Below are 144,179 nucleotides of genomic sequence, written 5' to 3'. Positions count from 1 at the left end.
ACATTTTCACCGAGCTAGAGCAGGCTACTACAAAACCACACATCAATTTAATCCCTGTCCACACTCGGAAACAGGCTTTGCAAAGAATCAAGAAGGCCACACACAGAGGGTCTTCTTGCCAGAACATATAACATTTTGGACCTGTATCATAAAGTCATAGAAGAGCAACAGCTAAGCTGGTGAGGTCTCTTCCATGTCCTCCCTCGTTTCCTTCTATGTTCTGATAACAATATTGTGAATATGTCTGTATTTTAGGCAGGATCTTTGTTTTAAAGATCAGTTCCAAGCTGGGTGCCAGTGGTTCACACCTACAATCCTAGATACTGTGGAGGCTGAGATCTGAGGATCTTGGTTCAAAACCAGCCCAGGCAAGAAAGTCTGTGAGACTCTTATCTCCAATTAAGCATCAGAAAACCAGAAATGGTGCAGTAGCTAAAAATGGTAGAGTGCTAACCTTAAGTAAAAAGAGCTCAGGACAGTACCCTGGCCCCAAGTTCAAGCCCCATGACCAACAAAAACATAACAAACAAACAAACAAAAAAACCAAGAGGATCCAATTAGAATAAACATCAAGTAAAATAAATTTTAAAGTCTACTTTCTGTCATGCCAGACTTTTTCCCTTAAAGCCAGGTGTTTTTAATTCTACTTTTAAAACTCCCTTCACTGGAAGGATATTTTACATATCATAACATTTCACCATTCTAACTACATAGCTCGATGATTTTTAGTAACTTCATAAATCCATTTTCGAATATTTTCAATCTCTCAACAAGGTCCCCCGAGTCTTTGCACACTGCCTCCCCATTCCCACTGCTGAGAAAGGATTTGCAGTGAAGTGCAGGAATGTAGGAGAGACACACCGAAAGTGTTTCCACCTGCTGCATTCTCTCCCACCAACAAGACAGTTTTGCTAGCATGTTGGTCTTGGATTGTCTGTTGGAATAGTTACCCCCACTGAAGCTTTTGAGATGCGAGTGAGTTCTTTCTCTGCCTTCCCAGAGCCAGATAAGAAGGACTGGGAGTTTTACTGGCTCCCTCCCTGCCTGTGTGGTCATATCAAGGCCACCTCCATTGGTGGAAATGATGAATGAAGGACCAGACACAGGAAATTCACTGAGCTGTCTCCCTCCCATGCACAGCCATCCCCATCTGCCTGCCTCAATGCATGCCCACCCACCTTTCTCCTAGTTGGAGGGGGATACAAATGTGGATAATGAATTCCTGGAAGAATTTCTGGGAATTTTTTTAGGGTCACCTGCACTTGCTCTGTCCCCTGATTCTGTTCCTTTATAATGACCCAGCTCACAGCCAACAGATCTACCCATTCATAAGTGGCCAAATACAACACTAAGCACCCACTTCTCTATAACTTAAAATACACTGGAGAATAATAATCTAATAATGGAGAAAAAAATCCCCATGGAAGCTTTCCAGGGAGGAAAAGAAGATATGGAATGGAACACATTTCACGAAACCCATCTATAACCAATGTTTTTATATGTAAGCCTAAGAAAGTGAATATCAAGTATACCTTAAGGAAGAAAGCAAAGAAGGAAAAAAAAGAAGGAGGGAAGGAAGGAAGTCCTCCTCCTCCTCCTCCTCCTCCTCTTCCCTCTCCCCCTCCTTCTCCTCCTCCTCTCCCCCTCCTTCTTCTGCACTAATCACTCGCCACACCTGCTAGCCTGGTCTGGGCTGGGGAGACCCAGGAATCTGGAATAGACAGTCTGGATGGAGTTCAGAGACAGAGTTCACCCAATCAAGAGTGCAGGAGGGTTGCTGCAGGCAAGGAGATGAAAGGGTTGCCTATTTTATAGCTGTGCTGAGCAAAGACCTGGGGAGGTGGGGGAAGACTTGAAAACACACCCAACCCATATAAAAACTCAAGAGCAATGAAGAATGAGGAGGGGACTGGACAGTTTGATCCCCCCATACCTCACCCCCCCCAACTTCTTCCCTCCACCTCCATCACCACTAATAATCAGGCTACATTGCTGGCCAGAAACATGGACTATGAAGATCAGAAGCACTGGTCCCATTAGCACAGCCCATTCAGGTCCACAGCCCATGACCTGCTTAGGGAAAGCCCTGCCCTTCAGAAAGTAGAATCTGGTTGTTCTGGGAATACCTTGGGCTTTGGGAATCCTATGTGAGCCTTCACCTCCACATTCCTCGAGGTAAGGAGAGCCCCAGGCCTTGGCTTCCAAGCCCAGCTTTGCCAAATATACACTGCCATCTCAGGACAGGTTCCACAGCCTCAGAGGCCTGCCCAACTAAACTGCTTTGACCTCTGCTTGTTTCTCTTTCTCACCTCTCCTCATTCAAAAGGATTTTCCAAAAGGCATCTGTTACCCTGTTTTGTACTAAATACAAGAACAGGAAAGGATGGACCTTTGCCCTTAATCAGAAGGTCAAAAAAGATTGGTCTGGGAGTTTGGCCTAGTGGTAGAGTGCTTGCCTAGCATGCCGGAAGACCTGGATCGGATTCCTTGGTACCACATACACAGAAAAAAGCTGGAAGTGGTGCTGCGGCTCAAGTGGTAGAGCACTAGCTTTGAGAAAGCCCAAGGTCAGTGCTCAGGTCCTGAGTTCAAGGCCCAGGACTGGCAAAAAAATAAAAAGGCCTTCCTAAATTGTTGTGGGGGAGGCCTGGGCACTTAGTGAAAAACTCAAGAACCCAGAGCCTGAGGAATCTGACCAGACTGGCAAGCAAACCCATCAAACACAAGACACAGCTCTCAACCCAGGTTGAGCTGACCAAGTTCAAGGGCCACCCCACATTCCAGGGCCACAGCCAGTACTCGTTGCCACCCCCCAAAAAAGAACCCAAGCTCAGGAGGAAGAGCTCAAGGAGGAGAAGGAGGAGGAAGATGAGGAGGAGGAAGAGGGGAAGAAAGAGGAGGAGGAAGAAGAAGAGTAGAGGAGGAGGAGGAGGGGCAGGAGAAAGGGGAGAAGGAGGAAGAGGAGGAAGAAGAAGAAGGGCAGGGGGAAGAGGAGGAGGAAGAGATGGAGGGAAAGGAGGAGGATGAGGAGGCAGAGAAAGCAATAAAGAAGCGTCTGTGCCCCAAGGCACCCCTGGAAGTTGGTGATGACACCCTCTGGTGACCAGGTGTCTAGACTTACTGACTAATTGATATTGATTATGACAGATGCCCTGGAAATGGGGAATGGAAGAGCTGTAGTTTCAAGGAAGGCAGAGGTTTGATTACAGCTATACAGGGTTTTCACAGTCTCAGCACCCCCATCCCTGTATTCCAGTAGGCAATTTGAAATACATTCTGGGTCCCACAGGAAGGTTTGGATGGGTGAGTATATAGATTTAAGACAATCCTCACCATGGTGGTGGAGTGATGGAATAAAATAATACATCAAGGATGAAGAGCTGCTGAGAAAAAAGCCCCAGGAAATCTAGAAGGATGCTGAAGAGATGGTTCACTGATACTGCTTGGATAGGAAATGCCACCTCTCTCCCACCACCCAAAGGTGGCCATAAAGATGCAACCAAAGTTTGGTGCCTAGTTCATGGTGTTGCCAGGAGGTGGTTGGGCCTTTAAGAGGTAGGGCCTAATGGAAGGAAGTTAGGTCATTGGGAGGTGTGGCCTTGAGGGTGATATTAGAAACCCCTCCCCATCTCTCCTCTCTCTCCCCCAAATCTCTCTCTCCCTTCCTCACCCCTCCCTCTCTTGTGGTACTTTGTTGAGTGATAGACCTTGGGCCTATTCTAACCATAGAAAAGAAGGAACTCCAGGCACCCATGGCTCATGCCTGTAATCGCAGCTACACAGGAGCCTGAGATCTGAGGATGGCAGTTCAAAGCCAGCCTGGACAGGAAAGCCTATGGTATTCTTTTTTTCCCCATATATTTTTATTGTAATTAATAGAAGGGTTACATTATATTCATCAGATGGAAGGTGTATTACTTCATAAACACTGATACCCTTTCTCATGTTTTGGTCCTCGTTTCCCTCTCCCCACCCCCGCCCCTCATCTTGTTTTCCCCCCTTCCCTATCCGATTTCAAATAACCAAAAACACATATATACAATATATCAGATAACAAGGTGAAATACTGTAACAATATGAGATGACTAAGGGACAGCAAAAGAGATGAGAGATAACATAGTATATCAAGGACAAGAATCACTCATTGTATGGCTTTTGTTTCTATATCCTGGAGGTCCTTTCATTTAGTCACACCATGCCTATGAGATTCTTATCTCCAGTGAACACCCAGAAAACTGGCAGTGGAGCTGTGGCTCAAAGTGGTGGAATGCTAGTCTTGAACAAAAGAGCTCAGAGACAATGCCCAGCCCCAATTCAAGCCCTATGACCCACAAAAAAAGAAGAAAGATGTTTATGAAAGGACTCAGAGAATACCTGTGCATGATGCTCTACAGAAGACAGAAAATGCATCCCAATAACTTCTATCTGAACAGGTCAGCTCTCAGTCATCCTGGCTAGCTTTCACGGGCCCCAACAATGGCCCCATGCAAAACCATACTCTAACTCCCCAAACCTCCTCCCTCGCCACCCTCATCTGCCCCTCCTCAGTCTCTTTCCACCTGGGCAAAAAGACACTGCGCAAATGCATAGAATCAATTCCAAACGGAACTTCATGAGAACCAATGTTCCCAGCGTATTTGTCTCTTCCTTGTGAGGGTATGGGTTCTGGAATTTTTCTTCATGACATCATTCTCTATGTTATGAAAAACAACATTATCAGCTGCTTCCTAATAGTAGTATGTAAAAAATAAATAAACAGCAATTGATAAATGAAATAAACCATTTAGAAGTGCTGTGTGCGTGGAATTCCTCTTAAGAAAGTTGAACTTGACTTGATATTCTTATTTGTCATAGTCTAGATAGTTACTCTCAGTTTAAAGTCCAGTATACTTTAATCATAGAATAAGAGATATTCAATATTCCATCCTAAAATAGGTTTCACATTAGATTGCTTTAAGGTTGTGTAAAAGTTCGACAACATGGATGGTGGGCAGGGCTATCTAAGTAAGATTATAAACTATAGTATAGTTTATTATAGTAAATGTGGGTTTTACTACAGTAGTTTCAATTCATGATGATTTATTGGGGCAAAACAGTATTTAAGAAATATCTCTACTCACTGTGAAAAAACTAAATTAAATTCATAAGCCAAGTGTCAGTAGTTTATTCCTGTAATCTTAACTACTCAGGAGGCTGATATCTAGAGGATCATAATTCAAGGTCAGTCTATATTTAAAAAATGCATACTCCATCTCCAAAATAACCAGCAAAAAGCAGGGTTAGAGGTAGGCATTGGAGACTTGGGTCTGTAATCCTGGCAACACAGGAGGCTGAGATCTGAGGATGGCAGTTCAAATCTACCTTCTCGACTCTTATCTCCAGTTAAATACTAAAAAGCTGGAACTGACAATGTGATAGAGCACTAGCCTTGAGCCTAAAAGCTCAAGAACAATGCCCAAACCCCAAGTCAAGCCCAAGTACTGACATCAAAAAACAAAGTAGGGTTGGAGACTTGACTCAAGTGGTAAAGTGTCAGGTGAAAAAGTAAATTGAAGGAACACAGATCCTGAAAAAAGTACATTTAAATGAACAACTTTAAGTGAACTTCACCACTGTGAAATAAGCAAAGAACATGAGTATGAGAGGCAATATTTTACGTGAATATTTGAGTTCATTAACAATCAAAATCAGTGAGTGATAGTTGATAGTTTTATACCTATCAATGCAAATATTGATGGTATTCAGAATGTGTATGAGGGGGAATTTATGTTCACTTGTAGTTATGCAGCATGGCTGTGTTTGAAGCTTTCTAGAAGTCAGGTAGTCAATCTATACCTAATGTCCTATAATCTGACATGTCCCTAACTAATCCTGGCTACTCAAGAGGCTGAGATCTGAAAATCGTGGTTTGAAGCCAGCCTTGTCAGAAAGTCTAAGAGACTCTGAGCTCTAATTAACTAGCAAAATTTCAGAAGTGGCGCTATGGCTCAACAACGGAGAGCTAGGCTTAAGCAAAAAAGTTCAAGGACAGCACCTAGGCCTGGAGTTCAAGCCCCAGGACTGGTGCACATGTTTGCACACACATATACACACACAGAAAATCCATGTCTAGAAATGTGTCCAAATGAGAGAGAGAAAGAAACATAAAGACACCTAAGAGAGAAAACAAATTACAAATCGGCATGTTCATTGTGCTTTTAATTTTTAGTTTTTGTCATTTTAATTGTTAACTTAATTTTAGTCAAAGGGATTAAAAATTCAGTGAGCCAGGGCTGAATACCTCTCCCTTGTAATCCTAGCTACTCAGGAGGCTGAGATCTGAGAACATAAGTTCAAAATCATCCTCAGCAGGAAAATCAATGAGCCTTTTATCCTCAATTAACCTCCCTCCCCCCAAAAAAAATTGCCAAAAGTAGAGCTGTGGCTCAAATGATTAAATGCCAGGTTGGAGCAAGAAAGCTAAGAGAGAGCATCCAGGACCTTCACAAATAAAATAAAATACAAAAAAGAAAAGGAAAAGTTATGTGAATTAATGCACCTCCTATCTGGCAAATATCATGTAACCCTTTTACTAATTACAATAAAAAATTTAAAAAAAAAGAAAAAGAAATTACTAAGTATTTAAAAAACTAATCATTGTATATTTTTCAGGCATGCATTAAGCTTATGAGACATTTGATTGCTTTTACCCCCTTTTTTTTCTGTTTCCCCTCAAAAAAAAATTCCCATACAATGAACATGAACATGTGTCAGTTTTGCAACTGAAAAAAATTACAGCTTTTTTTTTAAGGTTGACTTAGTGCACATTACAGGAAATAGCTGATTTTCAGCACCTAAAATTAAGAGATTTTGCGTGTTATATTCTGTTTAAGAGTAAAGGTCTTTTTCTTCCCTTTTATTCATGAGTTGCACAAACTCCCAAGGCCAAGGCTTAACTTGATTTAAGCACCCTGGGTCTGCCACCTCCCTCCTCCATTCTCTCAGGAGATCCAGGAACTTGGGTGGTTTTTATTTTTTCCTTTGTTGTTGTTTTATTTTGTGTTTTAAGCACCAGATAAAATACAAGTTTTTCAGTTGTCTGATTTTTTCCTGGCTGGCATATCTAGTTAAACCAAGATCCGACCATCAGATATTCCCATTAATACGATTACTTTTAACCTAATGCAGTTACACCAAGTACGCCAATTAAAAGTAAATTAACTTAGGATTTCTCCCAGGCTGGGGATAGAGGCTGCGCTGAGTTTCCTTGGCAATTATCTAGACATCTCCCTCAAGCCTGAAACTCCAGGGAATGAGGGGTTAGTGTCTCATGGCTTGAACCAATTGTCAGTCCCACAGGACTCTTTTGGACAAGAAAAGGTTGAAGAGACTGGGGGAAAGAACAGATCATTGTGTTGGAAAAATCAGGAAGCAATCCCAATCGCTAATACCTATATGACCCTCAATGTCACGGTCCCCAGATTCAGAGACGTGAGAAATACTTGAAGGTAGAGCTCAATTTCCTAACAGCTTAAGGTTTAGAAGAAAAATAATAGCAGACTGCAGTACATATTTACATAGTGGTCCTCTTCCTGACCTGTGTAATTCTCTTTCTCCTGACAACCCCAAGTACAAGGCCGGAAAGGATTTCTGAGGGTTGCTCCCAATGATAGGAAAGGATGGATAAACCCAACACAGTGGTGCCTCGCAGTTGGAGGCCAACCTAGTCCCAGTACAGGAAGGGAGGGGAGAGGAGGGAAGGGGGGGGGAGAGGAGGGGAGGGAGGGAGATTTACAAGGCATAAGGTGAAAGTTTGATGGCTCTCATTATCTATCCTCACACCCACCCATCCTTTTCACCCACCCACCCTAATCCTTACACTTTGTGGTAAGTTGGAAGAGAGTTTGCCTCAGGTGGACAGATGTATAACTAGGGGTTTCCAAAAGCCAGGAGGCCACAAAAATGTTGGGTCATTTTACAGATGCCAATTTCCCCCCCGCCCCACACCCAGTGTTTTCAGATCTGCTAAAGCTCCAACTGTGGCTTGCCCCTGAGAACGTTTTTTCCCTCGACATTGTTTATGCTGTTTATCTTAAGAAGAAAACACAGGCTTGGCGTGTCTGGGTCCGTTTACACTGAGATCATTAGAAGGGGCTGGGAATCTGCTCAGTGTCTAAGACGCCTTTGTGGAGTTCAAAGGAAATGGGCTCTCCTCCTAGGATAACATTGGTCCACTGGACCCAGAAACCAAACTATATCTGTCTCAGGCTCAGGTCTCTTCCCAGCCAAAGAAAATTCAAGTTGGATCTTAGTGAAGATCCCGGGCACCAGCCTGGGCTGGGAAGCCAGGCTGGTTTGGGGAATCAGAGTCTGGGCTGAACACAGAAGGTTCCTTGAGTACCGATTGTGCTTGCTCTGGAATGATTTTCTGAACCACTGACATGATACTGCATAAATGATCTGGCCAGCTGCAGCTCTGCCAGCCAATATGAGGTAGCCAATGTTGACAGCATCAGCTTACGGAAACCTTGTGTGTGTGTGTGTGTGTGAGAGAGGGGAGAGAGAGAGAGAGAGAGAGAGGGAGAGAGAGAGAGAGAGAGAGAGAGAGAGAGAGAGAGAGAGAGAGAGAGAGAGAGAGAGAGAGAGAGAGAGAGAGAGAGAGAGAGACTTGAGCTCAGAGCCCGGGGGGCTGCCCCTTAGCTTTATTCACTCAAGGCTGGCTCGCTACCACTTGAGCCTCAACTCTACTTCTGGCATTTTGCTGGCTCATTGGAGAAGGGTCTCTCAGGTCTGATTGCCTGGGTAGATCCTGAGATCTCAGCCTCCACCGTGGCTTCCATGACAGTCTGGTGTCACCAGAGATACACTCTTAAGCCATCCCCTGTCCAGGTTTTGCTCCAATTTTTCTCTGTGGAAAATGTGCCATTCAACATGGATCTACAAAACTGCCCTGGCCAGAGAGGTTGTGAAGCGACCTAGATGGTCTTGGCAACTGTAGCAGACACAGAGTCTTTAGATGGGGAGTCATTCGAATGTAAGAAATGCATTTGACAGTGAAGATTTCACCAGCAGTGTGGTAGGGACTTGAAAGACTGGGCAATCCAAAAGGTATAGGAGGAAGGAGGGATGGAAGGAGAGAAGGAAGAAGAAAAGGAGCTGCAGAATTGGAAGGGTTGACATGATCAGGGCAGTCAGGGCATGGATGGATCTCTGATGCCAGGTTGGGAATACACCGAAAGACTGTGCTGGTGTGAACAAAGGGTTCTTCTATTTGGGGGAGAGGAAGGTAAGATGAGAAAAGCTTTGAATAAAGGACCAAAGCAGCCAGACTAGCATCCCTACTGCAGGCAGCACTGGCACTGTTGCTGGTGTTGGAGCATAAGCAAAGAGCAAGCCAAATGGGCAGAGTTAATAGAGAGGCAGTATGCAGGGTGACGTGCAGAGGGAGAAGGCCAAGGTCCCACTCTGGTCAGAGCTTCATGGTTGTGGCAATGGTCTAGATGGGTTTTTATGAAGTTGCTGCTTCTGATGGTCAATAAGACCCAAATACTGGCAATGTCAGGTGGTTCCATGTAATAATTAACTAGAGTTCCAGGGGCATACAGGCTTCAGGTGTGGCTTGATCCAGCAGCTCAGTGGATGTTTCCTAGATCACAGGTGCTATCCCTTCGTCCCTCCTTGCCTTTTGCCATGTCAGCATCCTCCATAAGGCTGCCTCTTCTCTCATGAGGAGAGAAAAGCCTTTCACAGAAACTGGTGTAAATGTCTCTAAACAGTTCTTTGGCCCAAAAGGAAGTATTCATGCCTGATCTACAGGCAAGCAGCCACGCAAAACTGACAATTGTATTAAGTCGATTGGGATTTGCCATAGCACTCAGTGTCATGATAAAGTCACACAGCTGTTATTTTTAGGCCTGAAGGGGCAGCATGGAAGAAGCAATGGATCCCAGAAGAAAACCAGCAAATATGCACTCTAGCCTCACTCCTTGGGTTTATCATATACTGCTTCCCTGGCAGCTTCTCTAGGCCCAGGGGAAAGAGCTAGGGCTAGGACTCCCTCCAGCAAAGAGAGCCCAGTGACTTCCACCTGTAATCTAGGAGTCTGAGAAGATCCAGGAATTACAATTACCTAACTGGGGCAGAAAGCGCACCCCAGGGCCCTTGCTATGACCTAAGCAGATAAGTTTCATCCCCATTCATTATCAGATACATTATCACCTGTGTGTGTGTGTGTGTGTGTGTGTGTGTGTTCTCATGCGTGCACGCATGTAAAACAGTACTGTGACTTGAACTCAGGGCCTAGACACTATCCTTTAGGTTTTATGTTTGTTTTTTTAACTCACGGCTGGCACTCTACCATTTGAACCACAAGCTTTACTCTTGGATCTTTGGGAACTCATTGGAGATAACAGTCTCACCAACTTCCCTGCCCAGGCTGGCTCTGAACCATGATCCTCAGATCTCAGCCTTCTGCAAAGCTAGGATGACAGATATAAGCCACTAGCACCTGACCAGAGACTTCATCTCATCCCAAGCTAGCTCCCTGCTTCCTCCAAGTGATTCCAACACATCCCAGTGCTTTTAGTGGAGAGAATGGTGCCATCTGCTCATTTAAAGATTTCGAGGTGTCTGTTGGTCTGGATCATTTACTTGGGAGTAAAAATAAAGAAGAAGAAATTACAGCAGACCCATGCCTATATGGGGATCTGGGGAAAGTCAAGAAGCATCAGAGCTGATCTTCAGGGCTCTGCGCAGGCGCCCTCCAAGGCTGTTTGTAGATCCCTTCCACACCTTCCACTAGGGGGTTTGGGAGCCACACTCACAAGGCAGCCGGTGTGAAATAGTACAGGTGTCCACCTGGCTGCTGGGTCTTTTTATTCCTCTCTTCTTTCCCCCCTCCTCCTTTGCTTCCTCCTCCTCGTCGTCCTTCCCCTCCTCTTCCTCCTCCTCATTTCTCTTCTCTCCTCACCTCCTTCTCTCTCTCTCTCTCTCTCTCTCTCTCTCTCTCTCTCTCTCTCTCTCTCTCTCTCTCTCTCTTTCTCTCTCTATCTCTATCTCTCTCTCTCTCTCTCCTTTAAATCCTCACCAGACGCCTACCACGCACACTGCCAGGGGCACAGCTGCCTGCCCAAGACCAAAGGGAGCTGTCAGCTGGACCCTTATTTTATGATGACTCAACAGCTCAGCAATAAATATTTTTTAAATAAAATCAACATTATCCGCTGCAAGTGTTCTGCAGCCTGTGGCCTGGCATACACCCCTCCCTCCCTGAGCAAGTGTGGGGGTCTCCAGGCAGCCTCCCCACTCCCAACCTCATGTACCTCAAGAGCAATTAAAGCACAAACAGGGCTGACAGCTGCTGGGGAGATGTGGATCCAGCCAGATGTGGGGGAGAATGGAGAGCAATCTCCCCCACATCTAGGACACTGTATCCTTGAAGATCTATTAAGTTGGTGTATGTGTGTGTGTGTGTGTGTGTGTGTGTGTGTGTGTGTGTGTGTGTGTGGTTGGAGAAGATGTGGAGGAGAAAGAAGGGGAGGGAAGCTGAATTCAGCAAGGTATGTATACGTGGCAAGTTGGTTGTAACATTATCCTAAGCTTTTCTGCCATTATGGAGCAGGTGGTGTTTTGTCTGAGAAAAAGTTACCATCTTATCTGGTGGCTGCTGGCCTGAAGTTTTTTCACTTCCTGTGGGCAACACGGCCTGGCCCACACAAACCCAGGTTGAGCAATCCTAATCTGAATAACTGATATGCACAAATTATTCTGTGTTTACTTTTACTTGTTTGTTTGTGTTCATTTGTTGCTAGTGCTTTGCCTGCAGTCTCACAGACATTTCTGCTGAAGCTGGCTTTTGAACTATGATCCTGCAGATCTCAGCCTCTGGAGGCGAGCCTCTGGAGTCGCTCTGATTTATATAAGTGAGCCACTGAACCAGGCTAGAAACTGAAAAGGTTGTGAATGAAAACGTTCCATGTCCTCAAACTTCATAGTGTGCACAAGATTATTGTGCAGTCTTGCATAAACTTATCTTCAGGCTAGGATACACAACAAATGCGCTATTGTAAACAATAAATATAAATGGAGCTCATGTGATCCCCACGTAGTGTCCTCAAGAAATCTTGGTATGTAAATGTTTATGTGTAAATAAAAATTCCAAAATCGACAAAAATCTGAAACCTTCCTGGTCTTGAGCAAGTCAGATAAAGGGTATTCAACATGTTTATTCATTTGCTTTCTTATTAATATTGAAACCATAATAAGGAAAGTATTCAAGCTTCCTGCTCACAAAAAAATAAGTAAATAAAGGCAAAACAAAGAATAATGTATAGCCTTCACTTGTTATCCAAGCCCAGACCCTAAGTATAAGCCACACAACCAACCACTCAGTCAATCAATGGAATATGCCTTTTATCTAGGCACCAGTGGCTCACACCTGTAATCCTAGCTATTGAGGAGTCTGAGATCTGGAGGGATTGAGGTTCAAAGAGAAACTGGGAAGTTTTCAAGAGTCTATCTCTGAAATAAGCAAAAAGCCAGGCTTGACAGCATGTCTCAAATGTTAGAATGGCAGCTGAGCATCATCAAAACTAGAAAAAAAAGAAAAAGAAAAGAAGGATAAAGTAAAAAGTTTTCCCCAGTCCAACCTCTGTCACAGCCATGTCAAGCATTCTGTGAAGCTGTCCTTGCTTCCTTCTCTGGGCAGGAGCAAACCACCTTCACCCCGATCAAAACCACAGCCCTTGCTCTTGATCAGGAATGAAAATCTCCAGGTGTATGTGATCATTACAATTCTCAATTTGACTTAGGTACTAACTCCAGCCTGCGCCTTGGTGTATGCCTGAAAGGCAGACAAGGTGGACGTCTGGTCATTGTCCCTCCCTCAGTGGTTGGTCTTCCAGCTAAGATAAAGAGGAGATGCCAGGCCCAGACAACTCCATCCTGCCTGGCACCCACCCATGGGCTGCTAATGGCCTCTGATCAATGAAGAAGTCGAAGTTTTCATGAGGCCTCTAGCTGATGGTGGGCAAAACCTAAAAGCATCCCAGGACCCAGCCCAGCAGAAATCTCAAGCCTTGGGGCCGGGAGTTTGGCCTAGTGGTTAAAGTGCTTGCCTAGCATGCATGAAGACCCGGGTTCGATTCCTTGGTACCACATACATAGAAAAAAGCCAGAAGTGGTGCTGAGGCTCAATGGTAGAGCTCTAGTCTTGAGAAAGTCCAAGGACAGTGCTCAGGCCCTGAGCTCAAGCCCAGGACTGGCAAAAAAAAAAAAAAAAAAGAAATCTCAAGCCTTGGAATCATTCACAAGGCAGGCAAGGCAGGGGGCAATGTTGCTATTTTACAAAGCACGAGTACTCTACAACCTCCCATCTCAGGAGGCCTTATGACACAGAGGGTCCAGGCCTCTGCCCCACCTCCCTGTAATACTTGCTCTGCAGAAGACCAGAGGATCAGGAAGGCTCACCCTGTCTTGGAGCCACTTTACAATTAAATGGATTGTTCTGGTTCAAGTCTTCTGTACTATTTTTTAAATTTATGTATTTTCTTTTTCTTGGTCATGGGGCTTGAACCTGGATCCTGAGCACTGTCCCTGAACCCTTTTGCTCAAGTCTAGCGCTCTACCAACTTTGAGCCCCAGCGAGTTTTCTGGTGGTTAATTGGAGATGAAAAGTCCCATAGTCTTTCCTGCCTGGACTGGCTTTGAACTGTGATCCTCAGATCTCAGCTTCTTGGGTAGCTAGGATTATAGGCATAAGCCACCAGTGTCCAGCTTCATTATCTTTAAGTAGTTGTACAAATGGGTTTCCTTTGTGTCAGTTTATAAGTACAGTACCTCTGAATCTGTGTCACCCATTTCGTCTTTCTCCCCCATTCCTCTCCACCCCATCCCACCACTCAATTTTCCTAGTTTCATAGGACATACATTAAATATTGTGAGTGCCTTGCCCAGCTTCCTCTCTTCATTCATCTGTCTTCTCTATCTGACCTCCTCTCCTCAACTTTCCAGTACTACTTTCCTGCTATTCATTTTGTTGGACGGTGAGTTCACTCTTCTAAGGAATTGCATCACTTGTGTTTTCCCCCACAAGCATCATACTTTGGATAGTACCTTTGTGTACATTTGCATACAACCTGGGCATATTTATAAATTCATACCAGCACTGGTATATTTATCCATTACTTCTAGCTCCCACATATGGGAGAAAACACACATTCTTTGTCTCTTTGGGTCTGACTTAACTTCACTTGATATCACTTTTTTTTTCTTCCAGGCCCATTCATTTCTTTGCAAATGGTGTAATATTATTCTTCCTGATAGATGAGTAAAATGCCATTGTGTTTGTACACCACATTTTCCCGATCCGTGCTTCCACTGGGCATCTGGGATGATTCTGTATCTTGGCTATGGAGGATAGACCAGCAGTGAACATGCTTGTGCTGGTGGCTTTACTGAATCCTGGTTTGCAGTCTTTTGGGTAAATGCCCAGGAGTGGGATTGCTGGTCATAGAGTACTTTTCTGTTTAGCTTTTTGAGGAACTTCCACACTGCTTTCCAGAGTAGGTGCACCAATTTGTATTCCCTCCAACAGTGTATTAGGGTTCCTTTCAGGTCTTTTTTTTTTGCCAGTCCGATGGCCTAGGCACCATCCTTGGGCTTTGCCTAGACTAACACTCTACCACTTGAGCGATAGCACCACTTCTGGGTTTTTTTCTGTGTATGTGGTACTGAGGAATCGAACCCAGGGCTTTATGCACGCTAGGCAAGCACTCTACCACTGGGCCACACTCCCAGTCCCCTCTCAGGTCTTTTTTATTTGAACAATCCACGTGGCTCATATAAGCTAAGCAATTGTTCTGCCTCTAAGCTCCACCCACCCCAGCCCTCACCTCAGGCTTGCTGAACGCCCTGGAAGGCTGTTCCCACCTGTCTGTGCTCACATTCTGCCATGAGACTGACAGACACCTAACATTCTAATAAATTTGTACACTGTAGACTTATTTCTATCACAAAAATTATAATCGGAGTGGTAAAAAAAAGGGAAGACAACATGCAAGGCATCCTTTGTAACTGTAATGTGGATGCTGTGTAAAGAAAGCAGCTTTCACTGAAAATCCAGGAAATCTGGTTCACGTGTAGACTTCAGGCCATAATCTAGGAGTATTGGCTTGGTAATTGCAAAACATAGATTACTAATGTAAGATTACAAATGTATTATTAATGCACGATTATTAATGTTTTATTAATGTAAGATCCTATTAATGAAGGGAGCTGGGTCTCGTGAATGAGGCATCGTTTATGTTATATTTACAACTGTTCTGTAAACCTAGGGCTTTCTGAGTAGTATAGGCTTCCCACGACACATATGGCATTGTGTATAGACTGCCACCTACACTATGGTATTTACCATGTGTATAGTGTGTATGAGAAATGGCACATAACAGATCCTTTGCAGTCATATTTCTCTGTCTCTCTGTCTATTGTATTGGGGTTTGAACTCAGAGCTTTGTAATTGCTAGATAGGGACTCTACCACTCCAGCCACACTTTCAGCCATTTTATTTCTCTTTTATTGGTCATCTTTGAGATAGGATTTCACTTTGTATTTTCCTGGGCCAGCCTGGACCATGAATTTACAATTCCTGCTATAGCTGAGATGACAGACACATGGCCTCGCTCAGCTACTGAATGAAATAAGATCTTGCTACCTTTCGCCCAGGCAGGCTTGAATTTGCTATTAAATATTTTTATTATCATTAAGCCTCTGCACAAAGTGGTTATCATTCAACATGGTCAGTTCAAGATGCAGAATATCTTGATCATTGTACCCCTCTGGCCTTCAATCTCAGTCCCCAAATCCCAGCCTCCCTAGTAGTTGCAATGTCAGATATACAGTACCGTACCCAACTAATGATTGAGACACGGCATCTTGTGAACTTTTTGCCTGTGCTGACATCAAACCCAGAACCTCCCATCTCCAAGTTCCCACCGTAGCTAGGATTACAGGCAGAAGTCTCGGGTGCTCTGGCCTCATCTCTCATGTCCTATCTGTGTCTGTGTGTCTGTCTCTCATCTGTAGACTACTAAGCAACCACTCTATTACTTTGCTCTGACCTAAGCCTGAGTGTTTTCTCTTGTTGCCAAGAGTGATAACCTTGAGTGATAATCAATGCATGTAGCAAATTTTAAAAATTATAGGTCTTTTATTTTAGTTAGTTTTTATACCAGCTGCTTTGGAGTGCCTGGATCTCACTTCATGGCCCTGAAGTTGGGAGCCCACTCTATATGATGGAGGGCCACTAAGTTCTGACTGCTTTCAGTTGCACTGTTTTCCTGTCATGGGTCCTTGCAATAATGCCTATGTTTGTTTGGGGATTTTTTTCGGGGGGGGGGGGGAGAGGTGGCTTCCCATGTGGGCCCCACTCATTGGCTTGGGTGTAGTTTCCCTGCCCCTCCATGCATCTCCCACTGTGGTTTGGGGTGCCTGCTTTTCCTTCAGGCTACCCCATATTATGTGAGTAGAGATACCCAAATCCCTCTAGGTAGGGAGTTTCTCTTCCTGTCTGTTCAGAAACAAGGAGACCTTCATTTCTGGGGCAAAGAGGTCACCAGCCACTCCCAGTCCTCCTTCCACTTGCACTGGCCCCCAGTGCTGCTTCTCTGTCTCCTCCCAAGGCTGTGTTGTTCCAACCCTGGTTTCTGGGCACACAGGCCCTTCTACTTAACTGAGAATCAGAGTCTCATGGGTGAAGTGTTGAAACACCCCCAACATCCAGGTCACACCCAAGATCATGAGAGGCAAAACTCATGCCTTCTGTGTTTCCTATGCTCCTCTCATGACCCCTCAGGTATTTGACCTGTCCATTCGGCTCAGCTACTAAAGCTTAGAGAGTGAGCTGCTCAACACTAGCCTGGATGTGGCTGTGAAGGGCTTTGCTGGGGTTTTTCATCGGGTTTGGTTTTGTAGGTGAAATAAACATTAAAACATCAGACTTCGTGTGGCTCCTTCTAAAGAGGAACTTAAAAGTTCATCTTCAACTCCAGGTACAAAAGGAGCATGTCTGTAATCCTAACTCCTCAGGAGGCTGAGGGTGGAAGATCATAGTTCAAAGCCAGCTATAAAGCATTAAGGAAAAGTTCTTTAAGAAGAGGCTTTTGGCCAGGGGAGATGGTTCACACCTTAATCCTAGCTAATCAGGATGCCAAGATCTGAGGATAGCGGTTCAAAGCCAGCCTGGGTACTGAAGAATGTGAGACTCAATTAATCATAAGAAAACAAGAATTAGGGCTGTGGCTCAAGGGGTAGAGTGGTAGCCTTGAGCTGAAGAGCTCAGGGACAGTACCCAGGCCGAGTTCTAGCCCCATGACCTACCCTGCCCTCCCCCCAAAAAAGAATATGGAACTGGAATTTAGCTCAGTGACAAAGTGCTAGCCTAGCAAGTACAACGTCCTAGGTTCCATCTCCTGTACCAAAAAAGAAAAGACAAAAAAAAATACAGTCTTTTTTAAAAAAGAGAGGCTTTTGAAAACATTTCATTTCCCTTGTTATTAATTGATGTTTAGAGTCGGTTAGTGACCAAGGAAACACAAAACTGAATTTCCACCAATTCTCAGAAATGGGATGGAGAAGGTAGAGAATCGCATATTACCTGAGGCGAATTACTGCATATAAACCTTTAGCTCCAGAGAATGGCAAATATATAGACTGTGGAGGGTGGTTCATTTGCAGTGATGAATTGAGCCATGGAAATTGCAAAGGAGAAATGTACAGATTACTAATGCTAATGTTTAGAAAAGAGTCGAGCAGGCACACATGCTTTGGGGAATTCACCAGTGCCTAAAACTGCACCCAGTTTTGTTTGAATGAGGACATATTTCTTTTAATGCACCCAATATTAGCAGGAAAGAGGAGATGGCCACAGAATGTAGCAGTTTGATCCTCAACACAGAGGGAAAAGAGTCTAAAGGAGAAGCAGATGGCAGGACATTTTTTTTTTTTGCAGGAGCCACGTAATTTCATGGTATGTTTTCTCCTCGTGGCTGTGCTGCATCTCAAGCCCGGAGGCCATTTCTTTCTGGAAACTGAGATTGCCTTGGCAGACCATGAAGAAGCAGCAGGGTCAGGGACCCTCAAGAAGGGGGCTGTGATCTCCCCTTTCAGATGAGTGGCTTAGAACTCCATTTTCCTACACCCCATATCATCCCAGCCTCAACTGTGCCTGCCCAAGAGTCCAGTCCCTCCCCACCTCCCCCAGCCTGGCCACCTGATTCAAATACCCACAGGGCTGGGTATTCTTCTCAGTGAGGTCAGCCAAAGTCAAAGGTCAGTGGGCAGATGGACATGGTTTAGGGTAAGCACCTGGTCCCTGAGGACAGTAGTGGGCTGTGTATGGCTTGGGCCTCCGAGGAGAATGAAGTGGGAAGATGCTCTTGAGTAGGTCAAACCAGGAAACCAAGAGGAAGGACTCTGTAGGCTGGCTAAATGTGTTCTTTGACTTAAACTGTATTTTTTTTTTCATTTTTAACCAGCGGTGTGGATTCTGAAGCCTGCTGGAGGCTAAGGATCACTAGCCTGGAATAAACCCCAACTTTTTCAAGCTCAATGCAATGAGACACTGAAGGTGTCTTTATGCCAAGTATTGACTGATTTGCATCAAGAGATGAATGAATTAATAAAAAGCAGGCCTGGTGCAGTGGCTCCCGTCTGTAATCCTAGCTACTCAGGAGGCTGAGATCTGAGGATCAAGGTTCAAAATCAGCCCGGTCACAAAAGGACCTGAGACTCTTATCTCCAATTAACCTCTAGAAAATGGGAAGTGGGGCTTTGCTCAAGAGTAGGGTAGTAGCCTTGAGCTGAAGAGCTCAGGAACAGCTCCCAGTCCGAGTTCAAGTCCCATGACTCACAAAAAATAAAATAAAATAAAAATAAAAAGTGGCACATCCATTCACCCATGGAATATTATTTAGCCTTTGAAAGGAATGAAGCGTTAGGACACATTACCACATGGCCAAACCCGAAAGGAGTCTGGGCTAAGTGAACTAAACCAATCACAAAAGAACAAGTGCTATGTGACTCCACCCACATGAGGCCTCTAGAATAGTCAAGTTCACAGATGAGAGGTCATCTGAGCTGCCATAACACTATATGATTGAACCAGCTTGACATGACAGCAGCCATGTGGACTATAACCTCCATCTTGCCCATCCACTGACCCTGACATACCTCCCAAGCCCCAAGGACAACAAAATCATTCAGACAGTATAGCACATGGCTATCATAATGTGGCCAGAAGAAGGGTCAGTGAAACCACACACTGCACCCCTTTGTCATCTCTGCAGTATATTACGTGTCATTCACGCTCAAGGATCATCCCGCAATGTTATCTGCACCCAAAATGGAAGGAGTCACTCTCTAAGGACCCCTGATTGTTTCTAGCTGAGAGACAGTGTTAACTAATGTCAGGGTCATAGTGTGGTCAGCCTGTGTCCATGCAAGGACAGGAAGAGACACACATGCTGTATCTCACGATCATCCTGCAATGGTGTGAGTCACAGACAGCAAGCAACAAAATAGTCCCCAAAGGTGGAGGAATTGATAAAGGTGAAAAGCAGAAGAGAAAATTTAGAACCACTAAATGCTGGTAGTTGGATAACGATCAGTTATACCTTCAAGAAACCTAATTAAAAAATGGAACAATAGCAGGGCACCTGAGGTTGATACCTGTAATTCTAGCTATACAGGAGGCTAAGATCTGAGGACTGAGGTTTGAAGCCAGCCCATGAAACTCTTATCTTCAATTAACTACTGAAAAAAGCCACAGGTAGAGCTGTGGCTCCAGTGGTAAAACACTAACCTTGAGCACAAAAGCTCAGGACCAGTGCCCAGGACCTACACACACACACACACACACACACACACACACACACACACACACACACACACACACACACACACACAAAATGAAAGAAGGAAGGAAGGAAAGAAAGCAGGGAGGAAGGAAGGGAGGGAGGGAGGGAGGGAAAATATTCCATGGCTGAGCAGCCGTGTTACACATGTTAAACCACGCTAAACATTTCCTTCTGTATGATCCACAAACTCTACTTCAGGGTAGACCTAAAAAAAAAATGTGAAAATGGAGGCTTATGTAAAAACTCATCTGATCCAGATGTTAGTGGTTTATACCTGTAATCCTAGCTGAGAGCTGGAGGATCCACTGTTCAAAACGATAAAAAAAAAAAAAACTCTGACAGTTTCCATCTCCAAAATTAAGGTAAAAAAGGACTGAAGGTGTGGCTGAAGTATTAGAGCACCCGCTGAGTAAGCAAGCCAAGTGAGCTGCAGGCCTCAGAGCTCAAACCCCAGATTTATGGAGAGAGGCAGCGGGAGGGGGAGGGGGAATAGGTAGATTAGAGATAGATAGATAGATAGATAGATAGATAGATAGATAGATAGATAGATAGATAGGCCTGAGTACGGCGGTATGGTCCACTGGTTGAACATTTGCTTGGCTCTAGTGAAGACCTGAGCATGGCAAAGTAAAGGCCATGGGAAAGGAGAATGCACACATCTGATGCCATGGAACAGATAAAATATGTTAGAAGTCTCTTATAGGCTTTGTCCAGAAAACTACCCCTGATCCCCTCCACCTTTGTGCTTTTTTCCTCATTTGTGGCTACAGGCTGAGGACTAAATAGAAGATAACGCAGTCCTGGGAGATGAAGAGATATGGATGTGAAGCACAGCCCTCACCCCTGTGCTAGGGGCCAGAGCTGGTCCCCAAAGCTGTATCATGAGCCTTCCATTCCTTACAGCAAGAAGGTCTGGGAAGTTTTCATAGGGTTATTCTGCCCTACTAATGCACCAACACAATCACTGTCATGTAAGATCAACAAATAAATTGGAATGGTTTTACTATATATTAGCAATAATTATTTAAAATTATTATTTGTGCTGGTGCTGGGACTTGAATCCAGGGACTGGCTATTGTTCCTGAGGTTCTGTGCTCAAGGCTTGTGCTCTACTACTTTAGCCACAGCTCCATTTCTGGCTTTTGCTGGCTTTTTTCAGTTAAGAGTCTCACAGATTTTCCTGCCTGTACTGGCTTTGAACTGAGATCCTCAAATTTCAGCCTACTAAATAGCTAGGATTACTGGCTCCTGGTAGCAATAATCTTTTTAAACAGATGATGGGTAACAATTACAGAGATAAAGGTCCTCAAGAACACACACACACACACACACACACGCACACACACACACACACACACACACACTGATCATGGCCTAACCCTAAGAAGAAATATGTGTAATCTATATGAAGAAAATCACAAACTTGGAGATCTAATCTTAGGACCCAATTACAGGAAAACAACCTATGCCCAAATAAGAAGATAACCTGTTGTTACCCAGCTTGTAGGAGTATTGGTTTTGCGAGAGAGAATTTCCTGCAAGGCATTTGTCATATATCAATGACCTAGTTCAGGGCACTGGGAACAAAGGTGTGAGGAAAGGTATATGGTTGTGTCTTGTGAGATGACATAGAATTCTCCAAGGTAGCACCGGAGTTGCCTGGACTTGTCAGATACTTGAACATGCTGCCCTGGGCGTGTGTGTGCAACTGGACGCATAGCTCAGTGGGTGGAGCAGAACTCAAACCACACAAATAGAAAATTTACAGGATGGGTTAGAGAGCATGTCAGTGGATAGTAGTAGGCATGGCTGGCGAGAGATTGGGGATAAATGACCCCTGTCACGGGATTAATCCATATGGATCCTTAAGTAACATCATACAGAAAAAACCAAGTGTAAGAGAATATATGTCTAATCCTTAAATCACAAAAAGAAACAAGGGGGCCAGGGGCATGGCCTAGTGGTAGAATGCTTGCCCAGAATGCACAAAGCCCTGGTTTGACTCCTGGGTATCATATATACAGAAAAAGCAGGAAGTGGTGCTGTGGCTCAAATGGTAGAGTGCTAATCAAGGACAGTGCCTATGCCCGGAGTTCAAGCCCCAGGACCAGCAAAAAATATAAAGAAAAAGGAAAGAAAAAGAAATAAGCAGAGCACCAGTGGCTCACACCAGTAATCCTAGAGACTCAAGTGACTAAGATCTGAAAAGTCAAGGTTCAAAGCCAGCATGAGCAGAAAAGTCCATGAGACTCTTATCTACAGTGAACCACAAGAAAACTGGAAGTGGCTCTGTGTCTTAAGATGGTAGAATGCTAGCCTTGAGCAAAAAGAGTTCAGGGACAGTGTCTAGACCTTGAGTTCTAGTTCCACAACAGACAAAAGGAAAGAAAGGAAGGAAGGAAGGAAGGAAGGAAGGAAGGAAGGAAGGAAGGAAGGAAGGAAGGAAGGAAGGAAGGAAGGAAGGAAGGAAGAGGAAAGAGAGAGAGATAGATAAAGGAGGGAGGGAGGGAGGAAAGAAAGGAAGGAAGGAAGGAAGGAAAGAAGGAAGGAAGAAAGGAAGGAAGGAAGGAAGAAAGGAAGGAAGGACATACAAACCTCTAAAAATAAAAAATAAGAAAATCACTAATTTCTATTATTTTTAAATTAACTTATCTTTTCTTTATTAAATACTTCTACAAAGTATGAGTACAGTTCCACCTCTTAATTAGTGTCACCTCTACCACCATTTTCCCCACTTCCATCTACCCAGTCTCCATATCTCTCCTCAAAAGTTTCCTAGGACAGGGAACAGTAACATTAAAATTTAAAGTAGCTACCAAATATACAAAACAAAAATTAGAAGACCAAAACAGTATAGAAAGAGAACTGCCTAAAATCCTGACAACTCAAAGGCTAAGCCCCAAAAGATTCTAGTTCAAGGGCAACCCAAGTTTAAAAAGCACTAGGCTTCATCTCTAAAATAACCAGCAGAAAACTGGGATGGAAGCATGGCTCAAGTGGTAGACATCCCAGCAAGTTCAAGGCTCTGAATTCAAACCCTAGTAGCATCAGAGAAGGTGGGGGGAGTTATTGTCTGACTTGGAATAAAACATAAGCCAAGGAGTAGGACTTGGAAGGTTACCCACTGGGTACCCTGTGTCCCTAACACCTCAATAAATTGCTTTGTGTCTCTTCCAGATGTATCTACCAAGGGGGAGAAGGCTTGGAGGGCTCCGCTAACTGGGTAGATTGCCAAGCCAGCTATATAGCCTGCTTATTAACTCCTCTGATGTGTTTCCAAATTATCTCCACCATCTTCAAACGTCTGCGCAGCATACTTTTGGCTGGGTGTGGAGGCGCCCTCACCACGCCCTGCAGGAAGCGACGGGGGCAGAAACCAAGCGTTCTCTCCCCAGTATTTATGGGAACTTTCCCAGGATGCCTTTCCAGTGCTGCACTGGGCACTGACAGACAGCAAACACTCAATCTACCAGCCCCGCAGAAGACATGAAGGTAAGCCCAAAGAAAAATCGAAAAGCAGAAGCCACCGCCTGTGTCGTTCACTTGTGTTGTGATAGGGTAATTCACCTTCCTGGAAGTTTTCCTTGTGTCCTCCACTCCTCTCATTCTCTGTAGGTTATCACATATTTCATCAGAGTTTCCCCGCAGGATGATTTCAATAACTCATCATAAACTGAATTGTGCATGGCACACTCTGCCACATGCCACGTTTTTAAAAGGCCCATTTGCTAAGTCTTTTTGCACTGCCCAATCCAAGAGCAATATATTTTTTTCTCTATCCTTAAAGCTGAATATTGGAGGCTGTAGCTACTAATGAGGCTGAGCTCTGAGGATCACTGTTTGAAACCAGCCCAGACAAGAAAGTCTATGAGACTCTTACCTTCAGTGAACCAGCAAAAATTTAGAAGTGGAGCTGTGGTTCAAATGGTAGTATGCCAGCCTAGAGCATTACAGCTATGAGACAGCACTCAAGCCCCAAGTTCAAGCCCTGGTACACACACACACACACACACACACACACACAGAGAGAGAGAGAGAGAGGGAGAGAGAGAGAGAGAGAGAGAGAGAGAGAGAGAGAGAGAGAGAGAGAGAGAGAGAGAGTCTTCCTTTCATCCAGTCTACCTTTTCAAGATCCTTTCCAATAACTTGCCATGCATTGTCTTCAGCTCTAAAACACACTTTACCACTTCTGAAACATCAAGTCATATTTAACCCCAGCTGAGTAATTGGTTCCAGTACATGTTTGGACTTAACTTGATTATTTCCCTAAGCTTGTCAGGTATAGGAGGAATGTAGACATTAAAATGGGTTGGGAGGTATTTGAATATGACTAAACAACATTTTTTCATGGTTCCAAACAAGGAATTTACCTGAGAAAGCCTTTTCTTTTTGCTTATTTAACATTTTGCTTTTGAGAGAAAGTATGAGCTGAGCATGTCATCAGAAGTTAGCAAAGAGACAGTCATATAGCAATAATGAGAAAAGGCACAGAGAGAAGACAGTAGAGAAAAAAAATATCTCACTCTTTATATTCACTTCATTTGGTATTCGGCCAAGGATTAAATAAAGAAAAATAGGGTCTCCTTACTAAGTATTGGAGTACATATTCCATTACAATGTTGAATATATTGTATATAGTGCTAAAATTATTCAGACTGCTTCTCTTTCTGCCTCCTTCTCCTCCTTCTCCCCCCCATTAGATAAACGATATTCTACAGGAAAAGAGAAAAGAAGTTGTAGAAGAAGCCTTCCAGAAGAGGAAATGTCTGAGCCAAATTGGAGGAAGAAAAGAATTAATAAGGACCCAAATGGAGGTGTGTTTAGGCAGGAGAATCCCAGGAGAGAGATGGCACTCTGGCTTCGCTGCACAGCTTCACTGAGCAATCATTGGAGAGGAGTACAGAGATCAGAAACTCAGCACTCCGAGCAGACAGAGGCCAGGTCATGCGAAGCCCAGTGGAATGCCCTTAGCCTCTACCAAGTTATTTTTAGACACATTTTGTGATTTCATCCAAGCATTAGTTAAGGTTGCATTAGTTGCTGAACAAAATAATCCCTAAATGTTCAGTGGGTTAACACAACAAAAAATTTTCCTGATACAGTCCAATGAGTGTGTAACTGGTCAGATGACTTCCCATCAAGGAAGGATTCAGAGTCCCAGACTCCAAAAAAAAAGAAGGAAGGAAGGAAGAAAGAAAGAAAGAAAGAAAGAAAGAAAGAAAGAAAACAAGAATAAGGAAACCCCAAGAATCCAGGCCTCATACATAGTTCTAAGGTTTCTGTTCATGGGGAAAGAGTGTCTGAGAAAGTATGCCAGGAATTGGCCACTGCCATCCAGAAAGACACATAGACACACACAGAGACACACACAGACACACACAGACACACACACACACATACACTTCTGTTTATACCTCATTGTCAAGGACGATTGGTAAGACTCAAGCTAACACAGGCAGGGGTGGCACCCTGGAATAAGTAGATATGCAGCCCTTGGCTCTCAACAAATTAGAGAGCATCACCAGCCTCTGGCAGCCAGTTATTTATCTGAGAAGAACAACGAAATAGCCTGATCAGGTGAGAACCACAGAGAACCCACTCTTGTCACAGGATGAGGGATGGAGGATGAAATGAAGACCAGGAAGAGCAGAGTGAGGGAGACCAGTGAATAGGCCGTAATTCTTCTCCAGGTGATTTTTAATATATTTTTATTGTAATTAATATAAGGGTTACATTATATTCACCAGATAGAAGGCGCATTACTGCACATACATTGATACCCTTTCTCATGTCTTGGTCCCCATTTCTTCCACCCACCTCTACCCCTCCCCTCCCTATCCAGGTGATTTTTTTTGTGTCACCTCCTGCTACCCAGGAGTAGAGATGGAAAATCAGAAGGGCAGTCAACAAACTGTTAGGAGAAGGAGGTACTACCACCAGATTGGTGCCCAGATCCAGAGTGGCATGCAGGCACCCTCCATATCCACAGGCTTGTACACCTATGGATTAAGGTGACAGCAAAGAAAAATATTTGGGAGAAGTTAGGTGCTGGTGACTCCTGCCTGTAATCCAAGCTATTCAGGAGGCTGAGACCTGAGGATTACAGTTCAAAACCAGCCCAGGCAGAAAGTCCATGAGACTCTTCTCTCCAATGAACCACCAGAAAACCAGAAGTGGCACTGTGGTTCAAGTGGTAGAGTGCTAACCTTGATCTGAAGAGCTCAGGGACAGTGCCCAGGCTCAGAAGTCAAGTCCTACAACCAATGTAACAAAAAAAATTGGGTGATTACTTTTGAACCTCACATAGACATTACATAGACATTTCTTCTCTTCTCACCATCCCTTACACAGTATGTAAATGTCTTGGGGAAAAAATGGATAGGCTATATGGAAATACGAGGCCATTCTTAATAAGGATCTGGAGTTTTTATGCAGGGTGGTATTCACGGAAGGTGCCAGAACCAATCCCTCATGAAGTAAGGAACTACAGTGATCAGAATGAGGGCCTTTCAGACCTCCAGTGCAATGAGACCCTTAGAATAGAAAGCAAGTTAAGGGATGTAGTAGAAATGGCTGTCTGCAGGCATGGAAGAAAAGGCCATTGTATGTGCTGTCTTCACTGCGAGTAAAGCCTGGAGCTAGCTAGCAGATATACTAAGGAAGCACTGGAGAGAGCATAGCATGCATAAATCCCTGAGTTTGAGTCCTCAGTAAACACACAAAAAAGCCAGAGTGGTGCTGTGGCTCAAGTGGTAGAGAAACATCAAGGACAGTGCCCAGGCCCTGAGTTCAAGACCCAGGACTGAAAATTTTAAAAATAAATAAAATTAATATTCTCATATTCTTCTAATATGGATTCTGATCTACAACAAGGTAATTAACATATGCAATGCTGTTTGGGCCCATTCACAATCAAGAGAGACCAGTGAGAAAGCTAAATTAGATTTCCAGTCTTATCCATGAGATTGGAAATCTCAAGGGTGGGGAAATAGCAACTTTCATAAAATGAAGGAAAGAGTGTGATTTGGAACAATTAATTCTGACATCTAGTTAAAGGCTATAGGCTCACACCTGTAATCCTACTCAGCTACTCAGGGGGCTGAAATCTAAAGGATCCTATTTCAAAGCCATCCCAAGCAGAAAAAAAAAATCTGTGAGAGTCTTATCTCCAATTAACCAATAAAATGCCAGTCTGGAGCCGTGGATCAAATGGTAGGTAGACTCTCCACTGAGAGCAAGAAAATGGAGTGAATGTGAGGCCCCTAAGTTGAAGCAACGAAACTGACAAATCAACAAGAAGTGTGGCCAACAAGGGGAGAAGTGAGAGGTCCTGAGTTCAAATCCCAATAGTATCAGAAAAACAAACAAAAGCTTTAATAAGAAGTAATATAAGCCAGGTTCTGGTGGCTCACGTTTGTAAGCCTAGCTACTCAGGAGGCTGAGGTTTGAAAGTCACAGTTCAAAGCCAGCCCAGGCAAGAACGTCCGTAAGACCCTTATGTCCAATTAAACACCAAAAAGAAAAAAGAAAGAGAGAGAGAAAGACAGAGAGAAAAGGAGAAGGAGGGAGGGAAATGAGGGAGAGAGGGAGAGAGAAAGAAGAGGAAAGGAAAGGAAAGGAAAGGAAAGGAAAGGAAAGGAAAGGAAAGGAAAGGAAAGGAAAGGAAAGGAAAGGAAGAGAAATGGATCTACGGTAAAGTGCTAGCCTTAAGCACAAAAGCTCAGGAACAATACTGAGGCCCTGAGCTCAAGTCTCAGGGCCAGTACACACACACACACACACACACACACACACACACACACACACACACACACACAGAGGCAGACAGACAGACAGACAGACAGACAGAGACAGAGAAGTAATGTAGAATCACAGTGTACATTTTAAATAGTCATAGACAATAAAATATGTTGAGTGCTGCTAATGATCACTGTCCTTATAAACCAAAGCCCAAGTAAAGTACTAGATAAAAATTTTATTTAAAGAATGGGATATAAAAGCTGGGGAAAACCAAACATGTTCTTGTTTCTTAACAAACTGGGCAAGAAATAAACACTAAATGAGACTTCATCGGCAGACTTGAAAGTCCATTAAAATTGTCTCAGCTGTTAGGCTACAGGATACATGGACATCCATTCAATGAATGATTTTCAGCTGAGTAGAAGGCAATGACGAGTGAACTGTGAAAAGGCTTTGTCGATTGGAAAGCAGGCAGAGTTTTGTTGGTTTTCTCATTCCTGTGATAAAATAATTGAGAACCCAACTCAAGAAAGCAAAGATTTGTTTTGGCTCCAAGTTTCAGAGGATTCTATCTACCATGGTAGGAAGGGTGGGACAGAGCAGACCAGCTCACAATATGGCAACCAGGAAGGATGAGGAGAGAGAGAAACAGAGAGACAGAGGGATGACAGAGACAGACAGACAGACGGATGGATGGATGGATGGACAGACGGACGGACGGACAGAGACGGAGAGGGAGAAAGGGAGACAGGGAGACAGGGAGACAGGGAGAGAAAGAGAAGAAAGGAGGCCAGGAAGGAAGGAAGGCAGAGAGGGTAAGAAGGTAATGGAGTCTCATAGGCCTTCTTCTCTCGCCATAGCTTATGCGATGGTATCACCATGATGAAGTAAGAATCCCACCTCTTCCACAGGTGCTGGCTCCATACAAGAGGTTTTATTGTCACGACTTTGGCAACCTTCAGAAACCACCTTCTAAGACCATCATCTAGGAGTGGGATTCCAACACGTAAATTTGGAGTATCTGAGCGATTCCATCCATTACCTGGAGCTGGGATTCCAATATATACATTTGGGAGAGCCAAGCAATCAGTCCATTGCAAATGGCAAATTCAGGCACAACTCTTTTCATCTCCTGATCATATTTTGAAGCATTCATTATTTAAAGACTTCATATCGTACTTTAAAATGAGCCCTACAGCTGGGGTATCAGTGGCTCACACCTGCAATTCTTACAGTTCTAACCACTCAGGAGGCTGAGATCTGAGGATCGCAGTTCAAAGCCAGCCCTGTCTGAAAAGTCCCTGTGAGATTCTTACCTTCAAATAACCACCAGAAAACAGGAAGTGGTCCTGTGGCTCACAGAGTGTTGCTTTGAGCAAAAAAGTTCAGGGACAGCACCCAGGCCCAGAGTTTAAGCCCAGGTACCAGACCAAAACAAAACTAAACTAAACAGAAACCCACTCATTGTATATAATCTTCCAGAACTAGTACAATACAGAGATTCAGTTGGACTAAAGTATAACATAGGTACATGTGGAATACCAAGTTGAAATTTAATATACACTTAAAAATGATAGCAAGGAAAGAAGAGGACATTTGAATTGAGTAGAGCCAGGAGAGCTCAGTGGTAGAGTGCTTGTCTGGTATCCAATGGGGTTAACCCAGCACTTCAAAAGATAACCTAATCAGTAATTAATAGTTCACCTGGGCTGGGGATTCTCAGTTACAGAGCACCTACCTAGCATGTGTGATTCCCTAAGTTTCATTTCTACCTGGCACTCTACCACTTGAACAATATCTCCAGTCCAGCCTTTTGTTGTTTAACTGGAGCTGAGTCTCAGGGTCTCTTCCCCAGGTTGTCTTTGAACTGACATGCTCCAACCAGGTCTTAGCCTCTAAATAGTTAGGATTACAGGTATGAGCCATCTACCCTAGCTTGGGCTCTCTCTATTAATAGACAGACAGACAGACAGACAGACAGACAGATCTGATATATACCTACAGATAGATCTGATATATGTATGATCTCTCTGTCTCTCTCTCTCTCTCTGTTTCTCTCTGTCTCTTTGTCTCTGTCTGTCTCTCTCTCTGTCTCTCTCTCTCTCTCTCTTTATATATAACGGTCTTGGGGCTTAGACTTAAAGCTGGAGAAAGGCTGGTACTCTGTCACTTGAGTCACAGCTCCCCTTCTGGCATTAAAAAAATGACAGGAAGATAATAAAAACAAGCTCTCCTGGTGGACTGTAACAATTTAAGAGGTGAATGAGGGTGAATGTGGTTGAACTGCCTCATATGCCTGTAGGAAGAATAAAACTGTCCAAATTGTTTTAAGAAGAGGAAAGAAGTGTGTGTGTGTGTGTGTGTGTGTGTGTGTGTGTGTGTGTGTGTGTGTGTGTGTGTGAAAGAGAGAGAGAGAGAGAGAGAGAGAGAGAGAGAGAGAGAGGGAGGGAGGGAGGGAGGGAGAGAGAGAGAGGTGGGGGAAGGAAGGAAGGGGGCAAGTTTGGACAGCATATATTGTATGGAAATGTCAAATGTCACAATGAAAATCCCTTGCACAATCAATATAGGATAATAAAACTGTTTTTAAAGTGAAAATAAATAACTCAATCCCCAGCCAGGCCCCGATGGTTCACACCTGTAATCTTAGCTACTCAGGAGGCTGAGCTTTAAGGATCCTGGTTCAAAGACAGCCCTAGAAAACAAATCCCAGAGAATATTATCTCCAATTAACCAGCAAAATGCCTGGAGCAGAGGTAGGGTTCAAGTGGGAGATAGCCAATCATAATGGAAGAAAGCTGAATGAAAGCATGGATCTATGAGTTCAAGCTCCCAGTATTGGTAAAATAAACAAACAAACCCCAAATATCCTATGCAATTTTCTAGAAATCCAATTTGGAAGCCAGAGACGTCTCACCCATGTTTAGCACCTGTGGTAGGGAGGGGGAAGTTTGTGGTCTGGCAGTTTGGATGGCTACCTTTGACCTTGAAAAGTCAAGGTCCTGCCTGGAAACTATAGGCAGAAACATGTTCTCTGGGGGAAGAGAGGACACTGAAGCAGATCTCTAGCTCCAGAGCACAGAGCTAAGGGAGCACACACAAAACCATGGAGAGGGACTGGGAATTTGGCCTAGTGGTAGAGTGCTTGCCTAGCATGCACAAAGACCCAGGTTCGATTCCTCAGTACCACATACATAGAAAAAAAAAGCCAGGAATGGTGCTGTGACTCTCACCTTGAGAAAGTCCAAGGACAGCACTCAGGCCCTGAGCCCAAGCCCAGGACTGGCAAAACAAAACAACAACAACAACAACAAAAAAACACCCCATGGAGAGATGCAGACCAAACTTGGCTGGGGCTAGGACATCTTGGGAGAGCAGTTGCCAGGATAGGCTGGGGTGTCTGTCCCCATAACCTGGTCTTTATGAAGCTCTGGAGGGTTCTAGTTTCTTATAAAAACACCCCGGGCACAGCTGAGTCTTGATTTATGCATGTGTTTTTCTTTAGACTGGACTCAACGCTTTTTCAAATAAACCTTTTCTGCTCCTCTGACATTGCTTGGCAGTTGGCACGAAGACTTATACCTCAGACTGTGCAATGGGGATCAGTTACATTTTATCAAAAAGCTGCTTTCCTCCACAGGTAGAAACTACAGAAGGTTCAAGGTCAAGGAGGTTTGGGCAGGACCAACACCCTCCCACCACACACACACACACACTGTTAATGGAGTCTCCCCACACTCTGCCCTCACCTCCAGTCCCACCTCCAGCTCTTTCTCCCTTCACTCACATCCATGCCCTGGATTGGATGCCACACATACACTGGTCCTCCCTGCCAGCCCTACAGTGGGCCACAGAGTGTCCCAGGTGGCTGGCCTCTCCACAGTGTACATCATGTAAAAGGAATCCCATTCGGAGTTACAAACCAAAACCATTGCAGGATATAGATACTGCAACTCATTTCTGTTGAGCCAGACCAGGGCTCCCTATCAGAGACAGAAACTGGCCAGGAGCCAGAGACTCATGCCTGTAATCCTAACTATTCAAGAGGCTGAGATCTGAGGACCACAGTTCAAAGCCAGCCCAGGCAGAAGAGTCCATGAGACTCTTATCTCCAATGAACCACCAGAAAACCAGAAGTGGTGCTGTGGCTCTAAGTGGTAGAGCATGAGCCTTGAGTGAAAAAAGAGTGCACACAGGTCCTGAGCTCAAGTCCCACATCCAACAAAAAGAGAAATTGAAAAATGGCCTGTCCATATCCACACTAGCATGGAGCCCACTGCAACATCGTGATGCTCGTTTAGGGTGGAGCCAGAAGCATGGTCCTGCCATCCAGGAAAACACCAAGGAACCAGGCCCTGTAGACCTAGGGCCGGTCCACCCCACTGTCCCACAAGAACAGACATAAACACTTTCTGGATGGAAGTCTCAGTCACAAGTTCTTGTGGTTGCAATACTCTGAGACCAAATCACCATTGTATTTTATTAAGTTGGTTGGGGATTTAATTCACACACAATGCAATGATCTCATCTTTGCACGGATGAGTTTGTTTTATGTTTGTCTTTTGTCAGTCTGTTTTGTTTTTGACAATACTAGAGATTTAACTTGGGATCTTGCATTAGCTGAACTTGCTTCTTCAGCTGCCATTCTAATCACTTACCAGCAAAAAAACAGGACTGGAGACAAGACGGATCTGGTGAATTTGCAAATATTGTGTCCCAGACTTCAGATGAAAACTTCCCTCTTGGAATAAGATCTGGACAACATACCTTTGGTTTCTTTTTCCTTTTCTTTTCCCACCAAAACTGGAAAAAATGAAGACTAGTGGTCCACTCCTGTAATCCCAGTCCTTGGGAAACTAAGCCTAGAGAATCAGGAGTTCAAAGCCAGCCTGGTCTACTGCATAGAGAGTCCCAGTCAGCCTGGGCTACATCATGTGACCCTATGTGAAAAACAAGTGAAACAGCTAGGACATACTCGTTTATACTCTAAATGGTGTGTCAGAAAAATAAGGGACCATAGTAAATAAGAGGGGTGGGAAGGAGTGTCCTGAGCACAGGTGTCTGTCTGGGAGCTGCTGTAACCCCAATATCACAGATGCAGTTCTACCATACACCCAACCATCTGGATCCAAGTAGCCTATGTAGAGAGCTGTGGCTGCACATTTGCGCTGGGGTATCTAGAATGTTCTGCAAGCTGACGGGTACTTAGGGGTGTGCTCCACATCCCTCCCTAATTACGGCCTGGTTCCCAGGGGCATTAATGTTTACAGAAGGCTAGTTAACCTCTCACACAATCAGGGTCTTCTGGGCCAGGGTTGCCGTCCAGTTTGGAGCTGAAGCACGCGCTGCTGCTGTGGGCAAAACCCCAGTTTGTTCTCAGGGCCCAGGGCAAGGTCCCTGGAACTGGCTAACTGAGCCTTTGGGTCCCTTGATTGTTACACCAACTCCTGGAGCTTTGCTTTTCCTCCACAACTGTGATTTAATGATCTGTGGTGATTGGTCTTAACACTGTTCCTATGGTGTGTTACTTGAACAAACCATGTAGTTACACATTTATTTGTAATTGTGCAAGATCCCCCTAGGAAAGAAGGGGCCATATTAAACCCTGGCATGCTGGGAGCCTGGGTGATAGTTTTAAGTCATGCACAACTTCGTTCATTTCATCATGTGCTTGCAAGAAGTTGGGGAGCCTGTGTTTTTCTTCATCTATAGATTGGGGTAAACAAGGTGAGCATAATAGAGCGATTCAAGGAGATACAAGCTGGGTCTGATGGCTTCCACCTTTAAACCTAGTTAGGTGGATGAGATCTGAAGATTTCTATTCAAAGCCCGCCTCCGTGGCAGGAAAGTTCATTGAGACTCTTATCTCCAATTAACCAGCAAAGTGGATCTGTAGTTCCACTTTGAAGAGCTTTGAATAACAAAAAAAAGGCCAATTATGGTATAAGGCCTGGAGTTCAAGTCCCAGTACAGGAAGGAAGGGAGGGAGGAAGGGAGGGGGAAGGGAGAAAATCACAGCTTCAGGGGACAGGGGGTTATATCTTAAGGAGAAATAGTTCAAAATTTTCATTATGTTCTAAAACCTAAGTGCCAGTGATTATATAGATTCCCTTTTTAAATACTTGTTTGTTAAACCTGACATTTGAAACAAATGCTTTCATAAAAAATGAAAAAAAAATGAACTTACTTCAGAAATATCATTGCTGGCTGCAGTTTTGGTGTGTCCACGGAAGATTTGGCCCCGTGATGCTCATGAAAGAGAGAAATGAGCATGAAGCAAGACAACAGGCAAAGATGCGTGGCTCCTGTCACCCACAGTCCTTGAGGGTGTATTTATGACACACAGCCCCGCGGGAAGGCTGTGTAACTTGCCAGACACACATAGCACCATCCTCACTGTCCCACAGTAGATGATCAAAGGAGCATTTCACGTTTTCTACTTACTTCTTTAAGGAATGGGGCAGGCAAGACCATTACACTTGAATGATGGGCTTCTTTCCTTTTTCCTTTCCTCCCTCCTTCTTTGATTCCTTTCCCTTCCCATCCCTCCCTCTTTCCTTCCTCCCACCTTTCTTTCCCTCCTTCTCTTCTTTCTTTCCTTTCTTCTCTTTTCTCTTCTCTCCTTCCCTCCCTACCATCTTCCTATTTTCTTTCTTTCCTTTTGTATTCTCTTTTCTTTATTTTGCAGGGCTGAGGATCAAACCCAGGACCCTGCACAGGTTAGGCAAATGCTCTACAAGTTAACGGCCTCTCCAGCCGTTTGGGTTGAATAATCCTGATGAAGAATTTAGGAAGGTAAAGAAAGCGATATTGAGAAAGATGAGCTGTGCCCTAAGGAGAAGTCAGAGTTGAGTAACTCTACCACTGGATTCCTGTGAATTGTCTGGTCTTAGTTTCCACAAGGAAAATCACTAACTGTGAATCTTTCACTGAGATTTTTATAGATAACAGATTAACTTGCAGCACTAAGATGGTTCAGAACATGACCACCCATCAAAAGCACAGCACTTTAGTCCTAATGGTTAAGGACCCATTACCTTGAAGTACGGCACTAGATTTATTCTTGGCCCAACACAAGAATCCACCTTGAAGAAAGAACACTCAATAAGGGTCCCAGATTTCATGGGCTCATGATTGCATTCCCCAGTTCTATAGTTTTTCCACCTCCTGGGCTCTCAAAATATCAGCAGAAATGTCCTGGATTTGATGGGAGGAAATGGTGTTAAGTCTCTTGTTGTTTCAGGAATTTCCCAATATGCACTAAATTAACTTTGGGGCCATCTGAGGCTGAGTGGTAGGAAATGATTGCATTGGACACAGATGGCATCGCTAATGTCCCCAACAGCTGTTGGACACATGAAATCAGATCAGGATTAACACTTACCTTTGGAGTGGTCACACCCAATGGGGTGGCTTCCCTGTAATAGGCATGGAGCTAAACCCTGTCTGTGGAGCCACCTGACCTGGCAGATCTTGAGAACATTTGATCCAGGAAATCTGAACCTGGGCAGTGACTGTAAAGCATCAGGTACGCGTTCCGCAGAAATGTCTCAGCTTTTGTGTTCAGTGCTTTCACAGCCCTCCCTCCAGCTTTTGTGTGGCTCCGTGAAACCCTTCTGGGCAAGCTGCTTTCAAAGGCAGAGTTACAGATCTGGTCAGGATTGCTGTGAAATGTCTCTGCCTTTTGACCATCTGGCAAACCCCAAGTTCCAAAGGCAACCAGACTCCAAGATCCTGTGTATCCCTGTGAGCTGCAGCATGGAGAAAACAACTCAGAGACATGTATGCCTTGCAGATATTTAGGCTCAAGCTCATGCCCCCACCCTCACCCCAGGACAGACTCGGATCAGCTGAAATATCACCTTAAGCCTGGCAAACTTGCTTTTGTAAACCAACCAGATAGTCAGTAAAGGACGAGAATCATGGGAGAGTACATGGGATGACTAGAAACCAACTTAGAAGCAATCATTAACCACCACCCCCCAATACTTATTTGGTAAGTGCTATAGAGTTCATACCCTAATGACTACTCCGTGCAAAGAACATTTAATAAGTTTAAGATCAAGGAAATCCACAACATCTGGCCCAACACCACAGGGTGGGAATTGATGTCTCCAACACAGGAAGTATTGCTGAGCCATGAGGCAAGATTTCTCTCATCTGACATCCGTACCTAAAATGCTTAGGAGAATTCTCCTCTCATCACACACATTTTTCCAAGTCTATTGGACCCAGAAGTCCAGAGCATTTGGCTGAGAATTTTCTTTTAACAGGCTTTCTGTGATGATAATCAATATTGCGTTATGTTTTAGGTTCCCTTTACAAGAAGAGTCAAAACTGAATTTTAAAAATGGAAATTATGGCAGGTATCTCTTGGTGATGCCCCTGAGACCATACAGTGGAAATTATACAGAACAATGAGTCAGCATTGGTTCAGAAATACATACTTCCAGGCCTTTCTGAATCTTCTCGGAAAGCTAAACAAATGGTGGCAGAGAAGAAAATACAATGCATGATATCTAAAACCTATTAAAAGAAAAATGAGAAAGGAAGATGAGACATGAATCCCCCCGTGCAGGAATGGATTGGAAATGTGTAGAATTTCCTCCGTGAAGAGAAGGCAGACAGACTCAGATCCACACAATATAAACACACAACAGCCACAAAAGCCAGATGCCGGTTAGAATTGCTGCAGAAGAAACTTCATCAAGAGCAGGAGCTAAGCTAGAGCCATAGTTGAGTGGCAAAGTTTGCCTAGGAAGTAGAAAGCTGTGAACTCAAACCCCAGTGCCACCAAGAAGAGAGCATTTTATGTTTTTAGTACATTTTTTTTTGTCAGTAGTGGGTCTTGAACTCTGGGCCTGAGTGCTATCCCTGAGCTCTTCAGCTCAAGGCTATCGCTCTACTATTTGAGCCACAGTGCCACTTCTGGTTTTCTGGCGGTTAGAGTCTCAGGGACTTTTCCTGCCCGAGCTGACTTTGAACTGCCATCCTCAGATCTCAGCCTCCTGAGTAGCTAGGACAACAGACGTGAGCCATCAGTGCCTGGCTGTTTTCAGTGTATCCTTTTTTTATATATATTTCATTTTATTCTTGCCAGTGATAATAAAAGGACAAATGGTCAAGGGGCTAGTGAGGAGTTAGTCTAGAGAGAGAGGCCTGCCTTGCTAACCCCTGAAACCTGATCTTTTGGCCTGCATAAGTCTGGAGCCTCACCTTCAGAGTTTCCATCCAAATCAGCACTATCAAGGTAAATAGTTACTGCCTCTTGTTTCCTGTACAAATTCCACAAGTGTAAGAAATGGCTGTTTCGATGCTGACATTTTAAATTGGCCAATGGACTCCACATTTTCCCCTACAGAATAGATCCTACCATTAGCATAGACTGGAACACATAGGTAAAACCTGAGCACATGATTCTTTGACATCACCAAAGTGACCGTGCTAGGCAGGACGAGAGGGTGCTGGGGCAAAAGAGCAGGTTCAGCACCTCTGCCCACCCAGGCAGTCACATGTTCCCACCCAGGGCACTGAGAGCTCTGGCGGGCTGTGCTGCACCTCTGATTGGGTCTAGAGGCTGGAAAGGCCTGCAGGCTGTCCCAGTGGTCTTGGGAACCATGTAGACATCTTATTAACTGCCTCACAATGTCTCTTCCTTGAGACTCCTCCTAATCAGCAGGAGCTCAGTTTGTCTTGTTCTTGCACTTTCTACTTCTATGAGATCATCCTTTCTCCTTGAACTTAACTTATTTCCTTCCTTCTTCTTCTTCCTTCTTCTGAATCAGGCTGAGTCCTTCATTCTATTTGAACCAGATGAGAAGGATCACCTTAAGAAGAAAATGTCCCCTTTTATGAAGAGATGACTTGTCCCCAGGCACTCACAAAACCCTGAGCCTTCATCAGTGTTCCATGGCTCCAAGGAACTCTGCTCAGACCTCTGTCACAATTATATTTGTCTGCGATTATTTTCTAATTATTTGTTTACATTTCCTAGCCTAGTGCTGGGCCAGTTGAAAGGACTCCATAAATATTTAATGAAGAGATAACTGAAAAGGAGAGGAAAGGGATTCCCAGCATCTCAGCCACAGGGCTGTTATCTGCCTACCTCCCTCTGACCCCAAGCACTAATTGAGGGTCTAGTACTTGAAGATTCACTTGTGGTTAATGTCATCTGTGGTCTGTCAGTGATGCTCACACGGAGGGCTCCCCAACTCGGGTCATCCCTCTGATTGCAAATCCAGAGAATGCACACTGTCTGTGACTCACTGCTGTGAGATCCACAGTGGTTAAACACGCTGGGCATAGCTGTCCTGGCTCAGATCTGGGAGCTATCCCTGAGCTTTTTGACTTATGACAGGTGCTCTACCACTTGAGCCATAGTTCCACTTCTAGCTTTTTGAAGACTAATTAGAGGTAAGAGTCTCCCAGCCTTTCCTAGATGGGCTGGCTTTGTACTAAGATCTTTAGATCTCAGCCTCCCGAGTAGCTAGGTTTACAGTCATGAGCCATGGACTCTAGGCACAGGCAAGGAGAGGGAGAGGAACAGAAAGTCAACACTTCTTCCCAGCTCAGATTCCTCCGATAGAACTCTTTGATCTCTCCCTCTCCTGTGACAGGGCTGGTTCACAATTAAGATTTCATCCTTCCCACTCTCCTCTCACACAGAATATAGGGAGCTAATAGGGATGCTAACAAGAAGTTTGAACCAGGCACAGGGCCCACTTCCTGTCTCCAGCGTTAAGAATATCCCTTTCCAGGACCAGGAGTTTGGCCTTGCGGTAGAGTGCTTGCCTCGCATGCACGAAGACCTGAGTTCAATTCCTCAGTACCACATACATAGTAAAAAGGCAGAAATGGTTGTGAGAGTCAAGTGGTAGAGCTCTACCCTTGAGAAAAAGAACCCAAGGACAGTGCTCAGGCCCTGAGTTCAAGCCCCAGGACTGGCAAAAATTAATAATTAATAAACACACACACACACACACACACACACACACACAGCATATCTCTTGCCTAGGGAAAAAGGCAGGCTTCACACGGGCGTTTCTTTCTGGAAGATCCTGTGCTATCTCTCCCTTCAACTTCAGCAATATTTTTTCTTTGCATACTTTGCATAATATTGCTTTTTATTAGGGGTCTGGTCAAAATTCTGCACATTTTTCTATTGAAATTTCTGTTGGGAAATTTGTCAAATTTCCTTTTACTTTGTCAGCTAAAATCATACTCTGTAGTCAAGGAATTGGATGTATCTCCTTCTACTGGCTGTCTTTTCACCATTTGATTGTTTACTGTTAAAGTTTCTTTGTTGGGGGAGGGCAGGGGTCTGAACTCAGGACCTTGCATTTGGCAGAAAGATGTTCTGCCACTTGAGTTACACACTTCAGCCCTTTCCTGTGTGTATGTATGCCAGTCCTGGAAGCAGGAACTCAAGGCCTGGGCCCTGTCCCTGAACTTCTGTACCCAAAGCTAGTTCTCTACCACTTGAGCCACAGCTCCATTTCTGGCTTCTTTTTCTTGAAGTTAAGTGGAGGTAAGGGTCTCAAGGACTTTCCTGTTCAAGCTAACTTCAAATCACAATGTTCAGATTTTAGCCTTCTAAGTAACTAGGATTACAGGTGTGAGCCTCTCAGCCCTTTTCCTTTTATTATTATTATTATTATTATTATTATTATTATTATTATTATTATTATTGCCAGTCCTGGGCTTGAGCTCAGGGCCTGAGCACTGTCCTGGGACTTTCTCAAGGCTAGAGTTCTACCAATTGAGCCTCAGCACCGCTTCCAGCTTTTTTTTTTCTATGTATGTGATACCGAGGAATAGAACCCAGGTCTTCATGCATGCTAGGCAAGCACTCTACCACTAGGCCAAACTCCTGGCTCTTGCTTTTTATCCAGCCAACCTAAACATGGATCCTCCTACTGCCACTTCCCATGTAGCTAGACTGACAGACATGCTCCACCACACCCAGCATTCTATCTTGACAGAGGAGCCTGGTGAACTTTTTGCCTAGGCTGGCTTCAAACAGAAATCCCTCTGATTTTTACCTTTCCCAATAGCCAGGATTATAGGCATGAGCCACCATACATAGCTATAGCTCTTCATTTTCTTTTAATAAAAGGCTTAGCGCCTTTTGCATTATTAATTTTTTAAAGAATCTTCTCCTGAAAGGTGATACATTGACTCGCTGCCTCCCCAAATGCTTGATTTGTGTTCCATGTATAAACACATCTGGCAGTGGTTCTGCACCTGGTATGAGTTCGGGATCAGCATGGTTCTTTCTAAATGAGGCCACTTAGGTGATTCGGCATCACCACATCTGGAGAGACCCCTACAAACATATGCACATGGACACACACACACACACACACACACAATTACCTATTTCTTTCTTCCTGCTGACTAACACTGAACTTGTGGTCCAGCAAATGGCATTCCTGCTTTTCAACTGGGCAGCCATTAGCCAGACTTTCCCTTCCCCCTCCACTTTTGTCTATTTGTATTTGTTTATTTCATCACATTCTAAGACTTTTAATTTCTAATAAATTTCCTCTTCTCTTGTTGAAGCTTTTGTCTCCCCTTCACCCCCATCTTGATCAGGAAATTAATCAACTTCCACTGATACTTTAATACATTGGCTCCATGCAACCAGTTTAAGAAGTATGCCTTTTCTTTACATACTAAAAAGATTTGAAATACTGAAGAAAATCAGGCCTGTAGAGCCCTGAATCTCACCACTAAGAAGAGTCAGGAACATCTAGCCCATTCATGGACTGCAGAAAATTCCAAAAATCATTTGGAGTATGAGTAGCTAACACTACTTGTTGGCTGTGAGACATTTAACTCCAAATAACCACCCTTGGTGCAGAAAAGCTGAGGGACAGTACCTAGATGCTGAGTTCAAGCCCCAGTACCAGCACAAGAAAAATAGTACCTTCATTTTCTGGTTCAACCCCCAAATCTGCAACTACTGTTTTGGGCTCTGTGGGTAAAGTATGATCTCAGATCAAGGCTGAATGAAAATCAGTGTTCCTGGAGCCGGACTGTGTCCACTTCCTTTCTGTTTTTGGATGAAAATCTCTCTTGACGGCCATTAGCCTCTCCCCACCTGCCTTGTGCTGGAAACAAATATTGATACGAAGGGAGAGGGCAGCTTTCCTAAACTTCCCTACTGATTAGTCAAGTTATTGTGACAGCAGCTGTGGGTCTGTTCACAACCCCAACATCTGGACGGCTTGGAAATGGCTTCTCAGGAAGGCAGAAGGACCTCCCGGGAGCTGCTAGTTCTCAAGACAAAAGAAGCCAAAGCGAAGATGAAGTCTGGCCTTGTGGGTCTGGAGAATTTGTACCAACTGCCCAGCCGGTGTGTACACCTGGTAATCATGGTGTGTTACCCCCAGGATTTACCAAATGCTTGGAAATAAAGCCAATCGGTGCAAGGAAGGGAATAGAAATCTTCATTAGTTGCCCGTGTGAAGTGTTAGGATCATCCAAGAGGACAGGAAGGGGATAGAGAAAGTGGCCATGGGCAGAGAAGGGTTCCTCCATCTTCAATGGGGTCCTTTCTCAAAATCTTGGTTAGACTCTCCATCCAAAACCTTTAAGCATAGGCCCAGGTGCAAACAGGGTGCGAGTGACATGAAAACAAGCAACATAGCCCACTCATTTGGGCCCCTCAGCTAAACCCCTGGAGGGACAAGCTCCTGAGAACTGTCCCATTAGCTTATGGAGCCCCTACTTCTTTGGGGGGGGGACTGACAGAGGTCTCTGAGAAGCCTATCTGAAATAATTCATAAAATTAGAACTATAAGGCCCAGGAAGGAATCGGGGATGAAGTTCTGCCCCCCTCCATCCACTGGGCCTGGCAGCAGCACTGGAGCTGAGGACATGTGAGCCCCCTATGACCACAACAGCTGGTAGCAGAGACAGCCTGGAGATGGATGCCCCCAGTTCCTAGCTGCATCCCCCAATGGGTTTTGCTACTCTTGGCATGACTGCAGTCCTGGGACTCAGTTCCACCCAGGAGCTGGCAAGAAGGCAGAAACTCTCCTATACCTAATCCCAGTCTCTCACCATTCATAGCTGAGAGCCCATGGCATCTTGGAGTCCACTTTGAAAGGGGAGAGGTGCCCAGATAAAACCAGGTCCTCATAGGAAGTTTGCATCACAATTCCTCAGAGCTCAGGTTGGACAGGTCACAGACTATGATTTGAGAGCTCCTGTAGTCAATCAGAGGTCTCGCCTGCTTCCCTGCCACTTTCATCTGAATTTCTGTGACCCTCTAAGTTGTACCATGGAGGTGGCAGTAAGAAATGGATCCCTCCACCGCGTTCATAAATAGAGAGTGGGCAGTGCTTTATTCAACAGGCCGGAGGAGGTCCTCCACCAAGAGGACGTAGAAGGTGTATTCTATGAGGAATGGGCTCCATCTTCATTCTGGAGATCACAGGCCCCAGGGCTGCAGGAAACAGATTTCAAGTTGATAAATGAGAAGGCTTCACTCGTTGGGTTACAACAGGAAGGCTGGACTAAGACAATGCGTGATCCGAGGATCAGAAACAGAACCTCTGGCCTCTCCTCAGCAAGCTCATCCCATCCCAGGGGAGGGATAAGGGAAGGGGGACAATCTGGGACTTCTCCAAGGGTGGTCGGCCACTGGGCTTCCAAGGACAGGAGGATATGAACAGGGCTTAGGAGGCCTTGCATTAGCAATCTTGTTCTATTGGCTTAATACCCAGTCCTGGAGAAGGGCAAGGGAAAGGAAAAGGGGAGAAGGGGAGAAGGGGAAAGGGAGTGGGCAGGGGAGGGGAGAGAATGACTCCTTAGGACCCTTGTAGGATATAATTATCACTAGAAAAAAAGTCTCAGATCTTTGACTCTCTACTTACTGCCTTCATTTGATGGGCTCTGTGGGTGGAAGAGATGGGGAATCACTGATTCTTGTGTTTCTCCCCGTTACAAACGAGGAAAATCCACCAGCAAGGGAAGGGCAAGGGCACTCGCCTAATTGCCAACCCAGCTAGAATGCAGAGCCATTTCTTTCCTCTTCCTTCATTAATTTTCCCCTGCAATCATGCATCCCCTTTGGGGCGTCTTTAGGAGTAGGTATTGCTAAGGTGTTTCTGATTCTATTCCAGATGGGCAGATATATCACTATTCCAGATGCATGGGAGAAAGCTTGACACATATAACAGAGGCGCACGCACACACACACACACACACACACACACACACACTTATACCCAAACCTTGGTGCTAAAAACATATTGGTGCCGAAAGGATCAAAGACTTTCAAGGGACAGACAGTCCCCAACAAGAGGAAAATCTGGTCCTAATTTAATTCTGCCATTTGCCATTCATAAAAGCGCAGCCTTGCAACACTTTTACATGTTCAGCTCCTAAAAAGGTGTCTTTTCAGGGTTATTTTCAGTGCCTACAAAGCAGTTAGTGCATCGTGGGTAGTTGAAATGACATACATTTCTTTAAAAAAAAAAGTATAATGCTAAGTGGTAGAGAACTTTCTCAGGCTATTCCTGAAAGCCCTACTCCAGCCACAAGATGCCTGTAGGAGCATGAGCCTGAAATAACTTCGGTGAGAGATTATATTGGAATCTCTAATTTCAAATATGGAACACATCAACGTGACCTTCTGTGTTTTTGGTTGGTTGGTTGGTTGGTTGGCTGGTTGGCTGACAATCATTTCTGAACAACAAGAAAGAAGGGATTGCATTTATCCTGTGCATTATTGTAGTCCCAGTGCAATGCCTGCTACCTAAGGATATTTTAAATCTTTCCTTAGCATCTATTGGTTGTACCAAGGGTTTCATTTTGATGTACGTCTAGATGTATATATTTAGGTATGTGATGAGCTTCGATCAGACTCAACTCCTCTTTCCTCTCCTTCTCCCCTTCCCAAATCAATCTCAGTAAGCACCACTGTTCGATTTCACACCTTACATGAAGAATTTCATGCATATGCACCCACCTTTACCCGCTCCATTCACCCCCACTCCCACCACCTCTAGTGCCAGACAAGTCCTTGTGCTGCCTTCCTGAGTCTCGTTTATGTTAAAGTGCATGTTCATTGTTCAAGGGAGCTTCATTGGACATTTCAAACACACATACACTGGACTGTACTCCGATCAAGCCCCTCTTACCCACTCCCACCCTCTCCACCACTTTGTTCAGCTGCACCCAGAGTGTTTCATGTTGCCATTCTCATTGACAGAGGAAACGGATTTTTAATATTTCACTCTTCCATATTCTCCAGCCCCTCCCAATCCCCTTAAACAGTGCCAAATGTATTTAGATAGAAGATGGATAGATACATAGATAGATAGATAGATAGATAGATAGATAGATAGATAGATAGATAGATACATACATACATACATACATACATACATACATGCATATATACATGCATGAATATATAGAGAGCTAGATGAGTTATTCCTGCTAACCTTATCCTTCTGAACCTCCATTTTCTCTGCTTAGTATAATAGTTTTCAGATGCATTCATTTCTCTTCATGATTGAGTAATACTCCATTGTGTGTATATATATGTGTGTGTATATATGTACAGATGTGCATGTGTTTGTGTGTATATATATATATATCACAATCATCCAATGTTGAGCAGGTATTACAGCAGCTTGGCTATTGTGAACTGTGCTACAATGAACACATGAGTGGGGAGATCACTGCTGTTCCTTGATGCTTAGGCCACCATCTTGTTTTGTCCCTCATCGCCCTTGCTCCCTCACCTAAGTCAGATCTCCCCAGCATGCTGAGCAACTTCCACATCATATCGTAAATGTCTTCTCTATCACCTCAAGTACCCTGTTCAAAGACAACTACTAAAGTACTAAGAGCTCCAAGCTGGGTTCTTCAATCCCCTCCTCTCCCCCCTTCCCCATCCCCCACATTCCCTGCCACACACACACACACACACACACACACACACACACACACACACACTCCTAACTTTGAGCAGATGAGTGCCATTTAAGACTGATACTAACAAAGCTCTCTCTTTGCTTCTGGTCAGGAAACAAAACATTATTCTCAAGAAACTGGGACTCCAACCTGAAGGAGAAGCAAGCACAAGCATCTAGTGACGACAGCAACAAGGGATACATTAGGGACAAGGTGAGTGGTGAGCGCTGGAGGCTTTAAAACTCGCCACACCACTGGTAGCAGAGGAACAGAGGCAATAAGCTCAGAAGAGGGCTGAGATGGTCTCCAGTCACGATTCCAAGCCCCACACCTGCAAGGAAGGGCTCAAGGTGACAGCACGAATATCTCAGAGGAGCCTCGAAGGAAAGGAGGTAAAGGGGAGGGGTGGGGAGGAGGGTGACTGCGTCATCCTGGGATGCTCCGTGTAGAGACCTACAGTGGAGAGGGTTGGTGCTCATGTCTTCCACAGATGAGAGCCTTCTGGAGTGGTCACAAGACCCACACTGGCCGAGGGGCAGCTTCCCTGTCCATCTGGTTTAGAAGGCTTCCAGGGGATGAAGTCTATCTCCTAATTAAAGTCCCAAGTGCACAATTTTCATGATTCCTGTGGACTTCCTGCATCAAAAGTGAGCTGTCAGCTTTATTCTAATCAAGTCACATTTTCATGTTCAACGCACAGGTCTCTCAAATTATGGCCAACAGGAAAACAACAAGTAGTATTATTACATAACAGCTCCACCTCCCAAATAATGCCCTTTCTCCCCAGTTCTTAGAATGGAGGCCACTGGCTAACGCTTTGTGAATGTGCTATTTTGGAATTCTATTCTCCTAGCCAGATGACAGATGTTGTCAGCCATCGCTTACATCATGAGACCCAGAGCCCCAAATATCCACCTGAGACACTCTTAAATTCCTGTCCCCCCAGAAACTATGGGAAAGAACAAATACATATTGTCATTTCAGGTGCCAAGCTTTAAAACAACAAACACACTTCATCTAAAAAGAAAATAAACAATGAGATCGAATTCTGATTGTGGATGGCTCTCTGGGGAAAGCTGGAAGGCTCAGATATGTTGTGTATTGGTTAAAGGAGAAGATTCACAAATCGTGGCATAACAGAGCAAGCCTGAGGTTTCAGCCCCCTTAGCATCATCAGCAAGAAACAACTTGGAAATGGAAAAGGATGTCTGCCTATAAGATCCACTTGCTTAATCCTTATTTTACACATGTAAAATGATTTCATGGATCAAGAGTAATACACATCATCCTTCAAAAATGCCCGTGGTAAGAAGGTTGACAAATCATGCCAGGGGAATGACAGAGTTTTCTAGAACCAGTCTTGCATATCAACAGGAAGTGACTTGGACAAGAAACTCCAGCCCTCTCATGTTCAGACGAAGACTGAACCACATGAGGCTGGAATCCCTTCGAATTCCCATAGCCAGCCATTCCAGGCCAGATCAAGGATGCAAAGAATGGCACAAGTCACCAGAGCATTGGCCAACAAATGAGCCAGTCCCATAGAGCAGTCCCCCAAATTTTTATGCACATAGAGCCCAGATATGTTTGGTTACTTTTTACCTGTTTTGGAGCTTAAACTCTAGACTTGGATGCTGTCCCTGAGCTTCCCCCCCCCCAGGGCTATCACTCCACCACTTTGAGCCACAGAGCCACTTGCTCACTTCCTGTTTTCTGATGGTTTAGTGGAGATAAGAGTCTCATGGACTTCCTTGCATGGGCTGGTATTGAATGGCAATCCTCAAATCTCAGCCTCGTGAGTAGCTTGTGAGCCAGTGCCTGGCTCCAACTTCAAACATTTAAAGGTGCTTTCTGTAACTGTCAGATTCATTCCTTCAAGAGTTGACAAATAAATGGAGTTACATTTGAAAATAAAACCTGAACAGCGTTCCTGATGTATATATCCAGAGCAATTTTAATCTTTGCCTCCAGCCTCAGTCCCATCCACATCAGAATAATCAAATACCAGGTTTGAAAAGGGCGAGGTCTGGTTTCATTCCAGATGTACATTTCTCACCAGGGATCAAAGGCACCAACCAGCATGAGGGCAGAGGAAACCCAGGTGCCAGTCTGAGCATTTGCTTTGACCTCCAGACAGCCCCACCTGCTGCACCTAAAATCCGGAGGGCATTGAGCTGAGCTCATTTCTCATAGCAGCCTGTTGTCTTCACGACCACAAACAGACTCGAATCCACCCCCAAACATTTCAGACAAGTGCTATTTTCATCATAAATTCACTTCAGCACCTCTCACAGCCTAAGAGGCAATGAGCTTGTGCCCACAGCATAAGCCAGTTCTTCATCTCCCTAACCTCTGCTGCTTCACATCCCACTAAGACCCTCACAGAGCCATAGGATCATTCTCTGGGTGGGTTAAAGCCAAAAAAGAGGGAAGTTCTCCCCCCATGAAGTTCTCTGAGATAAACCAAGGGGGCGTGCCCTTTTCCACAGCAGCTGCAGTTTGGGCCTGGACTGTTCTTGCTGTACTTAGATGGAGGAACATTCAACACCACTGAAGATCAGAACTTACAAAATGTCAATAATAAGCCATGAGGTAACAAAAAAGGGGGCAAGTTGTCACCAGAAATCAGCCTGCCTCAGTGTCTCCATGGTGCAAGCAAATATACAGGTACCCTGTGGCATGGTGCCTTGCTGGGTCTACACAGAGATGCCACATGGTCTGGGCAGGAAAGTCTGTAAGACTCTCTGTGGTAGTGGGGGGAAAAGAAGTGTAAGAAGCAAAAACTGGAATGGATGCTCAGATATACATTCTGGAACAAGACCCCTGTTTCAAAACTCAGTCATGCAACCACAAGATTTAGTGGTAGAGCAGATATTGCCTTAGCAAGCACTGAAGCCCTGAGTTTAACACCTGATGCTGAAGGAAGAAGGAAAGAAGAAAGAAAGGAAGGAAGGAGGCAGGGAGGGAGGGAGGGCAAAAGAAGGAAGAGAGGGAGTGTGCATCTGCCACACGTCAGTATCTATGGGCAAAAATGTGTGCTCTCTGTAGTTCATCATTTAAAGCAGAGGCCATCCTTTGTCACTGGCCTGTCTGGGTCTCCAGAGCATGCATGTACACTCACATACATACACACACACACACACACCACCACCACCACCAGAGGGTCACCGTTGCATCCCTAGCTCTCATTCCTGAGAAGCGAGTTGAGTGGACTGATCCTATGGCATCCACTTGGGGAGTCAGAGGCCACAGATTCACCCCCAAGAGAGATCAGTCAGGATTGTGGGGGGGGACTAGCCTCTCAGAGAAAGCTCCTCTGGGTCAGGAAGGAGCCACTTCCTATTATCCTGAGGTACACAGGCCACTGTTTACCAGCGACCCCATAACGGATGTCACATCCTGTTGAACAGCCCAGCGACCTCTGCTCTTTGACCCATGCAAATCTCAATTAGCCCAAATCATTTGGCTGTGTCCAGGCTCTGTCTTCCTTCAAACCTCTAATTGTGTGAAAGCCACATTCCTTTAGAGCCCTGCTCCCACCGCTGGGGTGTAAACCTCCCATCCCAAGCCTCTCCCCCAGGCTATCTCTAGTCATGTTTCTTCTTCTAATGAACTGTGCCAATAATTAGGGAAGTTTCACGACAATGAAGTGATCCTTCACTCACTAGCCAGGGAGCCACGCAAATGCGCCCATTTATACCTGCCACTACCTCCCTAAGGCCAGCCATGCACTTGCAAGCTCCCATCCGTGCAAGACATTGGCTTATGCCTATAATCCTAGCTACCCAGGAGTCTGAGATCTGAGGATCAAGGTTCAAAGCCAGCTCAGGCAGCAGGAAAATCCCTCAGACACTCATCTCCAATTAACCACGAGAAAAATGGGAAGTAGAGCTGTAGTTCAAGTGGTAGAGCACTAGCCTTGAGCAAAAAAAGATCAGGGTCAGTAGCCAGACCCTGAGTTCAAGCCCAACTACCTTCACCACCACCATCACACACAAAAAACATTCCATCCATTTTCCACTGACAAAACACAGAAGTAACAGAAGGAGATATTGTGTCATCTAGGAGGAGGAGGAAGATGAGAAAGATGAGGAGGAGGAGGAGAAGAAGGAGGAGGAGGAGGAGGAGGGATAGCAGCAACAGCAGAGGAGATGAAGGTGGAGGCAGAAGAGGAGGAAAATGTTATGGAGGAGGAGGGGGAAGAGGAGGAGAAGCAAGCTGAATATCATGATACAGTTCCAGCACTCAGGTAGCTGGGGCAGAATGCTAATTTGAGGCTGCCCCAGGCCTCAAAGACCTCATTTAAAAAAAAAATACAACAACCACTGGTATGAGGAACAGTACAACATACCTTATTTTCTTTCACATGTACTTTCCCCATCTCTGTGCAGGCAGATGGCCCTAATAAGCCCTTGTATCCAGATCCCAGGAAAAGGACCTGTCTCCTCTATAGAGGAGCAGACAAAACATGTTTGTGCATTCAGTGCACTCTTCTTTCCTATCTATTCCAGGCAAATCCTCTGAGAAGCAATTTGGGCAGGTCTTTGAACAGAGGAGAGAACTGAGGTGGGGACTGTCTGATCACTGGATTATAAGCCCTGTTGATTAGAGCAGATGAAAACGAGCAGGCTCCATGCCCATCCCCGGGCCCTCTGGCTGCTTGCTTTCCAGAGATGTAGAGCCAGGGCAACCCAGTGTGGAAGTCAGCTGTGGATCACTGCTTTGTTTTGCAGTGGGTTCAGAGAGGGCTACTGCTTCCTACCTGGTTGGAGCTTCCTTCCCTGGGAACAAAGACGCTTCCAGAAAGAACACTGCACAGAGGACACCTAGACAATTGCCCCTGGAGGGTGAGGAGAGGCCAAAAGACACCTGCCTGGCTGGCAGAGCACAGGTTTGAATTCCCCTAAATGTATCAAGGTGGGTACCCTTGCCTGGGGCCATGTGGAACTCATTACGCTGGGAGCCCATTCAAGGCGAGTGGTAATAAGTCAGAGAAGGCTTTGAATGATGTTATGGTCAATTGATCCAAATTGGATTATTAAGAAGGAAGCCTGGCAATTAGAGATTTTCCCCTGGTGCTGGAAGATGAGGTGGAAAGAGGAAACTTCAGAGACTAAGCCTCCAAAGACTTTGACGCTAGGGAAGACTAGTCCAGGGTAGAGTCTGCTACACGCTCCTGCTGGTTATTTTTGTGGTTTTGATTAAAAAAAAAAAAAAAGAAAAAAACCAAAAGCAGTTCCCTAGAGAACTCTGGAAAACTCTTTGGCATGGATGACAATGCTGATGTCAACAAGATAATCCAGATAAGATGGCTGCTTTGCTTGTATTGTTAATTTCCAGTCATATAGCTTTTGGACATGATTCATTTTTAGCTAATTTTTTAAGACAACTACAAAATACTGGCTCTATGTGTTGTGGCTAGCCCCTAGAGGCTCCTAGCCTGTAGCCGATTGAAGGCCCTCACCTGTGGCAAGGACAGAGTCGTTTTCTTGGAAATATTCTAGTTTACATTCCCTGTCCTGAGAGAATTATTCTGCACAACTTTAAAAATAAATCAAAGAGCAGTCGAGAAGAAAAGGATGGGAAAGGATCTAACAGATTCAACAATAGAGCCAACAGCAAAGGTAAGACACAGCATATGAAATAACAAATAAAAATGACAGCATCTTCTCATGAGCCTCTGTATCTCAGCACATACAGGTGAAGGGAAGTGGGAAGTTCCAGAAGAGAAAGAAGTCAAACAAAACAGGACATAGGAGGGGAATGCTCAGGTGTTAGGAAACAGACAAAACTCTGAACTTGAGGTTTAATCTGCACCAATCAAGAGAACTCAGAGACCCAGAGACAGGCACATGGGGAGAAACTAAAGAATCAACCGCAGACTGCAGGAAGAGTCTTAGTAGCTGAGTTGTCTTCAAGAAGCCTCCAGAAACATCCCTAGATAACAAAGTATACAATAATCCGTCATGGGAATTACTCCCCTCCCTCTTACCCGCCGGCCACTCCTCCACATACACTAGGCTATCTTGCACATTCTTTGTCCTAAATTATCTCTCTATGAAGTATGCCTGACACATACCAAATAGGCTCCCTTGGCCAGGCACAATCTAAACTAAACAATCACAAAGTGCGGAGACTGGCTAGAGCCCAGCTCCGATCACCAAGGTTGGAGTGGCCTGTAATACTGGTTATCAACAGCCAGTGAGTTGAGAGCCATGCCTGGCTCAGTTAATCCCTCCCTTACCATGGGGCAGGTTTTCCAAATACAAGCTATAAATCTTTGCTCTTCCTCCTCCAGACTTCCAGCTCATTAGAGCCGTTAGAGCAGACGCTCTGAGACGATCATCACAGCTCATTAGCCACTGCGGGTGTCAGGACGCAGGGACCATAGAAGCGCGCCTGTGATTCAGGGAGTTATGCTTCTGGGGGGATCAAGGACCCAGAGATGTTCAAAGGGATGTTCAAGGTCATGTGTGGAGATGAAGGATGGATGGAAGTCTGCATGCCACAGAGCTGATCTAAGCAAGAAACCACCCATCTTTCCCCAAGTGGAAGGAGGAGAGAGGTTCTGGGAAGTTCGTTCTGAATCCCTTGAGTGAGAGAAGATGAACCCCACTGGAATCTACTGGCAGACATTCTCAACAGCTGCCTGTAGGCATCTGGAAAGAGAGCGAAGGGTTCCCTCTCATGCCTGCCATAACATTTAGCAGTGTTCATCCAGTCAGATTTTCCCCTCTTTCCATTGCCTCCATTCAGTTAATCCCCTCGGCTTACAATGTTGCTATTGCTTTCTAGCACCACTCCCTCCTCGTGTGTGTGTGTGTGTATGCATGCATGTGTACATGTGTTCATCTAAGGAAGCAGGGAGGAAAAAACTCTTGAACCTTTTGAATTATTGTCAAATCAACAACTTTATTTATAATGGTCTTTAAATAGTTATACAAAGGGGTTTCCATTGAACCTGTTGATGAGGACATGACATCTTGATCCATGTCAATCCTTCCATCATTCTCTTCCCATCTCTCCCAATCCCACTGATCTATTCTCTCTACTTCTATTTGTTTATTTTTGTCAGTCATGGAGCTTGAACTCTGGGCCTTGGCACCATCCCAGAGTCCTTTTGTTTAAGGCTAGCCCTCTACCACTTTCAGCCACAGCACCACTTTTGATTTTCTGGTGGTTCATTGCCGATAAGAGTCTCATGGACTTTCCTGCCCAAGCTGGCCAAGACAAGAGGAGGCTGAAGGGTGGGGGGCGGGATGGAATGGTGCTGGAGGTCAGGTTAGAGGAAGGGAAGGCTCAGGACTGCCGGGCAAGCTCATTCTACTAGGTTGAAGGCTGATTTCCTGTGGGACACAGCAGAGGCCAGGGACAAGGAATCACACACCTCCTTCATTTCCCTTTTAGGAAGGAAGAGACTGTCACAGACCAGCCTGAATACTCACCTGGAGAGCGGCATTATTGGGTTCTGGACTTTCACCCCCAGTATCACAAACATGTCTACTGTCATCATAAAACTCCATTCTTATCTCATGGCCATGCATCTCCCAAAGGAAAACCAGAATTCAAATGGTGCCTGAGCTGTGAGGATTCTCAGGAGCAAGAATATTTCAGGTGCCGGGCCCTGATGGCTTGCCCCTGTCATCCTGCCTCCTGAGAAGACTGACACCTGAGGATTGAGGTTCGACGCCAATCTCAGGAAGAAGTCTTGGGAAACTCTTACCTACTATTAACCAGCAAAAAGCCAGGCTAGAGATATGTCTCAAGCAGGAGTACCAACACATAAGTGAAAAAGCTGCACAAGAGGACAAGGCATGTGGGAGTCCTACACACACATGTTCTTAGAAAGTGTGTGTATGATGACTGCACACCAGGACAGCATGTCTCCATGCCCAAAGGACATAGGAAATAGCCTCCTCTCCAATGCCAGCAATATGGAAATGATTATAGAATCTGAGACACATTTTTACCATCTAATAGAGTCATTTAAAATTATTGATCCCGAGGAATGTTTAATAGCATGGAAAAATGTTTACAGAGCAATATTAAATGGGAAAAAGGCAACATAAAAATATGCACAATGTAATTCCAAATTTGTGAAACCTGGATAACTATATTTATGCGTATGTGTGTGGATCCATATGTGTGTGTGTGTGTGTGTGTGTGAGAGAGAGAGAGAGGGGGGGGGGTCTTATGTAAGATAATTGGGAAAATTCTTAAAATGTTAAGTATTATTATGGGTTGATAGTGGCATTATTATAGTCACTTGTGTGTCCTAGTTTTCTGCAGTTAATCTGTGGGGGTTGGCAGAAAATAAAACATTTAAAAAGACCTGTTCTGTTTTTTTTTTCTTTGTTGCTGTTTTTCTTTTCTTTTTGTCTTGTTTGCTTATTTATCTCTTTGGGAGGGTATAGAGGGCACAGAAATGGAGGGACAAAGGGTAAATGAATGTAGCTGTGGTAGTCACTAGAGACTGTGTTGAAAATGAACTCTATGGCTGGAGACAGCCACGAGAGAGTTAAGGACGGGGAGACATTATCCAAAAAGAAACGCACTTTTTGTCTGACTTATGTAATTGCAGCCCCTCTGTTCATCACCTCTATCATAACAATAAATAACAGCAACAAGCAAACAAAGAGAGGCCTGCTCCATCAAGAATCAGAAGATACTGAAGATAACAGGTGTCAACTTGAAGATTGAGCTCCTCTCTAAATTCCCTCTCAATTCTCCCTCCTGGCTCATTCCAAAGAGAATCTAATTACAGAAACCAGAACAGAGGCAGACAGGACTGCCCAGGCCAGCTACAACTGCCCTCTGTCCCTCGCGGGATAAACCTGGAGACACTCCACCTCACTACAACAGAGAAAATAGGGAAACATTCCAACATCAACTAAGAGAACAACATTCACACAAGCCATAGGGAATAGCAGGGCAATGGAAGAATTAGAGGAGTCTTCCAGTGCCCCCCCTTTTTGTTTTAAAAATGACTCTGGTCCCTTCATTTTAGGGGGTTATGGGCGAAGATCCATTTTCTGTAACTTCTTCAAGCTGACTCAGGAGCATCGTCTCTATATTTTGTCAGGGACTTTAAAAAGCTTTAGCCTATTTTCAACTATTCTGAACCCGAGCACAGGCTTTCTAAATCACTGCCATCAAGCGTCTCTGCGCTACTTTTCACCTGTTCTTAAACTGTTTACTCCCGTATAGACTTACATTTAGATTTACCTTTCACACACACATTCGCGGTCATTCCAGTCTGAACCCATTTGGTTCTATTCTAAAATCTTAGGCCTCGCCCTCCGCGAGGTAATTTTTTTTTTTTTGACATTTCATTAGAAAATAGGCCTCGCCCTACTGCTCTGGCCAGAGACTCCCGCGAGGTTCCTCCCTTCCTGGGACATTGCCTCGCCCTCTGCGAGGTTCCTCCCGAAGTGACCCGCGCTTCAGAGGTGATCTGGGAATGATTAAAATCCCTTTCACACACACATTCGCTGGTTTTTCAGTCTTTGAGTTTTGTCTTTGTCTTTCTCCCTGTGTCTTTCTTTTTGTCTTTTTCTCTTTCCCTGTGAGCAATTTCAGCCTGCATTTTCCCTTCAGGTTTCCCTGGCCTTTCAGTCCCTTTTTCTTTTTCTTTGCATTATCTTTCTTTCAGGTTTCTCTGGCCTTTCAGTCCCTCCTTTTTCTTTTGTGTTTTCTTTCAGGCTTCCTTGGTTTTTCAGTCTTTGAGTTTCGCAGGTAGTTGCTCCCCTTTCTCCTGTTTACCACCTTTTTCCTTTTTCTCTTTCTCTTTGTTCCTCAGTCTTTCCTCCATGTATCTCACTTGGCTCAACTCACAGTCATGCCCCTTTCATGCCCCATTTCATGCCTCTTTCGTGCCCCACGTTGGCTCTTTCGTGCCTCTTTCGTGCCCCTTTCGTGCCCCACGTTGGGTGCCAATAGGTCGGGGTCCTTTGTCCCCAGTCCCTCTTGAGGAGGGATGGGAAAAACACCCCAACCAGTCCAAGCCGCGAGAGGAGAGGGCCCACTGTCCTCCCGCACTCAGCCTTGCTTCTCTGGAGCACGAACAGAAACACCATGCAGCTTCATCAAGGCAGGAATCTCTTTCTCTAAAACTCCCCTCCTTATATTGGGTGCGGGAGCCTATCACACAACAGGTGGGCAGGATAAAGAGGTCCACTTGTTTACCCCTACTGCAAGTCTCAGCAGAAAGTTATTAGAATGGCATTACTCGGCCCCCAACAGTAGACATCACCAATCGATATATTGGTTACAAAGAATGATTTGATTGAGTGAGGAGACTCTTGATCCAGCCTCCATTGGGAGAGAGGCACAATGGAGGATTGGGTGGTGTTGGAAATGAAACATGCGTGGTACACAGCATGCCGAGACATGAAAACCCCACCCCACCTCTGCATTGATGCTCTCATCAAAATCCAATTTGTTTTTTTCTGTACCTCAGGCTCTGAATCAACTTTTAACAGCTCACGACTGTTGCTCTACCACTGGATCCATGCCTCTTCTGTTGGTTGATGGGAGATTCGAGTCTCTCCGATTTGTCTGCCTGGGTCCTCAGATCTCAGTCTCCTGAATAGCCAGGGTTCCTACATATAGGAGCTATGGGCACCAAGCTGTCTCTCATCCTATTGCTAAAATGGGCTGATTGCTTCTGCTGGGGTTCAAAGTTAACATCTTCCAGCCACCACTCCCTAGGCTCACATCATCAAGTGTTCAGGGTCATCAAAAATTTGTCAAATATATTTTACTGGTACAGAAGGGACACTTCTACAGGTAACACCACACGATCAAGATGTCAGTTTTAGGGCTTCTCCTCCTGATTACTGAGATCCTACCATTTCCTAGGCTCATCCTAGGATGAGGTACCTCCTTCCATCAAGCTTACCTTCCCCAGCTTGGGGAGGTCCCGCCTCCACCCACCATTCCAATGAAAGGTCTGTCTCAGAAGTCTGGAGCCATAAGACTGACAAGAAGGAAGGAAGCAAGGGAGGAAGGAAGGAAGGAAGGAAGGAAGAAAGGAAGGAACGAAGGAACGAAGGAACGAAGGAAGGAAGGAGAGAAAGAAAGGAAGGAAGGAAGGAAGGAAGGAAGGAAGGAAGGAAGGAAGGAAGGAAAGGAAGGAAGGAAGGAAGGAAGGAAAGGAAGGAAGGAAAAAAGATAGAATAACTATGCTGCATTAAAACTGGCCAAAACAATAAGTTCTTCCTCATACAGATGATACAAAAATCAGGTTATTTTTTTATTAGTTGTGGGGCTTGAACTCAGGGCCTAGTCACTGACTCTGAGCTCTTTTGTTCAAAGCTCGTGCTCTACCACTTTAAGCCACAGTGCTCCTTCCAGTTTTCTGGTGGTTTACTGGAGATATACAGTCTCATAGACCTTCCTTCTCAGTCTGGCTTTGACCCATGATCCTCAAATCTCAGCCTCCTGAGTAGCTAGGATGATAGTCGTGAGCCACCAACACACAGCAAAAATCACTTTCCTAACTTACGAAGAATACCCCCACATGATTCCTAGCACCCCGGGAATCAATAAAGGCATATCAATAATACCAGCACCCACTTAAAGTAGGAAGAACCTAGAACTAATTGACAGCTCACCCCATAGCCAGGAGAGGCAAAGGGTGTTTATGCCTGCCAGAACCAGAGCCAGAGGTCAAGCCTCCTGACTGCAAGTTCAAGGTTCCCAGATTGTCTGTCACACAGGCTGGCTGGTTAGAAGTTATGATATAATTGATGTTTGTAATTCCTGAGGGAAAGTATTGTCCAAATACCTAGTTCTTAATAAACAGGGAGTAACAATAAAGCAATCTACACAAATTCTTCTCTGACCCATGATTCAACAATCAAATCCATAACGACCTGTAGAAGACTACTGGGGCCTCGGGAAAGAAGGGAAAACACCTGCATTCAAGCTCTGATTGGTGTGCAGAGAGGCGATTATTCACTGTTCATTTATTGCATTCCCTAGAGATATTCATCTGGACCATTCTATATCAGGAGCAACACTACTGTGTCAGTTTCCTTATCCCAAAGTCAATGTCAAGAAAGATAATTGATTGGATGCCCAGTGGCTCACAGCTATAATCCTAGCTGTTCAGAGAGGCTGAGACCTGGGGGATCATGGTTCATAGCCAGCCTGAGCGGAAAAGTCCTGGAGACTTCATCTACAAAATTGCCAGCAAAAAATTGCCAAGCTAGAGGCATGGCTCAGGGTGTAGAGCACCAGCTGTGAGCAAGCATGCCACTAGCACCCAGCTCAAGAACTAATATGGTAGATGTAAGTCAAAACTCAACTGGAAAGGGAGGAAATTGGGGTCAAGAAGCGATAATGAATAGGATCAAAACATCTTATATACCGGTATGAAAATGTCCAAGTAAAGAGAAAGAAACAGGGTGCTTCTTGCTTAAATGATTTAGGATGTGATGGAATGACAAAAAGTCCCCGGAGATTGGAAGATTAAAGACCGAAAGCTTCAGTGTGTTCAATAAAGTACGGTTGATTTCATGAAAAATTTATTTTCTGTGCCCTTTTTTCCCAGTAATTTGGAACGTGCGCATCCTGTTTTGATTTCTATGAGTTCTTATTTTGAGGTCTGAAAAACTACATCCTCGAACATGTCTTTCCGCAGTTCTTTATCAACAATGAAATGCACACGCCCCTGGAGAGCCGGGGCTAAACCATGTTTGCCCTCACTCTCTGCTGTTTCTTCCCTTTTTGTGTACTATGTTAGATTCCAGTGACCAGACCTAGATCATTACTTTAGTACTGTGATCTTCCTCTTGCCAGGGTTGGTTCTTACACTCCCATTTTGTTTTCCTATCACCTATAAAAAACAATTCTCTTGACTTTATTTTTAGCCCTGTATTTCTGGTCAAGACTCTGGCAATCCCAAGTTTTTGCATTTGAGGGTATCATAGTCAGGGCTCTGAGCACTTTGATTAAAAGGTTCTCATGGTGGATTGCACAGGTAAGAGCAAACTCTCTATTGCTCTTCTCCTTAAACCATGGTTTTCCTGATTATCCACTGTAGAATTTATTGTTACACCCTGTTGCTTTCCCTCTAAGCTCTCCATCTTCATTTTCTTTCTCTTGAGGAAGAATCTTGACTGCAGTTTGATCTTGCATCCTGTGAGATACGCAAGCTTTTCTGTCCAAATACCTTGTGGAATGTTTTGTGTATATAGGTGCTAGTGCTTGAACTCAGTACCTCCAGCTCCAGTGTCAACTTTTTCTGCTCACAGCTGGTGGTCTACCACTTGAGCCAGACCTCCAGTCTGGCTTTGGCTGATTAATTAGAGATGGAGTCTCCAGGACTTTGCTGCATGGGCTGGCTTCATACCACGATCTTCCTTTGTTATCTAAACAAAGTGAGCAAGTGAACATGTCTGGGTCTTGGTTTCTCTCTTTACGTAAGAGTTCAGGACTGTGGAAATGGCTGGTGTGATCGTGGATGTAAGTGAGGAATGGTGACAATTTGAGAGGCGCACACAAAACTATCCAGGGACTGTATACACACTCAACCATGACTGTCTCTGGATTCTGACCTGTCACTGTTGCCTTCCTCTTCTTCAACACCCAGGCACTTGGCCCGGAGGCTCTCCCTCAAAGATACTGTCACATGCACCTGTCTGGTGATGCTGTAGACCAAAAGCTTACGGTCTACAGCTTATGCCTGATGCCCAATCTCCTGCCGACACAAGGGCCCAGCCACCCAGGCTGGCTTCTTTCTTACCCCAACCTATGAGAATGCCAAACACATTCCTTCTCCAGCATGCCTTTCGTGGAGCCAGGACCCCAAGAGGACCCATTCTTCCCTTGCATCTGTAATGATGTTTTAGGGATCAAGAGAGCAAACGTGGGTAATCTGGAGAGTAGCAAAGCCAGTTAACGTCCAGCCGGATCCACAGGGTTGAACACAGTTGCATTGTTATTTGACTGTGGTCAAGATGGCATGGTAAGTCCATCAAACTTCCAGCAACAGCCCTGCAGAGAAATTTCCAGAAACAAGCCCCGTAAGCAAAGCATCCAGGGAACTGTGGGCTGGCTGCCCTCGAGTCTTCCCGGGAGACAATTCTCAAATGCCTCTCCTGTTCCCTGATGCCTCTCATGGGTAACGCTCTTTATTGTTCCCCATACTCAAATAGAGGCTCAATTAAAATTCAGGATTTGGCAGTAACAACCTGTTTTCTTGTCAAACACGTTGTAAATTGTATATATAAAAAAAATCTATTTTGGTGCAATTTACAACCCGGGAAATAAAAACATACTGGTTCAGCAATTTGTCTGCTAGTGTGAGGAAGCCTGGATACTGGGGCTCCTGATTGGAGGCTGGAAAGTAGCCAAGAAAGGGAATGTGTGTAGTACTGACCACCAACAGCTCCGTCAGTACGGAGAGCAGGGTAAGGAACACACTCTACCTCTTCTGGGTGCGGAGGAAGGAAGACGGGAATAATTAATCTATTAGAATATTCAGCACAGTGCCTGGCACATCATCGGTTGCCAGAAGTTGGGAAGCCTGCAGGATGATGGGAGTTGTATTCTCTTCAAATAAACTGAGTGTAACCAAGTGCTCTGGCTTGCTCTCATCCCATGACCTACTTAATCACCCGAGTTCGCTGTGGCATGAGGAAACATGAGATAGGGAAATCTAGCAGCATTTGAAATGACCACATCACCACAGTCCAGCTTTGGTTAGGACTCTGACAGCAAAGCAGTAGAAACGGACGCTCAGTCAGGTGCTAGCAGGCTCGTGTCTGTAATCCTAGCTCTTCAGGAAGCTGGGATCTGAGGATCAAAGTTTGAAGTCAGCCAGGGCAGGAAATCTGTGAGGTTCCTATCTCCAATTAACCACCAAAAGTCAGAAGTGAAGCTGTGGCTCAAGTGGTAGAGCACCAACCTTGAGAAAGCCAAGCAAGAACCTGAGGCCCATTGTTCAAGCTTCAGTTAGCAGCATTCAAAAACGTTTAAAAACAGTATCCAGGGGTACAGAAATGGAGGGACAAAGGGCGAACAAATACAGCAGTGGTACTCATTAGATACTCGGCTGAAAATGATCTGTGCAACTTGTGGAGGGGGGATGGGAGGGAAAAACTGGAGAGAGTGAGGAGGGAAGGGTGACAAAAAGGAATGTACTCATCACCTGCCTTATGTCACGCTAATCACTCAGTACATCACTTTTATAATAACAATAAAACATACAAGTTGCCGAAGCTGTACATTTCCAATGCTTCAGTGGTCACTCATGCCACAGACACTCAGAATAGCTGCCACACGACAACGGCAGTGTTTGTGACATTCACAAGTCACACGTTGCACTCATCTGAACAATTGTGAAAGGAAGTGACCAGTACCCTCCCTTCTTCTCCAACCTTGATCACTTTTTTTTTTTGGCCAGTCCTAGGTTTGGGCTCAGGACCTAAGCACTGTCCTTGAGCCACAGCACCACTTCTGGCTTTTGTTATTTCTACGTATGTGGTACCGAGGAATCAAACCCGGGTTTTCGTGCATGCTAGGCAAGCACTCTACCACTAGGCCAAGCTCCTGGCCTTGGTCACTTCTTAACTGGAACATTCTACATTTTGTGCAGAGCTACATGAAGACAGAAATGGCTAATCACTCAATGAACAAACAATGCGGATCAAACTCTTGATCCTGGACAGCTCAGCGCACACAGCTTCTTTCCTTAGCTAACGAGCCCAGCCATACCACGGTCATCTTGATTACATTCACCGGGGTTCTCTAGAGAAGAGGCATAATAGCGTATGTTATTATAACCAGGACATTTATTGCACTAGCCTCCACACTCAGAGGCTAGATAGTTCAGTCATGGCTTTGACGAACCTATTAGAATCTCAATCTAAGAGCTTGGGAGCCTCCAGGCTGGGGCCACAATGAATGAGGCGGCTCCATCTGAGGCTGAAGTCCTGGCAGCTCCCTGAACTGTCCCTCATGTGAATCCACACTGAAAAGCTAAAGAAGATGGAGTCTGATCACACAAAGGTAGTAGGTAAAGATGAACCTCTCAAGAAGAGCTGAGAATGCACTCCTCCAGGTTCCCAGCCCATTACACAACACACACACACACACACACACACACACACACACACACACACACACACACACCACATACACACCAGGGTAAGTCTTCTCCAATCAAATAGTTTGACTCATGTACCAATCAACTCTGGAAACGCCCTCACAGACACACCTAGAAGAGGGTGTTACTAATCCATGAGGTGTCTCCAAATCTGGTCAAGATGACAATACAAACCATGACACATGGACACCTGTGTGTATTTGTATGAGGTGTCTCCAAATCTGGTCAAGTTGACAATACAAACCATGACACATGGACACCTGTGTGTATTTGTAGATACGTACACACTGGTATTTGCTAGTGGTAAGGTCTGATACTATTCTCCATTTAAGTAGCCAAGAAACTGAGGCACAAAGAAGTTGTAACCAACCACTATTCACGTAACTAATGAGTGACAGCAGTTAAGATTTGAACCCTCGCTGTCCAGCTACTGAATTTGTACCTTAACTCAGAGTTACACAAAGTAACTAGACTTCAAACATTTCTTCTTATTATTTGGGGGCTGGTTGTAGGCTTGAACTCAAGGGCTTGGGCACTGTCCCTGAGCTCTTTTTTGCTCAAGTTTAGCACTCTATCGCTTTGAGCCATAATGCCACCACTGGTTTTTAACTGGAGAATCTTATGGGCTTTTCCCACGCAGGTTAGCTTTGAGCCATGATCCTCAGATCTCAGCCTACTGAGTAGCTAGGATTGTGGACAGAGCCACTGATGCCCAACAACTTCCAACTTTTTAATATTGATCTGTAACAACACAAGATGTTCTGTGCCACATTGCAAATGTACTTACTGTGTCCTTTGGGAAGGAAGTTTTGATATTAAAAAATATGTCAGCTGAGCTAACCAGTGTGCTGAGTTCTATTCTGGAACAAGCTCTTTTCTCCTAGTGGGGCCAGTAACAGACAGTTGTAGGCCAGCACTTGTCAAAGAAGCAATGCTAACCCACTCCAGCTATATCCCACCTATGATTTAAAAAAAAAAAAACTTGTCAATGTCTCTGCCCCAGAGGAGTAAGTACTGTTCGCCAGATGTATCAGGAGAGGGACAGGCCAAACACTATGAAAGACGACCTTCATTACAAAGAAAATCTTAAAGGGATAAGATTTTTGAGCCCCTGCCCACCCATCTCAACCAGCATTTGATATCAGAAAGGTCTAGAAGCTTCCACATGAACAAATCCATTCCAGGCGAATGTCTTCCAGAATGACAGCTGGAGCCCTTTGTAATTTAGCCCAGCTTTGAACCTATTGGAGGAGGATGCAAGCAAAGCCAAATTATGGTTACCCTCTCTGAAAGAGATAAGACTTCCAACACACATCTCCTCTTTTATATGGATGTCCTGAAGCTACAGACAGAGGAGAGGGCTCCATTACAAAGCCTGAATGAAACAAAATCCCGTTTCAATCAGTCAATTAGGCAGGGAATTTGGACTGTGCCCTGTGTAACTTCGTGTAGTAAATGTAGAAAGGTAAAGAGCTGGGAACACATGTGGCCCTTTGAAGCAACTGAAAGAGCGGGGGCACTGGAATTCCCCCCGTGGGTCAGAAAAGACAGCTCCCAGGGTCAGGGTGCCCCAATGAAATCTCCAAGGAAACCCAGAAAAACGATAGTAAGCCATCATGAAATTCTTTGAAGGGGCCGGGAGTTTGGCCTAGTGATAGAATGCCTGCCTAGCATGCACGAAGACCCGGGTTTGATTCCTAGGTATCACATACATAGAAAAAAAGCCAGAAGTGGAGCTGTGGCTCAAGTGGTAGAGTGCTAGCCTTGAGAAAGCTCAAGGACCATGTTCAGACTCTGAGTTCAAGCTCAAGACTGGCAGGAAAAAAAAAAAACAACAAAAAAAACACAAACCTTTGCAAAGAATCAGCAGACTCTGAAGACACAAATCCCTTCCCAATAGAAGCTGAAAGATGGTGGAACTGATTAACCAGATGCGAGCTTGGGGTCAGCTCCCAGTGCTGCTGTTTCACCTTGATTGTTTACACAGAGATCATCCTCATTGCTTTTGTACTTTAAAATATGAAGGGGTGGGGGCAGGGATATGAGCCTTTCCACAGCCTCAGTTTCTTCATGTGTAGAAGGAAGACAATGGGCGTCCTTCTTCTCCAGGCTCTATGACTTTTTCTTGGAAGTGTTTCTTTTCTGTGCTCCAGTACCAGGGCTTGAACTTATGGGACAGGGTGCCTTCCCTTAGCGTTTGGCTCAAGGTTGGTGCTCTACCACAAGAACCACGGGCCCACCTGAGTCTTTGTTGGTGGTTCATTGTAGATAAGAGTCTCGTGGACTTTCCTGCTGGGGTTTTCTCTCTGAACCACAGTCCTCCAACCGCAGCCTCCTGAGGAGCTACGGATGACAGGAAGGAGTCACCAGTAGGCAGTTTAGCACTCTTTTAATAATGAATCTTCCCATCTACCTTCAGCTTAAGTTTCTGATTTCAGGGAATGAGCCAGTCAAAGATACTCTGATTAGTAAGGGTAAGGCAGGAATGGGAAGAAAAAAGGAATCTGTTCTGGGGCTTCCTGGGCAATCAGAACAGCGTGTGGGACATACACCCATGAGGAGCTGCAGTGCCCCACGTGAACCCTTCCCACCTACCTGAACTCTGCATCGCAGAGCCTGTGAATCTGTTCTTTAAGATTCTACAGCCAGGTGTGGTAATCCTAACACTCTGGAAGGAGAAGCAGGAGGAGTGCAAGTTCAGGACCAGCCAGGGCTAAAAGAACATATGGTTAGCCGACCTGAGCTGTCCAATGGCACGATGTCTCCAAAAACTGAACAAACAGACACCAAAAGATACAGGCGAGCTCTTTCTTCTGGCTTCTCCTTACAACTAACTACCTGAGCTTAGCAGCCCAGCCGGGAATTAATTGTCTGCACAATTATCTCACACAGCAGGATTACCTTGGTCATTTTTCTTGATGGCAATGCTCTGAGACTTTATTCTGGAGCTGGGGGAAAATCTCGGTGGGCTTTGTTTTAGATAGGCCGAAAGAGCTCTGTGCTTCCTTTCTCATTAAGATCCACATGCGATCCAGGCAGAAGTTAGCTGACTTGGATGTGCTGAGCTTGCCTGCCTTGTGAAGGAGCAGGGACTCAAGGGAGAAGGTAAAGACTCCCCACTGCCCCCCTCATCCCACAGCTTTCCAGCCCACACTTCCCTCTACAGGGCTCCAGAGGCTGAAGGGTGTGTCCCAGGGACACAGATCCTCAATAAACCACCAAAACGTGGAACGTGGAGCTCAAGGGGTAGAGCGCCAACCTTGAGTGAAAAAAACAAACCAAACTATGAAACTGCCTGAAGCCTGAGTTCAAGCTCTAGTACACACACACACACACACACACACACACACACACACACCCTGAAAGGTTTCCATGCTATTAAAAATGGGAGAACGTCTTCCTCATTACCATATTTATTGCCGTAGCAAACTCCCTTTTAATTTACTGATTTGTTCATCTCTGATTCTTACTAATTCATGTCTTCTTCCCAACGAAGTCTTAATTTCCATAAATGATTTCTAGGATCCAGAGAGGACCGATCTTTGACTCTTCCTAATATTACTAATAAAAAGCGGAGTGAGTCTCTCACACAAAATGAATGGGTAAATTGAATAATTCTCCTATTGGAACTGTGCCACCGGTTCCTGGCTGGTGGTGGGGAAGGGGAGGTGGGGAGGCCGGGAAGGAAGAATGTTTGTGTGCACTTTCTATAGACATTATTGTTTAATGGAAACTTTGCAGAAACGAGAATGAGGCCTTTGGTGAGCAGGGATCTTTAATTTAATTTGTTTTTACTGCCTGAACCCAGGGACTCCCTCACAGCAGACTGCAGCAGCAGGCAGTGCGTTCAAATGAAGTTTTGTTGTGATCTTGGTGGCAATGAGTTCTCCAAAGCCTGGTGTTTGGAACACAGGATGGTTTCCTTATTATGGGAATCGTAAATGGCATTAATAAAAGTCCTGGAGGGGCGATGGCATTGCCTGGAAGCCAGGCAATCTTAATGTACTTGGGAGGAAAGGGGGAAAAGCTCCAGTTCACTGGGGGAGGGCCAGGCTGACTGAGAAGGGATGGGGGGAAAGATGGAGAAACAGAGTGTTTGCTTTTAATTGGATTTTCCTTTTTTTCCTTAAAACAAATCTCCACGTTAAAACACAAAATAAAAACCCTTCATGGCTAACTCTTAATAGTCTGCCCCAGCTCTGCCTCCACACCCTGAGTCTCAGATTTCAGCCTTCTGAATATTTGCTAGGATTAAAGATGTGAGCCACTGGTACTCAGCCTAGCTGTAGAGATTTTTGAGATGGGATTTCCTATTGGGCTCATGTCCACCTGGACTGCAATCCGCCTATTTCCGCATGACCCCAGAGCTGGGATGGAAGGGGCACGCCACAGCACTGCTTCTTCTCTCCAGGTGAAGTCTCATGACTTCCCCCGACCCCTCCCACCCACATCTGAATTGGAAGGAGCTGGCCCCTCCCAATCTCAACTGTCTACATTCTCAGCTGGGACCATGGGTATGTGACACTGCCTGGCTGTTAGGTTTGTGAGGATCTTTCTACTTTGCCCCTCTTGTATCAACCCTCACCTCATTTCCTACTTCTTTCATAGGTAAGTCCATTTCCCAGCCCTCACTACCCCCCAACCCCCACCCCAGGGGAAGACAGGGGTTTTGAAGATAAAGATCTGTGGGGAAGTGTCCCCTGAATTAAAGAAGATAACAAAGGAAAGCTGCTGCACACAACCAGATGAGAAAGGCAGCCAGAACCCTGGGGGAAACCTCACTCCCGGTTTTCTAGGTGACTGGGAGAAACTAATCCCAAAGCACAAGTTTACCTTGATTGATTGATTGATTGATCGATCGATGAATCAATCGATTTGTGCCAGTCTTAGGGCTTGAACTCTGCCTGGGAGCTGAGCTTTTCTTACTCAAGGCTATTTTGAGCCACAGCTCTACTTCCAGCTTTTTTGTTTGTTTGTTTGTTTGTTTAGTCTCAGAGACTTTTCTACCTGGCTTTGACCTATGATCCTCAGATCATAGACTTCTGAGTAACTAGGAATTCAGGAATGAGTCCTAGTTCAAGGCCACTGGTTTATTTTTTTGTTACCTACCCCTTCCAAAAGAATAAGAACAGAAGTAAATAAGAACAGAATTCTGCCAAACAGATGATAGCATCTGGAGATATTCCTTTTCTTTTTAAAATTTGCCGTGGCTATCTTCTTCCCCAGTGAATGAGCATTCTGATGATGTCTAGTCAACTGTTAAACATTGCTAAAGTGGGCCGGGTCGCTGAAGGACACTGTTCTCAATTGGAAACGCATGGAGTGAAAACCAGCTCTCTGAATCCCAGACCATGACGTGTTGCTCAGAATGGTTTCATTTGACACTGAGGAGTCATTTGTTACTAGACTTTAAGGAAATTAGCCCAGAGTGTCATGAGCCATAAGCTTAGGAGGAAGCATCTATGACATAATGAATGCATGGAGAGACAGATAGATGGGTGAATGGATGGATGGACACATAAATGATTGACAGGTGTACAGATGATAGATAGACGCATTGATAGGTAATAGATGCATAAATAGGTGAATGGATACATAAATGATAGGCAGATAGATGCACAGATAGAAAGTAGATGGATAACTACAAATGAATGGATACAAAAACTGTGATAAATATATGCAGTGGAGTTCTACATAGCCACTAGACAAGATAAAATAATGGCACTCTCTGGGAAGTGAATGGAACTAGAGCAAATCATGTTGAGTGAGATAAACCAAGACCAAAGGAACAAAAGGTACATGGTCTCCTTGATATGTGGATATTAGATCCAAACAGTACAAGAGCAAAGACTCAATTCTCAGGTATTCCAAATTGACATTGACATGAATTTGGAGATACAAATATAGACATAGAGGTCTATGATAGGATATATATTCTATAGACATATATTGATACATTATATAGATTAATATGTGTCTATGACATCCAAAGATTCAGCTTAATTTTAATTATGGTCTTAAACTTACTTGCCAGTGATTGCATATAGAGACTTTTTTCTTTAATACTTATTTGTAGAATATGACATTTGAAATACGATGTAAAAACGATTTTAATAAAAAAACAAGAAAGTAGATAGATAGATAGATAGATAGATAGATAGATAGATAGATAGATGTGGGGATTGATAGATAATAGATGCATAAGTGGTTGGATGGATGCATTAATGATAGATGACTTTCTACATACATAGATATACTGGGAGAGAGAGAAACAAAGGGAGGAAGAGATGCCTGTTGTTGTTGTTTTTAGAACTGGCTTAAGATCTTTAGAAAGCCCAGGTTCTTCACAAGATGCTGCTGCCCCCACCCCTACCCTGTTTAAAAGATCATAACAGCACTGGGAAACTTGCTCTATTGCTCTCATTGTGAACAAATTATGCTTGCATTACTGGCTCTGACCAAGGATTAAATGGCACACTTTGGAGTCTCCCATCCAGCTTTCGCCACCCAGGTGTAGAGGAAGGACAGGCACCATGGGTGTGCCCCGTGTCCCCCAGCCAAGCCCACGCTAAACGAGAGGCCATTGATCCTGTATTTTCAATCATCTTGCAAGCTTAATTGGATCGACCACTTTAATGGAACTGTCTCATCAATTCCAGCAGTCAGTCAATTAAACCTAACAACCTGCTTAACGAATCTCCCCTGTGACCCCGCCCAACAGCTTGGCGCTTTTGAAAGGGTGGAATGCACAGGTTGTTTGCATGTAATACAAACATCCCTCGTGGTGACCAAATTGGACCTGTGCCAGGACAGAGCTCACCAATGGTGCTGTGAACAACCCCCCCCCCCAAATATAGGGTCTCCCTGAATCAAATCAGCTAAGATTTGAGGATCCATGAATCCTCTGGCTAGAGTATCCTGCTGGGCCTGGAAAACATCTTAGCGTAAATGTGACCATGTTGGCAGACCCCAGACAGAGTGTGTCTGTGTGTCTGAAGTTGGCCATATGGCCAGGCATTCCAGAAAATTCATTAATGCCCTCTAGCAGAAAAATCTCCGTCCTATTCTCTCCGTAAGCGAGCCTGCCTCCTACCTGGTATTTTCATCCCCAAACCCTGGTAAGCTCAATAAAGCACTCAAGCTTTCAGCACCATGAAGAGACGTGCAAGACCAACGGCCAGACCCCGGGGGCCCGTTAAGAAACAGTTATGGGGCTCTCTCATAAATCACAGCCATGTAAGTCAATGCCACTTCTGTAGCAGGAAGGTGGCAGATACCTAGCGAACTCATAGACACACAGACCCTTGGAACAAAGAAGCCACATCGTCCCTCAGCGAAACATTGCCTCATCTGGATGGAATTACCTAAAATCATAATCCATCAAGGCAGTGCTGCCTCCCTCAGAAGAAAGCTGGAAGCTTCCTAAATGTGTGTCCAGAGAGACCCTTAAAATGCGGTATTATAAATCTGTACAAGAGAACGGTACATGGCCACGAAAAATGAGCAAAGTAGGTACTAATGTGGATTTTTTTTATTTAAAAATATTTTTTTCTAAATATAAATGAGTTTGTTATGTCTAGATACAAATGAAATAGAAGACTTTATATATGTAGTGTATAGTCATATATATTACCTATATCAAGTAAATGGAAGGTTGCATTTGACTTCATTTAGTGAAAATTTTTATAAATGCATCTCCCTTTATTCTTGGTAGTCGTGGGATTTGACCTGAGGACCTTGTGCTTGCTCAGCCGGTGCTCTACCACCTGAGTCACACCTCTAGTCGAGCTTTTTTTATTGTGCTTTGCTGTTGTTCTTCTTGTTGTTGTTATCTGAAGATGGAGTCTCTTAGACTTTCCTATCCAGGCTGGCTTGAAATCAAGACCTTCAGAATCTCAGCTTCCTGAGTAGCTAAGATGACAGACGTGCCGCATCCACATTACAGAGTGGTCACGACCCAGGGGAGTGTCTCTGGGGCAGATTGGCCCTGCCTTCTCTTTCTACGCAGTCAGGGTGTCAACCCGGCTTGTGGGGAGTAGTGGAAGCTCCTCATCTGCTTTTGTTCCTGTTGTTTTATTGATTATGGACTTGAATTCAGGGCCTGGGTGCTGTCCCTGAGCTCTCTTGCTCAAGACAAGTGTTCATTCACTTTGAGCCACAGTGCCACTTCCAGTTTTCTCATGGTTATCTAGCGATAGGAGTCTCACAGGGACTTTTCTGCCCAGGTTGGATTAGAAGCTCAACCCTAAGATCTCAGCCTCCTGAGTAGCTAGAATGACAGATGTGAGCCACCAGTGCCTGCAACACTACGTGAGTCCTCATCTTACCCAAACTCACTGGAACTGCTGGGAACTTCACAAGAGACCCCTGGCAGGCCAGAGAGCAGGGGCAATCCATGAGCCGGAGGAGACTTCCAGTACAGCTTCTCACTCCGGGATTTTGAAGTCCATGAATATTTCTATATTCCAATATTTAATGTATCATAAACATGTTCATATATTTAAATACTTGCAGGTTTACAAGCTGTCAACATCCCCTGGGAAGCAACCAAGGTAACCCTCACTTCCCTTAGCTCCAGCCGGAGAAGATGTGGGCCACAGAGCCAGGCGTGGCCTAAGGCATTCTTTAGGACCTGGAACAGAGTGATCTACCACTTTTACTGTGGATCGAGGGCAGCTTAGGAGCAGGCTTCCCTGTCTCTCTTCTTTCTGATCCCCAGGACTCAATCGGAAACATGAATGGCAACTGGGTATGATCATTGAGAAAGGAATGGAGGGCTTGCCTCAAGGTCTTCCCATCCCTACGGAGAACTTTTTTCCCCCTTCCTACTCAACATAATAAGATTTCAGAGTAGAATCCATTATTGCTGACAATGCTACTCCACCTCATTCAATGAGAACAATAACACCTTAAGAGGCAGACACAGTGGTACAGGCTTAGAAATCCCAGTCCTCTGGAGGCTGAGATAGGAGAATCCAAGAGCCTGAAACCAGCCTGGACTACAATAGCAAGAAAACACATCTGTTTCCATCACTTATTTATTCGGGTGATGGCTCTCTATTTTGATAGAAAAGGACTGTTAATTAAAACTGATACATCACTCATCAAAGGGCCTAATAAATGCTCTGCAGTTGTTGAGAGATCAGGAATGGTCTATTAAATGCCTGGAATCTAGAATGCCAGGGATCAAACCCAAGAACCAGCTAGGATTTTAAGACATTATTTAACCCACCATGGCCTCTGTTTCTTTGACCTATAAAATCAGGACTGGTAATAAACACCTGATGACATGTTTTCTGAGAAGAAACAAGCTCATATTCTGAATCCATAGCCCCAGTGCCAAATAGATGTCTAACCTTCCCACTATGAAAGCAATCTCCCTTCCAGACAGACTTCCTAGCAGACTTCGGTTTCTGCCCAGCATTCTCTGCATGACTCAAAGACTTTGGACTTTTTGGATAATTGGAGTTAATTTTCATAAGGCAGAGGAATGGCATTGCTGCAGTGTCTTGGGGTGTGAATGATCACTTCATGCTTGAAACTTTGCAAGGACAAACAGTCCTGCCAGATGTCTGCCTCAACCTCTTGTTCCCAGACTGCTATTTTTTTTTTGCCAGTCCTGGGCTTGAGCTCAGGGCCTGAGCACTGTCCTTGGGCTTTTTCAAGGCTAAAGCTCTACCACTTGAGCCTCAGCACCATTTCCGGCTTTTTTCTATGTATGTGGTACCAAGGAATCGAACCCGGGTCTTTGTGCATGCTACGCAAACATTCTACCACTAGGCCAAACTGCTGGTCCCCAGACTGCTATTTTAAAAGAAAAAAAAAAAAACCTAACAGGAATACTAAGGCTTTTTAGCAAACACTTGTGATCCCAGCTGCTCCAGAGCCTCACATCTGTAATCCTGGCTACTTGAGCAGAGATCAAGAGGATCACAATTTGAGGCCAGCCCAGGGAACAAAACTTCAAGACTCCCCATCTCAGCAAACAAACGTGTTGTGCTGGTCCATGTATGGCATCCCAGCTGTATGGGAGCTGAAGAAGAAGGATATCTATTTGAGGCTGGCCCTGGTGAAAAATGAAAGACTCTGCCTGAAAAAAAAAATAAGCAAAAAGAGCTGGAGGCATGGTTGAAGTGGGAAAGCACCTCCTTATGAAGTATAAAGTTTTGAGTTCAGCCCCCAATACTGCCATTGGCAAAGAGGTTGTGCAAGGCCCTGGGTTTGAATCCTCAGTACCAGACACATGCGAAAAGAGCATAAAGTGTCCTGAGACCAAAAGAATCATCTCAGGGTTAGCACATAGTAGATGCTCAATAAACACACCTGTCCTTGTTAGAAGCATGTTCTGTTGGATAAGCAGTGTGGGGCTTCCTAGAGGAGGGGAGAGTCACTCCCAGAATCTGGGAAGGATGGAGAGATGGAGGTGAGTTGAGAATGCTCAGATATGAGTGTGGAGGCATAGCTATTAAGGTCAGTGGGATAACTGTGGTTGACATAAATATGTCTTTACTGTGTCAAAGCAGCTGAGAGAAACAGAGAGAGAGACAGAGACAGAGACAGACAGAAAGAGACAGAGACAGAGACAGACAGACAGACAGACAGACAGACAGACAGACAGACAGACAGGTGCCCTGAGGCACCTGTCCAAACTCCAACTCCATCCTGCTATGTCAGAACCCAGATCTCCTTTCTCAATAACTCTTTGCCAGAAATGTTGTCAGGTGGTCTAAGTGTCCACAACTGAGTTCCTGTAGGAACCTACCCTCTGGGGAGTTTCAAAGAAATTAAGATTGTAGTTGAGGATGTACAACATCAAACCAGAGGAGGAGGCAGGGAGATCTGTGTGTGGTCCCAGAGCTGTCCACTGCGTTCTCCTCTGTCACCTTCTCCAGAATCTTCGCAATTCCTGTTGCATTGCATTTAATTCTTGCGTTTATTCAAGGGAATAACTAACATTCCCTTACAGCCTGGAACATGCATTGCTACGCTGACCACCAAAACCTCCAACACAGAAGAGTGGCTAAAGACCACCAAGGCAAGAGAAGTGTAATCTCTCTCTCTCTCTCTCTCTCTCTCTCTCTCTCTCTCTCTCTCTCTCTCTCTCTCTCTCTCTCTCTCTCTCTCTCTCCCCCCCCCCTCTTTTTTTATTGGTGTACTGGTTTGAACTCAGGACTTTACACTAGCAGAGCAGGGCACTCTACCTCTTGAACCACACCTCCAACCCTCTTCAAAGTTATTTTTCAGGTAATATCTCAGTTTTAAAAAAAAACCACATGCAGCTTGTGGATTGAGATGAAAAGTCTTTACTAACTTCTTGCCCAGTCTGGCCTCCAACTGTGATGCTCCCAAACTCAGCCTCTTAAGAAGCTAGGATTATAGGTATAAGCTACCACCACACCCAGTAGTTTTCTTCAGTGAATGGTGCTCTGCCCCCTCCCCCCCAGAATGGTTCCCCCACATGGATCCTGACTCTGCTTTGGGGAGGTCTGGGTGAGCACTGAGCTCCCCACTGGGGGATAAGCAGAAACTGTCATACCCTTTGAGAAGTCCCCCCAGAGCAGGGCATGTGACATGTGATCAGATGTCCGGGGTCCTCTCACCTGGAATGAGCAAAGCGCTGGATCAGCTCTGCTGGGTGTGAGACCCGCTGCTAGTGGGCTCCCCTCACCTTCGCCAGTCCCTTGTGACACTGGCATCTGAGGTTACTGTCAAACACACGCCTTGCACTGATGCTTTGTCTCTTGGATGCTTCCCGAAAACTCACTGAGACTTTGCGCCTCCAGTCCACTTAGTCTCCTTGCTGATTCCTTGGGGAAGCTGTGGACAGGGAAGAGAGGCTCCCCTGAGGAGACATTCCCCCACCCCGTCTCCTGAGGAGAACCCAGTGCTCGTGAAATGAGATCACAGTGGAGCAAAACATCATTTTCCACAGCAAGGATCAGCTGCAGCTGCCTTTGCTGAGGGTTGCCACGTCTGAGGTCTCCCTCCTCAGCCTGGCAGCTGTCCGCAGGGACCTGTCAAGTGTCTCCAAGAACCCACCATGGTTCTCTGTCACCAAGGAAGGTCAGGACACAGAGAGCGCAGGGAGGAGGAAAGGAGAGAGAGAAGTGGGAGGGGTAGGGAGATGAGGGAGGGGGGAAAGAGGGAGAGAGAGAGACAGGGAGAGGAGGGAGGGAGGGGGAGAGAGAGAGAGAGAGAGAGAGAGAGAGAGAGAGAGAGAGAGAGAGAGAGAGAGAGAGAGAGAGAGAGAGAGAGAGAGAGAGAGAGAGAACAGAGGGGCTGGGCGCAGGATCATGAGCTCCTGCCATGTTCCTGGATCCTGGTGAGCTAATGTGTGGCATTTGCCTGGGCTTTGTCCCCAGGTACCAATGTCCCTTGATCTTGGCTTGCTTATGTGGCCTCTGACCCCTGTCACCAAGTGTTATTGGGCTTTTCTGTGAGTGTCACTGCTCTGTCCCCACATCTCTGGGGCTTGTCAACAGCACACAAACTGGCAGTGAGAGGAAAAGAAGGGGGAAAAAATGTCACTGGGTCAATTGAATGGTTAAAAAGCCAAAAGAAAAAGGAGGAGTGGGGGGTGGAGGGTAGGGGGACGAAAGCTGCTTTTATTTGTTTCCTCTCAAAGCAAGTAAGTTGTTTAACCTGTCATGATGGACATTTGACCCCATCGACTCAACAGGGCCCAGCATGGATGTGATGGATTGGGTACACACAGGAGGATGAGCATGGGTTCAAGGCCTTCCAGCTGATATGATAATGACAGAAACTGCCACCAAAGAGCAGGATTGGGGGGGGGGGGGCTCCTATAACGGGTGGTGGTGGGACCCACAGGTGGCCTGGTGTCACCTTTGAGAAACCATAACTCCCCAGGGGCTTGCCTGGCATCTTTGAAGTTTAAAAAAACAAAACAAAACAAAGAAAACATTTATTTTGAAAGCAAACAAGGTTCTCAAATTCTGTTTAGGAAACAAATACATTCCTCCCCTACCTCTTGCCAGAAGCACTCCATAAAGTCTTCAAAAATGATCTCCTATGAATAAGGTGACATCCATTTTTAAAAGTGAGGCTTGCAATTGGCTTTTAAAATATCAAAGAAAAAGCTACATATCTTATGGGTAAAGGCAGGTGAGGATATGTCTAGCATGATTTAGGACACGTGCACACACACACTTATGGACACAGAGAAACGTGCTCTCTTACGTAGAACCATACATAAAGCCTGAGGTCAGTGAGTTTCTGCCAACAGAAAATATAGCAGCTTAGATAAATCTATTCTAAATGCTTTGCTATAGATGGCAAGACTAAGCCAATAGTTTATACTCACTTCTGTAACAATAAAAGCAAAAATATGTGACAAGTCATAAGCAGATTGATTTTATTTTTTAAAAAAAAGGAAAAAGAAAAACAGCTGGCTAAACATTAGCTCAAGAAGTGAGTCATTTTCCAAAACTTTGTATCCATACTTTCATTCTTCAGAAAAGTGACTTGATACCCTTTATAACAAGACTTAAAAAAAGCTGTAGTCTTCTGTTTATTTGAAATAGAAGGGGAAAATGAGGGGAGGGGGTAGGTGGAGGGAAATGAGGACAAAAACATAAGAAGGGGTATCAATGTGTAAGAAGTAATGCACCCTCTATCTGGCGAATGTAACTGTAACCCCTCTATATATTGAAATAAAATCTAAAAAAGAAAATAATTTTTTAAAAAGCTGTAGTCTTATAAATTTGTACCAGGAACTTTTTTAAAACTCAGACCCAAATCCAGGTGCCTGGTGGCTCATACCTATAATCCTAGCTAATCAAGAGGCTGGAATCTAAGAATCTCAGTTCAAAGCCAGCCTGAACAGAAGAGTCCATGAGACTTTTAACTCCAATTAATCGCCGAAAATCCAGAAATGGAGTTATGGCTTAAAGTGGCACAGCACTAGTCTTGAGCACAAAAGCTCAAGGACAATACCCAGACCCTAAATTCAAGCCCCAGGATTGGCACCAAAAAAAAAAATCAAAACCAAGATTTCTTTCAAAATATGTGATGCAATAACATAAATCATGAAGCACCTTGTATTCTAGTAATAGAATAGAAGTGAATTACAGCATAATCATAGTATTGATCATCATTTGCCTATCAAAGATTGTCACAAAATTACGATGCTCAGAAAGCAATATAAGCTATAAGAGTTCAAGCCCCAGTACCCCTCAAAAAAAATAAAGGAAAAATTTATGCATCTCCTAACTTTCACAAAGCCTGTAATGTTATTTACATGCTATGCTGAAATAAAGCAGATTCCTCAAAATCCAGGCCTTTGGTATGTGGCTGTGGGCCTCAGGTGACCAGAACATTCATTTTGTGAAGGAAGAAAACTACTGTTTGCAACCCCTCTTCTTTTTTTTTTTTTTCTTTTTTCTTTTGATGGTAGTGCAGCTTGAACTCTGGGCCTGGGTGCTGTCCCTGAGCTCTTCAGCTCTACCACATTGAGCCACAGTGCCACTTCCAGTTTTCTGGTGATTAATTGAAGATAAGAGTCTCAGAGGCTTCTGTGCCCAGGCTACTTTGAACTGTGATCCTTAGCCCTCAGGCTTCTGAGTAGCTAGGATTATAAGCGTGAACCACTGGCGCCTGGCACAGCCCCTTGTTTCCATTCAAAATCAGCTCATGGATGAAATGCAGTTTGAGTTTTGTTATTGGTGAGTTACCCCTCATTAAGAAGATATCTTCCACCTCCTCTCCATGAGCCTCCTCAATGCCCTGGATGTCCCCTTTCAACAACTGGGAACAGCTGGGCCAGCTGGCTAGGCAGGAACCCATTCTTGCATGGCCTAATATCAACAATCTTCACGACACTGATGAATTTTCCAAGACTTGAAAACAATTAAGGTAACAGTAATCCTTCATCCCCCCACTCCCCCATTTTTACAACCATTTAGGGAGGAGAAGTTTGCCCACAAACCCACACTTCTCCCACTGATTAATCACCAGCACCCCTGAAAGCCAGCAGGGAAAGAACAAAATGTCATTTAAACCCCAGAGAGTTTCTACCTCCAGTTTGGAGGGAACTTTCTCCTTCCTTCAGGAACAAATTCCTCAATATGGATCCATGCGAAAGAAGATCCGAGGTTCCCCTTGAGAGAATCAACATGAGAACATGGCAGTTCCAAGCCAGCCAGGAGGAAAGAGCCTCAGTAGCAGAAGCTGGGTGTAGTAGCATGATCCTGCCATCCCAAGAACCCTAAAAATAGATGGATCAGAGTCCAGGCATGTGCTTGGAATCATGATCCTATTTCATAATAACCAGCACAACAAGGCTAGAGAGGAGTAGTTCAGCAAGTGAGCACCTTTATAGCAAGCTAAAGGCCCTGAGTTCAACCCCAATACCACCAAAAAAAATAAATTTAAATAATGAAAAGGGAGAGGAATATCAGGCTATACAAGCCAAAGGATTAAAAACAAAACTCACTTTTTTTTTTGTTGGTCATGGGACTTGTGCTCTTCAGCTCAAGGCTACCACCCTACCCCTGGAGCCACAGCGCCACTTCCAGTTTTCTGGTGATTAATTGAAGATAAGAGTCTCATGGACTTTTTAGTTCCTGGGCTGGCTTTGAACTGAGATCCTCAAATCTCAGCCTCCAGAATAGCTAGGATTTCAGGTGTGAGCTACCTGGCTAAGATTCACATATATATATATATATATATATATATATATATATATATATATATATATATATATTTTTTTTTTTACTTTTTAAACCACAAATAATTTATTATTCCGGGGAGATAAGATTCATATATTTTTATACCCATATATCCATAGCAATATTATTTACTATAGCAAAAAGATGGACACAATCCAACTGCCCATCTTCACATTGATGAATGTATAAATGGACATCTAATACATGCATATGTCTTTGCTTCATTCGATTGGTATAACAAAATCACTTGAGACCTACAGTTTATAAAGAAAAAGGGTTCGCCTAACTCACGGAGTGATTGCATCCTTGTCCACATACGTAACCTCACCAAAAAGGACATCAAAGTCTTTTTTTTTAATAATTTTTTATTGTAATTAATAAAAGGGTTACATGATATTTGCCAGATAGAAGGTACATTAATTCACATACATTGATACCCTTTCACATGTCTTGGTACCCATCACCCTCCCCCCCACCCACCACCCACCCCCCCCCCCGTCTTGGTTTTTCCCCCTTCCCTATCAAATTTCAAATAACCAAATACAAATAAATTCAATATATCAGATAACAAAGTGAGATACTGTAACAATATGAGATACCCAAGAGAAGGCAAAGGAGATGAAAGATAACATAGTACATTAAGGACAACAATCATTCATTATATGGCTTTTGTTTCAATATCCTGGAGGTCTTTTCAATTAGCTTCATACTATATGGCCTTATATATCAAGGTTTTGCTCTATTGCAGATCTCTGCTAGTAGAGCCCAAGGTTTCTACTGGTTATGACAAATGAGGGAAACCATTGAGCCTAAGTTCCTTTGAGTCTGGCTTACTTCACTTAATAGGATTTTTTCTAAGTCTTTCCATTTCCTAACAAATGGGTTGATGTCATTTTTTCTGACAGCAGCATAGAATTCCATTGTGTACAAATACCACAACTTTTTGATCCACTCATCAACTGAGGGACACCTAGGTTGGTTCCATATCTTTGCTATGGTAAATAATGCTGCAATGAACATTATTGTGCTAGTGGATTTAGTATGCCCTTGTTTCTGGATGGTTGGGTAAATGCCAAGTAGTGGAATTGCTGGGTCATAGGGGAGTTCTATGTTTAGCCTTTTGAGGCACTGCCATACTGCTTTCCATAGTGGTTGAACAAGTTTGCACTCCCACCAACAGTGTAGTAGTGATCCCTCCTGGCCACATCCCCTCCAGCATCTGTTATTATTCGTTTTCCTGATCCTGGCCATTCTAACTGGAGTGAGGTGGAATCTTAGAGTTGTTTTGATTTGCATTTCTTTTATGACCAGAGATGTTGAGCATTTCTTCATGTGTCTATAGGCCATTTTTGTTTCTTCTTCAGAGAAGACTCTCTTTAAGTCTTTGGCCCATTTTTTAATGGGATGGTTGTTACTTTTAGTTTTGGAGTGATTCAATTTTTTCAGTTGTTGATATATTTTAGATATGAGGCCTTTGTCTGTTGTATGGTTGGTGAAGATCTTCTCCCACTCTGTAGGCTTCCTAATTAATTTACTAGCTATGTCCTTTGCTATACAAAAGCTCTGCAGTTTAATGCAGTCCCACTTATCCAGCCTTTCTCTGATTTGTTGTGATTCTTGGTCCTTATTAAGAAAGTTTCAACCTGTGCCAAGGAGGCCTAGTGTATCTCCTATTCCTTCTTGTAAAGTTTTCAGTGGGACATCAAAGTCTTTTAGAAAAGAAACGTAAGACAACATTGTAGGCAGAAGTATTTGTTCTCCATGACTACCAGACAAAAATCTGTAGAAGGTAGGATGTTGAGATTAACTAACAAAATCAAAATGTGTTTACAGCCAGTGCTGGTCAGCCTGATCTGAGCTTGTTCTCACTTACCTTGAACTTTTTTTTTTTGACAGGGATAATGTCAAGGCTTCTGCTGTAGTTTGTATTCACTCTAGTAAAAATGGGCTCTTAGGACAATGAAGCATCAGAAAATGTAAAGATAAAGTTAATGAAAAGCAGACCCCACAATGACTTGAAACAGTGTTTTCAAGGATAAGAAAGAAAGAAAAGAGTAGATGCTAAGTTAAACATAACAAGGTAGGGCCAGGACTTTGGCTAAGCGATAGAGTGCTCGCCTAGCATGCATGAAGACCCACATACATAGAAAAGCCAGAAGTGGTGCTGTGGCTCAAGTGGTAGAGCACTAGTCTTGAGGAAAGCCCACAAACATTGCTCAGGCCCTGAACTCAAGCCAGGAACTGGGAAAAAAAAAAAAAGCTGGCTCCTGAATAGAAAGAGATAGAATGGCCAGGCACGGTGACTCACGCCTATAATCCTAGCTATTCAGGAAGCTGAGATCTGAGGATCATGGTTCAAAGCCAGCCCAGGCACTAAAACGTCCGTAAGACTCTTATCTCCAATTAATCACTAGAAAACTGAAGTGGCCCTGCAGCTCAATGAGTATTATAGTAGCCTTGAGCTGAAGAGCTCAGAGACAATGCCTAGGCCCAGAGTTCAAGTCCATGACAGACAAAAATAGAAGAAAAAAAAAAGGACAGAATGCATTGTAAAGGCAAAAAAACACCTTGTGAGGTCAGAAAGACTGAGGCCAGAAATTACCAAAAAGTCTAAGAAACTAAGAAAATAATTGGCTACTCAGAGACAGGCATAGTCTTACAATGTTTTCTGTGTTGTAAGTAATTAACAAGAGAGATAAAACCTTGCATCTTTCAGTTGATACCTTAGGACAATCTCTCCGCCCTCCCCCTATGTAATTATTGCTTAAAACAGAGGCAACAGCAGAGTCAGAGAAAGTTGAGAGAGTGAGAGACAAGAGACAAGAGAATCAGGCATGGTAGTCCCCACCTGTAATCCCAGCATACAGCCTGGGCTGCATAGCAAGGTAAAGGAAGATGCACTAAATAAAATGGGAGACAAAAAAAGCACTCCCCATAAAATCATCATCAAGATCACAAATGCGTTATCCTGCTAATTTTACTTATACCTAGACTAAAAAAATAATTGAATGTTGCATTAATACACATTTGTAACACTAAGAGGTTTGAATCCAGTCAATTTGTAATACTAAGGAAAAGGCCAAACGAATGCCAATAAATTCATGAAATATGTGTCATAGAAAATTTTGTTCTTAAAGGATAATCATTCACAATGCAGTATTAGATAAATAAACCCGAATCCAAAACTCTATTCTTTCCAGTTTTTTATTTATATCTTACATATAAAAAATGAAAATGTTATCCTAAAAGTGATTAGTTCCAAGTTCCATTTGAGTGATTTTTCATGTCTTAAAAATTTCCATTACTTCTAAACTTTGTGCAAATGAATACTAATTTTCCTATGCACAAAGAAGAGAACATGGTTAGAAACTTGATTCTGTCACACAGAATCATTCAAACATTTTTTAGCGTGGATAACTCTATACATCATAATTTGTCACCAGTCATTCATTAAGTGGAAACAGCAGTATGTTTACAAATAGAAACTTCTGGGTTAAGTTTGAGAGCTTTAGATTCTTAAATCCTTCTAAGTCTCTGGGCCTCAATGTCCACAGAGCCAGGCCAGATTTTCAGTGATGTTCGGAAATGTTATTTCAACAACTCAAGGTATTTTTGTTACAGGAACAGGAAGCTGCTTAACACAGAAGTCAAACAGCTGAAAGTCCAGCCTGCTCTTGAATTCTAGAGGAAATGCTAGTCCTATAACTTTCAAAACTTAAAAGACAAACAAAAAACCCCATGTGCTGCCAGGTGCTTGTGGCATGCACCTGTAATCCCAGCTACTTAGTCTGAGAGCTGAGGATGAAAGTTTGAAACCCAGCCTGAGTGGGAAAGATTGTGTGACTCCTTATCTCCGTGGAACGAGCAAAAAACCAGCAGTCGTGGAGCTGTGGCTCAAGTGGTTGAGCACCAGCCTTGAACAGTGCCTAGATTCTGAGCTCAAGCTTACAACTCTTTCCAAAAAAAAAAAAATATATCCCCATTAGGTTTCTCCAACATCCAACAGTTCTTGCCTCTCACTCACCTCAGGAGGCCATGAAGTCTTGAAATGCCCACCTCAAGACACCTGAGCAGCAAGCCAACTGGACAAGTTGGGTTTTCCCATCATCAGAGCTCCACCCCACCTCAGATTCTCAATGTTTCCTTTTAGAAAACAAGCTTGTGCTTCCTTTCCCTGCTCGGGTGTCCACCCACCCACCTGTTTGTCAAGAACCCATTGGGCTACTAAGTGCCTCCTTAACCCCTAATTCCCGCAGTTCACCCTCTGGGCTCCCAAACCCATTGACCTCCCTCCATCCTTTCTCCAGACCCCTCCCCCAAAACAGTTGGTAATGGAGCCCTTTACCTTTGCTCCTTAATTCTTCAATCCATTCTCCACCACTCATCATCTTCCTTAGACTCTTTGTGCTCACCTGACTGTAACTTGAGCTTCTAGCAAGTTCAGCAGCCCCTGGAGTTCAAGCCTCTCCTTCCTAGCCAAAGAAATGAACCAGAACACAATTGCAGGAAGACATGCTGACCCATTTCACTGGAGAGCTTGTCTCTCCCAGAGGTGGGTTAGCTTGGATCACTTTTCTCTCACCTGATCTCAAATTCCTCCCTTGGTCCTCTAGGGTAGAGCTCAGGGGTGTGTTCCTCTTGAAGAAGGCTCAGTAAGTCTACAGCAATTCAGAAAAGATTCAGAGGGGCTGATGGAAAGAATTGAGCACTGTTCAATAACAATATACCCTTAGCACCAGGCTTGGGATATGTGGACATGCACCTTAGTCTCCCGCCAAAGCAACCCTCTGTTTGTGACCTAGTTTGGAGAAGGAGCCTTGGCAGAAATAATCAAGTTGAAGTGAGATCCTTCCCTCCATCCTTCTTCTGCCCCTCAAAAGCAGAGCCCCATCTGTTATGATTGCTGCCCTTATTTTAGTTATTCATTTTTGCAGTGCCACTGTTTGAACTCAGGGCTCCAAAACTTCCTCCCCGAGCTCAGTCATGGCTGAGCCACTCCTGCTCGTGCTATGCCTCCAGACTGACTCTTCGCCAGTTCACTGGATAGACTTTCTTGCTGGATTGGCCTCAAACCTCAGCTCTCTGATCTCAGTCTTGGAGGATTATAGGTGAGATCCACAGATATCCAGCTGATGTCCTTAATTTCAAAGGGAGAACCTGAACACAGGCACGCAGCAGAGAATGCCCCAGGAGACTCAGACACAAAGGCATACGAACAGACTGGAATCTTACAGCAACAAGCCACAGAGCATGTGAATGACCAGGGCTACAAGAAGTGAGGAGATGCTCTCCTGATTAGTGGTTTAAGAGAGAGGGTCTCCAGAATTGAGACCAATAAAAGAAAAGAAATAACAACAACAAAACACATCCTGGTGGTTTTTAAGCCACTCTTTGGGGGCACTTTGTTACAGCAGCCACAGAAAACTGATACAATGGTATAAACATTGTTTACTCCCCTGCAAGAAAGCTGCCTTCTCCCCTGAGTTCTGGCCCTGGAATCCCTCCTGACCAGAGAATCCATTGCAAACCATCTTTCTCCCTTGTCCCTTTCCTTTCATAAGCTGTCAATCTCCCTAAATACCAGCCTACCACTAGAGTACATTTCAAGAGATTTAAAATCCCCTCATTATTTTTCTCTGCCCATGGAAGTCATATTTTGCATTGCTTTCCAGTTCTTCCTTCCTTTCTTTCTTTAGTTTGTTCCTTCCCTCTTTCTTTTATAAATAATCGAGATGGAACCCAGGGCCTTAGCACATGAAGCAAGTACTCTTATTAGTGACCTACACACATCCCAGATCTTCTTTCTCTCTTCATATATGCAGCTCTCAGCAGTAGTCTCATCTTTTCCTTCCTTCTTTCTTTCTTTTTGCCAATTCTGGGGTTTGAACTCAGGGGTGGGGCACTATCCTTGGGCTTTCACAAAGATAGAGCTATACCACTTGAGCCACAGTACCACTTCCCATTTTTTCTATGTATGTGGTACCAAGGAATCGAATTCAGTTCTTCATACATGCTAGGCAATCACTCTACCACTAGGCCAAACCCCCAGTCCATCTCATCTTTTCTTTTCCCAGACTGAGCCCAAGTATTTTCCTTTTCAAAATCCAAAGTATTTTTTCATTCAGTTTTTTATCTACCTGTCTATTGTGTGTTTGTATGTGTGTTTGCACACGTGTGTGCATGTGTAGATAGGCAACAGGGCTTGCAATCAAAGCCTGGGCATTATCCTTGAGCTCTTTTGCTCAAGGCTAGTGGTCTACTACTTTGAGCCATCTCTCTACCTCTGGTATTCTCATGGTTAATTGGGAATAAGAGTCATAGATTTTCCTGGACAGGCTGGCTGTGAATCATAATCCTCAGATCTCAGCCTCCTGAGTAGCTAGAATTGCAGGAATGAGCCACTGGGGTCCAGCTTTGAAGCCCATTCTTAACAAGGACTAGCCAACTTGTTTCTTCCTCCTTTCCTCAGGTGCCTTCCCGTCTTCCTCAGATGCCAGCCCCATTTCCAGGTTTGTGCCTGTGGCCACAGAGTTTTCTTTGTGGGAGTCAGTGTCTTCCACAGTGAAAGGTGAGGCAAAGTGTGCCATTGGGAAAGATTCTGCCTGTATTAAATGCCTGCATAAGGTCAACACTGCTTAACACCAGACAGGCCAATCATTCCTTCTGCATTTCTTCACCTTTCTCACAAGATAGAGGGCTCTGTTAGGTTCTGGTTCTGCCTGAAGAGCTTCTACCAGGAGGAGGAGCCTAAGGGAAAACTGATGCAGCTTGAGGGATCTCATCTAGCTAACAAAGAGCAAAGTTGCTTTCCCCCCATCACCTCATGCCTTTCTTTTGTGATTATCAAGGTTTTTCCACTGCCAACTGTTATTTCTTCTTAAACTTAAGTCGAATAAGAGTGATCTCAATGTTTAAAGTAGCAAATAATAATGGTGCTAAAGACATGCTATATGAAGACTACTGTCCAGGACTTATACACTGTGTCATGTCCCCGTGAATTTTTTTTTCTCCTACCATCTAGTGGGTTTGCTTGTAGATTTATAGGCATATTCTAGTTACCACAAATGGTGCAACCTGTTTCTCTGTGACTGGCTTACTTCACTTCATGTTATTTTCCCTACATCTTTTCATTTCCTTACAAATGTTTCAATAGCATTCTTTCTGGTGAATGAGTAGAATTCCATTGTGTATAACGAATCAGTTTCTTGATCTACTCATCCACTGAGGGACATCTGAGTTGATTCTGCATCTTGGCTAAAAGGAAGACATTCTTAGCAACAAGGTATAATGGCTATATGCCTCTGACCATATAAAATATTTACTAAAATGAACTCCAGGAACTGGAAACAAGAGGGATTTTTTTTCTCTTTGTTTTTGTTCTTGTTTTCACTTCCTTGTGTCTTAATGATTTATCGGTCTTTAGGAGGGTAATAAGGGGAGGCTCAGAAATGGAAGGACAAAGTGTGAACAAACGTGGCAGTGGTACTCACTATACAACTCATGGGTGAGGCAGGAGGGGAAAACTGTCGAGGGAAAGAGGAACAGTATTCAAAAAGAAATGTACTCCTTCCCTGGCTTCCCTCACTCTGTAAATGTGAGACTGTCATTGTGTGACTCAACCCAGCCATAGGTCTTGCTCAGAGCACACCTGTGTGTGACACAGTGGCCAGAGTGGAGAGTTCTGAAACCCTTGGGGATGGAGACTTCAGTATTCTAGAATCCTGCAGAATAAATAGATAGAATTTGGAGGATGAGGGGGGCCTAAGCCCCTATCTTTCCATCAGAGAATTTACCAAAAAGACTTGTTCCAAATACTTGTGGATTTGTAGGCCTTTACATTAGACACTGTAAAATGGAAAAACTCCATTTACACTCAAGTGCATGCATATGTGTGGACCTGCAACCAGCCATGTACTAAGATCACAGCTATCTTTTCCACCTATAACAACACATACACAAAGTGCCCAGGAGTTGGTAAAATATATTTTATTTGTTCATACAAAGAAATAGCATGAATTAACCAGAATTTCATTTCCCTATAAACATCTTTCTCTGTGTAAAATTAATTTGTGTTATACATAGGACAAAATACTTGTTTTATTTATTTTTGTACATATTGGCTATTCTAACATCCAGGTTATTGAACACATACGGCTAGAATTTGCACAGTATTTGTAAAGTACTGGTTTGAACGAAACTCGGTCATAAATTAATGTTATAAAAGTGAAAAAGAAAATTAACCATACATTTAAACATTCTTCCTGAAATAAGTGAAAAGGAGAAATGACCATCAATGCATCATTAGATACTTCCTACAGGGCCTTGATTAATCAGATTCTTCATTTCCTTTCTTATCGGAGTACCCTGGTATAACAGCAGAATCTGCACTTCTCCCAAAGTCTAAAAACGGATCTGCCACTAAAAATGACTCAGAAAAGATCATCTCTCTTCTGATGTTATCCAGTCAGGAGTTGATACACCTCCCTCTCCCCCCCCCCCCCAGCTCCTGTACCTAAAATTCTTTTCCCAGGCACCACTTGTTAAGTTCACAGATCATCATACACAAACGCCTCAGAGAAAACATTCCATTGATAAGAATATCTAAATCTCCAATCTTCTTAGTAACTTTTTTTTTTCTTGTTTTTAAGTGGGGGCAGGGGGAGAAAAGAAAACTGAGGACTAAAGTATTTCAGTGAGTGACAACCAGGATTTTGAAGGGAATCCAAAGCTTGAATTGAACCAAACTGCCAGAGCATGAAATATTTGTCTTCTAGCTGCTAAGATGTGAAGTTTGTTGGCCCTGCAGATAACTATAAGAGGAAGAACCCAGGCTTAATCTTTCCACATTTCTTCACTTGTGCAAGAGGATGACACCGGGGCCTGTAAGGACTATTGCACGATGAAATGTACCGTGGGACAGGTGCCAGTGGGGACCAGCCTGGAACTAGAAGCTATCTGAAACGCCTACGGAGTTTGTCTTACATGATAAAACCTGCCTTGTTCCATCAGTACTAATTATGATCAGTACTAATTATACCCTATTAATCCAAACATTGGTTTGGATTCAAAGACTTGAATTCAGGCTAGAATTTTGAACTGGGGACTGGTGGCTCACACTTGTAATCCTGGCTGCTCAGGATGTAAGGATGATGGTCTGAAATCAGTCCTCGCAGGAAAGTCTGTGAGTCTTACCTCCAGTTAATTGCCAAAAAGTCAGAAGTAGAGTTGTATCAGTGGTAGCAAGCCAGCCATGAGCAAAATAAGCTAAGAGATAGCATATAGGCCTTTGAGTTCAAGCCCCAGGATCAGAAGAAAAAATAAAAAGTACTTTGATCTACTTCAGTGTTTGTGACTAAGTGATCAGCTTTCCATCCCTGCATTTCCTATGTCAGTTTGGTTTTAAGCCCAGGGAATAGCAATCAGAAATTGTCCAGCTTGGAAAGAGGAAAGGGACCTGAAAGGCTAACACACTTAGTTTACATGCTTCTGTCTGAACTTTCTGGAGTAATACACCTAGATCCAGATCTGGATGTGAAAGCCTAGGTGAGGGTCTCAGACATCTACCATTTATATCCTGCAAGGATAGGCAGTAACTGAAAAGAGGGGCTCTGGAGCCCATATCACGTGAACCTTCCAAACAGAGAAGACCACAGCGATTAGCACCTTTACGTGTATTTCACATCTATGCCACTCAAGTGCAGAAACACACTGTTATAGTAACTTGCAGAGACACTACGAAGAAGAATCGGATGTGCAACGTCTCTGCCCATCTTCCTGCCCAAACTAAACCTTCCCAGTGGTTCTTTTGCCACTAAACACAAGCTGGCTACACCTGCTCTAAAACTTTCAGACCAAGCCTAACTGGATTATCAATACGGTCCTCTGATCAGTTTCTTTGGGGAAAGGTCCTCTCCTGTCATACATTTGTCATAGCCCATCGGAGCAAGCTCTCCCAGAAGACACATACAAAGAATCCTTTGTATCGCTCCAGGATCATTTTTGACAATCTATGTAGCTTCTTCCCAAGCCTTCCTTCATGAAAGTATCATTTAAATGACAATCCTTTTGTGGGAAAAGCACTCTGGTGCAGGAAATGGCAGATTAACAAAATCTGTCATTATGCGATATTGCCATAGACTTAGCCAAGTGCCACTACAGCTAGCTATTATAAATGACCCCAAGTGCACTCTGAACACAGGAACACGAGCTGAGCCACCTGCACAGCAGTAGCAAAGCCAGCAACACTCCTGCCAAGGACCTGGCTCAATCACCTGTAGGCCACACAAATTCCCTGGTGGCCACCTTGTCATCCTGGGTTGAGCTAAGACTTCGGAAGAGGCAGCGAGCTGGGGTCTGGCATTTTTGCATCATTTTTGATGAGCCTTTTGTCTTAACATCTGCTGGCTCCATTAACATCTTGATAGATGCGCAGGGGCAAAGCATGCCCCTGACCCCCTGGGTGTCTATACCTTGGTTTCCTGGGTTTGATGGGGGGAGGTGGGGTAAGGGAGTAGTGCTGCCAGTCCGTGGGGTTCTTTGGTGTGTTACAGCTGAACTACTTGCTGGGAGAAAGGAGCCCAGGGCATCTTCATGCAAATGAGCACAGACCCTTTTTTATTTGTAAAGCAGCACCCAGGCCATCTCATAGGTGTGACTGGGAAGGAAGGTTCAATATTTGCATCCGATTGGAGCAGGGTACTGGACTAAGGCATAGTGCAGAGGAGATGCAGGGCCATTCTTCCTCCTCAGAGCTCAAGTAAATGGACCCTGCCATTCAAGGAGGAGGTCCCTGTGAAGGTGGTGATTGATTGGCTAATGGGCAGAGAAGGGGGTGGGGGAGAGACAGGATACCCTAACTGGTGGGTTGTCATTGAACTTCTTGGAAATGGCACCACATGGGACAGGATGCTACTCTGCAGATGAACTGTGAACCCAGCATTGTGAGTCAGCACGAGAGAGAGAGAGAGAGAGAGAGAGAGAGAGAGAGAGAGAGAGAGAGAGAGAGAGAGAGAGAGAGAGAGAGAGAGAGCGAGAGAGAGAGCGAGAGAGAGAGCGAGAGAGAGAGAGAGAGAGAGAGAGAGAGAGAGAGAGAGAGAGAGAGAGAGAGAGAGAAAGACACTCAGGGCACACTTACAGAGGGTCACAGGCAAGAAAGAGATGTGGAAGTCAGAAAAGGAGACCCAAGACACAAGAGGAACACAGTCGACCAGGAAAACAGAGACGGCCAAAGTTTGAATACCCGTAACAACAAAAATTGTGCTTTTCTTCCTCTTCTTTTTTTAAATAGGGTGGGGAAGGGTGAAGGGGCGAGGGTGTTCAGGGAGAGGAGGACACAGAACGCAAGCACCATGAATCGTGAGGAACAGAACTAAGTCTCCGGCGTTATACACTTTGGAATGTTAACCCAAGGTGAAGATAATCTCTCGTACACAGCGTGGCTAGGCAGCTTAGTGAATCAATTGCTCATGAATCAAAAAATAAATTATTATAAAATAGATTTCTGTACATTTTACATACATATAATATCTCTCTCAATAGATAAGCCACCGTGGGAGTGGGGGTGGGGGTGGGGAAGGAAATGACACCAGCCCCGGGTTCTGTGTCAATCCCAGCCAAAGTCATGGCCGGTCATCTGGTAGAACTTGCGGTTGAAGGGCCGGTAGAAGTCGCGCAGCCTCTGCACCACGCCGGGGTCGATGTCGGGGTGGGTCCGGCCTTTGGTCTTGCCCAGACAGTGCGGCTTGCTGCTGCCCTCGGCCTTCTTGAGGCAGGGGAAGCCCTTGGTCTTGTTGAAGTAGAAGTGCTTGTCGGTGATGATGCGCTTCAGGCCCAGGAAGTCCTGCACGCGGCCCAGCTCTCCGGCCGGGTCTCGGATGAGGCGCTCGCCGCTCACGAACAGCATCTGGCCCAGGGGGAAGTGGCGCAGCCAGTGCTCCAGGTGCTTGGCGTAGATGCCGATCTGGATGGCGCTCCACGACGTGTCGATGAGGCCCGCGCTGCGGTTGCGGAACGTCAGGCTCTCGAAGCTGGGGATGTCGGGCCGCTTGGACAGCGTCTGCGTGTAGTCCGAGATGGCTCTGGTCACCGGGTCGCGCACCACCACGATCAGCTTCGTGGCCTTGGACATGGCCGAGATGCGCGCGGGCGCCTCGCGCGTCACGAAGTAGCTGGGCGTCTTCTCCATGGTGATCTGTCCGTCCAGGGTCCGGGGCATCAGCTCCCTGCGGGGACAGGCAGGAAAAAGGAAAGGGGGGGGGAAACATGAAGAAAGGTTGTGAGATCCGCCTGGCACTGACCCACTGAGAGAGGCTGGCGCAAGGACACAATGCCAAGTGTAGCCACAGTCTAGGACTGCCACCTCAAAAAGTCAGCAAAGGAAGTGGCCTGTGGTTCAAAGTGGTGGAGCCCGGGCCCTGAGTTCAAGCCCCATAACCGACCCCCCAAAATAAATAAATAAAAAGCTATGCCAGCAGACTGCAGAGTTGAAAGCTACATTCATGTCCTACCCCAGTTCTGGGGGGTGAGGGGGAGCAGACACCATCAACCTAAAATGTAAATACAGCACTTTCTTGCAACATGGGCATTTCTCTGAAAGATCCCTCTCTGGAGGGCCCTCTCTCCCTCATTTAATTCAAGGTGCCCAGCTTTTAGATTGTCCCAAACACCTGATGCCAAAGCGCCAAAACCCTAGCTTAGCATTGGTAGTTGGCACTTGTAATATTGACTGCTCATCAGGAGGCTGAGATCTGAGGCTCTCAGTTCAAAAGCCAACCCAGCTAAGAAAACTCCATGATGCTCTTCTATGTCCCATTAACCAGGATTAATCTAGAAGGGGAGGCGAGGCTTAAGTAGTAGCACATAAACCTTGAGCAATGAAAACAAGCAACACACAAACACACACACACACACACACACACACACATTCATCTAAACAAAAGCAAGAGACATACATTAGACAGAGGGCACTGACTACATGAATCAGGGAGATACTAATTCAAAAGATATGGGAATCTAGCTGCAATTTACTCTTGGTTCTGAAGTAAAATTCTTTAATTGGAGTACACAATGTTTGCAGTAAAGTTGAGTAGGCAGAGTCATGAACCCGGAACATAGAAATATGAATGCTGCTGTTCTATTCTGCACATCTTCAATACTCTGTGCTCTGGGGAGTAGAAAGCACGGTGAGGCAAGCAGCAGTGAGACAGGCAGATGGAGGCAGGGGCTGGAGAAAAGGAATCAGGACGCTTGAGTAGGGAAGAGCATACATACTGGGAAGCAGCAGCAGGACTAACAGAGAATGCCCACAGACTCTAACTCCACTATACCCAGCAGATGGGAAACAGGGGGTTCAGAGACTGGTGCTGGGAGACCCGTACTACAAGAACAACAAACCTCTGTCCACTCATGCAAAGGACTCTGGGAAAGCTCCATCAAGGCAGGACTATCTGTCTCACAGGTGCTATGCAATGGTAAGTGCCCATAAAATGTAAATAATATCTGGGCACCAGTGGCTCATGCCTGTAATCCTAGTTACTCAAGAGGCAGAGATCTGAGGATGATAATTGGAAACCAGCCTGGGCAAGAAAGTCCATGAAACTTTCATTTCCAAGTAACCACCAAAAAGCTGGAAATGAAGGTGTGGCTTAAGTGGTATAGCACCAAATTTGAGTGAAAAAGCAAAGGGACAGAGCCCAAGCCCTGTGTGGCCCCAAATAAATATAAATCATATTTGTTGAAAAAAATGGACGATGGTCTCGTTGATTGAAAAGCCCCCAAATATTCAGAACTAGTAGCAGAGGCTTCAATGTCACAGCTCATTAGCTGAGTGACCAGAAGTCAAGTGACTCAACCTGTCTGAATTTTATGCCTTAATACACAAAGTAGTTAACAGTTCCACCTACCCAATCAGTTGTTAGGGGAATTAAGTGACTGTAGTAGGCCTGTAGTTTAGGGTAATTGTTTATGTCAGCAGTTAGAGACCCAGTTCCTGACCCTGCTACTAAGAAACTGCGTTGCATGTTTGAATGACTCATTTCACTTTTTAGGCCTCTTTTCCTCAATTGGGGAAACAGATAACAATGCCTACCTCAGGAAAGTACAAAGAAGAGGATTATAGTCATTAACAGCCATAATATGCTAAATTTGTTTACTATGGCTGATAATTATGTGATAGTATCAGCTACTGTTATTCTATCACTGTCATTAAATTGTTCAATATACACTTCATGACACATGGTAAAGACATAATCACAATATATATACAACGTATATGTGTCAGCACCAGTGTATCTGTATCAAAAGAAATTTACCCCAGATGCCAATGCTCATGCCTGTCATTCTAGCTATTCAAGAAGCTGAGATCTGGAAGACTAAGTAGAAAGCCAACCCAAGCAGAAAAGGACTCAAAACTCCATCTCCAAATAACCAGCAAAATGCTCGGCTAAAGTCATGACTGAAGTGGTAAAGCTCTAGACTAGCAAGCAAGTTCAGAGCTCAAAGCCCTGATTTCAAACCTTAGTACCAGAAGAAGGAGGGGAAAAAAAGTATTAAGCAGCAGGTACTAGTGGCTCACACTTGTAATCCTAGCTATTCAAGAGGCTGAGATCTTAGCATCATAGTTCAAAGCCAGCCCAGCAGGAAAATCCATGAGACTCATCTCCAATTAACTACCCAATCCCCCCCACCACACCCCAAACACAAACAGAAACAGAGTGGTTCAGAAGTAGGTTCAAATGGTAGTAGAACATGAGCCTTGCGTATAGAGACTCAGGGTAGAGCCCAGGCTTTGAGTTCAAGTCCCAAGACCAATGCCAAGAGGGGAGAAAAAGGTATTAACCAACAGAACACTATAGTTTGGTCACAGATTTAAAATTGTTACTTTAGAGATAGAAAATTCTGACTGCCTTTCACCCAGGCATAGGAATGAAAGAGAAGCTAATTTCCACATTTTTTAAACCAAATGTTTTCAGTCGGGTATCGTAAACTTCCAGCTTCATTCTAAGTTCAGAAAGCATATTATAGAAATGATGCTAAAACCATGCGAGTTTCCCTGGGAAGGTGCATCCTAGAAAACTTGAAGGGAGCACTCCTTGTTAGGACACCTCCCCCACAGCCCTGCAGCCAGCCCTGAGGGACACTAACACTGGATTGACCCACTTCGCTCATTAGCCACTTGGATTAATGCAGTAAGTAACAACAGGCTAATGTGATCAGGGATTAAAGAGTCTCAGCTCCTCACTTTGCATTTCTCAAGAAAGCAGGTCAGCTCAGATATAAAGGCTACGTTTCTTTGAGTGGACACCCTAAGGAGGAGCTCATGGCATTCCAAACCCCACAGTTCCCGAGGCTCATTGTGAATGGGTGGGCGAGGGTTCTCGCCTCCCATGGATCTCAAGGCTGGCCACCAGGTGCTCTGAATACCAACATTTCCTTAAATGTGAGATCATTTACCCCCATCCGGGTCATACTGTCCCATCTGATCAGTGAAAGCAAGGGCTGTGTCCCGCCACCTCCAAAAGGCCTGGGAAATTCATATGGGTATCCAGCCTGCTGCTCACTTTCTCAACATCTGTTATTTTCTACTCATGGGATCTTAGCACAATTGACTCACAAGGAACCCATTCCTCAGCCTGAATCCCCTCACAGAGGAGAAACCAGAGGGCTTGGCTCCAGAAGAAGCAAGGATTCTAAACTCTGCTCTCAGCTTACCTGAGGCCCACAGTCGTCTCTGAACTTTAAGACCAACTAAAGAGAGAGAGGTCTGATAACTGGACAAAATGCCTGAAGTGGTCAGGCGCCAGTGACTCTCTCCTGTAATCCCAGCTATTCAGGAGTCAGATCTGAGGATCAAGGTTCAAAGCCAGCCTGGGTAGGAATATCTGTGAGAATCTTTTCTCCAGTTAACTCCCTTCTCCCCCCCCAAACAAAAAAAAATCTGGAAGTAGCACTCCAGTGGTAGAGCTCTAGCCTTGAGCCAAAAATAAAAATCTCAGGGGCATGGGCTGGGAGTTTGGCCTAGTGATTAAAGTGCTTGCCTAGCATGAGCGAAGACCTGGGTTCGATTCCTTGGTACCATATATATACAAAAAAGCTGGAAGTGGTGCTGAGGCTCAAGTGGTAGAGCTCTAGCCTTGAGAAAGGCCAAGGACAGTGCTCAGGCCCCGAGCTCAAGCCCAGGACTGGCAAAAAACAAAAAAACAAAAACAAAAATCTCAGGGGCAGCACCCATGCCATGAGTTCAAGTCCCAGGACCAGCACCAAAACTGGTAATTGTGAATATGGAACTCTACAACTAACTGGACCCATCAACAGGAAGTGGGAAATAGGTCATCGACAAATTAATGGGAAATAGGTCATCTGAGCTGGAAGCTGATTTACTGCTTCTCTCATGCTTGTGGGTCCCCTAAACCATTCTGGAGTGTTAACTTGGAAGAACTCTTCTCCCTGAGATCTCATCTCCCAGTGACAGAAAGTACTAAGGGGAGCCTGGAGATGTCAACTGTTAAAATAATGGTTTGTTGTTAAAATAATGGTTCTACCTCTGTGACCCGGGGAGGCCTCAGCCCTGTGCATAGAAGCACTGGCTGCTCCGTCCTCATTGTGTTTGCTGCTTGTGTGAGACAGTAATGGGTTGAATGGTTGAGTGAATACATAGGGGTCGCCGTCATCAAGGCCTCCTGTGCCCTTTCCACAGGCTTCAAGACTTCACAGAACCAGGCATTTCTCCTGTGCTCCCCCAGGGAGTCCGTCTGCTAAGGAGAAATCACTCCCATACCAGTCACATCACTCACAAAACTATGCAGGCTCACCATGGAAAATGTAGAAACCATGACATAGAGCCAGGTGCAGGGTGGATTGCACCTGTGATTCTAGCAACTCAGGAGGCTGCGACCTGAGGATGGTGATTTGAAGCCAGCCCAGGCAGGAGAGTCTCTGAGACTTATCTCCAATAAACTCAGGGGAAAAAAAAAAAAAGCTAGAAGTGATGGTGTGGCTCAGGTGGTAGTGCACTGGCCTTGCACACAAAAACACAGGGACAGAGCCACACTCCGAGTTCAAACCCTAGGTCCGGCACAAACAGATTTGGCTCAAATACTGACTGCCGGGGGCAAGGTGGAGATCGGTGTGTGGAAAATTCCTAAGAGGAAGAAGCATCAGGGTAAGGGAAATTCTGATGAACTGGACCAGAAATTGGTCCTAGTTTTAAATGGGCAGGGATGAGCAGATATCCCCTAGTGGGTAGCTAGGGGAGGACGAGGAACCAATCAAATAGCCCAGGGTGTGATGGGGAGGGCCTTGTTAAACAGAAGCAGCAGGATTCTTTGCTGTAGCTGGAATTCACAAGCAAGGGCAAATGGGCCAATGAGAAGGGCTGAAGCCTGCAGACTAAAGCTTGTGATATGAAACAGGGAACATAAAGAAGTCTGTGGCCAGTCTTGGAATGGAACCTTCCAAGCATGTTACAGTCAAGTCACTTTCTTCCTCTTCTTCCTTCTCACACTCCCAGTCACACTTCTTGGGCACAGAAATCCCTCTGAACTCAACAATGAGTAGAAAGGATGAGAACAGTGGCCCAGGGACAGCGATCTGCCTCTCCCTCCCCCTTTTCAGGCAGGGCATGCCCATCTGAGATACCCCAGGGACTGCTCCAGTCTCAATCCAGTCCCAAGCTGGCCTCCAGACAAGTACCCCAACACTAGGTAATTGGACTGCTCATTATGAAAGCCAGTTTCTCAAATGGATAGTCAGAGCTAATAATTATCCAGTGCTTTGGAGTTCGCCAAAAGACTTTCACATCCATTATCTGATTTACTCCACAAGCCTTTGAGGTAAGTATTGTGTGACCTTCAATTTTCTCATGAAGAAACTGATGCTCAGAGAATGGGTTTGGGACAGATCATAGGCCTGCAGGTGAGACAGGGAATTCAGCTTTCCAGATGCATACCTCCCTTTATCTATCACCATCTACCCCAACTCCATCCCCCCAATCTTCCTGGTTAACAGAATCCAGAGCACACCAGGAGCACCCATCCTCACTATGAATAGATACCTGTGTTTTCCCCCTCTCTGTTCATAGATTAGAATCTTAATAGTAGGTATTTCAGTGCTAATCTGATCACAGCCCAATCGTAATTGTTCAAAGAGAGGAGTCCCATTTCGAAACAATAAACCTCTTTGGTTCTCATATTCCCATTGTTAACTGTATTTATGGCACCTGGAAAATTACTAATCATTGCAACAGCTCCTCCTCTCCTCTCTACCTGGGCAAGGATGGATGATTTTTTTTTTTTGGTGGGGGGGAGGGGTGGGTCCTGGGGATTGAACTCAGGGTCTGGGCATTGTCTTTGAGTTTCTTTTGTCTCAAGGCTATCACTCTACCACTGTGAGCCACAGCACCATTTCAGACTTTCTCTGGAGTAGTTTATTGGAGATAAAAGTCTCACAGACTTTCCTGCCAGGGCTGGCTTCAAATCGAAATCCTCAGACCTCAGCCTCCTGAGTAGCTAGGATTACAGGATTATGGGTAAGAGCCCCCAGCACCCAGCTACTGGGTGGAAGCCCAGGAAGCTACTAACCATCACAAATGGATCCTACATACCTCTAATTCTAGCAGAAGGCAGATGCACGCCCCCCAAATGTATGAGAACAACCCAGGAAACGTTCCTGAGTACCGAATGCAGGCTGATCTCAAGGGTGAGGCAGGATCTCACCCCATGAAAGCCTGGGGCTGACAAGCACAGGGAGCTTCTGGGAACACCCACAGATACTGAAAACCAGGCAGATTGGGAAAGAGTGTTTCGGGCTTCTTCTACCATGTTGGAAGATATTTTCAACCAAGCCATGTGCAGACTTTGTGGCAGCTACCACCCCCTGGATACACAGGAGAACCACTTGAGAACTTGCCACCAGAACCAAATGACCAGGGCCTGAGCCAGGCCTTCAATGTGGAAAGCCCCAATGCCAGCATCTTTTTTTTTACGACTCTCTAGTGTATAAGCAGGAATAGACATCATTGTGTCCTGCTTGGACACTTCTAGCATTGCTTCCATTGAGATTGTTGTATACTGGAGTAGGCAGAACTGAGTGGAAATGGGACAGTCACTCTCACAGCTAACAGCAGACACAGGAGTAAGAGTGGAGGTCCTGATGGCCTAAAAATTACAAAGACCACAACAAATAAAGCACACAGGGCCCTAATATGAGGAAAAGAAAAAGGTGTTTCTTAAGCCGGCAGCGGTGGTAGCCTACACCTGTCATCCCAGCTACTCGGGAAACAGAGATCAAGACGATCTCAGTTCTAGGCTAGCCCTAGCGAAAAGCTAGTGAGACCTCATCCTAACTAACACAGGAGATGGTCCCCACTACATGGAAGCTATAAGTAGGAGGATCATGATCGGAGGCTATACACAGGCAAAAGGTTGAGACCCTATCTGAAAAATAAACACAAAGAAAAGGGGTGGGAAGACTAGACCACTGGCTCCATCCATAAAGTAGCTATCGAGCAAGCTTGAGACCTTGAGTTCAAAGCCCAAGTACCATCACAAAATGGCAGGGCGGGCAGGGCTGGAATCTTACCTCTATACACACACACACACACACACACACACACACACACACACACACACACACACCCCTATACTACTGCTATCAAATGAAAATCAGGCTTCCAGTAAAAGAAAGTGAGACACCATAGCTCGCTGTCAGTAAGTCCTCTGGCATACAGGAGATAAAGAATAGGTAACGCAGCTAATCTTCTACTATGGCAGATTAGATTCTATCAAACTCAACCGGAGAAAGAAAATCTAGGGAAGCAGCTCAGAGTATGGATTACATCATCTGCACTTTCCTCACCATTGCTAGATTAAAATAAAAACAGAATATAATTCTCTTTTCAAAGAAATCCATGAAAGCAAGCTAGGAGCTTCCAGCTGTGTGACTTCTTGCTAGACATAAGTGGGGAGAGTAACATGGTCAGACCACGCGTGAGGGTTACCAAGTCCAGACTCAGATCAGACACAAACCTTTCTGCGTGTTTTCTCTCCACTCTCGACGAAATCAGTACACAAGTGGGACTGCTGCCTCAGTTTCCCCCAGGTGGTGAGAGTTAGGGTTGCCATCCAGGGGCTTTGAGAAGCCCCGAGTTCAACAGGGAATATCTCAAGCCTTGGTGGGATCCAAAGTACCAGTGCTAAAAAAATAGTTTATTAACTGTTAAAACTTTCAAGCTGGGCACGGATGGCTCACGCCTGTAAACCTAGTTACTTAGGAGGCTGAGATCTGAGGATCATGGTTTGAAGCCAACCCAAGCAAGAAAGTCTGTGAGACTCTTATCTCCCTCGAATTAACCGCCAGAAATCCAGAAGTGGTGCTGTGTGGGGAACCCTGCTATTTGCCATCTGCCCTTAATGATGTACACACAGTGATTGCAGTCAGGAGCAAGTGGGGCATGTCTCAGGACACCATTGGCTGATGGTCTGACATGGCTGCGACCGCTCTACCTGTATTTAGCAAGCACGTTTGTGGAATAAAGATCAGATCTGCACCCAGAGTCCTGATCTCTGGGGTCTGTATTACTTGTGGGCTCCATTGCCACGTGGGCGTCCGAGATGGATGCCAACAGTGCTGGGACTCAAAGTGGTAGAGTGCTACTTTAAGCAAAAAGAGCTCAGGAACTGGGTACCCAGGCCCAGAGTTCAAGCCCCCAAAAGATAAAAACAAACAAACAACATCAACAACCCTTTCGTCAGCCAGCAAAGGTGGGTCATTCCCATAACCTTAGCTACTCAGATGACTGAGATGGTCCTCGTTCAAAGTCCCAGGGCTGGAAAGTCTGTAAGACTCTACTCTCCATCTAACCACCAAAAAGCTGGAAATGGAGCTGTGACTTCCATAGTCAAGGCTCTAGCCTTGAGAAAAAAAAAAAAAAATCGGCAGTAGTACCCAGATCCTGAGACCAAGCGCCATAACCATCAAAAAGAAACAACACACAAAAAAATCCTTGGAGCCTGAAGCACAGGAAATTAGAATTAACTACAAAAGTTTTAATTCTGCCATTTCCCACCACCAAACACTTCCCTGATTTTGTTGTTTTCTTCAGTAACACCCCTCTCCGACCAACCAGCAATTGAACTTATTGTTGGAATTGGTAAATGGCCAAACAACAAAACGAAGATGGGGGGGGGGGGATGGGTGTGGCCTAACTCAGTACAGTCCAACAGATGCTGGGGCCATTTATACAAAACAGATGAGGAGAGTTAATGTGCCCCAAAGAGCAGAGGCTTCAGCCTCCCCTTCTCTTCCATTCCAAGAATGACCTCTTGCCTTCAGTGCAGAAATACCCTGTGTTTTTTAAATGTCACTTTGTTTTCATTATACTTATTTTGATATTTAGTAATTGGTGGCATATAGGATTCATGGAGGATACCAAATTTCCTCAGTTCTAATGCCTACCTCAAGGTCTCTTAATACTTTTTTTTGTATTTGATGATTTCCTTATTCTATTCTATTCTATTCTCTCTCTCTCTCTCTCTCTCTCTCTCTCTCTCTCTCTCTCTCTCTCTCTCTCTCTCTCTCTCTCTGTGTGATGAGTGTTTGAACTCAGGGCTCTGTACTAGGCAGTCAGCTCTACTGCTGAGCCACAGACCTTTTGTTTCCTCCTCCTTCTTTCTCACTTACATATAGGTGCGTGTATATTTAATTATCATTGCTATCTGGTTCTAAGAATTGTGATGAATGCATAAAATTAAATAGTGGTGACTACAATCAAGACACAAAAGCTGGGCACGGTAGCTTGCACTTATAACCCCAGCTATTTGAGTTCAGATTCCCATCTAAACATGAAACCCTATCTACAATATAACTCAAGCTAATAAGAGCTTGGAGGCACAGCTCAAGTGACAGAAGGCCTGTGTAACAAGGGTGGGTCCTTGAATTCAAACTCCAGTACTGCCAAAATTAAAAGAAGAACGAAAAGATACAAGAATGACACCCTGAGCTCCCCTCAGGCTGTCTGCCCTATCCAAGATTTGACAAGACTCTCAATGAAATGTACAATAGCAGCTGACTGAAAGCTTGTTTGGGTATTATCCCAGGGCAAACGATTCTCAAAGCAAGAAAACTGCCAATAAGGGACTCCAATTTTTTAATATAGCACACGATACCTCTTTTACAAAAGGTGTTATTTTTGTGAAGGTCTCCGCCTCTAAATTGCCTTATTAGGCCCTTGATTTGTCCTCTTTCATGAATGTACAGGCCTGTGCTTCCTGGACAGTAAGCTGGTCTTCCAGAGGGAGGCTGGCTTGGTTCTGAGCAGTCACTCTAGCTAGAATCCAATGGTCGCAGGCAAGGAGGCTCTGCTGTTTCCTTGGTTGAAACTTTCAAGACACTCAAGGACAGCCGCTAGCAATCCATGACACCATGACAGAAAGCCATGCCTGCAAAGGGAAGAACCAAGAGTTCCTGGTTCCTTCCAAAGAAGAAAAACTGGTTCCTGGTATCTGCACATGAGCAATATAGAGGATTATTGGGAGAAAAATATAATACATGCATGCCTGAAATACCGTGGCAAAACCACGTGGTACAATGAATACACACTTGAAAAAGATGAACAGAGAGGGCTAATGCAAAGTGTAAAGGAGTCTGGTTGTATGAAAAAGAGAACAAGGACACTTGCTGAAATTGTCTTCAGAAGGAAGGAGTGAGCTGGATACTGGTGGCTCACACCTGTAATCCTGGCTTACTCAGGAAGCTGAGATCTGAGGGTTGAGATTGGAAACTAGCCCAGGTAGAAAAGCTGTACATGAGACTCTTATCTCCAATTAACCAGTCCAAAGGCCAAAACATGGAGCTGTTGTGGGTCAAGTGGCCTTAAGCAGAAAAGTTAAGCAAAAGTGTGAAGCCCTGAGTTCAAATCCCAATATCAGCACTAACTAAATAAGTAATAACTTAAGATGAATAGCATAAAATCTGAGTGCCTGGTGAACCCATATGTATCAGTAACTACATTCAACAAACACTGGGACCTGAATGGGTGGGAGTAAGGAAGAAATAAACCAGAGTTTCAGGGCAGAGAGATTGGTTTTTCCTGGAGAATGCTGTGGTGGCCATCTTTCCATCGCTATGACAGGACAACAGAGATAAATAACTTGGACTGTTTAGTTTGGATTATGGTATCAGAAGCTTCCATCCATTGTCATTTGGTCTATGATAAAGCTGTGTATCATGGGACAGGACACACATGGTGAGCACAGGGTGGGAGCAAAGGTGTATCTCACAGAAGTCAAGAAGCAAGGAGCAGGGCTGGGGTTGAGGGGTCCCAGTGATTCCCCCGAAAGGTACATCTCTCATGACTTCCTTCCAAAGCCAAACCACCTCCCAACAATCTAAGCAAGAGCATGAAGCCCTGAGTTCAAACCCCAGTACTGGCAGCAAACAACCACCACCACCACCACCACAAGAACCAGTGGGAAAGGAGGGAGGGCCGGGCATTGGGGGTTGATTTCTATAGGCTTAGCATTGGCTGAGCCAATCACCTCCATTTATCCATCGCAGGAGGTGGGGCTAGTAAACATCCTTTAACTTGAAAGGAAAAGTAGAGGGGTACAGACATTTAGGTCACTGGGGGTCGGGGGGATGAGGATGAGAGAGGGTAGCGGATGCTTCTCAAAAACAAACTTCAAAGCTGCCATACCGAAGAGTCCTCAGACAGAAGAGTCCTAGAGGTAAAGGACTGGCAAGATGGACGGAGAGCACATATGGTATGTTTTCAAAGTGAAATGCAGGCCCAAGAACCTATGGCCTGAATATGGACTCTTCTACAGACACTGGCCTGGGCTAAAACTGATTTTCTCTGAAAGTCTAAGTAGGCACCCCAAAACTTCTCTGGTGACTTTCTGTCTCAGGGATACCCCGGGGAAGACAAAAGAAGATAAAAGCTAGTCTCCCGCCATCTGCTTTCTGTTCCAGCAGAAAGATAAGAAGCCAAGTCAGGGATGGGAAAAGGAGCCTCTTCTTTCTTTCTCTTTCTTTCTTTCTTTCTTTCTTTTTTCTTTCTTTCTTTCTTTTTTTTGCTTTTTTTCTGTAGGAAACTTCTCACAGTTCCAGGCACAATGACAAAGCCGCGTAATCTGAATAGTCAGTGTAACTCAAATGTCTCCTCTTTAAAGCGACTTTCTTTCCCAGGGGTCTCTTTTGGCTAGGAAGACAGAGATGCTATCATCATCCTCTTTCTTTCTTCCTTCCTTCCTTCCTTCCTTCTCCCAAGGCTGAGCCCACCAGGGCAGAACCAGGGCCACATCTCCATAAATAATTATCTCCCTTTGGGGGGACATGTTTACATATCAAAGCAGCCTTTAGGGAGCCTTTAAAATAATTTCAAATGGAATCAGGAGCTCTTCTCAATTTCTGCTTGATCTAGGCGAGAGGCTTGGGGGAAGTGATGTCATGATTCTTAAAAAGTTTGTACTAAGCCTCTTTGCCTGTTTAGTTTTGTTTTCTAAAATAAATAAATAAATAAAGGTAATGGATAGAAAAGAAAAGAACAAAAAATGAGCCACTCACTCTTGTCTTCTCCCCTCCCCGCCCAACCCCCACGGCAAGGATTCGGCTTCCATTGTCCTAGAAATTCAATGCAGTGGCTTTGAAAAGGCTTTGAATCTCACCAGGGGGTGAGTTGCAAAGACAGTCTGGAGCACTGGTCACCTAAAGCCCTCTTTTCCTTTGGGTTGAACTGGTGGCTCAAGCCACCAGTTCAGTTCCGGGAAAATGCAGGGGGCTAGTGGGCAAAGGGCAGGTTTCAATTAAAAGCTAATAGCCTTTTGTATAGGAGTTCTCCCAGTTATTGTTTATTTGGCCCTCCGTGGTGTGTGGGGAAGGTGGGGGGGGAGGGGGACTGGGATCTGAGTCCCATTTCCTGGAAAATCCACCCCAACTTAAAATCATTAGAAAGAAAAGGGTGTTCTGAGTAGCAGCAGGCTTTTTTAGAAAGCAAAGTAGGCCAAGGCCAATAGGAAGAGTTGAGAATCCAGAAGGAAAGGGGTGGGGAGGCTCTGGGAGCCCAGCAAGCACTTGCAGATGCCCTGTGCCTTCCAGATGTGGCAGGCCCTGGTGCATGCTCGGCCCCACGTGCAGTTCCTAATGATTTGTAGTGTCCTCCTCTGAAATGCTGTTTTTCCAGTTACTATCATGTATTGAAGAGGCAGATGACAGACCCTGGAACTTGCCACAGGCTCCTGTTTGTCCTCCCCAGCTCCCTGTTTCAGTCCAAGACAATCAGACTGCCTCCAAGCTTGTAAGTACAAACAAGCAATCACCTGAGACACTGCCACAGCATCCAACCCTGGTTTCTGGAAAAATCACCCAAACCCTGCCAAAGGAAGGTAGGAGAGAACAGAGCTACCCATCCAGGGAGGCAGCTTGCTAACCCTTAGTGTATGCAAAAGCAGGATGTTCTCAGGGCCCAGGAAACCCTGGGTTCCTATTCTTACTCTGCTTCAGACAACAGGTAAGGGCTCAAGTCCTCCAAGCTTTCAGATCAAATTATCTTTCCCACCTCTTGAGAGGGGACCCAAGCTTGGATCACAGCAACATAGAGAAAGAGACAAGACAGACAGACAGGTAGGTAGAAAGAGAGACAGACTGACAATAAATAGACATCAATATCTAAACACAAATTACAGTAATTCATTAATGTAGACAGGTATTTCTTAGCCCTAAAACTGTGTAGGGTGATTCTACTTTGTTTTGTATTTGTTTTTGTTGTTGTTGTTTTTGTGGTGGTGGTAGACCTTGAATTTATGCGCCTGAGTCTTTGTCCCTGAGGTTTTTCCAGGCTAGCACTCTACCACCTTGAGCCACAGCGCCACTTCCGGTTTTCTGGTGGTTAACTGAAGATCAGAGTCTCATGAACTTTCCTTCCGCTGGCTAGCTTCAAACTGTGATCCTCAGATCTCTGGCTCCTGAGTAGTTGGGATGACAGGCGTGAGCCACGGGCCACTAGGCTTAGAAGGTGATTCTCCTACTTGCCATCTCTCCATCCTCTCTCCATGCCCTCAGTCCAGCAGAAAGTAGGCTGGAGTTGGTAGAGATTTAACAGCATTTCAATAAATACTTGATGATTGAATGGATCCAAATACATGACAGATTGCATAGAATCAGAGTCCCACGAGGTATAAGTCTGCACCCTAAAGCTAGGTACTTCCCTGGAAGGCAGCTTGGTAGGCGAGTCTGCCTGTATAGTTTGGGACAAGCTGCCTAACTTCTCTGTGCCATCTTTCCTCGTCTGTACAACAGGAACATTTGTCTGCCCTGACCTCTCCCCCGTGAATATCATGCCGTCTGGAAAAGTCAGAAAGCAGCAAACTGCTGCCCAAGGGTAAAGCAGAGAGAAAGAAGTCCTCTCCAGACCCCTCTGTGGTGTCTCTTCTTTGACGCATGGTTCTGAGTGAAGTTAATGTTGCTGAGAAAACAGGGACACAAAAAGCTCAGTTCTTGAATTCAAAGGCTCTGTTAAAAACCCACATCTGAAAGCATTCTGGGTGTCCTGTAATTCTTTGCAGGTGCTACGAAGGATCTCAGGCACTGTTTCCTCCTTCACCCATGTAGACAAATCAAACCCGACCCCTCTTCTTGGATTGACATTAATATACTTATTCATAAGATCCAAAGCAAAGGCAGCTTTCAATACAAATACAACTTTTTCTTTTCACATGGTAAAAGAAAGAGCTGAGCAGGATTTTAAAAGCTAAGGCTTAATGTTCCACTGGAGGCTGGAGAGTTGCCTTGACACAGGTGCCACAACCAACGCTATCTGGTTAACACTCCATGCTCCAGCCACCTTCCTAACCTTCTCACTGTGGGGCCAATGAAATCCCAGCTGATCTGACTTAACTCAGTCAGGTGTCAGTGGTTCACACCTGCAATCCTAGGAACACAAGACGCTGAGATCTGAGGATCACAGTTTGAAGCCAGCTTGGGCATAAAAGTCTGTGAGACTCTTCTCTCCAGTTAAACACTGAAGTAGAACTGTGGGTCAGGCCTGAAGCACAAAAGTTCAGGGACAACATCTTTAGCAAGGAACAAAGTCAAGCCAATGGAAGTGGTGCTGTGGCTCAAAGTGGTAGAGTGCTAACCTTGAACAAAAGAGCACAGGGACAGTGCCCAAACCCTGAGATGAGGTCCCATGACACCTCCCCCCACCAAAAAAAAAGTCAATCCAAGCTTTCTATTCCTCTCCTAATTTCTATTGTCAGAGACACCCACTTATATATGCTAATAGCTCAATACATTGGCAACAGGTTTCTAGACATGGTCCAACCTGCTATATGTATTACATGTCCAAAGATGAGAAGAATCTCTGATCCGAGTGTATCCCTTATCATGTCTTTCTTTCTATTCAAAGTTTCGGTAGGTGATGTGGGCCTACTGATAAGACTTCAGATAAAATTTCCAGCCTCTCTTTGGTGTGTTAGACAAAGATTAGCCATCCTATCCACATGTCCACCCATGGGATCCAACTGAGAGATCCGGGAGATACAATAACTGCATTGGATCACTGATGGCTGCTAAGAATTACGATGGAGATTAACTCTTATGAAAATGATTTTTAGGCCTAATGACCCGTCCTTCCTTTCTTTTTTCTTTCTTTCTTTCTTTCTTTCTTTCTTTCTTTCTTTCTTTCTTTCTTTCTTTCTTTCTTTCTTTCTTTCTTTCTTCCTTTTCACTTTGGGCCTGGGCCCTGTTCCAGAGCTCTTCAGCTCAAGACTACCCCTGGAGCCACAGCCCCACTTCCTGTTTTCTAGGGATTAATTGGAGATAAGAGTCTCACGCTATTTAGTGTCTGGGATGGCTTTGAACAACGGTCCTCATATCTCAGCCTCTTGAGCAGCTAGGATTACAGGTGTGAGCCACCATGCCAGGCTCCTAATGACAATTTCTAAGGACCAAATATTTGAATGGAAAGTATTGCTTGCCATGTTTTACTTGGCATGTGTTTGCCCTATAAATGCTAAAGCTTTCTACCTTCCAAATAAAAATGCACTACAGTATAGCATTAGTGACAGGAAACATGTGAAACATATTTGTTAAGTCAATAAGTGAATGAATGAGTAGGACTCAATTAGCTGTGCTAGTTGATTAGGACTAAAGTAATATAGTGCATAGGGGTAAAGAGAATTAGGGGTCCCTAAAATAATAAGTTACAAGTCTCCAACTCCCAAAGATGACACATTCATGTCTCATTGTACTATTTAAGTGCATTAAGTGGCATAATTATAGTATAAGTCCATGGACATAAAGAAGGTCTTGATGTGCCCCCAAATCAGAGTTCCTTATTTTGCCTGTGAATACCATCAGGCAACAGCAGATCTCATTCTTGAAATCTGGAAGCACTACCTCTGATACTCACTGATAAGCCATGCTTCCTATGTTAGAGCTAATAAACGATGACAGCTAATGATAATGAGAAAGAAGGCTCTAATGAGCAGACGCGGATTAATTATTATTTTGCCTTCGTTATTTCTTCAAATGAGTTGACTTTCCCGGGCAACCATCAATCTGCTGGGTGTTCGAGATAAACCCAGATATCTCCGAGGCCACAGCATTCATCGCTGTGAATGAAAACAGGAGAATGGGGAGACGAAATGAGCAGCCCATTCAGAAACACTTCGAAGCTGGCAATGAGTGGCTCACTCCTGTAATCCTACTCAGGAGGCTGAGATCTGAGGATCATGGTTTGAAGCCAAACTAGGCAGGGAAGTCTATGAGACTCTTATCTCCACTTAACCAGCAAGCAGCCCAAACTCGAGCTGTGATTCAAGGAGTAGAATGCCAATTTTGAGAGCCAAAAATAAACAAAAAGCTAAGAGAGAGCACCCAGGCAAACGCAAACGCAAACACACACACACACACACACACACACACACACACACACACACACACACACATTTTTTAAAGGAAGAGAAACAAAACAAGGTGCTGCCCCTGAATCAGGTCCCTTCCCTGCCTTCAGCAGAATAGAAGGGCACATCCAAAAAATGTTCTAAAACAAAGGAGGATTGCAAATAGAAAGTGAGAGAGAAGGTGAGCAGTACCCCAGATTCCAGACCAGGAAAAAGTTCCCTAGAGGGCCAATTCTGGGTGGAAAGGCAGGTCTGGGCTGGGGTGGGGCTCGTCTCTGCTGGCCAGAGACAAGATTGTCTGTCTATGAAAGGCTCAGTCAGTGGAGTTCTCTATTTGAGGACAAAGCCAGATAAAGACCTCTAAGCTGCTGCTTTTCCAAATGAATCCACTCCCAAGTCCCTGAGCTGCCCACACAAGACACTAAGCCCATAAGCAAACAGAGCCTAAAGGAGCCAAAGAGCAAGGACTCCCCATGGCCGCATTAGCACGTTTGGAAAAAAAAGTCAAGCTCAAAGCTGCCTGGGACAGCAGTCCTGGGGCATGCCCAGGGTGTGCTGGCTGCTTACAGTCACTTGTCCCATGGAGGCAGCCAGGACTCTCAAGTCACAAACCAATGCCTGGAAACGACCGACTGTGTGAAGACACCCTGATGCCTGTCACCATGATGCTGGGATCTGGGTGACTGTCTTTATGAGAACAGAGGATGAGTGTCCAGGAAAGGCTTCTTTTGCCTACGCTGTGTCTCCTGCCCGTGAAGATGGGTGGTTTGTCGTCCCATTCAGCACAGAAATGGAGCTCTTCAAATATCACAACAGTGTTAGGCCTGCTGATTGTTAAGGCCATGTGAGCAGATGCCTGTGCCTCCCGCCTGTAATCCTAGCTCCAATTAGCCTCTAATTAACCACCAAAAAAGTTTAAATTGCTGCAAGTGGAGCTGTGGCTTAAGTTGTAATGCACCAGCTTAGAGCAACAAACAAACAAAAAGCTAAGGGACAGTGTCTCAGGTTCTGAGTTCAAGCCCTCCAGTACCAGTACCAACACACACACACACACACACACACACACACACCAAAACAAATAAAAAAAAAACAACCAAACAGACAAACAAAATGGCATGTGCCTCCCACAAAGCAGGCAGTGCCTAGAGGGCAGCTCTTCAGCTTGTCCGCATTGTACATGATCTGAGAGGAGTCCCTTGGGCAAATGCATGTACGTGGCATATGTATGGACCGTGAGTCTCAACTTCTGGCATGCACACATGTCCAGGTCACCTACAACCAATCCAAAGAAGCCTCTAGGGCAGTCCACCCAGGGTCCCTGGGCCAATAAAGAAAGTGCATCTCTCCTGGGTTTTCTAGACCCCATCTATCTGGGAAGGTAGCACCAACTGAGGCCCAGAATTGGTCTCACCAAGGTCCCCATGTTTCATGAAGCATCGAAAAGATGAGTGGAAATTGTCCTGCTTCCTGTAGGGCTTCACAGAGTCTGCACTACACTGCCCAGCACAGTGCAAACAGGAAGTCACGTTCAGTGAAAGATGACAGGCTTCCTTGTCATGAGGAGATGGTCTCACACTGCCTTGGCCAGGATGAAGGTGTCTCTAAGTCCTACAGAACTCTCAGCCAGATCAAGGGGCGGACATGTAAGAGACCTCAGCTTTCCGTCCTAACTTTCTGGAGAGTAAGGTCCTCCATATTAAAGCTGGGGGCAGAACCCAGGCTGAAAGTCTCTAAATCTACTTCTGGGCAGAATGGGGAAGCAGAGGAAGTCTAGATATCAGAAAGTTCTATTCCAAATATCCTACTGATGCTTTCTCTACAATTCTAAGACCCAGCCCTATGATCAAAATGCTCAAATGCAGTCACCAACCCCTCTCTGAAGTGGATTCCCCCTTCCACTCTTATCTAGCTATCACAAATAAAAGGGTTAAATTTAAAGAGACATTTTTAGGATCACATGAACTCCAAGTTATGATGAAATAGCAGAACGTAGTTATGTATACAAAGAGTACTCTGTATATAGAAACTTATGAGAGAGTCCATGTGAATACATAGAACCTCACATAATAGACTTCTTACAAACCACTGGTTCTGTACAGACTCTGTAAACAGAAGGCTAAGGTTGCATAAGTATACTTTTTGATATTGTAGATACATAGAATCTTACATAATAGACGACTTTCAAACCAGTGGTTCTGTACAGACTCTGAAAATAGAAAGCCTAAGTTTGCCTAAGTATACTTTTTAATAACATTCACACAATGACAAATTCACCTAATGACTCATTTCTCAAAATGTTACTAAGTGGTATTTAAGAGATGGGTTGACTTACAAAGTAGACTCTAGATCAGTTACAGGCGCCTGCACTTCTCTCTTTAGACCTTCATGATAAGGATTCAATTTTTTCACTCACCCATATTCAACTCATTAGTTTTTGCTTTCCCCAACCGTAGCCCTAGCTCCCCGGGGGCAAATCTACTTCTTACTCCCTGACCTGGGCTTCCACCCATTTTTCTTCAAGAAGGCCAGGGTTCTACAGAAAGAAACTCTAACACTTGCCCCAAATCCTGGGACAGTGCTTCAGGCCCAGATTGCTCAGTGCTGCTCACCCAAAGGCTCTACTGGGGGAACAGAGAAATCCAACTGCAATGAAGAATCGAATTCAAGTTTCACACAAGTGAACTGCCAGGTTTACTCAACAAATGAGCTGGCCTGAAGCTACCTGAGTTCTCTTATTCCTTGTAAATAAACCAAGTGTGTGAAAGGAAAAGACACCTTCTGAAAGCAAGACCAGAAATCACAGCTCAGTCTTTCCCTAGAAGGAATTGGGGTGGGGGGAGACATATACAGGAATCTTTGCCAGGCTGGACAAGCGTTGGAAGCCAGGGAACCAACAGGCTAACAATAAATCAGTCCTGTGAAGCCATGGAGCTGAGGAGCAAGAAGCAAGTCAATAGACTGCCTCTTCTTCTAGCTCATTAACTCCCTGGGGCGTGGCCTTTGAGCTAGAAATTAAATTAGCCTAGCTATAAACCAAGAAGGAAAAGTAGGCTGAGCTCAGCCCACCATCCTGGGTAAAAACCCACCACCAATACCTCTTCCCCAGCTCCATCCTCCTGACCCTCAAACCCCAATCCCAGCTCCATCCTCCCGACCCTCAAACCCCAAACCTCCTTCTGACTGACACCTCCTTCTGACTGGCACCTTCTTCTGACTGCACCTCCTTCTGACTGTTTCTTCTGAACAATGACAAGGCACAGACTGCTTTCCTGTGGTTTTAGATAAACGCGCAATGAATGAACTGATTCTGCTTCTGGTAAAATATCAACAGGAACAGCTTCTCAATGAGAAAAGGTAGTCAAACAATTCAGCACTGAGCAACCCAAGGAAGGAACTGTTCAGGTGAGAAGAAGGAAGGGGGAAAAGAGAAAGAATGAGAAAAAACGACAGGAGATCAAAGACCCATACCCACCCAACCCAGGAGACCTCAAAAACACAGTGCCAGCCTCTGCAAGAAGGAGAGTTGCAGGTGGGTGCCTGTAAAGCCACCTGGTAATTGCCAGCTTGGGCATTTGGGCTCTGGCATCAGGCCCAATTAGCATCTAAGAATGGAGCTAGTGGGCAACCATGGGCAGTAGCTGCTGTAGATCTGAAGTGCCAGCCAGTGGAATTTCTAAGTACATGGCTTCCCTTTAATGAAAGGCTCCAACCAGACAAGTGAAGAAGCAGCCAGCTTGGAGGACGTGGATCTTGGCACACATCCCAAATGGCTGACACCCCAGCATGGCAGCCCTTTCATGTTGGGGTGAGGCATCTTTTCTGATCATCAGCAATAGCACTTCCCTGCTCTATACTATGTGACACCCCCTTCCTTGTGCGGCACTCTTCTGAACTGCAAGAAAAAGCCCAAGCAAAACACAGGTTAAGCCAGATGCTGATGGCTCATATCTGTAATCCTAGTTACTCAGGAGGCTGAGATCTGAGGATCATGGGTCGAAACCAGCCTGTGCAGAAAAAGTCTGTGAGATATTTATCCCCAATTACCCATGAAAAACAAGCTGGAAAATGGAGCTGTGTCTTAAGTAGTAAAGGCTAGTACAGCCTTGAACAAGAACAAAAAAGTAGGTGAACTAGTTACCCTCTGAAGTCATGCTGTTGGCTAAGAATTACTTCTAGAAGACCTTGGGCCTCTCAGGCTCTCCTACTCATCTTCATCTCTCTTCTAGTCTTTCCTTGCATTTGCTTCATAGACCTCTCCTTGTGTCACCTTTGCTGTGGAGCCCTCAGGTGCCCTTGACCTCCACAGACTTATTCAGCCTTAATCAGCTGAATCGCTGGGTCTCAATCTACTTCGATCTACTGTTTTTGCCTGAGTCATGCCAGACTGTGGGGTTAGGAAGTCCTGACTTTCCACTTCCCTCCTCACTCTCAGGCTTCCTTTGACTTTCTCATTATGGGCAAAGAATCTTCTCACTGGTGCTCACTCCCACACCCAGACACTCTCAAAGCCCCTCTTAGTCATTCAGGTCTCTTTTTCAAGGTCACCTCTTCAAAAGGTCTGCCTTCCCTTCCACCTAAAATAGCCTGCTTATTCTGCCACTTCTTTTCATGGCTGTCTTCTCCTACTAGCACTGTTTTTCTTTTCTTTTTTTACTGGTTTGTCTGTTTATTTCTTACTGTACATCTTCCTTCTAGACTACAAGAGTTGTAAAGGTTAGGCCAACATTCATGAAAAAGTATACTACAGGCCAGGAGTTTGGCCTAGTGATAGAGTGCTTGTCTAGCATGCACAGAAGACCTGGGTTCGATTCCTCGGTGCCACATACATAGAAAAAGCCAGATATGGCGCTGTGACTCAAGTGGTAGAGCTCTAGCCTTGAGAAAGCCCAAGGATAGCGCTCAGGCTCTGAGTTCAAGCCCCAGGACTAGCAAAAAAAATGTATATTATATCGATAATGTTTGAGAAATGAATAACTCTTGATTCCCAGAGCCAATCAATACAGAAGATGCTCAAGAAATGAATAAAATCTATGTGCAACTATAAAGAAGATTAAAGCCAGTGGGCATTCAATTACAGAAGGCAGAAGAGCCAGATGAGATGACCTTGATCCTCTCCTCTCTCCAGTCCACTCCTGGTTTCCATGTGAGCTTCACCATGGGGGACTCTGACAACAATCTCTCCCCTCTGGAAGGAAGATACCTCTACCACCCTCTGACAGGTGAGGGGAAGCTAAAGGATTTTATACTTGTTTATGAAGGTTATTCTTCCTGAACATCACCTGTTAAGGCGCGAGTGGGGAAGCATCATTTTGATTCTAAACCTACCATTGATCTTTTCCTTCCCCTTTTTTTTTGGGGGGGGGGCAGGCAGGGAATCTTATCTTCCTGCCTCTGCCTTCCAACTGCTGGGATTACAGGAATGCACAACCATACTTGGTGGTCCACCATTCATCCTGTGTGGTTAGCTCACATGGGGCTTATCAAGTATCTGGAAGACAGACCCAGTCTGTCTGCTTGCTGCACCTCCCTTCCTACCCTGCCACCCACCCTCCACATGTAGGAACTGACCAACTGACCTCAAACAGTTCTTGCTCTTGCTTTTCCCATCCTCAACTTGACAATTCCCTAAAAGAGGACATCTGAGTAAGATGAGGTGGCTTTTCTCTGAGTCCTCAAGTCCCATGGAAGCCCTAGCCTTCAGGAGACTGTTCATCTGCTCCCTGAAAATGCTCTTTGGTAAGGAACACAGACAGCCAGAGCCTACTCTGTAGTTTCCAGCTGCAATCAGTTGAAAATATAACCCTAAAAATAGCTGTAAACAAATAAAAAGGTATCTGGAAACAGAATAAGAGAGGCAAAGTTATTTAATATAGTGATTGTCCCAAACACTCACTGCTCAGCCTAGCCAGGTGTTCAGAAGTTGTCTGGTAAGAAAACACTATGAGTGAATGAATGAATAAATGAATGAATGAATGAATGAATGAATGACAGACACACCACTTTATTCCACCAGTAGTGCAATCTAGATGCTCTGGTACCTGTTATTGCCTGATGTTTTCCACAAGGTCCCACAAAAGGAGACATTCCGTGTCAAATATCCCTTTAAAAGGAACGTAACTTTATAGGCAGATAGGCAGAAGTGTGATAAGAATGAACCCCCCCTCCCCCCGCCAAGTTCCTGTGTGAGGATCACACTCCCTGTGTGAAACTGTTCACCTTCAGACCATGGGGAATGACCCTGCCAAATGCCTCACCCTTAGCCAGGGCCCAACGAGTGGCAACCAGCCATCAGTCAGGTGCAACCATATCTCCCCATACAGAAGAACCTATCAGAAGATGATGTTTCTACATATAAAGATCACTGTAGCTAGCTTAGGGAGCGAGGAGAGGAAACCCAGATACCCAGTAACTTAAGGTTTATACACTCAGGTAAATCAATCCTCTTCTCCTTTGGCTAAAAGGTTCTGTTTGCCCCCTTTTCCACTGACACTTAATCCCAAAGTTTCCTCTCTTTCCGGCTCACCGGACTTCAGAACACTTTCAAGTGTTACCTTTGGCTCCAGACACAAAAAGAGAACAAGTATTCCACCTTCATACCCCCCCCACCTCCTCGCCTAAGTTATTGGCTTTGTTTTCAGCCCAAGGCTGCCAATATTTACATACAGCCTCTAGTTATTTAATGAAGACATCAACATTGCACCCAGAGTGAGCAATCATCCTGGTGCTAAGAATAAAACAGACTCAGACCACAAGAATTGTCCATGTGCCAAACAGGGTGGAGAATCCCCACCTTTTCCAACACCATCAAACATCTTTGCACCATAAACACCCCGGACACACAACACTTACCTTTGAAAACAGACACAAGCTGCTTAGAGGAAAGCTGACCCTGCAATTAGCCTGCTTGGAAAACAACAGTGAGGGGGAAGCTGTTACAGAAGCTCCTCCAGCAAGATCCGACTTGAAATCCTAAAATCCTAACCAGCGGGCCTGCAGCCCTGCCTTGGCTTCACCAGACTTTGATTTCTGCCACTTTACTTCCTTATCCATTTACTTGGCAGTCATCATGTTAGGGGAAGGGCAAACAAAGGGAAGTAGGGGAGGAAAAATGGGTAGAGTTGAACTCAAGCAAGAAGAAACTGCCTGTTCTGTAGGTAAAGGTGTGCGTGTCAGTGTGGGGGGGAGGGAGAATTTTACACACAAGATCAGAGTCAGATTCTTTTCCTTTTTTTCTTTTTGTTAGTCGGGGAGTTTGAATTCACAGCCTGGACACTTTCTCTGAGCTCTTTTGCTCAAGGTTAATGCTCTACCAGTTTGAGCCACAGCATCACGTCCGGTTTTCTTGTTGTTAACTGGAGCTAAGAGTCTTTCTGCCCAAGCTGGCTTTGAACCATGATCCTCGGGTCTTCACTTCCCAAGTTTGCTGTGGGTGCTTGTATAGCTGTAGTTTAGGCCATCCATGAAAGCAGTCTCCTGCAGTAACTCATGTGTCTTGTACTTCTCTAATACTCTCAGGAAGATTTAGGACAATGAAACTACTCTATATGACACTTTAATGGAAGATACAGGTCATCATGTATTTGTCCAAACCAAGGAATACATGACACCATCAGTGAACCTGAATATAAACTATGCACTTTGGTTCATAATGACATGTTAATGTACGTTCATGCCTTCTAAGAGATGTTTACTTTGGTGAGGAATGTTGATGCTAAAGAGGCAGGGCACATAGCCCACTGACAGGAAATTACTATACTTACTTGGTTTTGTTCTAAATGACTCCAGAACATAAAGATTTTTTTTTCAAGTAAGTGCTCAATAAATCTTTGTTAGATCCATGAACTGAAAACAAACATGTTTCCTAAGAATGTATTGCTGATTGTGAACTATGCACAATGCCTCATGCTTCTAAATTGTCAGTATTTGGGAAGTTGAGATTAAATCGAGGTTTAAATCTAGCCAGGGCAAAAAGTTTTTGACATCCTCCCCATCTTAATCAACAGCTGGGCATGGTGGCCAGTGCCTACCATCTCAGCTACAGGTGTAAGTGTAAATAGGAGGATTGCTGTCTAGGCTTTCCTGAACAAAAATCAGGGAAATATCTAAAAAAAATAACCAGAGCAAAACAGCTGGCAGTGGGACTGAGGCAGTGAAACCACTGCCTAGCAAGTACAAAGCCATTTAAATACCAGTAACACACATGCTCAGGTGCATGCAAGAGAACATGCATGTACACACTCACAAAAGATGCTTTTAGAGCAGTTGCTAGATGCTCTGGCTCACGCTTGTGATCCTAGCTACTCAAGACACCGAGCGCAGAGATCAAGATTCAAAGCCAGCCCCACAAGAAAAGTCCAAGGGAATTTTTTTCTCCAATTAACTAACAAAATGTTGGGTTGGAGGCATGACTCAAGTGGTAGAGCACCAGCCTTGGGTGAGGGGGGTAGGTAAAAGGACAGAGGAAGCTCCAGGTCCTGAGTTTCAAACCCTGAGGCCTGCAATCAATAGAATGTTTTCTTTGGCTTCTTTCACCAAGTCTATTTCAAATCAATAATAAAATATTTTTTTACTTCCTTCTTTCCCAAGACACTCGAGGGCAGCTGCACCCAACCACCTACTTGGGGCTCCTGGAAAAGCTCTGTGATGGGAAGCGGATGTTTACTTCTCTGGGGTATCAGTGTTAACTGGCAGAGATACAATACGCCAAATGTCCCCCCTCCCCGCCCCGGGAGACTGGCACAATCGGAGGGGAGGGCCCCGGGGAAGGGCCTGGCCGACCTGGCCTCGCGGATCTGGGGGATTTGGAAACACATCCCACGTGTCTTCTGCACAGCGTGTATCTGCAGGATGTGCCGGGCCCCGGAGCCGGAGGCTGAGTGCGGACTGCGCGGGGGAGAGCCGCGGACACCCGGGAAAGGGCGCCGACCCTTCGGCCCGGGTGTAGGCGAGAGGTCGGGAATCGAAAGGCAGCTTCGTTCGGACTAGGGGATGGGATCTAGGGGTCCCGGGAAGTGGAGGGCGGCTGGAGGACTTGGAACCGGCGGAACCCGCGCGCTCTGCCCGCCCACGGGCGTGGCTTTTAAGCGAGTGAAACATTATTGGTCCTTCCGTATCCCCTCCAGCCAATCAACGCAGAGATCGATCGCACCGGCACCGCCCACCACGGACGCAAGCGGCTCCGCCAGACCCAATGCAACAGGTGAGGCCCCAAGCGCCCTAGGCGGGGCTGTGATCACGTGGCTGCCGCTCGGGACTCCCGAGTGGACCAGCGCTTGAGATGCCCCGCCCCCGAGGGTCACCACGCCCCCCCCCGCGTCCAGCCACGCCCTCTGCCGGTCCCGTCCTCAGCACCAGGACCTACGCCATCTGTCCCCCGCGGCTGGGCGATCCCAGGGCCAGATGCCGCGATCCGGAACGACACCCGGGCCGTGCCGACTGATCCTCGGGGCTGTCAGCCTCGGAGCCATTTTCTCCAACCTGGGCTGCGCCCCCGGCCACCCTTCCAGAAGAGAGATAAGACACCTGGGGTCCTCCTCCCCCTTCACCCCCCCTCTTCCTTCCCTCTCTTTTCTCCCTCCGTGCCTTGTCACTCTTTGAATATTTTACCTTGTCCAGTAAAGCAGGGATACACACGGATACACACGCACGCACACACGCACGCTTCACATTTCACAGTGCTAACCCTTGGCAAGAAACAGAATCCAGGGTGGAAGGACAAACAAGCAGCCGCCCCCCCCAATATGTATTCCAGCCATGCAATCTTGTATTTTTTCTTTCTTTTTTTTCTTTTTGTTCTAATTACTGGGGCTGAAACCCCAAGAAGTTGCACCTAGCAAAGTGCTTTGCCACGGAGTTACATTCCAGCCTTCGGGCACTTTGTTGTTAGTCATGGCCTGGGCACTGTCCCTGAGCTCTTCAGCTCAAGGCTAGTGCTCTACCACTTGGAGCCACAGTTCCACTTCCGGTTTTCTGGTGGCTCATTGGAGATGGATTCTACTGTTCAGGCTGGCTTCGAACTGTGATCCTTAGATCTCAGCCTCCTGAGTAGCTAAGCATGAGCCACCAGCACCGGGGGCTTGCATACTTTTAAATGGTGAGAAAACACAACGCACACTTCTTTCTCTCTGGGAGTATTCTTTAAACCATATACATTTCCTTTTTCTTTTTTTGCCAGTCCTGGGCTTGAGCTCAGGGCTTGAACCCTGTCCTTGGGACTTCCTCAAGGCTAGAGCTCTACCACTTGAGCCTCAGCACCACTTCTGCCTTTTTTTCTATGTATGTGGTACCGAGGAATCAAACCTGGGTCTTCATGCACACTAGGCAAGCAATCTACCACTAGGCCAAACTCTAGGCCCCTAAACCATATACATTTCTATAAACATTCACTCAAAGTTTTTTTTCTTTTGATAGACACACGATATTTGTACATAGTTATCAGGTACAATGTGATATCTTAATTCATATAAATATCTTGGTATTGATCAAGTGAAAGTAATTAGTCTATCCATCACTTTTAGCATCTTTATGGTGTGTACATTCAAAATTCTGCCCTCTAATTAGCTTGAGATATGTAACACATTATTGTGAATTATTCCATTTTCATGTGCCTTAGAACAAAACCTTAAGAGGCAAACACTGTGCTCCACATAATTTTATTAAAAAAAAATTTCAATGAGAAAATGACCAATAATTTAGGCTATTTTTAATTATTTATCTCTTGTGCCAGTACTGGGCCTTGAACTCAGGTCCTGGGCATGATCCCTGAGCTTCTTTTGTTTAAAGCTAGTGCTCTACTACTTGAACCACGGCTCCACTTCTGGTTCTTTAGGTAGTTAAGAGAGAGCTAAGAGTCTCAGGGATTTATTTGCTTGGGCTGGCTTCAAACCAAGATCCTCAGGTCTCAGACTCCTGAGTAGCTAGGATTACAGCCATGTGCTACCATGCCTGCCTAGCTTTTCCTCTTTCTCTCTCTCTTTCTCTTTCTTTCTTTCTTTCTTTCTTTCTTTCTTTCTTTCTTTCTTTCTTTCTTTCTTTCTGTACTGGGTCTTGAACTCCTGGCCTTTGGGTCTCAATGGCCACCGTAACCTCCCCCCATCCCCCACACCATGGCTGATGCAGTATCACTTGAGCCATACCTCTACTTTTAATATTTTTCAAGTGACAGAAACATGTATGACATAATGTATTTAAAATAACAGCGTACAGTCATAAAAGAAATCAACACAATATCTAATATGTCCAAAAGAGAACGATGTTGAGCTCATTAGGGTCATTCTAAGACATAGCCTCTTGACAGTAAGGCAAATTACTTGATTATCATATTACTAAGATGGTAATTTCCCCCTCCCGGGCTAAAGTTCTCAAACTCTTGACAAGAAAAAAAATCAGCATTCAAAACCAATGTGCACTAAATAACCCAAGCATTAGTTGGTGTTAGTTTCACTTTAACATAGTTTGAGGGGTAGGAATGAGAATTCCAACAAAGGTAACATTCTAAATGCAAAAACATTTCATGGTCAACACACAACTAGTTTTCATAGATATCAGTGCCTCATTTCTTCTCCGTCATGGTAAATGTTTTCATTTGAGGTAGAAACATATTGTTTTCATTATCCTAGAAAATACGCCACATTCTTGGGGTGTTCATATAGCTGAGATTCCTGAGGATATCAACAGTGCAGGACTGAATTTCTAATTTCTCTCCTCATCGAAAACCATCCACTGTTAAATGAGTGAGTGAGGTAGTGCCTTCCTCAGAAAAGAAATGTTTTAAAGCAGTCATTGTGTATTTCCATCAACACAATTTCCATGTTCAATGAGGAAGTCCATAAAATATTCATAAGACAGACTGAAGCAGAAAGCTGCTGGACAAGTAATCTTACGCATTTCAGTGCTGAGGACACTTCAAATAAAAGCCACCTCCTTTATTGGTAAGACTAGCTTGACTGAAAGATTTGTTTTCTTAAAAAAAAAGAATCCTTGGGCACTTTTAAATTAAGTTTAGTGATTCAAAAAGTCATTTTTAAGTTGCCAGAAAAATCTCATGTCCTGTGATATGTTTTTAAAGTGGGCAAATTAAAGATGTATATTTAAAATAGTGTTATGAGGTACTGAGTTTTTTCAAAGCATTTGAAAGTTTTCTTCCAAGCAAAAACAAAACACCAAACTAGAGACACTCCTAACTAAAACACCAAGCTACGGTATGTCTGTGCTTTTAAAATGTCAAACAATATATCTTTCGCTGGGAAAAATATCTTTAATAAACACTAATCTATTCTAATCACTTTTCAATAACAAAGCTCCATTGAAGAAAAGCAAAATAGCTCAGTCAGTATTTAATTCCTACTTGTAGTGCTGTGTCTTTTCAGATTTGTTTAAAGATAAGGGCAGAGACCCTGTTCAATAGCATACCCTGTGCAAGCTACTAAGTATAATTTAATTCACACATATCAGCATTTTATTTATCTTAAACAAATAGGTTGCTATTAAATATTGACTATTTTATTAACTCAAGAGTGTCTGGGAAAACACTTATGATGAGGTTAATTTATGTTATATTTTTCCCTGAACTTGTAAAAGATTAATCAACCATTTTATGGTCTAATTTAGGTGCCTAATTAAAAACAGAGTTCAACACATGCTACACTGTCTTGGTAATAAATCTTGACAGCTTTGTAACATGATGGTTTATATTTCAATTTGTTGCAGATAAATGGAAATTCCTGCTTTACACTCAGCAGCCTGAAAGTGAGTTTAAACCTCAGGACTGAGAAAGTCCAAGTACAATTATTTCAAAATGGATTATCTCCAATCAGATGTTATATTCATCCCAGAGAAGCTAACTGTCTTGGTGAACAGGTTTTTAGAAACAGACTAGAAGTTGTGGGGGGAAAGGAGATTCATTTTCTCAATATATGCCAACTTAAAATATGTTGGGGTTTCTGGGGTTAGAACCTCATTCTAAAGAAATCTCTCAAAATACTCCCAACCAGTGCTGGGTCTGGAACCAGAGGCCTGGATGCTGTCCTCTTAGCTTTTTCACTCAAGGCTACTGACACTCCACTTTTTCCTGGTTAATTGGACTTTCTTTCCCTGGTTGGCTTCGAACTGCAATCCTCAGATCTCAGCCTCCTGAGCTGCTAGGCTTACAGGTATGAGCCACTGGTGTCCCATTGTGTGTGTGTGTGTGTGTGTGTGTGTGTGTGTGTGTGTGTGTGTGTGTGTGTGTGTGTGTGTGTGTTGTATGTAGATACTAAGTATAAATAAATTAGTGAGTCTTGATTTGGGACCAGTCACTCTTTTAAATGATTGCACTACTTCTAAAGGTAATTGGGCTAAGTCATTCGATCCCAGTCTCAGAAAGGACAAACGGAATAAATGTCTTCTTGGGATATTTTTGTCATTTCAACGACTCCTTTGACTCTGGTTGGCCTGTGCAGAGATCAGTGTGTCAGCCTGCTGGGATTATCCTCACTAGTTTTAAACCAATGTGAGACACTGCTAACCAGAATGTCTCAGAGTTGTAATTCTTATACAGTAAATGACAATCTGACCCAGGAATCTCTGCAGGTGGTAAGAAAACGCTTTTCAAAGATCATGTCTGATTCACCTTGTTTGGGTCACTACAGTGTGGGTGTCATGTCAGAGTAAACCAGGGCTGCCTGGGTTGGCACATAAACTTTGTACCTTTCTAGCTGTGAGGCCCTGGGCAAATGGCCTGCCCTCTCTGGATCTGAGTTTCCTGGTCTGTGAAGTCCCTATTTCAGGGTACTGTAATAAGGATTAAACTTGCTAATCTTGTAAAACTTGAAATAGTGCCTGGCACAGTGGAAAAACATTTAACATGTGTTAGCTACCAACTTTATTAAGCCACACACACACACACACACACACACACACACTTTAATGGATTGTTCATAGCAGTCAAGTGTCATTTTATTTGAAACCATCAAAAATGAAAAGAAGGGGAGGGAGAAACCCAGGTGCTACTGTGAAATCTAAGGTAGATTCCTGCATGACACATAATGAAACAATGTTTGGAGAACTTAATTCTCCAATTGGGTTGATCAAGTTCATTTTTTTTAATCTATCAAAGCTTAGAGTAAAGTAAGAAAGGAAAAAAAAAACCCCACTTCAAAACTTGTCTATTTAATGTTTGACAGTGGAGGTTTACATTCATATGCCATGCCTGCAGGTCCTAAAGTTGGAGCGTTTCCCCCTAACTGCACAGAGATTTCATTTCTCCAGATACACAATCTTGTATTTCCTTTTTTTGTGTTTAACTTAAAATGTATTGTAAAAGGGAGTTAACAGTCCAGTCAGTCAGGTAATGAGGACATTGCAGTCTTGTATTTTTCTGTCACAGGCACAAGGCTGATGAAAGGCAAGGACTGATTTCACCAGATACCCCTACAAGCCAATTGTGGGGCACTCATCAGCATTGGCTAAAGTTGTGAGTGTGTGTATGTGTGGCGGTGGGGGTTGAGAGGTCGAGATCTGGATGAAGGAACTGACCTTGCCAACTCCAAAATAATCCTCAACAGAGACAACACAAATCACCATCGCCAGGCACCTATTTGTTGTTTTGGTGAAGTTAGCTCAGTAGTGCCTTCTCCTTGGGCTGCAAACTACCTGGAAACCCTCCCCCCCATCAAGCTGATAAGATCATCTTAGAACCAGTGAACCCAACGACAATCCAGAGATATTCGTGCAAATCCGCCCAGGCTCTGGGGCTACTGGTTAGGCCCAAGGCAGCGCTGTGAATCAATCCATTAAACCCATTATGGACCCGACTTGCTCAGACCATCACGACCTCCCTGTCTGACCCATCGCCTCAGATCCACACGCTCAACCATCCAAGCCCAAAGCGCTTAAAAAAAAAAATCAAACAAACAACAACAACAAAAAACCACACACCTCAAATGCCTTTAAACTGCGTGTTTCTCTCCCACGCTCTAGTTTTGAGAACTAGATGCTGATTAATTGTAAGTCTCGGGTTAATGATTATTTATGCCCTTTCTGATTGGCAGCCTGACCTTCTCAACGGGGCGGGAGATTCTATGGAGTCACAAACACGGTGAGAAACTGGGATTTCTCCCGCCCGCCCCCACCCCACACCTCTCCCCAATTTTTAAGAAGCGAAGGACACTTGGGAATCTCCGGGTCTCCACCGCTGTGTTGGGTTTAAACATTAAAGGCCGTCTTCAGAATTAACTATGAAGTCCTCACTTTTGCCCAAGCATCCGGCATATTCTAATGTCGTTAATCCCCCCCCCCGCATTGAATTCTGTTTTTCTTTCCTTTCCAAAGACTCGACCAACAACCCTGCAGGCCAGGCCAAACTCTGCAGGGGCGGCGGGAGAAGCCAGCGCTTCCCCAGCCGAGCGCGCTATCTCCCCGGTCATCGCCGCGGGCTCTGGGCCTCCAGGGCCCCCACCGTGGAGCGTTTGGAAGTGGATTGCCGGGGTGATGAGCCTCTCGATCTCTCCGTCTACGAGGCACCCTCCGCGGGCAGGTCTAGCCGCCCAGCGCCGCCGCTCCCCGGCGACCCACCCGCCTCGAAGCTCCCACGCTGCGCTCCCGGCGGTTTGCGCGCGGCTATGGCTTCCATCGCCACTGAATTCGGCATTAAAAAGGAAAGAAAAATCAACCCTCTTCCCCTCCCAAAAAAGGGCTGCCTAGCCTAGCAGGTGGCAGGCGGCAGCCGCCTCCGCGATGGCGTGAATCCTCCAGTGGGGATTTCCAGAGCCCAGGTGCTTCTACCACAGCGCCTGACGTTCAAGGTTCCCCTGCCAGTTCTCCCCCGACCCCGAGCCGGCTCCGAGAGTGTCAGGTCGCACTCCGAAAACCCCAGACTGCCTCGGGCTGAGCTCGGCCCAACCCCCCCCCCACACACACACCACCCTGCTACGGCTGCCTGGACCCCGGGATCATCACCCGAGGAGCAGTGGCGAGGGTAGAAGTTAAACCACATCCATAGGATCAACGACCGTGGTCACCGGTCAGCGAGATCCTCAACCAGATCGCCCCGCTGCCTTCGCTCTCCCCGGGCCCCGGCCTTGGGCCCCTCTGCGCACGGGCCCGAGAGCGCACTACGGTTCCCAGGGCTCCAGCAACCTCTGTATGGCCGGGTTATGGGGCTCCACAGGCCCGGTTTCTTAACCCTCTGTGTCCCCGGCGGTCACGGCTGGCTAAAGCTGGAGGCTTGGCAACTCTTGACAATAGTTTAAAAAAAAAAAAAAGGACAAAGGGAAGGGGAGGGCGAGGCTGGGAAAGGAGCGGTTTTAATCCGCCCAGGGTCAAGTCTTTTATTTTATTTTTATTTTTTTATTCTCCATCCCATCCGGGTCCGAGAAAGTCGGGTGGGGACTCAAGAGTGGGGTTCGTTACCCTATTCCCCTTCTATTTCCTCGCAGTCTCCGGACTCTTCGAAGTTTAGCCGTTAGACCTGGAGAAGTCCGGGAACTCAGAGTGTGGCTTTGGGGCTGAAGCTGAGGTGGTGACCTGGGAGATGGGGTGGAGGGAGGCTGGTGCCGGGGGTGGGAGGTGGGGGGGGAGCGAGGCCGGCGTTCCGGAGGTCAGCCTCTGACCTCCCCAACAGTTCACCCCCAGGGGCAGTGGCTGGCGGGAAAGCAGTGGGCTGAGGTCGTGAATATGACCCCGAGGCCGCAGTCCCTTTAGAAGTGGACTCTGCCAGCCGCTTGGACGACTAGATTTCCGGAAGCCGCGACCTCCAAACAACCCTCATTTCTCAATCCATGGACCCGGAATACATTCTCTGCGCCGGGATGTGGAGGAGACCCGCAGAGACACGCCATCTCCGCCCTCCGACCTCCCGGTACTGAGGCTGGGGAGGCGGAAACCGGTTGGCAGTCCCCGGAGGGGCGCCTGGAAGCCTGCGTGGCCTCGTGCGTCTCCGGCGGGCTGCAGTGCGCGCCTCTGCCCGACAGGGACCAGCACCGCTCCACGCTCCGCAGCCCGGGAGAGGCGCCCGACCGTCCGCCCGACCGGATCAGTCCCCGGGATCCCCAGCGGCTCCTCAGCCGGGTGGGTCTCATCCCCTACAGGTTCCCGTAACCGGGAGGATTGCAATGCAACAACAAACGACAGCAACAAAAAGTTCACAGGCTCTCAGCGGCTTTGGCAGGGTGCCGTCGCCCTTGCCCACTCTCCCCATCTGGGGAGCAGAAGCGGCTCTCCAAGTCGAGAGACAGACAGACAGACAGACAGACAGACAGAAAGACAGGGGAGTGCAACCTTAGCCAGAGGCGTCCTTGGCGAGGAAAAATTATATCCCCATCGATGCCGGATCGGGACACCACCACCCCCCCCACACTCGCGCAGGGTTAGAAGGCGGCCTGCTTCGCCGAGCGCTTTTCTTAAAAACGGCGCCGCTCCTCCGCGGCGAGGTCTCCCCCTCCCTTTATTCTGGGGGGATTGGGGACCACTAAGTCGCTGGCGCCCCCTGAGAAGTTTTTTTCGTCCGGGTGTCTCCGCGATCGCGCCAGGCGCTGGGCGCAATTTGCCCCGCGGTGTGCGATCGCTCCCCTGTCCCTCCTTGCCCTCCCCGGTGGTCCACGGCTGTATCCCCACAACACCTCCCTAAGCAGATGCCACGTCTCCCTCCCGGTTCACCGGCTGGATCGCTGCCCGCACTCCTGCCACCACCTCCCACCACCCCTCCCCACGCCGCCCCAAGACAAGGAAACTCACCGGTACCAAGCGAGGCCCTTGTCGTAGCTGCGATCGAAGAAGTGGGGTTCGGCGCCCACGGCGCGCACGTCGGGGTGCACGCGCAGGAACTCCAGCAGCGCTCGCGTGCCGCCCTTCTTCACGCCGATGATGATGGCCTGCGGCAGCTGCTTGCTGCCGGACCCGCTGAAGAAGCTGGAGATGGGGCTGGGGGAGTCGGGCGCCTCGGGGGTCTGCTCTTCCTGGCTCGCCGCGCCCTCCGCCTGTCCGGCAGCCGGTATAGTGGCCGGGGACTCCCGGAAAGGCATCCGGGACGGTGTCCCATTCGGAGCGGTGGCCAGGGCCGGCGGGGCGTGCGCAGCGCGGGACCCCGAGCCCAGCAGCAGCAGCCCCGGCGCGGCGGCGCAGGAGCCGGCGCACGAGTACAGGAACATGTAGAGCCAGACGCAGAGCATGGCGAAGAGTAGCGCGAGCTTCCTCCTCACCGGCGGCGGGGGCGTCGGCGGCTGCGGTAGGAACCGGCCGGGGACATCGAGGCAGGATCCGCCGCCGCTCAAGCGCTGCCCCATGCGCTGCCCGAGGGCACGGCCAGAAGCATGGCTCAGCACATGGCGCGAATCCCAGCGGAGCGGTGAGCGCGGAGAGGGTCCCCCGACCCGCCGGACACCCCAGACGGCTGGGTTTATTGCCCTCGTGTGCCCGCGGCCGCCAGCGCTGCTGCTTCTGCTCTTCCCCGGGCGGCGGCGGCAGCTGCAGCGGCGGCTTTTGACATGTTGCCCCGGAGAAGCCGCAACTGGAACGAAAGTCAAGGGCGGGAAGCAAACGCGGGTGCGGTGCAGCGATCGCCGCCTGGGCGCGCCCTGGCTGCTCCAGACGGTGCGCACCGCCGCTAGCCGGGGCTGCCTCGGCACAGCGCTGAGAACCGAGCCCAGAGCGCAGCCCCGGCACCAGCCCGCAGAGGCTGCGGATCGCAACTGCGCAGGAAGAGAGCTGCGCGCTGAAGTGGGGTGGGCGGGCCCGGCCTGGAGGAGTGACAGGCCGCTCGGCCTACCAGAAAACAAAACCCTGGTGCCATGCAAATATAGAGGCTTTGCCAAGGGCTGAACAGCCAATCCCATTCTCGGGACGTGGGGGTGTGGAAAGGTTCGGGGCGGTGGAGACAGATCCGGGGCCCCTATTAGCTTGGCGGGACGCAAAGGGGCGGGTCCAGGGAGGTGGGATCCCAGGGCCGCTGACAGGAGCAGATGGTGGGGAAGGATGCGGGAGTGACCGGACGTAGGGTGAGGTCCTCCTCTTTTGAGTGATGCGTTGTCGCTCCCGCGCTCATTTCCGCGCTCACTCTCCGGGAGCCAGCCCTGGCTGTGGCTGCCCAGATGCTGGGATGCGAGCCCGAGATGCAGATGTTCTGCGGGCGGGTTTCGAGGCTGTGTGTGCATTGTAAAGTAGAGAATGGAAAGCTGGCCAGAGGTGCGCCCCGCCCCACGCCAAACTCGGCGGGGAACCCTTCCCGGACAGTCCCTGATTTATGACCTTTAAGGAAAAAAAAAAAAAAACAAACTGGAAATCGCTGACAGCTCCTTCCCCCCCCCCCACCCCCGTCCCCGGACTTTTTTTTCTTTTTTTTTGCCTGCAGGGATTGTCTGCCGGTTAAATGGGAAATGGGGCACCAATTGTCCTCATGAAAAATCTCCAGTCTTCCAAGCTAGTGGGGACGGGGGGGGGGGCCTGAGGCTAAGGAAAAAGAGAAAGGAACAGAGATAGAAACTTTCTTATCCTTATCTGGGGTGCCGGGAATAGAACCCAGTGCCTTTTGCATGCTAAACAAGTACTCTACCACCGAGCCCCAGCCCCCAAAGAGAAACAAACAAAAAGTCCCCTGTTAAAAAAAAAAAGTCCCCTGTTCAAAGCCTGGAGTGTAAACCGCACGTGAGAAGAAACTCACCGAACGTGAATTTATTGGTTTGAGGGAAATGGTCCAGTTTCCATTTATTTTTTTCTGGAATAATAATTAAAGCTAGTATTCGCACACTTAGGAGAAAAATCCATTGATTGTTATTAGGTGTCGTTTTTCTCCATCATTTTTTTTTTAAAGGTCAGATATCATTTGAGAGTAAAGCCAGGGCGATTACACGAATCGCACTTATTTAATCATTAAAAGTCCATTCCGAGCCGCCCTGCCCTGTTCCGGTCTGGGAGGATTAAGGGGTGGGGGTGGGGGTCTTGCAAGCGAAATGGTGCTCTGGCGTTTGGGAGGAGGAAGGTTCGAAATCCTTAAGTTGATCCCTAGTCGTGTCCGGAAAGTTTTCCGTGCCTGCAGCCCAGTGTGTGCGGGGCCAGCGGGCCTCCCACGCCAGGCTGCTCCGGGTTCCGGGACGGAACTTTGCCCTGCGGGGGTGGCTGAGTGTCGCCCACGAGGTGACTCATTCGGAGATGCCACCCGCGCCGCTTGTCAGCAGCACCGGTGGGGACCGAGGATCCGACGCGAGCCCGGGTTCCTCCACTGCGCTCCTATTCCCCGCACACCCTTCCGGAGATGAGGTCCCCAAGTGTCCCCTCCTCCGCCCTCCCGTCCCCTCTCCTCCATGTCCCTGCAGCCCCACCCACCGTCCAGTTCTCCGCCAGCGGGACCAAACTTGACTTTGACCACTTGGGGTCCGAGAATGTGCAACCAGATCCAGGAAGGAGCAAAGAGGACACAGTGGCGCCCGCGTCACCCGTGGGACTCCCGCGTCCCTGCTGCTGCGCTCCGGGGACCTCACGGCGACCACCCTGAGGGCAAGGCCCTTTTCTACACAGTTACAGAGTGAATGGAAATATGTATGTATATATACGCACACACATACACACATATACGTTAGGTAGACTTTACTTTCCTTGTTCCCCCTTCCCTTTCATCGGGATTCTGCTCTTGCTCTCCAAGATCATTTGATCGCTCTTGATTTTAATTTAATTCATCTAGAATGCAGTAAAATGTGTCAAGGAGGAAACACCACGAGCTCCAACCCGACTTTGGTTTTTCTTCTTTTGACATGTGAACGGAAGGGCGTGCGTTTGCTTTCCCCTTCCCTTTTGGTGGGAAATGAAGTTGCTGAGGTGTGAGTTGGCGCGCCTTGTGGCTATCTTGAGGACTTGGCTGCGTGTGAATCAAAATGGTCCTTGTCCTGTGGGTTTACAAAAAAAAAAAAAAAAAAAGCCATTCAGCCAGAGATCACGAATCTAAGGGGACCGGATATATTTGGGGTTTCTTTTTCCGGGGGGGAGGGTTAGAGAGAGGAAGTTAGGAAGTGGGGAGGGGAGACGCAGGCGTCGGAAATGGCCCAGAGCCATGCACTCCTCGCCCCCTTACCCACCTGGCGCCCTTCCAAACCTCCACCGCCCCCCGAACAATGGGGGAGTTCTGGGGCGCGAGACCCCCGAGGGACTGAGAGGCCCACGGACGGAGGACGGCTAGCGCTGACTGCCGGAGCTGGAGCAGGGCAGCTACCCGAGGGGTGAGCCCTCTCCCCCCCCCCCGCGATGGGTCCCCTACAGCTGCTCCCTAAAACTCTCCCGTGCCAAAGGTCCCTTCTGGGCCAGCTCTTGGCAAATGCCACTTCACCTGTGATCCCCGGACAGAGCCAGGGACCCCAGTTGAAGCTCAGGGCCAGAGCTGGTCGCCAAGCAGGGAGAAGACCACCCCACCCTCCTACCCGTCAAGCGAGTGCCACTCCCAAAACCAGGAGAAAACTTTACCTCGGATCCAATGAATCCGAATTTTCACACTCAGAAAGCGGGCCCGTCGGGCTGTGTTGTTTGCTGTGTGGATGGGAGATTGCCTAGAGCCTTGGAGATGATTTTCCCTGACCTTAACCAGCTCACACCCTGGCCCCTAAAAGGTTATCTGAAAAATCGCCCGATTGAAGGAGTCAAAAGATGCTGCTTCAACTTCTGCGCATCCTCAGGCTCACGGCTAGTGGCTTTCCTGGCCCTGGCGTCACCCAGGTGCCCCCTCCCCCGCCCCCAGGGACGGAGGGACCTCCGCGCAGGCATTTCCTGGGGCTGCCTGCAGCGGGGGCCCAGAGCCCGGCTTCCTGCCACCGGAACCCCTTTCCTGCGGCTCTCCGGCGGGCGGCAGCTCCCGGGCCCCCGGGAGGGTGGGAGGCGAGGTGGCAGAAGCCAGCTCGCCCCGGAGAAGGGCGATCCCCTAGGCGCGTGGTCCGCGCAGACACCGCTCCCGCCCGCGAGGGAGCGCTCGGGGAACCACTGACCCGAGGTGGACGCCGGCGCTGGCCCCGCAGGGTGGAGAACTTCACGGTTAAAGAGCCGCTGAGGAGGGCTAGTGGAGCAAAGAAAGGTTCCCCCGCTGTGGCCCCGCCCTCACCTGGCCTCCTCGCACCCCCCCCACCTTTACGCACAACGCAGGGTCACCCCGCAAGCCCCTGCTGCAACCCACACAGGAAACGCGCAAGACCCTCCTGAACTCGAGGGTGAAAGACGCCCAGATTGTTTGGGTGACTGATTCTAGACCCTTCCTCCTCGTCTCACCCTGTTCTGCCCTCTGGGCTTTCTTGTCCCCTGGAGGGCAGGGCAGGCAATGGGAAGTAAGGATACTCTGCAGGCTCCTGGCAAGGGTATCAGGAAGGGCTGGCTTTTTTCCTGGAAGTCACAGCTCCAGAGGGAACGTCCTATTCCTGCTCACAGCTTTGCTGGGGCCAGGCTCCCCCAGGACCAGGGGGGGATAAACTCAGGCATGCCCAGAGCCAGGGGGCTGGAGCTCTGCTGTTCTGAAATCTTCTCCTCAATCGTCCCTGTGTGTTCGTTCTCTCCTCACATTCTCCAGTTGAATGTCCCACCCCGGATTCAGAGCTGTGTTATCACAGAGCTGACTTGCATTCCCTTATCTGCCTACACTTACCAGCTGTGTGACTCTACACAAGTTACACAACCTTTAGGTGCCTCGGTACCATGGTCCCCTTTGTTCTGTCCTCCCCTCCCCTCTGTCTCTCCTTCCTTCCTTCCTTCCTTCCTTCCTTCCTTCCTTCCTTCCTTCCTTCCTTTCTTCCTTCCTAACTTCCTTCCTTCCTTCTTTCCTCCCTCTCTTCTCTCTCTCCTTTCTGTCTCTCTCTTTCATTCTCTTTCTGTCTATCTGCTTAACTGTCTTTCTTGGTGCTTGAACTCAGGGCCTAGACAGACACCATTCCTTAGCCTTTTCACTCAAAGTTGACATACTACCACTTAATCCACATCTCCATGTCTGGGTTTTTGTTGGAGATAAAGAGTGTGTCAGATTTATCTGCCCAGGCTGGCTTTGAACCACAGTCTTAGGTCTCAGCTTTCTGCTTTGTTAAGATAACAGGCATGAGTCACCAGCCTTAGCCTCAAAGCTTCTTTGAGAATTTAGATGCTGTAAGATCTAGTGCACAGAATCCATGATCAAACCTCCACACCAAATGTCAAAGCACCTGCCAGGCTCCTCCTTTCTTCCTGTCATCGCAGAGAAAGTCCCAGGGTACCTTGTAGGGACAGAGTGACCCTCACTGAGCTCTGGACATTAGCCTTTCTCATCCTGTTGATATCTTTCTGAGGGTAGACAGGGGTGTGCCATCCAGTGCTGTCTGGAAAAGACATACTGCCCCAAAATGGCATAGCCTGCAGCCATCAGTCAGTTCATGACTGCAGAGAGCAATGCAGCCAGACTGAAGGACAAACCTTTTTAGGACAGTCCTTGGGCTTTTTGGTGTCAACTTGGAGGCAAGAGTCTCACAGACTTTCCTCTCCTGCTGGCTTGGAATCACAATCCTTAAAATTTCACCTCCTGAGTAGCTAGGATTATAAGCATGAGCCACCAGTGTCCCAGCTCCAGGATTCTTTTTAATCTTGAAAACCAAAAAAAAAAGGCTGTACCCATTAAATAATAACTTTCTATCTCTCAGCTCCTGGCAACAACGACAACATTGTACATTTGAACTGTACATTTGACTTCTCTAGGTGCCTTGTAAAAACAGACTCACACAGTTCTTATCTTGCCAGAAGTGGTTTACTTTAGTTCCCTTAGTCCTCAGGTGTATCTATATTACAGCATATTTTAAAATCGATGCTCTTCCTTTCCATGGCCATATAATATTCTACTGCATCTTTCTATCAGATATTGTTAGATTGTTTGGGGAGATTTAATCCAAGGCCTCACATATACTCAGCACTACCACTAAACTACATCCCAGACTCCATAGCAGAGATTTGTTCTTATCCATTCATCTGTGTTGCTTCTGCATCTTGCCTTTCATGAATTAGACTGCAATGAATGTGAGGACAACTATCTCAAAGAGGCTGATTCCAGTAAAGCAGGGGGAGGAATTGTATCTTTAGGCATAGAGTTGTCCAATTATAGGGCAACACGACTTCTAACATTTTCCCACAATGGCTGCACTGTGCTGCTGACAGTACACAAGCTTCCTGTTTTGATTCTACTTCTTCGACACTCCTCAATTCTGATGAGACGGAAGGTGATTCATTGTGGCTTTGATTGGGATTGTATACTTTTGTTGGGGCCTAGTTCAAAGCAACTCCACCCATGGGCAATTTCAGTCACTTCAATATTACAGGTGAAACATGGAACCAACATCTCAATTTCCTTTCTATGATCTTAAAATTGTGGCCCACTTTGTCGACCCTTAAACGTGGATATTTTTGTGCATTTGTTCCTATGAGGACAGGTTGTAGTCCATGCTTGTTCCCAGAATCTTCTTTTACTCAGCAAACACACAGTTTGAGAATGGTAGAGCTGACCCTGGCGGCTGGCGTTCACGCCTGTATTTATTCCTAGCTACTCGCCACTAGAATGCTAGCTCCAGAAAAATAAATAAATAAATAAATAAAACCCTGGAAGTGGAGATGTGGCTCAACTGGCAAGAGTGCCAGCCTTGAGTGAAAAAGTCAAGCAACAATATGAGGTCCAGGAAGAGAATGGGGGAGACCGAAGGAAGGGGTGATGAGTACAGGAAGCACTGTACTCATAGCTTGGCTTATGGAATTATAACCCCTGTGTACAATCACCTAAAATAGCAATAAAAAGAATAACAATATAAAGAGCATGTGGCTCTTAGTTCAAGTCTCTAAGTATGGGCGCAAGGGAAGAAAGAAAGGAAAGAAGGAAGGAAGGAAGGAAGGAGAAAGAAAGTGGGAGGAAGAGAGGGAGAGGGGAAGGAAAAGAAAGGAAAGAAAAGAAAAAAGAAAGAAAGAAAAGAAAAAGGAAATGTTAGGGCCACACCCAGGAGTTCAAATGCCCTCCAGTGAGTTGCTTGGGGAATTGGAAGAGCTTTTGAAGTAGCAGGTGGCAGACTGAGAGTCTTTGAACCTGATTCTATTTGCTTGTTGGCTAAAAGGAATCCTGGCGTTTTAATGGAAGAGTGAATCCTCAGAGGCCCATGGGGCACCAGTGGTGTGTAGCCAGCGTCTCTTCAAGGTCTGCAGACAAATCGCCAGTACTTCAATCCCCTTCCCCTTAAACGATGGAGATAGAGTGCCTATTACATAGCCACACACCCACTTGTCTCACAGGGATTTTTCTCAAACTAATCTAATTGAAATATAACTTGAGATTCCCTTCTAAACTTTTTTTCTCTTTTTTATTTCTCTTCTTTTACTTATTTACTTACTTTTTAAAATTATGAGGTTTAAATTCAGGGCCTCTTGCTCTTGTTCAGCTTTCTTTCTTGTTCATAGCCATTGCTTTACCACTTGGGCCATATCTCCATCCTTGCTTTTTGCTGGTAGATGAAGCCTCGTAGACTTTCCTGCCTTGGTGGTCTTTGGATTTCAATCCTCCAGATCTCAGCCTCCTAAGTAGCTAAGATTACCAGCATGAGCCACGGCCACCGGGCCATGATCCCCTCTAAATCCGGAGACACGGTCTCCTGGAATTTTACCAACAGCTGCTTTTGTTGCCATAATTTTGTAACTACCCCCAGGTTCTCCAGTTTGACTTAAATTTATTACTATTACTACTACTACTACTATGACTATTATTGCTGTATTGGGTATTGAACTCAGGGCCTCACATTTGCCAGATAAGCACTCTACTGATTGAACCATACCTCCAGCCCTGGAATTAATTTTAACCAGTGCAAACTCCCAAAGGGCTGCTAGATTCAGACTTTCTGAACTTTCTATTAATTTAAACTGGTAATCACACTCCCAAAGCATGTGCTCTCCTGTTTAATTTCTGATCATCTTTTCCCTCTTTCCAATCTCTCTCCCTCTGGAACTCACCTTTGTGACCCAGGCCTCCTCCTCCATCCCCAGCCCTTACCCTTGGTATAGGTATCACAGATTTGTTTCTGAATGCCTTCACTCCAAGCTTTTTTGGGAAACCCACTTGCCCCGGGGATCCATGGGTGTTTTTTGGTGAGGTTAAGTATGTAAAGAAGAATAATCCTGACTTTCCAAGCCATCCAGGAAAAACAAATGACTGTAGTGGACAGCCTTTGTCTCTGAGAGCTCAGCCCAGCTTTACAACTTCCATCATCAGACTTTAGGCTCTATTTCTATCTGGGAAACACCCAAGCACAAAAAGACAATACTGACTCATAAAACCCAGAATTAACACTTACTTACTTTCCTGAAAAGTTCTGCATGGGATCAGCAGTAAATGTAAATATGCTTTATTGGAAAGTTTCGTGTGGGCCATTTTAAGGGTTTTTTTTGTTTTGTTTTGTTTTGGTATTGCTTTGATCTTGGTGCCACCACTTGAACCGAGAGCCTGTGCCATGTCCTTTAGCTTCTTTGCTCAGGGTTAGAGCTCTATCACTCGAGCCCCCAACTCCATTTCCAGCTTTTTTCTGGTTAATTAGAGATAAGAGTGTCACCAACTTTCCTGCCAGGGCGGGCTTCTGTCTCCCATTCTAGCCTCCTGAGGAGCTAGAATTACAGGTGTGAGCCACCAGTGTCTAGCTGTCCTCTGTCTTGGTGGTTTCTCGCTTTACAACTCCAGCCCACTCTTCTCATCAAACGAACCACTGTTCTCCCCCTCGCCCGACATTCCCTACTGGAGCCATGTAGCTGATGAGCCAATCTGCATTTCTACTGTTGTCATTCATTCAGAATCTACAACTTCTCTCTTGGATGGTTGGAAATGCCCTGGTAGTGGGTCTTCCTGCTCCCATAATTCCACTCTCCACTCAAGTATCCACTTAGAGATGTGATAAGGGACCAAGGAAGTGGCAGCTCTCCACATTGAGTGTAGGGCTTCCCACTGTACTTCAAGTAGCCTCTGGCCACCAGCCAGATCTCCTTCCTTATCTCCTGCCTCCCTCTTATTATGAATCTCCTTGCAGTCCAATGGTAGCTTTCAGTCCTGTGTGCTCTTTCTACATCATAGAACTTGCTGTGCCACCCACTGGCATGGCGTCCAAGCTCCCCAGACTTTATAAGGTTTCCTGATTTCCAGTCCCCTCTCTTGCTCATATAATCCCAGTTCAGAGGAGATCTCTCCTGAGAATCCCAGAAAAATTGAACCTTCTGCTCATCCCCTAGCCCCACCCCCTACATATAGTCATTCCCAGTTATATGTCTTTTTTTTTTTTTTTTTTGCCAGTCCTGGGCTTGAGCTCAGGGCCTGAGCACTGGCCTTGGACTTTCTCAAGGCTAGAGCTCTACCACTTGAGCCTCAGCACCACTTCCGGCTTTTTTCTATGTATGTGGCACCGAGGAATCGAACCCGGGTCTTCATGCATGCTAGGCAAGCACTTTAACCACTAGGCCAAACTCCCGGCCCCTATATTAGTCTTTTCTATGTCTGGCATCTATTGACCTCACTCCTCCCAAGTTACAGGTGGAAAAACAAGCAATAGCAGACAACAAACAATATCAGGGACTTTGTCAGAGCTCTGGAGAAAGGTCAAAGGCTTACAGGAATCAAGCGAATACCAATGACATACTAACCTCATCTTGAAAATGGCAAGAGCCGTGTGATGGCACTGAGCCCATGTCCCCATTTGGGGGTCTTGGTTCTTTCAATCCGAGGGAACAGAGATCCCATTTAAAAATTATTCTAACTGGTCTTTGATATACTTGAAGGATGGGGGTGAGACAGTCACCTCTGTCTTACCTAATGTGAAAGTCAAATAGGAAGAAAGTGGTGATGTGGACTAAAGGCCCACAGATACCAGGTGTGGTGGCACACACCTGCAGTCACAGCCCCCAGGGAGGTCAAGACAGGAGAGTCTCAAGTTCAAATTCAACCTGAGCTCCAGAAGGAAACCTTGGCTTAAAATACAAAATCAAAACAAATCCTAGAGTGAGAGGGGATAGTTGAGACTGGCTTGGGACACGAGGGTGTAGCTACTACATATATGAGAGGCTTTCGAAAACCATGCGCATGGCCAGGACAAATCGCATGTTTCCAGCAGAAGAGAATCAGGACTTCAGACTGATCCATTGGTTTAGAGCAAGCCTAGCTGAGTGTTGAAGGAAGGCCCAGAACAAAGCCAGCATGCAAAGCTCATGAGCCGGGTTTCACTTCTCTACACATGATTTTGTTTTGTGTGCACATTTTTCTTTCCTGGCATTCAGGGAAATCTCTGTCAGAACATTGGTTAAGCACAAGCAAAAAGGAACCAGCTTCCATAGTCACACACGAAATTTTGCAAAACTGACTTGGAAAAGCTTTTAAAAGGGGGGAAAAGTGGACCATGACAGCTTTTAGTAATCAAAACAAATGAACAAGAAGTAAACCCATCAAACAATGAAAATCAATGGGAAAATCTGGAAGGAGAAAGAATGTTCAATACCCAGAATTGAGACATAGTAATGGTGAACCATCCTGTTGTCAGCAAGGACAGTACAAGGCACACAAAGAAACAGGAACACGGGGGACACACTGGGAGAAATTGTTCCCCATGAATCACAGAAATTAAGAGATTTCGGACAAGGATTTTCAAGCAACTGTCTTATTGATGCTCAAAGAGAAAAGAACCAAAAATAAGAAAGAACAAAAAATGTATGAATGACATGAGACTACTATTAAAGAGAAATAAATTCTTTTAAAGCACTAAGTTCTTTTCTGTAGCATCTCATATGTAGCCTGGTCTGGCTTCAAACTCAGGATCCTCCGGCAGTGTATGTGTCAAGATCATATCAAAGCAGAATTGAATAGAAGAAGAAAAAGAAGAAGAAGAAGAAGAAGAGGAAGAGGAAGAAGAAGAGAAGGAGGAGGAGGAGGAGGGAAGGGGGAAGGGGAGGAGGGGAGGAGGAGGAGGAGGAGGAGGAGGAGGAGGAGGAAGAAGAAAGTTAAATGAACACATAATACAAGAAGTACCCATGAAATGTAAAGCTAGCATAAAAAAGAATGGCAAAGCTATAGTTAGGAAAGGAATGTGAGAGAAAACCCTCCTGGATTCTGATCTAATGATGTGTCCTTATGAAGGAATGGGAGGAGACACGGAGGCCTTGTGACAAGAGAATGGAGTGGTGTTCCATAAAGATCAGAGGTGGGGGCAACCAGGTGGTGGAAGAGGTAAGGAGTGGACTAGACTGGGATCCCGCCGGATCCCACCACTCTTGGATTTCCAACTTGCAGCCCTGGTAGGTGAGCAAAGGAATTTTGTTGTGTTTAGTCACTGAGTTGGTGACCACTTGATGTAGTGGTTGAAGCAAAACATTCAAAGGATGACAAAGGCACAGAGCAACAGAGGGAAGGAGAAAGAAAGGAGAAGAGGAAGGAGGAGGAGAAGGGGGAGGAGGAGAAGAGGAGCAGGAGCAGAAGTGGAGGAGGAGGGGGAAAAGGAAGAAGAAGCAGAATGGGGGGGGAGGAGGAGGGGGAGGAGGAGGGGGAGGAAGAGAAGGAGAAGAGGAGCAGGAGCAGAAGTGGAGGAGGAGGAGGAAAAGGAAGGAGAAGCAGAATGGGGGGAGGAGGAGGAGGAGGAGCAGGAGCAGAAGTGGAGGAGGAGGGGGAAAGGGAAGAAGAAGCAGAATGGGGGGAGGAGGAGGAGAAGGAAGAGAAGGAGGAGAGGAAGAGGAAGAGGAGCAGGAAGAGAGATGATTGGGAAGGAGAGAGAGAGCAGTGGAGAAAATGTGAGGTGAGTCTCCCTGGCATGTAATGTCACTCCCCCATCAGCCCTGAGGGAGGCAGGCACCGGATCTGGGATCTCAGGATGTGGCTGCTGGTGGGTGGCAGATGGGGAATGGGGCTGGAAATCAAAGGCACTGAGCTGTGAGATCAAAGGGAGTCATGGGCTCATTAAAAATGGATGTTGTCGATGGGGATTATATGGCAGGAGAGAAAAGAAGGCTAAATACAGGGTTGAGATGATCTAAGAGGAGGAGATGAGTTCAGGTAGGCAAGGAATGGTGGCGGGGATTGCTTGGCAAAGTTTGAACACAGGAATGACTTGAATTCTAGGTGACACTGAGGGAAGGGCTGAGAGTGGCTGACCAGGGGCCTTTCCCTTCCTCCCCTCATCTTCTGGAAGGATCTAGGTAACACTTCAGCAGATGGACATCATAGCAATGTTTCAGTGAGGGTGAGAAGTTAGAGAGGGTAGACCTTGGATGAAGGTTAAGGTAGTTTAGGGCTGGGTGCTGATGGCTCATGCCTGTTATTCTAGCTACTCAGGAGGCTGAAAACAGAGGACTGAGGTTCAAAGTCAGCCCGGGCAGTGAGGCTCTGATCTCCAGTGATCCACCAGAAAACTGGGAGTGGAACTGTGGCTCAAAGTGGTAGAACTCTAGCCTTGAGCAAAAGAGCTCAGGAATAGCATCCAGGCCTTGAGTTCAAGTCCCATGGTGACAAAAAGAAAGTAGTTTAATCTTAATAGAATGGGGCTCATGAGGAGGCTTCAGGAAAGAGGAGGGGTATCTGGGTCATCCATTGCTTTAATGATAGTAAAATTCCTTTCTTCTTTTATTTCAAGGAAGGGGATAGTACTGGAGTTCTTACTTGCTTGACTGGCCCACTACCACCTGAGCCTCCATCCCTGCTCTTCGCTGTTTAACTTTGGACATGGATTCTTGCAGATTTTCCTACCTCAGGCTGACTAGAACGGTGACCCTTCAGATCTCAGCTTCCTGAGTGGCATCACAGGTGTGAGCCACCAACACCCAGCTAAGATTCATCGTGTACCAAATCAAGCAGGCATTGCAATGTCTGCACAGTGTTCTAAATGCTACCACAAAGTGTGCAAGAGGAATCAGAGTGGGTGTGAGAGGAGGGAGAGGGTACGCAGGCAGCAAGTGAGGGTGATGATCAGCTTAGCACTGAAGAAAGACGATAGAGCCAGAGTCCTACGGAACAAATGCCCCGGACCCTCTATGCCAGTAATGCCATGAATGAAAAACCTTCTTTTAAGGTGTGTATGGGGGAGGGGGCGGGAGTGTCCAAGAACGCTGCCAGGCACTGGTGACTCCCGCTGCTATCTGAGGATCTCAATTCAAAGCCAGCCCAGGCAGGGAAGTCTGTAAGACTTTCTTTTTTTTTTCTCAATTAACCAGTAAGAAGCCAGAAGTGGAGCTGTGACTCAAGTGCTAGCATGCTAGCTTTGAGTGAAAAAACCCTCAGGGACAGAGCCTAGGCTTTGAGTTTAAGCCCTAGCATTGACGAAAGAGAGAGAGAGAGAGAGGTGGAGGGAGGGAGGGAGCTTTGTCTAGGTGTGCTGCCTATGTCTCCATCCTTACAGCCTGTGGATACCTGTTGGCACACCCCAGGGGCCTTAACTCCATTCCTATGTCCCTTAACTCTACAGCTAAACATCCAGCCTCTTCCATCTGGATATCAGCCATTGTAATCATTGAAGTGACCATTTTCGATTCAAAACAATTAGCTGCGAAAATCCTAGTGGACTTTCTATAAATCAAGATCACGGGCAGAAGCTGATAGAGCAGATGGTGGGCATTGGGCTGGCTTTGCCTTGGTGGGGACCAGCCAAATAGCTCCACGCATTCTCCCAGGCCCTGCCCGGAGGAAGCTGTCCATCCATCTGTGCAGATTGTCCTCTGGTCTGTGCTAGCTGGATCTACATTTCTGGAGCACATTCTTTGGGGTTTCTGCTATGGGAAGACAGGGGAAGCACTCTGTAATTCTCCCTCCTGGGCTCAAGTGGGATGCTCCTGGCAGGGAAGGACTGGATGATCCATCCAAGTTGTTTGAGTCGTGTGCTGGTAGTAGATACCTGTCATCCTAGCTACTTAGGAGGCTGAGATCTTACCGTACCAATTTAACGCCAGCTTAGGCAGGAAAGTCCTTTGCGTGCGTGCGCTCAGGCATGTGCGCGCGCGCGCGCACACACACACACACACACACACACACTAGTCCTGAGGCTTGAACTCAGAACACTGTGTTCTGACTCTTTGTGTTCAAGGCTAGCATTCTACCGTAGCACCACTTCTAGTAGTTTCTTAGAGATAAGAATATCATGGACTGGGACTGGGAGTTTGGCCTAGTGGTAGAGTGCTTGCCTAGCATGCACGAAGACCCGGGTTCAATTCCTCAGTACCACATACATAGAAAAAAGCCGGAAGTGGTAACTGAGGCTCAAGTGGTAGAGCTCTAGCCTTGAGAAATCCCAAGGACAGTGCTCAGGCCCTGAGCTCAAGCCCAGGACTGGCCAAAAAAAAAAAAAAAAAAGAATATCATGGACTTTTTTGCCCAGGCTGGCTTCGAACCAAGATCCTTAGATCTGGAGTAGCTAGAATAACAGGTATAAGCCACTGGCATCTGGCTTTCCTTTAGACACTTATTTCCAATTAACTAGCCAAAAAGAAAAAAAAGAAAGAAAGAAAGAAAAAAGAAAAGGAAACAGAGTGGGGGTGGGGCTCATGTGATATACTACCAACCCTAAACGAAAAAACCCAGGTGTGACCATTCAGACCCTGAGTTTAAGCCTTAGTTAGAACCAACACACATATACAAAGCAAAAAACAAAAATGTAGTGGCTTGAAACAGTAAGGCGATGACACATTATCTCTACTGCCGAGTTCACAGGCTGTGGTGTCACTTTCTGGTAGCTTTTCCTGCAGTAGTCAGAGGCACTTATCCAAGTACACATGGCCAGAGCAAGAGAAACCCCGTTTCTTACACTTTTCCCAAAGCAGCCTACCACACGGCACTCAAGCATTCATGGGCATGGGGCTTAAGCCAAGAGCTGCCCATGAACCAGCTCCTTGCAAAGGAAATGGGTCTGCCATGGGCAGGACTCTAATCTCTTGGGTCAGAGTGGATGGAGATGAGCATAACTTTCCTACCCATACCCCAATGGTCACTGTTTTGATCTAATAGAAGGTGGGGCACCTACCTTTGGCCTACCAGGGATGGCATTCCTGGTAGACTTATTAATTATCTATCAGTCCCATCCATGCTGACTCTTACCTTTCTTCTGAGACAATTTACAAGTGTGAGTCACACTGGGATAAGAGGAGTATTTGGTTGTGCATAAAGAATGCAGGGAATAAAGAAGGCAGAGAAGTTGGGTACTGATGTCTGTCTTACCCCTGTCATCCTAGCTACTTAGGAGGCTGAGGTCTGAGGATCACAGGTTGAAGCTGGCTCAAGCAGGAAAGTCCATGAGACTCTTATCTCCAATATGGGACTCAGAAAAAGGTGGAAATGGTGCAAGAGCATCAGCTTTGAGAGGAAAAAAAAAAAGGTTAAAGGATGGTGTCCAGTGCTGGTACAAAAACAAAACAAGACAAAAAAACTAAAAAGCAGAGACGGATTTCCTGGGCTGTTGAGAGAGGATGAAGTTCCATGCTGCAGGAGAGGCACTTCCATTTGCTGTGCAGACAGCTCATGAAGGCGCTTGGCACAGGTTGGGAGGAGGTTGAGAGCCCCTGGGTAGGAGCTGCTTGTATTTTCAGTGAGACCTCCCTAACTTCCCAGCTCCAGGAAAATCTCCATCTTGTTTCTTTCTTCCTCCTCCCATTTTTTTTTTTTGTCAGTTGTGGGCTTGAACTCAGGACACTGCGGTTTGTTTTTGTTTGTTTGTTTTTCTCAAGGCAAGCACTCTACCACGTTGAGCCACCACTCCACTTCTGATTTTCTGTTTATGTGGGGATAAGAGTCTCATAGACTTCCGTGCATCAGCTGGCTTCAAATGAAGATCCTCAGATCTTAGCCTCCTGAGTAGTTAGGATTGCGGGCATGAGCCACCAGAGCCAGGGAAAAGTCTCCATCGCTCTCTCTTCTGAACTGGAGCTAGGCTAAGCGAGACTGCTCTGCCCAATAGCATGTGGGTCCTTATGAGGTTACCTGGCAGGGGTGGGTCGTGTGCCTGCTGAGCCCTGAACGCAAAGGTGGACACTTAAGCGTGGTGACAGGAGCTGTTAGGATGGGCTGTCTTCACTTTTCCAGAAACACTGGTGGCTCCAGTGTCATAGAACCAACAGAGCCATTTATCATATAGACTAGACAGAAGGTTCGTTGGCATCCACAGAAAGGATGAGCCTGGCCCTGGTGGCTCATGCCTGTAATCCTAGCTACTCAGAAGGCTGAGATGTGAGAAAAGGTTTGAAGCCAGCCCACACAGGAAAGTCTGTGAGACTCTTATGTCCAATTAACCACCAAAAAGTTGGAACTGGAGCTCTGGCTCAAGTGACAGAGCCTTAGCCTTACCTAAGGGACAATGAGTGCCCATACCCAGAATTCAAGTCCCACTACTAGCAGAGAGAGGGGTGGGGGTAGGGGATAGGACAGTAGTTATGGGAGAGTAGAAACAGAAGAGAAACTGAGGCTGTGGTGGTGAGGGGCAGCCTGCCATCTAGTATGTCCTGGGCTAGCCTGGGACTCTCTATGCATGGGGCTAGCCTCTGACCCTCTCCACTGTGGGCTAGCCCCTTGCTGTGCTCAATGCCAAATAGGTTTTTATTTTTGCCCTTGGGGTCTATGTGGTAATCACTGATGTTGGAGCAGGTTCAGGAACCAGATGGCACCATCAGCCCAGTGAAGGGCCTGGAAGGAACCCCTTCCCAACCTGTCACTCTGCCTGGACCCCTCCCTCCCTTCCTAGGTCCAGCCAGCAGGAAGACTCAGTCACCAACTGCTCCCAAGGCCCAGCTGATTAGAGATTAGAAGTGGCAGATTCTTTCTTTCTCCAGCTGTCTCAGCCTTGGGTTTGTCCTTGCTGACTGCTGGAATGCCAGTTGTACAAATACATATGTTAGAGCCTTTGATCTCCCAGTACAATGACACAGATTTATCAAGTGGTTGCCTCTTTCTGCCTCTGTGACAAAGGCTGATTTATCAGACACAGCCCTTGCCTCCCTGCCTTTCTTGAAATATGAAGTGTTTGTGAATAGCCAAGGTAATATTTAATATCCTGCCATCCGCCTTTCGCACTTGCTAACAAATGAACTACATCCCTGCCAAATGGCCCACATCTGCTTGGGCTCCTCTTTTTTTTTTTTTTTTTTTGACTAAACACATTAGCATTTAAATACTTCCTGGGGAATGCCAAGGACCCTTTCTAGATGAGGGAGCAGAGACAATTCTGAGAAGAGGATCTCTTCTCAGCCGGGAACCTTGCTCCTGGCAGATGTTTTTCCCGTTTCCTGGAGTATATGTGGCACCAGCAGGTCCCGGGCAGACTGTGGCTAGGGAGCACTTAAGTCATCTGTCCTCTGCTCTATACGGAAATTCAGGCAAGGGAGACTGGAGAATAGACCTTGCTAGAATAATAATGGCTTTTCAGTCAAAATGTATTTTCTCTGAACAACTCTTCCTGGTGGCTCATGCCTATAATCCTCACTAGAGACAGATTGGAGAATCAAGGTTTGAAGCTGAAAGTCTGTTCCATTCTTATCTCCAATGAGTTAGCAAAAAAAAAACCAAAACAAAACAGAAGTGGAGGTGTGGCTCAAGTGCTAGCTCCAATCCCTGTGAGCACCAACTCCCAAGAGCATGGAAATGACTTCCTGTTGATTATTAGCTGTCCGGACTAAAGCACTGGGTTAAATACTATGGCTGGGACTTCACTTTAGCATTGGCTGGGCCCAGGGTCTTTCTTGGGAAAATCCAGCAGCTGAGAAGACCCTAGGTTGTTCTCATGTTAATGACTTTGGTATTGGCCCTGTCTTCCTTCACAAGAAGCTGGTGGGACAAGCTAGGGCAGCCTTGTTTCAGCTTATCTGCTTGGCTGTGGGTCCAGGGTTGGGAGCTGGAGAGGCTTCCTTGGCTCGTGTTCTCCCCAGTAGTTTTTTGGGGTGTCTCCTGACCCCAAAGTCTCTCTGAAGACCAAACACAAAAGCCTTTTCTCTCTCCTCTGTTGGGCATGGCAGTAACTGGTGGGAGCCAGGCCGAGTCTAAACTGTGCACAAATCATCTGAGTCTGGATTCTTTCTTACTGAGTTTGGAAATGCTGTCTCCTTGCCAACCCATTCTCACCCAGAGGCAATCTTAGTTTCAAGGTTTTGTTTTGTTTCCCCCTCAGCCAGTTGTGGGTCCTGAACTCAGGTCCTGGCCGCTGTCCCTCAGAGCTCTCCCACTCAAGGCTAGTGTTCTACCACATGGAGTTGCAGCTCCACTTAAGTTTTCTGGTAGTTAATTGAAGATAAAAGTCTTACAGACTTTCCTTTTCTGCCTGAGCTGGCTTTAAACAGTGATCCTCTGATCTCAGCCTCCTGAGTAGCTAGATTACAGGCATGAGCCACTGGCACCTGGCCCAAGATTTTTGTTTTGTTTTGTTTTGTTTTTGTATTTTCTACAGGTTCTTCAGTCAGAAAGGAAGAGATATTGACCATTTTATTCGCTGCCGTAATCCCATCACTGGCAGATATATCTGGCACAATGTAGGCAGAGAAAGATAACTAAAAGAATAAATAATTGTTTAAAGGGTCTTGACATTAGAGAGACAGAAAGGTGACAAGGAGAAGTGAAGAAACCAACCTGTTCCTGGATCAAGCCAAATCTGAAACTAGATGCTTCTTACTTTTTGACTATGAACCAATATGTATCTTCACTTTCTGTTTCTATCTCTGTCTCTCTCTTTCCTCCTCACTCTCTACCAATACTGGGATTGAATTTAGGGCCTGGGCACTTTACTACTTGAGCCACAGTACCACTTCCAGCTTTTTCTGTGTATATAGTACTGAGGAATCAAACCCAGGACTTCATGCACTCTACCTCTAAGCCACATTCCCAGAAATACTCGAGTCAGTTTCAGTTGAATTTCTGGTCATATGCAACTATAATCCAAATTGAAACAGGAAGGCTGCTCAGCAGTTAGCACAGGAGATGTATATAATTACACAGAGGGCTTACTAGGGAGGGTTTTTTTCCTTCAGTCTGGTCCTAGATTTACCATCTATCTTTTGAATGAAACAGGTACCATACCAAGTGACAGTGTGAAGGACTGGACTTCGGCCATGATTGGACTCAGGTTTTTAAAACAGAAGTGAATACATATCGGTAGTATTTGTAGATGGGATGCACTGTGACAGTTCTGTACATGCACATAGCTGCCAGCATCCATGCTACTTCTTGGTTCCTAGTGATTCCTTCTCTGTTTTGTGCCCTTGTTCTCCATGTCTCCTTCCACATATGGGAGACAAGATGTCCCATTTGTCTTTCTCTCTGGCTTGGTAGTTCTAGTTGGGGTTTTATGAGCAACTTCTTTACTAATTTTTAATTCCCACCAACAGTGCAGAAGACTCCTAACCCCCTGGCCTTTCCTTGCTATTTCCTTCCTTCCTTCCTTCCTCTCATCTATCTCTCTCTCTCTTTCTTTCTTTCTTTCTTTCTTTCTTTCTTTCTTTCTTTCTTTCTCTTTCAGAGTCATTGTAAGTATGCTTGGATTTTACCTCACTCTGGTTCTGAATAGCACTTCCCTGATGGCAATGATATCGAGCATGTTTTGCATACTTTTTGGTCACTTAGATTGCATTGGAGCAATGTCTACTCAAAGCTTGTGTTGCAGTCAGGTTTATGATGAACATCTCCCTCTGCTTGCTGGTAAAATGAATCCATGTCTTCTGATTGAACAGGCTGGAGATTCTGAGGTAGATCAAGAGAGCAGTGGAGGAGGAGGAGGAGGAGGAGGAGGAGGAGGAGGAGGAGGAGGAGGAACAGCTTTGCTCCAGAAGCCTTCTGGGTAGAGGTGAGCCTAGGGGACACACTGTCACTCACAAACAGGCAGTGGTCCTTGTCTTCTGCATGCTAGCCCTGCATGTCATATTAATGCCATTTCAGGAAAACAGCTGGTAGGCATCAGTGCTAGGCAGACAATGCAATGGCCAGAAGTCTGCAAGTGTTGGGGAAGGCAGGAGGACCTGTGCCTGAGGGGTTGGGGACAGGCTGTGGTCACCTAGATCTTCACAAGAGGTGAGACCAGCCATTGGGAGAATCCTTGACCACAGACCCAAGAGAAGGGACAAGAGAAGACTCCTACCCAGTGAGTGGCCCATACTGAATTCTTCTTCCTGGCAACCACTGCAGTCAGGCCCCTGGACTTCCTCTGCTCTTGCTTCCCCTTTCTTGTGCCGCCCAAATTCAGGCCTATAGTTCATCACTGTTTCCCTGTCCTCCATAAAGCACAGAATCTCTGCTGCTGCTGCACTGGGCTTTCACCCACTCCCATTTGGTTCCCCCACCCCCAGTAATAGGTCTGATGATTGCTGCTTACACTGAGATCTTTCCTTTAAACACAGCACCAGAGAAATGTGTACCAATACTAGATGACTCCTCAAAGAAAAGACAACTGTGGGTGGGCTGGGCTGAATTCTCTAGTGGTTCCTGCTTCCTTTGTAGAGTGAGGACCTCCAGTCACTTGCCTGTGACAGGCAAGTGAGCATGGTGTCAAGAGACACAAGAGACATAAGAACAGAATCATGGAGGAGCAGATGCTGAGGGGACTGGGGAGAGGCTGGGCTACTGGCCCAGTGAGGTAGCCGGTGGCCTGGAAATGGGGTGGGGGAGAGGACTGGCTCAAGAACTTAGGCAAGAACCCGGAGGGCCCGCCTTCTATCTTTGCCCTCTAAAGCCATGCTGCCTCCCTGGAAGTGTCCAGATAGATGGGAGATCTGCAGGAGTCTGAAGGATCAGGCTGCATCCTCCTTCTCAACAAGGCCCAGCCCAGAGTGGCAGCGAGTGAGTTAACTCTGTTGAGTTGTTTGTAGTGTGATTCTTTGTGTTTTTGTTTGTTGGTTAAAGCTGGGAAGGGGGAGGGCCTGTGTGTGTTAGCCTTGCTGGCTTGCACAGGATTGTATCTTAGTCATCTTGTTTCTCTGGGTGCTTGGGGTGGGGAGGGACTACTCAACCAGACTTGCCTAGCTC

The 144,179-nt window shown here is 45.7% G+C and overlaps 1 protein-coding gene and 1 long non-coding RNA gene across 2 annotated transcripts; both read right to left on the bottom strand.

Annotated features, from left to right (window-relative positions):
• Nucleotides 1–87,368: 87,368 nt before the first annotated feature.
• On the bottom strand, nt 87,369–123,591 carry Hs3st3b1 (heparan sulfate-glucosamine 3-sulfotransferase 3B1). Its single transcript, XM_090349564.1, has 2 exons — nt 122,969–123,591; nt 87,369–88,582 (listed from the first exon to the last, which is right to left on the bottom strand). Exons 1-2 carry the CDS (start codon nt 123,514–123,516, stop codon nt 87,964–87,966), a joined length of 1,167 nt encoding a protein of 388 aa, XP_090205690.1. The 5' UTR covers nt 123,517–123,591; the 3' UTR covers nt 87,369–87,963.
• A 2,206-nt stretch (nt 123,592–125,797) lies between these two features.
• Nucleotides 125,798–126,795, bottom strand: LOC150050946 (uncharacterized). The gene is made up of 2 exons (XR_016538276.1): nt 126,680–126,795; nt 125,798–126,108 (listed from the first exon to the last, which is right to left on the bottom strand). It is a non-coding gene; the product is annotated as an uncharacterized LOC150050946 (long non-coding RNA).
• Between the last annotated feature and the right edge of the window lie 17,384 nt (nt 126,796–144,179).

The sequence above is a fragment of the Megascapheus bottae genome, chromosome 17 (assembly GCF_031878675.1).
Source record: "Megascapheus bottae isolate mThoBot1 chromosome 17, mThoBot2.hap1, whole genome shotgun sequence".
NCBI lineage: Eukaryota > Metazoa > Chordata > Mammalia > Rodentia > Geomyidae > Megascapheus > Megascapheus bottae.
The sequence above is the reverse complement of the archived record's forward strand: the minus strand, read 5'-3'. Positions and strand labels throughout refer to the sequence as shown.

What these genes read in the sequence shown, in the direction of transcription:
- Hs3st3b1 (XM_090349564.1), bottom strand. Translation starts at nt 123,516, where the DNA reads ATGGGGCAGCGCTTGAGCGGCGGCGGATCCTGCCTCGATGTCCCCGGC. An exon ending in AAGGGCCTCGCTTGGTACCG is followed by an intron (nt 88,583 to 122,968) that starts GTGAGTTTCCTT and finishes CTGTCCCCGCAG; the next exon opens with GGAGCTGATGCCCCGGACCC.